The sequence below is a fragment of the Salvelinus fontinalis genome, chromosome 23 (assembly GCF_029448725.1).
Source record: "Salvelinus fontinalis isolate EN_2023a chromosome 23, ASM2944872v1, whole genome shotgun sequence".
NCBI lineage: Eukaryota > Metazoa > Chordata > Actinopteri > Salmoniformes > Salmonidae > Salvelinus > Salvelinus fontinalis.
The window spans coordinates 21477819-21621997 of NC_074687.1; the positions used below are offsets into that span (position 1 = coordinate 21477819).

At 44.6% G+C, this 144179-nt stretch overlaps 6 protein-coding genes and 1 pseudogene across 7 annotated transcripts; 5 read left to right on the forward strand and 2 right to left on the reverse strand.

Annotated features, from left to right (window-relative positions):
* Positions 1-388: 388 nt before the first annotated feature.
* On the reverse strand, positions 389-10725 carry LOC129821012 (sodium/myo-inositol cotransporter-like). Its single transcript, XM_055878210.1, has 2 exons — positions 10445-10725; positions 389-5811 (listed from the first exon to the last, which is right to left on the reverse strand). The coding sequence occupies exon 2, from the start codon at positions 5537-5539 to the stop codon at positions 3392-3394; it is 2148 nt and encodes a 715-aa protein (XP_055734185.1). The 5' UTR covers positions 5540-5811; positions 10445-10725; the 3' UTR covers positions 389-3391.
* A 1533-nt stretch (positions 10726-12258) lies between these two features.
* On the forward strand, positions 12259-17005 carry LOC129821013 (ATP synthase subunit O, mitochondrial-like). The gene is made up of 7 exons (XM_055878212.1): positions 12259-12356; positions 12814-12858; positions 13008-13118; positions 13552-13681; positions 14186-14298; positions 16505-16591; positions 16782-17005. The coding sequence occupies exons 1-7, from the start codon at positions 12330-12332 to the stop codon at positions 16890-16892; spliced, it is 624 nt and encodes a 207-aa protein (XP_055734187.1). The 5' UTR covers positions 12259-12329; the 3' UTR covers positions 16893-17005.
* A 5450-nt stretch (positions 17006-22455) lies between these two features.
* LOC129821014 (carbonyl reductase [NADPH] 1-like) lies at positions 22456-27713 on the forward strand. Its single transcript, XM_055878213.1, has 5 exons — positions 22456-22553; positions 22823-22903; positions 23449-23737; positions 23984-24091; positions 25311-27713. Exons 3-5 carry the CDS (start codon positions 23452-23454, stop codon positions 25784-25786), a joined length of 870 nt encoding a protein of 289 aa, XP_055734188.1. The 5' UTR covers positions 22456-22553; positions 22823-22903; positions 23449-23451; the 3' UTR covers positions 25787-27713.
* A 320-nt stretch (positions 27714-28033) lies between these two features.
* Positions 28034-75185, forward strand: LOC129821015 (protein dopey-2-like). 2 transcript variants are annotated; one of them, XM_055878214.1, is made up of 36 exons: positions 28034-28265; positions 41852-42024; positions 43661-43842; positions 44009-44179; positions 44767-44956; positions 45062-45160; positions 49200-49323; positions 49639-49748; positions 49952-50063; positions 50568-50688; positions 50804-50923; positions 51062-51173; positions 51307-51555; positions 52415-52752; positions 52880-53304; positions 53689-53960; positions 54259-54411; positions 57791-57891; positions 59770-59960; positions 60071-61773; positions 61902-62093; positions 62303-62425; positions 62587-62721; positions 62903-62958; positions 63108-63212; positions 69634-69700; positions 69962-70118; positions 71303-71385; positions 71475-71734; positions 71859-71920; positions 72010-72138; positions 72516-72652; positions 73100-73155; positions 73316-73456; positions 73706-73838; positions 73963-75185. In XM_055878214.1, exons 2-36 carry the CDS (start codon positions 41863-41865, stop codon positions 74203-74205), a joined length of 7014 nt encoding a protein of 2337 aa, XP_055734189.1. In that variant the 5' UTR covers positions 28034-28265; positions 41852-41862; the 3' UTR covers positions 74206-75185. The 2 variants fall into 2 exon arrangements, with proteins under 2 accessions (XP_055734189.1, XP_055734190.1); XM_055878215.1 differs by having other exon boundaries at positions 51307-51543.
* Positions 75186-87550: 12365 nt separating this feature from the next.
* On the reverse strand, positions 87551-89245 carry LOC129821590 (piggyBac transposable element-derived protein 4-like; annotated as a pseudogene).
* A 3128-nt stretch (positions 89246-92373) lies between these two features.
* On the forward strand, positions 92374-121030 carry LOC129821016 (MORC family CW-type zinc finger protein 3-like). The gene is made up of 19 exons (XM_055878216.1): positions 92374-92463; positions 93679-93751; positions 101043-101175; positions 101553-101785; positions 101975-102131; positions 102456-102597; positions 102963-103091; positions 103458-103577; positions 103712-103809; positions 104023-104130; positions 104223-104351; positions 104567-104641; positions 113964-114006; positions 114167-114280; positions 114404-114560; positions 114650-114734; positions 114901-116047; positions 116301-116539; positions 118000-121030. Exons 1-19 carry the CDS (start codon positions 92425-92427, stop codon positions 118145-118147), a joined length of 3369 nt encoding a protein of 1122 aa, XP_055734191.1. The 5' UTR covers positions 92374-92424; the 3' UTR covers positions 118148-121030.
* Positions 121031-122105: 1075 nt separating this feature from the next.
* Positions 122106-135662, forward strand: chaf1b (chromatin assembly factor 1, subunit B). Its single transcript, XM_055878217.1, has 14 exons — positions 122106-122535; positions 122968-123100; positions 123481-123613; positions 125060-125180; positions 125301-125404; positions 126574-126670; positions 126839-126923; positions 127374-127467; positions 128327-128396; positions 129025-129116; positions 132205-132364; positions 133116-133709; positions 134890-134969; positions 135215-135662. Exons 2-14 carry the CDS (start codon positions 122975-122977, stop codon positions 135334-135336), a joined length of 1878 nt encoding a protein of 625 aa, XP_055734192.1. The 5' UTR covers positions 122106-122535; positions 122968-122974; the 3' UTR covers positions 135337-135662.
* Positions 135663-144179: the final 8517 nt, after the last annotated feature.

A 144179-nucleotide genomic window follows, 5' to 3' on the forward strand; every position in this document is an offset into this window, starting at 1 on the left:
TGAAGCAATTTGTTTGACTTAAAAGCAGTTTTACTGGATATGTCAGGCAAGTCACACTACTGTGGAAAATTGCAGAGGGGGAGTGGAGACAGTGGAGGATGATAGAGAAAGATATGCAGGCGGTGGGGAGAAAGCAAGAGGTGATAGAGACATTTATGGAAAACTGATCCGGCCTTCTCCTTGGCTGCACCATCTGTAAAGAAGCCTTGAATCATCCAATCCCCTCCAATTTTTGAACAGATTATTAATAGGCCCCAGGGTTACATAGGAGGCCCTATGCCCCAGGGATTCATGTTAGACAGTGAATTTTGAACTTTCCATAAGACAACCATGTTTTTTATACCCTTTTAATGTGTGAGAACAATAAAAATAAGACATTCAACACAAGTTTATTATTTTCCACAGGAACTTTATTTGTTGATTTCTTTCTAAAAAAAAAAAATGTAAAAATAGCATTATATATATTTCTCTAAGAAAAAGATACAAATCTCTTCTTCTCAATACAGTCTTTACCTGATTCTCAGAGATATATACAATAATCCTCCATTAATCAGACTCGGAACAGGGGATGGTTAGCTAAGCCTACATTTGCAACAAACAAAAAAAACACGCCTGAAAATCATGTCAATCGCCATAGATAGGCTATTGATTTGCTTTAGCATTGCACACAAAGACACATTTGGCAAGAATAGGTTTCTATGAAATACAGTACACGCTCAAATCAGATTAAATTATAAACCATTTCAAATACAGCAACAAATTCATGAATATATGAAAAGGGTAAACAAAAAATCCCCAAAAAACAACTGGGCTCGATTTTAGTGTGGTTTATCACCAAGTTAACAACGTAGCTTACTGAACAATTTCACGACATTAACCTTGGAAGAAAAAAAACATTATTCAGTCAAACACCGTGAGAAATTCCAAACAGTAGCTAGCCTAATCATACACAACACATTATGAAAGTGCAACCATGAGCATTAATTGATATGTTCAATTCTTTGCAATGCTACAATACAGTGCAAAAACCAAAAAAATGATATTCTCATGTCAACAATTATCAAATATACTTACATTTTTATATTTAACTACACAATTATTTTGACATCTACTCTACAGCAACTCACCTAGGTATTCTTAAGAAGTGTAAATAAAAAGTAACTGTCCAAACATGAAAACAAAAATATTTTAGTAAAAACTCAAAGCATTTGCAACCACCATATCCACACCACATTTGCAAACAATGTTTAAAGCTAATAGGAATAAAATAACTTCAGAGTTTTATTCTCCATCTAACGGTGGTAGCTTTAGTGTCACTATGCGGAGGCCCCTGCATAACGCTGCATGGTCCGTGCATAACTTTCAGTTGGTCCTCCGTAGCTCAGTTGGTAGAGCATGGCGCTTGCTCCCTGGCCCACCAATACGTAAAATGTTTGCATGACCGTGGTTTGCTTTCGATAAAAGCGTCTGCTAAATGGCATATACAGTACCTTCAGAAAGGATTCAGACCCCTTAACTTTTTCCAAATTCTGTTACTTTACAGCCTTAATCTAAAATGTATTAAATGAATTGTAAAAATCCTTAGCAATCTACACACAATAACCCATAACAAAGTAAAATATAAAAAACAGAAATACCTTATTTACATAAGAATTCAGACCCTTTGCTATGAGACTTGAAATTGAGCTCAAGTGCATCCTGTTTCCATTGATCATCCTTGAGATGTTTCTACAACTTGGAGTCCACCTGTGGTAAATTCAACTGATTGGACATGATTTGGAAAGGCACACACGTCTAAAAAGGTCCCACAGTTGACAGTGCAAGTCAAAGCAAAAACCATGCCATGAGATGGAAGGAATTGCTAAGAGCTCAGAGACAGGATTGTGTCGAGGCACAGCTCTAGGTCAAGGGTATCAAAACATTTCTGCAGCATTGAAGGTCCCCAAGAACAGTGGCCTCCATCATTCTTAAATGGAAGAAGTGTGGAAGCACCAAGACTCTTCCTAGAGCTGGCCGCCTGACCAAACTGAGGAATCGGGGGAGATGGGCGTTGATCTGGGAGGTGAACAAGAACCCGATGGTCACGCTCACAGCGCTCCAGAGTTCCTCTGTGGAGATGGGAGAACCTTCCAGAAGGACAATCATCTCCGCAGCACTCCACCAATCAGGCCTTTATGGTGGAGTGGCCAGACGGAAGCCAGTCCTCAGTAAGACACATGACAGCCCGCTTGGAACCTGAAGGACTCAGACCATGAGAAAGAAGATTCTCTGGTCTGATGAAACCAAGATTGAATTCTTTGGCCTGAATGCTATGCGTCACGTCTGGAGGAAACCTGGCACTATCCCTACGGTGAAGCATGATGGTGGTAGCGTCATGCCGTGGGGATGTTTTTCAGCGGAAGGAACAGGGAGAGTAGTCAGGATCGGGTGAAAGATGAACAGAGAAAAGTACAGAGAGAGATCTTTGATGAAAGTCTGAGGTCTTCTGGAGCAGGTTGAGTCAAAGGTTAGCCTTCCACCAGGACAACGACCCTAAGCACACAGCCAAGAAAACGCAGGAGTGGCTTTGGGACAAGTCTATGAATGTCCTTGAGTGGCCCAGCCAGAGCCCGGACTTGAACCCAATCGAACATCTCTGGAGAGATCTGAAAATAGCTGTAAATCAATGCTCCCCATCCAACCTGACAGAGCTTGAGAGGACCTGCAGAGAAGAATGGGGAGAAACTTCCCAAATACAAGTGTGCCAAAGTTGTAGCATCATACCGAAGAATACTCAAGGCTGTAATCGCTGCCAAAGAGTAAAGGGTTTGAATACTTACGCAAATGTGATATTGCATTTTTTAAATTAATTTGTTTAGAATTTTTTCTCTCAAAAAAAACTGTTTTTGCTTTGTCATTAGGGGGAATTGTGTAGATTGAGGAAAAAAATTATTTCATTCATTTTAGAATAAGGCTGATACCTAACAAAATGTGGAAAAAGTCAAGGGGTCTGAATACTTTCCGTAGGTACTGTATTAACAAAAAGGCATTGAGCAGGTTTCTTAAAATTGCCCTACAAAAAAAATCACAAAAGGGCTTTGGAATAACACAGAAGCAGACTAATAATCTCTAATAAACAATGAGTTCATACTTCATCTTATTCACATATGCTGGTAAGCATCTAGTAATCATACAGTAACATAGAAGTATATGGAAAATCTGAAGAACACTATTAGGAGACCACAAAGTGCTTTGGAGTTTGATTATTTTAATGTGACAAGGGGGAGAAGCTTCAATCATTTCAAAAGAATGATTTCAAAAAGCTCAATGAATCATCAGATTCACATCAAATCTCAGAAAATTGTAACTATGCCTTTGAAACAATCCCCAACAACTGTTAATTTGGTCCATTCTATAGAGAGAAGTAGACAAACAGGAATATTCCCAACGAGCAGACCAGAAACAGTCCACAGTTGAGCAGCAGTTTGGTTCTGGGTGGCTCGTACAGCATCTCTATGACGGCTCTCTCGTCCTCTTCTGTCCTTTTGGGATGGGCATTGTATGCTGCTTCTTTAAACCCACAGAACCACTCCAACAGACGCATGCCCCTCCCACCCTCCCCACAACAACTTTCCTCTGCATGAATGAGCCCTGCGAGACCATTATCAAATTGGATGGCGGGCGTTGCTGGAGTTGTTCCCGGGGTTGTCTCTGCGCTGGGGGTCGCGGGGTCATGGTCATTAGGTGGCGTTAGCAACGTAACGTCCTCCCCATCTAGACACCTAGCTCTACAGATGTCTGGGGGCAGATCCTTATAGAGGCCTCCATTCCCATTCAACTGCACGTGGCTCTTATCCGTCAGCTTGTACATCTCCTCACGGTCTTTGGGGGGAAGCTTTCCAATGTTACGCAGGCCCCATAATGTGGTGGTGCGAATCTGCTCCTCATCCGGAGGAGGGGTGCAGAGACTGACGACCACAGCCACCAGTCCAGATACCCAGAACAGCCCAGCAGCCACATACATGTAGTGGACATGTGTGATGAAGAAAGGCCTGTCGTCTGGCTGGTCACAGGGAGGCTCGCGATAAATAAACGCCAGAATCAGCCGGGTGGTACCCAGCACGAATCCGGTCATACCGCCCCAGAATGCACCTCTTTCATTGCAACGCTTCCAGAACACGCCCAGCATGAAGAGGGCGGCGATGGGCGGGGTCAGGTATCCAGCTACTTCCTGTATGTAGAGATACATCTGGCCACCCTGCATCTCGATGATGACAGGGATCCAAGCGATACTGATGACCACCATGAACACCACGAACAGCCGGCCCACCAACAGTAGCTCTTTCTGGGATGCACTACGCCTTGCGCTCTGGTAGATGTCCAGGGTGAAGATGGTGCTAGCGCTGTTAAAGATGGAGTCCAGATCACTCATGAGAGCTGCAATCATCACAGCCATCATCAGCCCTCGCAGTCCCATGGGCATCACAGACATGACCAGCCGCGGATACGCGATATTGGAGCAACCCGCCTTAGAGCCGCAAACGGCCAGGCAGTGCTCTGGCCCAATGCAGGCTATCTCGTCTGCAAACAAGATCCGGGAGATCATCCCGGGGATAACGATAATGAACATAGGTAGGACCTTCAGGAAGCCAGCCATCAGCGTGGAGCCCTTGGCATGGGCAATGTTCTTAGCAGCCAGCACCCTCTGGACGATGACCTGGTCAGCACACCAGTACCAGATGGAGGCTGGGGTTTGGCCCAGAAGGAAGCCTGGCCAGGGGATATCCTCGTCCAGCGGGCCCCGGAGGAGCCGCAGGGAATCTGGCTTGGGCTCAATGCGGCAGGAAGCTGAGTAGGTGAAGTTCCCACTGGCCAGGATAGCTGTTACATTTGGGACAGCTAGCATGTACTTGGTCCGAACCCCTTCAAGACCGCCGACCTTGATCAGGCTGATGATGGTCAGGCTGAGAGCTCCACCGATCATCAGCACGGCCTGGAGGGTGTCCGTGTACATGACTGCGACCAGGCCACCGGTGACTGTAAGCACTGCGGTCATACTGATGAGCAGGATGATGGACAGATAGAGGTTCCAGCCCAACGACTCCTGGATGAAAAGCGCCCCGGCATATAAGTCCACAGAGATCTTGGTGAAGATATAGAGCAGCACAGAAAGGGCAGCAAAGTACACCTTTAGCCTATTGCCTCCATAGCGTTTGGACAGGTACTCCGGCATGGTGTACACCCCAGAGTGGATATACACAGGTATGAACACCCAACCCAGCAGCTGCAGCAGGAGAAGAGCGTTAAACTCCCATGCTCCCACAGCAAAGCCGCTGGCTGCTCCCGACCCTGCCAGGCCTATGAAGTGTTCACTGCCAATGTTACTGACAAACAGCGACGCTCCGATCACCACCCATGTCATGGAGCGTCCCGCCAGGAAGTATCCACTCACCGTGCTGCGGTTGGCCTTCCACATGGCGAAGAACCCGATGCCCAGCACCAGGATGAAGTACAGAGCCACCACAGCTATGTCCGCTGCCTCCATGACACCAGTACCCATAGCGAGTGCTAAACAGAACTACTCGTTCAAAACTGATGAAAAACTCCTTTCAAACCCTGCAAAAGTCAAAGTCAAGGTTTAAAGTAACAGAAGGGCAATAAAAACACTATCCTTTGGTTTGCTGTCTGCATGGACGCTGTAGTATCCACTGTCTGGTCAAATTCACTAGGCGTGTGTGCGTTCGGAGGAGAATCTACCAGCACTGAGGACGCTCCAGTTTTAAAGGAGGATGCTGCAGGCCTCCAGTCTAGTATAGCCTAGAATTTACATTCCTGCAAGACAGTAAAGACAAAACACTTGATTAGAGCCCTTGTTTGACGGGAAGTGAGGAAGGTGACACACACATTTATACAAGACCTCTGAGGCAAAATTTCTGAGAAAACACAAAAATCAGATCAGATTTGACTGGTCACATACACATGGTTAGCAGATGTTATTGTGAGTGTAGCGAAATGCTTGTGCTTCTAGTTTCCACAACATATACCTAATACACACAAATCTAAGTAAAGGAATGGAATAAGAATATTTAAATATATGGATGAGCAATGACAGAGCAGCATAGGCTAAGATGTGATAGATAGTATAGAATACAGTATATACACATATGAGATGAGTAATGCAAGATATGTAAACATTATTAAAGTGACTAGTGTTCCATCTATTGAAGTGGCCAATGATTTCAAGTCTGTATGTAGGCAGCAGCCTCTCTGTGCTAGTGATGGCTGTTTAACAGTCTGATGGACTTGAGATTGAAAAACAGCTTCTCTCTCGGTCCCAGCTTTGATGCACCTGTACTGACCTCGCCTTCTGGATGATAGCGGGGTGAACAGGCAGTGGCTCGGGTGGTTGTTGTCCTTGATGATCTTTTTGGCCTTCCTGTGACATCGTGTGCTGTTGGTGTCCTGGAGGGCAGGTAGTTTGCCCCCGGTGATGCGTTGTGCAGACCGCACCACCCTCTGGAGAACCCTGCGGTTGTGGGTGATGCAGTTGCCGTATCAGTCGGTGATACAGCATGACAAGATGCTCTCAATTGTGCAGCTGTAAAAGTTTGTGAGGGTTTTAAGTGACAAGCCAAATTTCTTCAGCCTCCTGAACTTAACATTTCCACTGCTGTCCCGTCGATGTGGATATGGGGGTGTTCCCTCTGCTGTTTCCTGAACTCCACGATCTCCTTTGTTGAAGTTATTTTTCTGACACCACACTCCGAGAGCCCTCACCTCCTCCCTGTAGACTGTCTCGTTGTTGGTAATAAAGCCTACTACTGTTGTATCTTCTGCAAACTTGATGATTAAGCTGGAGGCATGAATGGCCATGCAGTCATGGGTGAACAGGGAGTACAGGAGGGGGCTGAGCACGCACCCTTGTGGGGCCGCAGTGTTGAGGATCAGCAAAGCGGAGATGTTGTTTCCTACCTTCACCACCTGTGGGTGGCCTGTCAGGAAGTCCAGGACAAAACTGCACAGGGTGGGGTTGAGACCCAGGGCATCAAGCTTAATGATGAGCTTGGAGGGTATTATGGTGTTGAATGCTGAGATGTAGTCAATGACCAGCATTCTTTCATAAGTATTCCTCTTGTCCAGATGGGATAGGGGAGTGTGCAGGCAATTGCATTGTCTGTGGACCTATTGGGGCGGTAAGCAAATTGAAGTGGGTCTAGGTGAAGTGACAGGTAAGGTGGAGGTGATATGATCCTTGATTCGTCTCTCAAAGCACTTCATGATGACAGAAGTGAGTGCTACGGTGCGATTGTCATTTAGTTCAGTTATCTTTGCTTTATTATTTTATTCCTCGACTTTTGTAATCATTTGATACAATAGAACACAAATTCCTAAAACATTCGTTGTACACTTTTGGTTTTGGGCCTATCTTTTTCTCTGTTATCAATATGTTTTATAAAGATAATATTTCTAATATGATTAATCGTAACACATCTAAAATATTTCATATTCACCATAGTGCACTCCAGGGTTGCCCTGTTTCAGCTTTCTTATTCCTTTTAGTTGCATTTTAAACAACCCTGGATTAAAAGGTATTTCAATATTTGACAAAAAACTACAAAAATCTCAGTTAGCAGATGGTACAGCTCTGTTTCTAAAAGACAAGGATCAAGTTGCTATTAAACTTATTATCTAATCATTCTCTTCAGCTTCTGGTCTGGAACTTAATTTAAATAAATGATAAAGTGTCCATATGTAACTCAAATTACCAATCTATTGAGAATATTCCAGTGAAAGACTGAAATATTTAGGGGAGCACATGGCGAAAAACCATATTGTCCGTCAGCATCTCAATTTCATTCAAGAGATTAAAGACAACAAAAAAATCCATCTTTAATAACTGGCTCCAGCTTGACCTCTATTGGAAGGGTTTTATTGTCCAAAGAGGGTCTGTCACGTTGTCTTCCCTGCTCTATCCCTATTTGTAGCTGATCAAACCAGCCTGATAAACAAAACTTTCATAGACAATATATAGAAAAATAAACAAATTTAAGAAATCAATCATATCAAACAAAAGACCTGATGGTGGGCTTGAAGTACTAGATTGAATTGATATCAACAATACCTTTTAAGTAAACTACATTTAAAAAAGATGCATGCTTAGCTCTGAATCTATAGGGATACTTCATTCCCTGTCATATTTTTATGAAAATGTCTGGTCTTCAATTTTTGTGGAAGTGCAACTACTCTCCAGCAAAATAACCCATCAAACTGTCCAAATTTCATGAACAAGCCCTTTTAGCCTGAAAGTATGTTATATCCACAGCTTATCCCCACACAAAACACTTCTGTGGAACAACAAAGGTATTGTTGTTAAAAAACAAGTATTTGTTCTTCCCGAAGTGGTTTGAAATAAATATTATATTTGTGCTTGATTTATTTGAAAAAGAAGGAAATATACTCTCTTATAGAAAGTTCTTGGAAACATATATACATTATAAAGAATTGAATTCTATATGCAAAGAAATACCTTCAGGATTTACTCAATTAATTAAATATCATTTGTCTTTTGGAGAACATGTCACGATTGATGCACAACTTGTTAGAAGGTTTCCCCCTGCTGGACAACAAATGTAATAATACATTCTTAAGATAACTTTTTAACTCCAAGAACAAGATCTCTCCTAGAGGGAAATTCTTCTGAAATGCATAGATTACTGAAATTGAATGGAAGAAGGTTTGGTTTCTCCCTCACAAATTTTGTATATAAAATAAAGTAAAAGAAATTCACTTTAAAATCTTGCACAAAATATACCCTTGCAATATGCATGGCTTTAGAGGACATATGTCTTTTCTGTGATAAAGGGGAAACCATTAAACACATTTTTATGAGTGTGACTCTGAAGTTGTTTTGGAGCAAGTAATTACATTATTTATTTCATTAATAAGACCCATGTATTTACAATGAAATACGTAATACATTATTATTCAAATAAAAACAAAACTACTGAATTAGTCGTTAATTTCTTCATTATCGGGTAAATTTTACATCCACAAAAAAATAATAATAATATGTTCCCAAATGCAATACATTTTTACTTTGTATTCTATTTTTTTAACTTTAGTCATTTTATGTTTCTTTAGAGAAAATATACATATATATATAGTTATGTTCTTTTTTTGTTATTGTAATTCGAAATGTAATAATAAATACATTTTCAATCATGACTTAGATACATTATGATTACATAATCCCCCGACCATTGCAGCTGAACTCATTATCCCGAGCCAAGCTTTGCAAATTATTTACTTTACAATATGATATTTTAGATGGCTATTTCTCTGGACAGTTTTAGCATCATCATCATCTCAACATCACTTAGCATCAACCAACCTCAAACATGATCGGCCTCAATATCCTACACTAACAGAACTGTAAGAGAACTGTCCTGATCCAACATGCTCCAAGACAATCACTCTTCTTGTCCACCCGCACACAGCGGTCATTCTTCCCGCCTGTAGTTTACATATTTAGTGATTTCAGCCCTCATCACGTGCTGGCATAAATCCAACCGTCCACCCTATCCCTGCCCCTTGCACTAAAATAACTCTTTGTTTGTCTCTTCAGCTCCGTGTTCATTGGACTACATGTCGCCAGCAGACCCTTCTAAAACAACAACAACGGTTGTTCAATGGAACAGAAACGTTTGCATATGTCCTGGCCAAAGTTATGCTATACTACAAATCAATTGAGGGTAGAGAAGAGGGTTCCAATGCCTTCACTGTCTTAGAAACACTTGAAAGGCTTAATACTTTATTACTTTTTATGAGCATGTATGAGAATTTAGAATGTCTTATAATGTTCTTAAAAAAAGGCTTAAAACAGACAGGTAGGCTATAACGCATGTGATATAGTAATATCAATCTATTGTAAGACTTGTATTACAAGGTGGTGTGCATAGATAGGCTACCCATACAACTGTCAGCCACAAGGTGACATTTTCTAGACAAGATGCCCCCTGATGATAAAAAGGGACTCGGGAGCTGACCGTTTGAGGAGGTACTGTATCAACATGAAACGATACCGGAGATATGGGATCAGGGCATTGTTGTCAAAGCACCATCAAGACATGTGGCACGCACCACAACCAATGATACAGCGGCAAAGGAATATTCTAGAAAGAAAGTGCACGCATTGTCCACATTGCCAAGGAGGGTGTGTAGCCTCGTAGTACTGAGCAAAATGTGTGGTTGAATTCGTCAAAAAGAATAGTCTTTGACCCTGACCTAGTAGCCTACATTAATTTACATTCCATGCATTCTGGGTTCAATAAAATAGTGAATTAAGTGCTCGACCTGCTTTTTCTTTTCTCCATCGCTTGTCCATTCTCTGCTTTTTTAGCACCCATTACCGCATTCTCCAGGCTACAATTTAAAACGGGCGGTCATAACAAAAATGCACACTCACCATTCCCATTACGTTATAATGTAGCTACTGACTACATCAATCCACAAGTTGAGGATTTGACTGTGAGTCTGCTTCTCTAGCGACAGTAGATATGTGTCTCTTCCTGCGTCAGTCCTTCCGATGTAGCGACAATTCGTATTTTGTCCTCCCGTATGCTCTGTTTTCGAGCAGTTAAGTGTAATAGCACACAGGTGACTGAATAGGACAAGGTAACTAGGCTTTATAAGCATCGACTCCGCTTCTTCCTCCTATGCCACGCCCTACACGTGTAATACACGTGTGACGTTTCGGATGGCTTCGGTCGCAACACGCCCATTGGTTATTGTTCTAATTTTAAAATACCGTATTGTTTTGAGGAACAAGCTACTTTTGCATACTACTGTAAATTAACCTTTGTTTTTGTTTTTAAACAGGGGATTGGTTTGCCTCATGACGTTCAACCTGTTAGCCTACTTGGGTGGAAATTGCCAGAAAGAAACCCCACTTTGCCTAATTAACTGACTGGGCAGGAGATCCTGCTGGTTAATCAGCTTTAACAGTTGCATAATAACATAACAATCTGGAAACTCACACTATTGGATATGTGCACTTTTAAAACCCTTGTAATCTCCCTTCAAGGTGTTAAACTTTTCAGAAATGTGCATCCTCATTAAGCCTAGTCCTATTGCACATGTGTCTGATGTCACAAGTCTGGCAATGTGACCCCACTCCACCCTCCAAACAGGCTACAACTCGTGGATCTATCTAGAATGCAATGGCATAGCCTAATATGGGGAGATATTTAACATTGCTTTTATGTTTAATTATTAAAGTTATTTATAGTCTCAATAACACAATGCAGTGACCGCTGGGTCTTCCATTCAGTGCTTCCATCGTTTACATCAATTTACATTGTGAGGGGCTTCAATAGCCTACTTGGCCACAGAGGTAGTCCTATATCAGCTAGTAGGCTAGCCTAGAAGAGACCTAGATACGATACACAAGCATTTCAACATGCAATAACATCTGCTAAATATGTGTATGTGACCAATACAATTTGATTTGGAGGAATTTATAGAAGATGAAGTCAGTGAATAGCTCCTGTCATTCTCTCTGATAAATAGGCTCTGTTTGTCTGATGTAGGATGAGACACATTTAAGACTACCAAAAGTATACCTTCATCTCAATAGGTGGCCTACTGTACATGCAAGGATAAACCCTTCAGTTCTGCACACACAGAAGTGACAATAGGCATTTGTTTTAGTATGGTGGAAGGTGCACAAGATGGGTCTGGAGAAACCACCAAGGCTGTGTCACTGCTCACCTGTGAGAATGTAGGAGGAGCACAATGAAATGCAAATGCCTCAACAATGGGCATCAATTTACACAGACCCTGTAAACTACACACTGACACAGTCGCACAGTATCTTCGTACAGGTGATGCTGGGCCAACCAGGCCTGTGTCAATACATAAGTGAGGTGATATCAGCAAAAATACACTTAGAAGCTTTATATAAAGCTGAGCTCATGTTTTAATAAAATAGGCCTAATATTGAAACTTGAGAACCTGATAAGTACTATAATTGGCTTTGCTAAAAAAAATATTCAAATTAAATCAAAATCAAATCAAATGTTATTGGTCACATGCACATAGCAGATGTGATTGAAGGTGTAGAGAAATGCTGGCCCCACATGTTTATCCACGCAACTAAGTTGTTTGCTTGTCTGCTGACGAGGACAGTGAATTTCCACTTCGTCGTTTTTTAGGTCGAGGAAATACATTTCCGCTTATTGACATATGAACTACGTTTCCCGTAATGCTTCTCGTTTCTGAATTTACGTACTTTGTGTGACAGGCTGTCATGCGCAGAAGTTTTGACCTACGGTACACAGTCGCAGGAGAACATGGCAGCTTTAGGACTCGGGCTGCAGGTATGACTTTCTAAAAAACAAGAATGTTATGCGATCTACGGCTCTGTTTTTAATTTGAGAATGTATTTAGATTATTAACAAGGACAAAACAGATCAATGTGTATTGTTTTGATATCGGTAGAATGTGTTTTCAACACAGAATACGCGAGGCCTTGCATGCTGGCATGAACTTGACAAGCCCGCTGGCAAGCTAACGACAGCCGGCTAACTTCATCAACATTGTTAGGTACCTGGCTGGATAGCTATCTACGTTTGTTGGGCATTTTCCTACGAACCGATGGCATTACTGTTAAATATTGTCCAACGTCCATAAGACAGAGTTATTATTATCGCCATGCGAATGACAACTTTATTGTAGAAAATGTGGTCAAGCAAACCAACACTAACTTCCTAAGGCACTCCAGATGTCACTTATGAAGATAGTCATTGGTTGATTACGATCTCTTTCCTTCTGCAGGTGCGTAAGTTAAGCACTTCAGTTCTTCGACAAGCTTTGATCAGGGTAAGAATAAATGAAGTACTGCCCATGTCCTCTGATCAGTGTAATATTAAGTCAATGACGCACGCCACAGCTTGAGTAATGTCATTGGCTTTGTGATTCAAATAAATAGTTGTTTTATAGCTTATTTTTGTGTCCGTTTTCTATTCTAGCCCCCCATCGACGTGTATGGGGTTGGAGGCCGCTATGCCACAGCCCTGTTCTCTGCTGCCAGCAAGCAGAAGAAACTGGAACAAGTAGAGAAGGAGATGGGCACGTTGTCAGTAAGTTATCCACTGCACCTCTGTCTCCTGTCTTAGTCCTCAGTCTGGCCACAAGTGTGTAATGTTTATACACTCTATTAACTTTGGCATGGCTATTCAACTCTTACCCTACGAGGTACGGAGCCTGTTGGTTTTCTGTTCTACCTTGAGATTAATACGCAGTGGAGCTGGCTTCAAGGTCCAGAGTTGAGTTTGAGGGAACTGTGTTACCTTTATTTAACTAGGCAAGTCAGTTAAGAACAAACTCTTATCTACAATGACGGCCTACACCGACCAAACAGACGATGCTGGGTCAATTGTGCGACGCCCTATGGGACTCCCAATCACAGCCAGTTGTGGGAAACCATACATTTGTCTGTTTGGCACTGTCTGTGGCCACAATATACTTTTTGACCAGCTTTCTTTCTATTTCTGTCTTTTCCTTCTCTGTCAGTCTCTGATCAAGGACCCCAAGCTGTCCAGTATCGTGATGAACCCCCATGTCAAGCGCAGCCTCAAGCTGAAGTACTTCGGTGCTGCCATGACTAAGGCAAATCTCTCCCCAATCACAGTTAACCTCATCAGTGAGTTGCCCAGCCTTACTAAGTTATACTGCACATGCCACTCTTGTTCTGGAGACTGCTGTTGTGTAAGAAAATGAAATGGGGCAGGTTTGTGGAGGAAAACGTTGTTGTTCTGCTGTCAAGACTCTTCTACCAAACTACTGCTCGTCTTCCTTTCCGTGTTTTCTGTCCCTCTTAACCGTTTGAAACGTTAAAATGGAAAAATCATTATGGATGTCACGCCATACCTTTTGATCGTTTAGTTGTAATCATGAATGTGAAGTAAATGTCAGCTAAGAGTATTGTTTGCTGCTCACAAGTGATCTTAATTAGCTAGTGATGCAAATGAGAGAATAGGAAAGAGTCCTTTAAGAGTATTTTGGCTATTGTTATGAGAACATCCTCACCCTTACTAATGTTAGTTCATGCAAATGATGATGCAAATGCATATAGTGAAAATGTTAGTTACTTGTGTCTACTGGCTAGGCTAACATGGTTTCATTGTCCTCCTCTCTCCTCCCTTAGCTGTGTTGGCAGATAATGGCCGCCTGACCCTGACCGCAGATGTCATTGGTGCCTTTGCAAAAATGATGAGCGCTCACCGTGGCGAGGTCATCTGCACTGTCACCACAGCACATGTACGGTGACACACACACACATTTGTTGTATATGGCATTGGTTCTCAGTTGGGTCGTACTACAGGGGTTCCACGGCCAAGATCACAAAATAAATACCGTACCAGTCAAAAGTTTGGAAACACCTACTCATTCCAGGGTTTTTCTTTATTTTTAGTCATTTCTACGTTGTAGAATAATATTGAAGACATCAAAACTATGAAATGACACACATGGAATCATATAGTAAGCAAAAAAGTGTTAAATCAAATATTTTATATTTGAGATTCTTCAAAGTATCCGCCTTGATGACAGCTTTGTACACTTAGTTTTCACAATGGCCATGTAGGCTACTGTGGCTATTTGATCATAAACATTTTAACATGGAAATAGCTGTTCTATCATTCAGCCTACAGTAGCAGCCAATGTCTGGTGTTCAATGTAGGCCTACATTGCATGAGAAGAAAAAAACATGCAGGACTTGACAGTAAACTGTTTATCCACTTGTCCTTCAGACAAGGTGACTGAAAATGTTGTTTGATGCAAGAAACCACTTTGCAAAATACAATTAATTATTATTCCCATTCCATTATTAGAGAATCAGACAAATTATTCTACCCTCTGCCTATTGGCTACTTAAGCTTGAATAAGCTATTTCAAAATACAGCACTTCCCCTTTAAGATGGAAAAAAACCTCTACCTGACTCTCTTTTCTAGAACTATACACGTTTTGTGCTCTTGTAGGAAGCAATCACGACCCTATTGCTGATTTACAACTGGGCTAATAACTCACTATCAGGTGTACCTACCACCAACAGCCCGAGACTAATAAAAAAAATGTTTGGCGATCAACTAGGAATGCCTTGGTGACCACTGCTCTAGAAAGTTGAGTCAAGTTCAATCTCGTGTTTTCTCTCTGTGGGCTAATATTTCTGCACAGCAGTCCTGGGGAAGCTGCGTGGCAGTCTCGGGGCTACTGCGTGTACGCGCATCTTAGAGAGAACATTGGACTGTCTGAGAGTGCTTTGAGTGGGGAGGGGAAAATGAAATAATTTGCTGTTATTGGCAGAGAGATTTGAAACTCTGTTTCTTAACTAATTTACCGCATGGTGATGTCACCATGGAAATCCCTCCCACCAAAACAGGCTGAAATTTCAGGCTGTCTTTTCAAACAGCTCTTACACTAAAAGGGCATTTATCAATAATTTCACATTATTATTCCAACCTCCATAATGTGTAACTGTATATAAAACACAGGGAAATCATGTTTGTCTTTAACCCTGGGCAACATGGGTCTGGCAGGCTCACAGCGGTATTGGTATCCACAGTACTCCACCAATTATACATTTTGGTATATACAACTCAATACTTATTGTATTAAATATTGTGTTAAACATAAATGCACGGCCGGCCCGCTCATTAAGTGGGATTAGGCGTCCGCCTGTGGCGGCAGATTAACGAGGGTGGCATTTTCTGAGTTAAACTGACCAAGACGCACCTCCAACAACACCACATAAATAAAACCTCACATAATTCTGCCAAAAACAATGACAATTTCATTGTTTAGGTGAGCTTTTTAGGTGAGTACTGATGCCGCCCTGTGATAAGCAGTGCCCCTTGGTCAAAGGCAGGTGCGCAAAATATTTTGCTTGTCCAATCCCAGCTCGCTTCTCCAGGGTGCTGTTGGAGAGACGCATCGCTGCGGCACACCACCAACATTCCGTCCAAAAAATGATCTAACATAAATTATGTAGCAGATATATGATACATGAAAGATATATGAAAGCGTTAAAAATAACCTTTTCTGTAGTTTACAGGCTGGATATAAAATCTGACAGATTGTATACTGTTTTGTATAATGTTTTTATCTCACATGAGATATTCTGATTGAATTTTCTTTTTTTTACCTTTATTTAACTAGGCAAGTCAGTTAAGAACAAATTCTTATTCACAATGATGGCCTAGGAACAGTGGGTTAACTGCCTTGTTCAGGGGCAGAACGACAGACTTTTACCTTGTTAGGTCGGGGATTTGATCCACCAACCACCAACGCTCTAACCATTAGGCTACCTGCCGCCCCATTATGAGGGCATCCCTGAGGAGTTTGCTGTCACAAAAGGGATCCGCGGCCCAAAAAAGTTTGAGAACCCCTGGTATATGGTTGTCAATCCAAGTTCCATATCAGTTATTGTAGCATTTGATTTGATATTTTTGTTTGTGTGTATAACAGCCCCTGGATGAAGCTAACCTGGCAGATCTGAAGGTGGCTCTGAACGGCTTCCTGACAAAGGGAGAGACTCTCATACTAGAGACTAAGGTGAGGCCATACTCAATTCGTGCCCTCTATGGCACAATAAGGCTTTTTTGGTACTTAATTTAAGGTAGATGCAATGGTTTAGGACTGTAAGGCTAGCACTAAACAAGAAAATGCTGATATCCAGTCGCATACATTGCTATGGTGTCGACTGGTGCTTTAACTTCCTGTGTTATTTTGCTTTTCCCTCCAGTCTGACACCTCCATCCTGGGCGGTATGATTGTCAGCATTGGGGATAAGTATGTGGACATGTCCACCAAGACAAAGATCCACAAATTGACCAAGATCATCAGAGATAGTTAAGTCTGTCTCGTCCAGCGGGGCATGGGGATGTTTCTCTGCTTTCTGCAACCTATACAGCGCTATGTCCGCTAAGATCCTGTCTAGTTGTTCATAATAAAATATTCTGTAACATATACTTTGTATTTGAAATGTCTTTATTTCTGTGTCCATGCAGACTGGTTGTTGCTGGTGGAGGGAAAATCATATGCCTGTTTTTATCAGCTTAGATACAGTGCCTTCTGAAAGTATTCAGACTCCTTGACTTTTTCCATGTTACATTACAGCCTTATTTAAAATATTTTTTTATTTTCCCTCATCAATCTACACACAACACCCTATAATGACAAAGCAAGTAAATAAACTAAAATAACACATTTACATAAGTATTCAGACCCTTTACTCAGTACTTTCTTGAAGCACCTTTGGCAGCGATTGAGTCTTCTTGGGTGTTACGCTTCAAACTTGGCACACTTGTAGTTGGGGAGTTTCTCCAATTCTTCTCTGCAGATCCTCTCAAGCTCTGACAGGTTGGACGGGGAGTGTTGCTGCACAGCTATTTTCAAGGCCTCCATAGATGTTCAATCGGGTTCAAGTCCAGGCTCTTGCTGGGCCACTTAAGGGCATTCAGAGACTTGTCCCGAAGCCACTCCTGCGTTGTCTTGGGTGTGCTTAGGGGTGATGTCGTTTTGGAAGGAGAACCTTCTCCCCAGTCTGAGGTCCTGAGCGCTCTGGAGAAGGTTTTCATCAAGGATCTCTCTGTACTTTGCTCTGTTCATCTTTCCCTCGATCCTGACTAGTCTACCCAGTCCCCGCTGCTGAAAAACATTGCCATAGGATGACGCTGCCACCACCATTCTCTGTAGGGATGGTGCCAGGTTTCCTCCAGACCTGACGCTTAGCATTCCGGCCAAAGAGTTTTAATCTTTGTTTCATCAGGCCAGATAATCTTGTTTCTCATGGTCTGAGAGTCTTTAAATGCCTTTTGGCGAACTCCAAGCGAGCTCTCGTGCCTTTTACTGAGGAGTGGCTCCCGTCTGGCCAATCTACCATAAAGGCCTGATTGGTGGAGTGCTGCAGAGATGGTTGTCCTGGAAGGTTCTCCCATCTCCACAGAGGAACTCTAGTGCTCTGTCAGAGTGACTGTTGGGTTCTTGGTCACCTCCCTGACCAAGGCACTTCTCCCCCAATTGCTCAGTTTGGCCGGGCGGCCAGCTCTAGGAAGAGTCTTGGTGGTTCCAAACTTCTTCCATTTAAGAATGATGGAGGCCACTGTGTTCTTGGGGACCTTCAATGCTGCAGGCATTTTTTTGATACCCCTTCCCAGATCTGTTGCTCGACACATTCCTGTCTCGGAGCTCTACCGACAATTCCTTCGATCTCATGGTTTGGTTTTTGCTCTGACATGCACTGTCAACTGCGTGACCTTATATAAACAGGTGTGTGCCTTCCAAATCATGTCCAATCAATTGAATTTACCACAGGTGGACTCCCAAGTTTTAGATGCATATCAAGGATGATCAATGGAAACAGGATGCACCAGAGCTCAACTTCGAGTCTCATAGCAAAGGCTCTGAATGCTTATGTAAATAAGGTATTTCTGTTTTTTCTTTTTAATATATTTACCAAAATGTCTAAACTGTTTTCACTTTGTCAGTATGGGGTATTATGTGCATGTTGCTGAGGACATTTTATTATTTAATCAATTTTAGAATTAGCCTGTAATGTAACAATTTGGAAAAAGTAAAGGGGTCTGAATACTTTTTGAAGGCACTGTAATTTATGATACTTGAATAACCAGTCTATCAGACCAGTGCCATTGAGCAAACGTGTTGAAACACGCTGCATACAATTTTTTTGTCTGTCTAGTGGCAAAACATGAGATTCACTTTTCAGTGTTGCTGTCGGCAAGGTTGGAAGAAAGTCACTTCAAACTAATGAGCTGCGTGTCCATTTACTCCACATTCATGTCAGTTTTAAGGTTACTGCATGTAAAGTCAAAAGTGCAAAGCACACAAATGAATAAGAACGTTGTTACATGCAGTTGTCCAACTGATTGAGATTACCAGTACAGGTCTTGCTTCTGCAAAAATAATGGTTTATTTTTGTTTGTGGCCAGTCAATGGCTATGCCTGGCTGTTCTATATTCTCCCCTACCTTACGTATGTGAAATAGGTAGCCTTTTTTATTCGATGAGGTGGATGGGCCAGAATCAACTCATTATTAAATACATTTTTTGATCTGTAATTCTGTTTTTCTATTTCCTCTGAGACGCAGTTCAGTGAAACTGCTACTAAACATTAGTTGCGTTGGATAGCCAGGATTATTCCCAAATACTGTACGCATGAACTGCTGATACATCTATCTATGGTGTGAGTTGTGTGTTTGCATGCTGAGCTGCATCAGTGAGATTGAGTGGCAGGACCGTGAGTGTTCACTTTTTTTTCTTCTTTGAGGTCAGTCAACCTGACCTGCAGGTTGAAGATGGTGCTGGAAGAAATGGCAGCCGTTTTACGGGCGCCTAACCAATTGTATTATGTGGGGTTTTTCGCGTTATTTGTAACTTATTTTGTACATAATGTTTCTGCCACCGTATCGTACTGCAAAAAAGAGCCTCTGGATATCAGGACAGCGATCACTCACCTCAGATTAGACAAAGATTTTTTCTTCAAAAAGCAGGACGCACAGGATATGCATAAGACACCCGACAAGGACAATATCCCCGTCATTGGCAGGAGAAAGAATTGCAGGTATAGAGGACACAGGGCGGGGTGCCTTTTAATAAGGCTCCACCGACGGTGAGTGGGAAATCTGACTTAACCATCAATATTAATTGCCAACGATCATTTGACAATAATTTAAAAGGGGTACGATCACGAATATCCTACCAACGGGACATCAAAAACTGTAATATCTTATGTTTCCCCGAATCGTGGTTGAATGACAGACATGTATAACATTCAGCTGGCGGGATATACGCTGCACCGGCTAGATAGAACAGCACACTCCGGTAAGACGAGGGGGGACGGTCTGGGTATGTTTATAAACAGCTGGTGCACAAAATCTAAGGAAGTCTCTAGATTTTGCTCGCCTGAAGTAACCTCATGATGAGCTGTAGACCACACTATTTGCCAAGAGAGTTTTCATCTATATTTTTCGTGACTGTTTATTTACAACCACAGATGGATGCTGGCACTAAGACCGCAGTCAGCAAACAGGAAAACGCCCACCCAGAGGCGGCACTCCTAGTGGCTTTAATGCAAGGAAATTGAAAGCAGTCTTGCCTAATTTCTATCCACATGTTCAATGTGCAACCAGAGGGGAAAATAAATCTATATCACCTTTACTCCACAAACAGAGACGTGTACAAAGCTCTCCCTCGCTGCCCCTTTTGGCAAATCTGACCATAATTCCATCATCCTGATTCCTGCGTATAAGCAAAAACTAAAGTAGGAAGCACCAGTGACTTGATCAATAAAAAAAAGTGGTTGGATGACGCAGATGCTAAGCTACAGGACTGTTGTGCTAGCACAGACTGGAATATGTTCTGGGATTCCTCCGATGGCATTGAGGAGTACAACACATCAGTCACTGGCTTCATCAATAAGTGCATCGATGACGTCGTCCCCACAGTGACTGTACGTACATACCCCAACCAGAAGCCATGGATTACAGGCAACATCCACACTAAGCTGCTGCCTTCAAGGAGTGGGACTCTAACCCGGACGCTTATATGAAATCCCGCTACACCCTCAGACGAACCATCAAACAGGCAAAGCACCAATATAGGACTAAGATTGAATCGTACTACACCGGCTCCGACGCTCGTCGGATGTGGCAGGGCCTGCAAACTATTACAGACTACAAAGGGAAGCACAGCCGCGAGCTGCCCAGTGACACGAGCATACCAGATGAGCTAAATCACTTCTATGCTCGCTTTGAGGCAAGCAACACTGAGGCATGCATGAGAGCATCAGCTGTTCTGGACGACTGTGTGATCACGCTCTCTGTAGCCGACGTAAGTATGACCTTTAAACATTCACAAGGCCGATGGGCCGGACGGATTTCCAGGACGTGTACTCTGAGCATGCACTGGCAAGTGTCTCCACTGACATTTTCAACCTGTCTGAGTCTGTAATACCAACATGTTTCAAGCAGATCACCATAGTCCCTGTGCCCAAGAACACTAAGGTAACCTGCCTAAATGACTACCGACCCGTAGCACTCACGTCCGTAGCCATGAAGTGCTTTGAAAGGATGGTCATGGCTCACATGCACACTATTATTCCAGAAACCCTAGACCCACTCCAATTTGCATACTGCCCAAACAGATCCACAGATGATGCAATCTCTTTTGCACTCCAAACTGCCCTTTCACCCCTGGACAAAAGGACCACCTACGTGAGAATGCTATTCATTGACTACATCTCAGCGTTCAACACCATAGTGCCCTCAAAGCTCATCACTAAGCTAAGGATCCTGGGACTAAACACCTCTCTCTACAACTGGATCCTGGAATTTCTGACGGGCCGCCCCCAGGTGGCAAGGGTAGGTAACAACACATCTGCCACGCTGATCCTCAACACTGGAGCCCCTCAGGGATGCGTGCTCAGTCCTCTCCTGTACTCCCTGTTCACTTATGACTGGCACGACTCCAACACCATCATTACGTTTGCAGATGACACAACAGTGGTAGGCTTGATCACTGACAACGACGAGACAGCCTATAGGGAGGAGGTCAGAGAACTGGACGTGTGGTGCCAGAATAACAACCTCTCCCTCAACGTAATCAAGACAAAGGAGATGATTGTTGACTAAAGTAAAAGGAGGAGCGAGCACGCACCCATTCTCATGCATGGGTCGGTAGTGGAGCAGGTTGAGAGATTCAAGTTCCACATCACCAACAAACTAGAATGGTCCAAACACCAAGACAGTTGTGAAGAGGGCACAACAAAGCCTATTGCCCCTCAGGAAACTAAAAAGATTTGACATTGGTCCTCAGATCCTCAAAAGGTTCTACAGCTGCAACATCGAGAGCATCCTGACTGGTTGCATCACTGCCTGGTACGACAACTGCTCAGCCTCCGACCACAAGGCACCTTAGAGGGTAGTGCGTACGGCCCAGTACATCACTGGGGCGAAGGTGCCTGCGATCCAGGACCTCTATACCAGGAGATGTCAGAGGAAGGCTCTAAAAATTGTAAGACTCCAGTCACCCCAGTCATAGACTGTTCACTCTGCTACCGCACGGCAAACAGTAGCGGAGCGCAAAGCCTAGGACCAAAATACTTCTTAACAGCTTCTACTATGCATTGTGGACAATGCAATGCCAAGTGTGTGCAAAGCTGTCATCAAGGCAAAGGGTGGGTACATTGAAGAATCGCAAATATAAAATATATTTTGATTTGTTTAACACTATTTTGGTTAATACATAATTATTAAATGTGTGTTATTTCATAGTGTTGATGTCTTAATTGTTATTCTACAATGTAGAAAATAGTAAAAATAAAGAAAAAACCTTGAACGAGTAGGTGTGTCCAAACCTTTGACTTGTACTGTATGTTGCATGTTGTGTCTTGAATCTTGAGCTCAGTTGTTCCTTCCTGTCATCACCAGCACCTTGAAGAAATCGAATGCTCGGGCAGGGCTTCTACTTCTCTGACCGTTATTGTGTTGAATGATACTGTAAGTTGCTGTTCATAATGGATTATTAATGTATCTCTCTTTTGAGATATAACTCCCACTTTTGAGATAAAACTCCCACTTTGGGTTTATAAGAGAGGTTGGGGAAGGGAAGCGGGTGGGTGGGTGGGTGGGAGGAAGGAATGAGGAAGAAGATTAGGGGGAGATAAGAGGGAGAAGCAGTGCGAGCTTGTTAGCTGAAAAAGTACGGTGACATTTTGTCACATTCTAGACCTCCACTAATTAAAGAGAATATGCTCTGCCACTTCTAGGTGTCTCAATCCATACTGTGCTAGCTGCAAAGACGGTGGTGTGCTCCATACTACGTTGTAACAGTTTATACATTCACACTGGTAAGTGATACATCTGAATACAAATGATTCTTTATTCACTGGTGTAAGTTAATTATAATCTGCACTGTTTAAATTGCTCAGGGAGTTCCATTTTAATGTATGTTTAGATTGTGGATATGATGGATTTTTCAAATATATTTTACGGTGTGCCAGCTAATGTTCTAGATCAGCACTAAAACAACTGATTAAACTACCAAATCAACCTTGATTAGTTGAATTAGGCATGCTAGCCCTGTGCTGGAGCAACATACCTTTAATGTATATTGGCGACATGTTAAACACATGTTAATGTATTGTGAATTGTATGTTTACCGGTAGCTCAGACTAGCCCTCAAATTCAAATCTGGACCTTGAAGCCAGTTCCATAGATATTTTTACTTTATTCTTCCCCTCTAATCAGGGACTGGTTTAGACCTGGGAAACCAGTGTTTGTGAAATTCATTATCAGGTACAACAGAAGTTCTCCAGACCTCGTTGGGTAATATTTGAATAACCCTGCTCTATAACTTTCTGAATCTATAGCTTTTGATTTTTCTCTCTCTGAGGTGATGTCTGGTCCACAGGTGGTTCTGGTCACTGGCTCCACACGTGGCCTGGGGTTAGCCATAGTGCAGGCGTTGTGCCAGGGCTTTAAAGGGGATGTGTATCTGAGTGCCCGGGACGTCCAGAGGGGGGCCATTGTTGTCGAGGATCTGCAGAGGGAGGGACTCAAGCCCAGACTCCTCCAGCTGGACATCACAGACCCGGTCAGCATCCAGGCGGCCCGGCAGCATTTCATGAAGGAGTACGGGGGTCTGGATGTGCTGATCAACAACGCAGGCATCGCCCCAAAACGTAACTACACATTGTTACACAAACACACACCATAAGTCTATGACACACTAGCAATACACAGCTGATTCAAATAATCAAAGCTTAATGATGAGTTGGTTATTTGAATCAGCTGTGTAGTGCTCGGGCAAAAAACTAAACTAGCCCCAGGACCGAGTTTTGGAAACCCTGCAATAAGGGTATTGTGTGTTAGCTGGCCTGGGATGCAGTGACATTTTAAAGTGAACTAATAGCTCCCTCTATGTCCAGGAGGTGACCCTGCATCCTTTGGCAGCCAAGCAGAACGCATTCTCCAAACCAACTTCTTCGCCACCAGAGACATGTGCAATGAATTTCTCCCTCTCCTGAAGAAAGATGGTAAAACCCTTGTGTCATGGGGGAAAACTATCCCTTATTTGGTAGTGTACCCAATGATTATTTTTTATTGTACGATGGGTGGGTCTAATCATGAATAGTGATTGGTTAAAACTGCATTCCAGCCGGTGTCTATTCCACAAGTTACCAAAGGCTAAATCTTAAATATATTACCTTAAAATGCCTATTTATCTGTTCCATCTCACTGATCACTCCACTGTCTCTCCGACATTTGAAACATTGTTTCAATATTCAAATTCGATTTCCAGCTTCAGTTTGAAGTGATAGTGTTAGCTGTGTTGTTGGCTAGCTCCTCTGAACAACAGTGTTCTGACGAGTGAGCACATTTTCTATGCCAGCCGAAATCGCGCCTTATTAGCTCATTGTTATGGATGTATCCAAATAAATGTAACTGGAAAACAGCTTAAACAAATTCGTTATTCTGGCTGCACTTTTTTGACGTGACTGTAAATTAGCCGTAGTTAGTTAGATAGCAAGCAAGGCATAAGAATGTTGCCAGCCAGTATGGCAATAGAACATTTAGAACGAACTAATTGGGTCGCGTCCATAGATACAGAACAAAAAGACGGAACGACTTGGTTGCATCTCTGGCAACCGAACCAATAGAACGAACGACCGACCAGCCGGCTTGGGTAGCAAGCCTAGATTTGTGTCAGGACTATATCTTGTGGAAGGATGAAATAGTATGAATAAATTCATCAAAACAACGTTTTTAATTAAAATATGTCAATCATTATTTTAATATATTGCTAACCCGTTGTATAAAAGTGATAATGCCCTCGAAGCCGTTGTTTGGAGAATATATTGGCGCGGTTTGCCGGCCTGAGACGAACAACACCCGTGCCAATATATTCTCCAAATACCGGCTTCTCAGGCATTATCACTTAATTGTACAATGGGTGGGTCTAATCCTGAATGCTGATTGGTTAAAACCGCATTCCAGCCGGTGTCTATTACGCAAGTTACCGCAGGCTAAATCTATGACGTTAAAATGCTTATTTACTCTGTTCCATCTGACTGCGCAATCCACTGTCTCATCAGCCCAGCCAGGCACTTTATAAACGTGATCTCCACTATAAAAAGCATCTAGACATTATCTCGACTTCGTTTTGGGCCAAACAACACCCATGCCAAATCACTTAATTAATCTCCATATGATTTTTCCTTTAATTTAACTTAACTATCTGTCTGTCTGTAATAGGGAGGATAGTGAATGTTGCCAGCATCGTGGGCTATATCACCCTCTATATGTGTTCTCCGGACCTCCAGGCCAGGCTCTGCAGTGATGACATCACAGAGGAGGAGCTAGTGGCTCTGATGAAGCGCTTTGTTGCTGAGGCCAAAGCTGGAGACCACATCAACAAGGGTTGGCCAAATTCAGTCTATGGGGTGTCCAAAATAGGCCTGATGGCCCTTACCCGGATCCAGGCCCGCAGGCTAAGAAGAGAGATGCCTCAGAGAGGGATTCTGATAAACTCCTGCTGCCCGGGCTGGGTGAAGTCTGACATGACCTATCCCAATGGGACCAAGACGCCTGCGGAGGGGGCTGACACACCTGTGTATCTGGCGCTGTTGCCTCCAGCAACACAGGAGCCCCAGGGGGAGTTTGTGGTGGATAGACAGGTACAGGTATGGGCGGGGTCACCAACAGGTGCAACAATGGATGAGGGACCCTGACTTTGGACCCTTTCATCTGCTACTATAATATATACAAGTAACTGCCAAAATAAAGGAAACAGCAACATAAAGTGTCTTAGTAGGATGTAGGCCTACCATGAATCAGAACAGCTTCAATGTACCTTGGCATAGATTCTACAAGTGTCTGGAACTCTATCGGAGGTGTGCGACACCCATCTTCCTTGAGAAATTCCATTATTTCGTGCTTTGTTGAAGGTGGTGGAAAACACTCTCAGGCGCCGCTCCAGAATCTCCCATAAGTGTTCAATTGGGTTGAGATCTGGTGACTGAGATGGCATATGGTTTACATCGTTTTCATGCTCATCAAACCATTACGTGACCACTCCTGCCCTGTGGATGGGGGCAGTGGCGGGCAAGTCCACCCAATCAGATTGAGCAAAAAATTATTATAATATTTTCCAAATGGGACATTATTTTTCTTTTTACCAAAGCACAATACTTGACGTGGGCAGGAGCTCACCGGAACTGAGTACCGGCACCTCACATTTTCTTCTGCTTGAGTTCCTTCACCTCCTATAGAATATTAGCACAAAAGTATTGAGGAGTTCACTTAAATATAAATAGTACCGGCACCCAAAATGAGTACCGGCACTTATTTCAGTACAAGTCAAGCACTGGTCTAAACATGCATACACCATCAGATATAATTCATAGCAAGCAGTAGGGAGGGGGTGGGACATCGAAAGGGACATTTATATTAATAATAATACATTTTATTTGGCAGATGCTTTTCAGAATACTCAAGGACATCTTACATAAAATCGAGTGCTGTACTAAAATCTATTTTAATTTAGGCCTATATAATGAATTTTAATTTATTGATTATTAACTGTTAAACTAATTCAGAAAAACAAAACAATTAGCTTATCAATTTCTAAATAAAGGGTGGGTTCTGGCACGTGTCACTTCATGCTGATACCCTGTGTGGTAAACAGTAGCTATTGCTGTGTTGGCTAGGCTACACTGTGTAGGCTACTCACTGTTAGCTAGCTAAGACTCACTAGTCAATTTAGCTAGCAAAAACAAGTAAAATGGCCAAACAAAGCTCAAGCTCAGTGTAATTTTTTTTTAAAGAGACCGTGCATAGAAGAGGATGTTGGAGAATTTGCCATTTGATATCAGTGATTTTGCCATGAAGGCCGGCCAGTCCCCCTATATCAATCACTGATTGCATTGCATTGGTCTAATCAAGGGCCTTAAAGAGATTTTCAGTACATTCAGAGACAACGATCAGCACTACAACAATGCTTTCATTCAACACTTTCAGAAATCATGCTCTTAACCGCTAGACTATATCAGGGCATCATGTTCTAGTCTAATAGGTCTATGGTTTATTATGTGCCATCAACTGATTTCTGCCATCAACTGATTTCTGCCTATGCCACTGGATGGGGGCATTGTCATCCTATAGCCAAAATAATGGCCTGCACAGCATTTTATACATGACCCTAAGCATGATGGACTGTTCATTGCTTAATTAACTCAGGGGCCACACCTGAGTGGAAGTGCTTTCAATATACTTTGTATGCCTATCCCTCATTAACTCGTGTTTCCATTATTTTGGCAGTTATATACATGTGTGTGAATTAACCATATAGGTATTGCTGTATAATAACCATTTAATAACCACATCAGTAAAGAGCAATTAAAAAAACATTGTAATTTGTCTTTTATTTGTAGTTTATCTACTGCACTGTGAAGTGTTTGCAGAGCCAGAGGGTTTTGGTTGATGTCTACTTAATAGTTAAACACATCACTTAATTGTCTCAAAAATGACTGTAAAAATGTAATGAAAACGAGCCAGGGGATAGGTTGATGTGCACTGAATAGTTACACACGTTACTTAATTGTCTCTGTAAACATGTAATGAAAACGATTGCTTGATAAAAAGTAACATATTAAACATGCAGCTTGTGGGCAGTTATTTTGTCAGTCCTCTTCGCCCCAGCTTTGACCAATACCTGACAGTGACTCGAGAGGTTTGTAAACATCGCACATCCCGGAATGTACCAAAGCCGGGGGTGGCAGTGAGACAAGAGAGAATAATACTTTCAGATTTGAAAACTGAATGCAAGAAACAGGTTTACCACCACTGCTGACTCGTTTATTCATGAAGACGTTTAAGTGACCTTGTGAGGGGCTTTTATAGCTTGTGAAGATAAATACTGCTCCTAAGCGGTCGTAGCTATTCATCCCCCTTTCCCTAAGAGCAGGAAGTGCACTCTCCTAGCTCCGCTCGAGTGCATTGAATCAGCTGAGTTTGGGGATGCCACCCCTTTGCGTTTAGCAGGATCTGCCCAAGACACATTTGGGGAATGGGAAACGCACTCTAGACAGAACGGTTGGTTGGCGGTTTCTCCAAGCAGACCGGACGCTACATCCAGACCCGTTAACCGTCACCGTTTTGCCGGGTTTGAGGGAAATTTGAGAGCTCAAACCGGAGCTTGTTTTGCAGTTGGTGAGTCATTGATTAACAAGTATTATGCACCTTGTGTTTTATTGTTTACCGCACCACGTGATAGCACGTTGAAATCAAAAAATGTCCCATTTTAATGAGCTGTTTTCTCCCTAGTTCACGTTTTCCTGTTGTGAAGCAATATGATGTAAATATGGTGCATTGTAGTCTACTATACATTCATTTGACTCGTTGGTCAACAGGGACATGATGTACCGTGGTAGTTTGGGCCATGTCTTGTGGCGATTGAAACCCGCTGTCATAATCAACTGTATGGACTGAGTGGGCAACGCTATAAGACCTACCTTTTCTCTGCAAAATCAACAAACATCCAATTTCAGTTATTTTAAAATTGTTGCTTTACACTGCTTCATCAACAACATGCATGCCAGTCTTTCCTGGTTGAGGGTTGATGAGAGATTAACTGCTTCTAGTTTTTATGAGAAATAATACTGTGATGAAAGTTCCAGATTGTCTGCATGATCAAATAACATTCAATTTAGACACCCATATATATGCCACTAGGGTCTCTTCCCAGTCCCCAAGTCCAAAACGAATTCACTGCAACGCACAGTATTATACAGAGCCATCCATGGAACTCCCTTTCATCTCCAATTACTCAAGCAAACAGCAAAATGACCTTTAAAAATCGGATTAAACAACATCTCATGGAATGGCGGGGACTGTAAGGGGACACATTCTAATACTTATTTTTAGTGTTTTGTTGTATTTTACATTTCTGTGACTGTCCTTATCTTAGTGTATCAGTGCTTTGTTACTTGTCATGTTTTTTTGTGGACCCCAGGAAGAGTAGCTGCTGCTTCTGCAAAATCTAATGGGCATCGAAATAAACAAACAAAAAATAAACACCGCAGGAAAGATGAGGAAGTGGTGGAATTTGAGGAGCTATTTTAATTAGAGCAAGTGGATGATGATGTCATTAGAGTTCCGGGTCCTTTAGATCTTGTCAAAGATGCTGAGCGAGAGACAGACAGTATTTAGCTGGAGGAGCAGGAGCTTGCCTAATGCATTGCCAATAACATCTGATTGGATGAAATCCTCTTCTCGCTCACTCTCACTCACACACACAGACGGAAATCCCTGATTTGTTTTCTCACTCTCCATAGCCATGTCATCTTACATAATGCTGTCTGGTCTATAGAGTCACATTCAGAGGCTCTGCCGTGACTGAGCTCTGCCATGACTGAGTCTTTAACAGCAGTGTCTGTCCCATCCTAGCAGTTCTGGCCTGTCCAATTCATATTAGAAGTCTCACAAGGCATAGTCATATGCAATAAGGCTATATTACAGTCAGTTTCATAATCTGCTAACGAATATCTCTTTGCTCTTTGTGAGTCCACCCTCTAAACACACAGTCTCCCCCCTCCCCTTCAGGAGCAAACGTTGCAGGCTTACTGGAGTGCTCGCTGCTCCCTATCAGCATGTTCATGAGACGGAGAATGAGTGCTTGACGGGCTGCTCCAGGCTTTATTCTGTGTTGAAGTTCAACTTTAGGATAAACTACAATGTATTTGAGTATTTACACGATGTAGCTCCAGGCCTAAATATTAACATTTCCTTGTTTGAATTCAAACAGACATTTTGTGATTCGATAAAATTCCAGGAAAATAATATGTTTAAATATGTTTGAAAGATATTTGTGTATCCACACAGTGATGTTTGCATAGGGTTAGTAGATCACTTGACAGGCTTGAGGTTGTCTTATATGCAAATCCGCCTGTATTTCTGCACCTAACCTGACCTGTTCACATTGCCAACCTACTTGTTTGTCAGGAGAGAACTTACAACATTAGCAGAAGTTGGAAGAGAGACAGAAAGGTAAGAAGAGAGAATCTGACTAGATCTGTGGATGCGTCAGCAACTGTTCTGAGACTAGCCTTTTCAGTAAGTTTTGTCTTAAAGGCAAAGTACTGACCGAACCTTTTTAAAGTAGAGGTTCTGATACAGGATCTCTATTAAAGGTAGTTCTAATGGCTAGTGCTGTTTGAGAGAATGGTCCATTCACATATTTTCTGTCCAGAGCTAGACAGACTAGGCTAGTCAATCAGTTCACAGTCATACTGATATTACTGTGTTTTGTGTGTGTGTCTCTCAAATCAAAGTTTATTGGTCGGGTACACAGTTTAGAAGATGTTATAGCGGGTGCAGTGAAATGCTTATGTTACTAGTGCCTAACAATGCAGTAAAATGTCAAACAAGTACACAAATAATTAAAATGTAAAATAAATAGAAATAAATAAAAAGTACAACAAAGAAATCAAGAACGTAACAGTAATCCAAATGCAATCTATATGTACAGTACCAGTCAAAAGTTTGGACACACCTACTCATTCCAGGGTTTTTCTTTATTTTTACTATTTTCTACATTGTAGAATAATAGCGAAAGACATCTACACTATTAAATAACACATATGGAATCATGTAGTAACCAAAAAAGTGTTAAACAAATCAAAATATATTTTATATTTGAGATTATTCAAAGTAGCCACCCTTTGCCTTGATGATAGCATTGCACACTCTTGGCATTCTCTCAACCAGCTTTATGAGGTAGTCACAGTCATACTGTCACATTCATACTGTAATTACTGCTTTGTATGTGTGTACCACAGCAGTAAATTGCAATTCATCTGTGTAATGCATTGAGTTTGGCAGTGATTTGCAGGATTTAGTGGCTGAGTGTGTTAGACATGGTCGGCTAGGAGACGAAGAGGAAGTGATGTAAGTCTGTCAACCCCACTGCTTACTCATCAGCTTGGATTCCCCTCAGTGATATAATTCTGCTCCCTATAGTTATCTCAGTCTCTCTTTTTTCCTACTCTGATTCCCATCTGTCTCTTTGTCCATTCTGTCTCCAAATCAATGAGCTTGTCTGAGATTAAGGTATAGAGAGAAACAGATACAGAGACAGAAATCAATCCATGTGTGTGTGTCCAGCTTGTTTCCACGATTTCAACACACTAACGATCAATGTTGTCGAGGAGACACAGATAGAGAATTATGGGGATGGCTAACAAACAAGCAAGCAGCACCTAGCTAACTCCTGTCAATTAGAGATGTTGACCTGAGATTGCCCTAATTAATCAACTGGTTGAGCGTACTGTGATCTCACCATCCACACACAGCCTTTAACACACAGACACGAAGAGACACAGAGAGCTAGGCTATTACACATATAGATGGGGGGGACATGAGGTCAGAGTTTGGGATGTGATCAGGGGGGTTATAGGTAGGCAGGTGCCAGGTATAACCCAGACAGAGTACTTTGTCATTGACACTTATTCTGACTTGGTTAGTGGCTGCCATGTTAGTGTTGCTCAGCAGCACAATGTTCTCACCTGTTACCATGGATCAAGGGATTTAGTTTTATAGTGCTTCCTCACTGTTGTTCTGTTATTGAAGGAATTATTTCCAAAGGGAAGCTGACCTACTACTGTCCTGGAGTGACCAGAATGAGACTCCGCACATGTGGCAGTGTCTTTAACGAAACAGGTAATCGTTTTAGTCTGGGTAGCCATTTGATTAGATGTTCAGGAAGGAGTCTTATGGCTTGGGGGTAGAAGCTGTTTAGAAGCCTCTTGGACCTACACTTGGTGCTCCTGTACCGCTTGCCATGTGGTAGCAGAGAGAACCGTCTATGACTTGGGTGGCTGGACTCTTTGACAATTTTTAGGGCCTTCCTCTGACACCACCTGTTATTTTTTATTTTATTTTATTTTACCGTTATTTTACCAGGTAAGTTGACTGAGAACACGTTCTCATTTGCAGCAACGACCTGGGGAGGTCCTGGATGGCAAATTGAAGTGTGTCTAGGGTTTCTGGGATAATGGTGTGCATGTGAGCCATGACCAGCCTTTCAAAGCACTTCATGGCTACAGATGTGAGTGCTACGGGTCGGTAGTCATTTAGGCAGGTTACCTTAGTGTTCTTGGGCACAGGGACTATGGTGATCTGCTTGAAACATGTTGGTATTACAGACTCAGACCGGGAAAGGTTGAAAATGTAAGTGAAGACACTTGCCAGTTGGTCAGCACATGCTCGGAATACATGTCTTGGTAATCCGTCTGGCCCTGCGGCCTTGTGAATGTTGACCTGTTTAAAGGTCTTACTCACATCGGCTGCGGAGAGCGTGATCACACAGTCGTCCGGAACAACTGATGCTCTCATGCATGTTTCAGTGTTACTTGCTTCGAAGCAAGCATAGAAGTAATTTAGCTCATATGGTACGTAGGGTTACACATTTTGGGGAATATTCAGAGGTGGAAACTTTCTGTGGGGAATATATGGGAATTCACGGAAATATATGCAAATGTATATTAATACCATTAAAATGTTGATGTTTTTTGCATTGGATATATTTACCATATCGTATGGAAACAGAAACATAAACCTTTTATCATAAGTAGACATAATTGCTAATTATTTAAATCCTTCCAATATATATTGATAAAACTGATTACGAATTGCACTTTAATTAAATGAGTTGACTCTTCACCTGGGATTATTTCACTTAACAACAAAAGAAAGGAAATATTGAATGATCCATCTCATCTCCCAAAAACGTTTTCAACATACATAAAATGATAGTCTAGAAACTAAAGCTTTGGTTGTCTTCCTCTCAGGCTTCCATGTCTTCTCCCTGGACCTCCTCAATGTCCACCTCTTGAACATCAGACTCTGAGGCCTCATCTTAACTGTCACTTTCCAACCTTATTGAGGATGGCTCGTTGTCAGGCTCAAAAAGCCTCAAATTTGCCCGGATGGCCACCAATTTTTCAACCCTTGTATTGGTCAGCCTGTTGCGTGCTTTGGTGTGTGTGTTCCCAAACAAGGACCAGTTGCACACTGAGACGGCTGGTGTTGGTGGGATTTGGAGGATGATGGATGCAACAGGGGAAAGAGCTTCAGATCCACAAAGTCCCTTTCACCAGGTGGCTGATGAGATGGGTTGGCATGACTGCCATATTGCATCTCCTTCCCAAAACCCTTGCTTGGAAGTGTACTTCGCCAGACTGCCAAGAACCTTGCCCTCATCCAGGCCAAGGTGGCAGGACACGATAGTGATGACACCATAGGCCTTGTTGATCTCTGCACCAGACAGGATGCTCTTGCCAGCATACTTGGGGTCCAACATGTACGCTGCGGCGTGTATGGGCTTTAGGCAGAAGTCTTCACGCTTTTTGATTTATTTCAGAACTGCAGTTTTCTTTGCTTGGTGCAACAGTGAAGTGGGCAGGGCAGTATGGATTTCTTCTCTTAAACATCAGACAAGATGGCATTGTCTCCCTCATTCCGTGCAATGGCTACTGCTATAGGTTTCAGGAGTTTCAGACTGCTTACCACTCTCTCCCAAAATACATCATCCAGGAGGATCCTCTTGATGGGGCTGTCCATATCGGCAGACTGTGATATGGCCATTTCTTGGAGAGACTCCTTCCCCTCCAGAAGACTGTCAAACATGATGACAACACCACCTCAACGGGTGTTGCTGGGCAGCTTCAATGTGGTGCTCTTATTTTTCTCACTTTGCTTGGTGACGTAGATTGCTGCTGTAACTTGATGACCCTTCACATACCTTACCATTTCCTTGGCTCTCTTGTAGAGTGTACCCATTGTTTTCAGTTCCATAATGACCTTGAGGAGCAGATTCAATGCATGAGCAGCACAGCCAATGGGTGTGATGTGAGGGTAGGACTCCTCTACTTTAGACCAAGCAGCCTTCATGTTCGCAGCATTGTCTGTCACCAATGCAAATACCTTCTGTGGTCCAAGGTCACTGATGACTGCCTTTAGCTTATCTGCAATGTAGAGACCGGTGTGTCTGTTGTTCCTTGTGTCTGTGCTCTTGTAGAATACTGGTTGAGGGGTGGAGATGATGTAGTTAATTATTCCTTGCCCACGAACATTCGACCACCCATCAGAGATGATAGCAATACAGTCTGCTTTCTCTATGATTTGCTTGACCTTCACTTGAACTCTGTTGAACTCTGCATCCAGCAAATTAGTAGATAAAGTATGTCTGGTTGGAGGGGTGTAAGCTGGGAAAAGAATATTCAGAAATCCTATACACATTGCCTGTGAGCATCAGAGGTGAACCAGTTGCATACACAGCACGAGCAAGACATTCATAGCATTTCTCTGACTACGTTCCTCCATTGACTCAAAAAACTTTTGATTCCAAGAGGACCATGAGCTGTTGCTATCGATAATGTGTCTGATTCATAATTTTCACTTCGAATAAAAGTAGGGGGACTTTTATCAGAGGTTGCTTGTTGTGAGCACTGAGGGAACTTTATGCACTTGGCCAGATGATTCTGAATCTTTGTTGCATTCTTCACATATGATTTAGCACAGTATTTGCAAATGTACACAGCTTTTCCTTTTATATTAGCTGCAGTGAAATGTCTCTACAAATCAGATAGTACCCGTGGCATTTTCCTGTAAAGATTAGGAAAAAATGTGTAAAAAAAAAACCCAAATACAATTCCATGTATAGATAAATAGTTTAGCAGTTAGATTAAATAACTCATTTGTAAGATAAATGTTTAAAAATGAAACATGTATGGAAACAGGTAAATTAACACTTCTCAGTTAGCACGCTCAAGCAAGTTAAAACCCACATGGTAGCAAAAAATAACTTGTTAACAAGTTATAAATTATTTAAACACACTTTGCTATAGGCTACTATTCACTAGTTAACAAAAAATCATGTATGTCACAAATATTTTCACCCCACCCAGTATTGTAATCAAAACTTACCAGAAAGCATGTAGTCCTTGGCTCAGACAGTGTAGTAGTGTGGGCTCAATAGCATCTCATTAGTGTTCAAGGTCTTGAGAATCAGCTGTACATGTGATGGAAGAATGCACTGTGCATGCAGAGGGTTTCAATTCCACTGAATTGGGGATAGTTTAACCAAAATATGCCACAAGACCTAGAATTGCCTTATGTGTATCCCACATAAACGGTTCACTGTTATAAGGAAACGTTTTACAATTATTTTTAAGCAAAATTCCCCAAATTCCCGGGCTTAAGTTCCCATTAAAAATTGTCTACAAATCCCTAAGCTTGTCTGAGATAAATGTATAGAAACAGAAATCAATCCGAGTGTGTCTGCTCAGCTTGTTTCCAGGATTTCAACACACTGACAGACATCAATGTTGTAGAGGAGACAAACCGATAAAGAATTATAGGGATGTCTCACAAACAAGCAAGCAGCCCCTAGCTAGAACATTAGAGATGGCCCTATTTAATCAGCTGGTTGAACGTACTGTGATCTCACCATCCACACACAGCCTCAAACACACAGACACAAAGAGACACAGAGGGCTAGGCTATTACACATATAGAGGGGAGGGACATGACGCCTGAGCTTGGGATGTGAGCAGGGGGTTATGGGTAGGCAGGTGACCAGTATATCAGTATCACGCCTCGATTACACCGACAGCGTCATTGCATTGTGGTACACCAAAAGTACATTCATTTTCAATGGAACGCTGCGTTGTTGCCTTGCAGCATTGCATTGCAGAGGCAGTTGCAGTGCGTTCTGTGTGGCGCATACGTTGGATTTATCGAACAAATGCGTCAAACTGTATGCATAGACAGCTTGACAGAAACGGTAGCAGAAGGTGAATGTTGACCTTTTGATGCACACACATCCAGATGATGCTGCGTACCATTTTGCGCAATTACACTGTAGGTGTGATCAAGGCATTGTCATTGACATGTACTCTGACTTGGTTAGTGGCTGCCATGTTAGTGTTGCTCAGCAGCACCATGTTCTCTCCTGTTTCCATGGATTAAGGGATTAAGTTTTATATTACTTCCTCAGTGTTGTTCTGTTAATGGAGAAATTATTTCCAGAGAGAAACTGACCTTCTAGAGTACTGTCCTGGAGTGACCAGAATGAGACTCCTCACGTCTTTAACGAAACAGCCAGGGAAAGCCTGTGTTTCTACGCATAATATTGTTTGTGTCTGGTGTGTGTTGACAAGCGTGTGTTGTGCAGGCTTGCCTATGTTAGTTAAAGCCTCTCTCTCCCACAGTGAGTCCAGATGTCTCTGTTGCTCTAATCCTGCCCTCTCTCTCACCATATGTTAGTCTCTCTCTTTCTCTTCCTCTTTCTCTTTCTCCTTCTCTCCATGTTTTTGTTACTCTCTCTCTCCTCTCTCTCTCTGCTCCATGTCTCTCTGCTCTATTACTTTTACAGACTGTGTGTACAGACACACACACACTCACTAAACAACCTTTCCTCTGGCAGGAGAGCCATTGAACATATACAGTTAAACCTTATGTCAGTGATAATTATTTTCAGAGCTAAATAAAATAGTTTATTGCATATCTAGTATTGTCTCCATTTCAAATCTTTCAAATGACTCTTGTCATCCCATTGGTTGTCACAGCAACCTAATGTGTGCGTTACTTGGGCCAGTACTTGGACTCGATGAAACATATCTTATGTTTCACCGAGTCATTGCTGAACGACGACATGAATAACATACAGCTAGCGGGTTATACACTGTATCGGCAGGATAGAACAGTAGCCTCTGATAAGACAAGGGGTGGCGGTCTATGTATATTTGTAAACAACAGCTGGTGCACGATATCTAAGGAAGTCTCAAGGTTTTGCTCACCTGAGACAGAGTTTCTCATGATAAGCTGTGGACCACACTATTTACCAAAATAGTTTTCATCTATATTCTTCGTTGCTGTCTATTTACCACCACAAACTGATTATGGCACTAAGACCGCACTCAATGAGCTGTATATGGCCATAAGCAAACAGGAAACGCTCATCCAGAGGCGGTGCTCCTAGTGGCCGGGGACTTTAATGCAGGGTAACTTAAATCCGTTTTACCTAATTTCTACCAGCATGTTAAATGTGCAACAAGAGGGGGAAAAAACTCTAGACCACCTTTACTCCACACACAGATGCGCACAAAGCTTTCCCTCACTCTCCATTTGGCAAATCTGACCATAATTCTATCCTCCTGATTCCTGCTTACAAGCAAAAACTAAAGCAGGAAGCACCAGTGACTCAGTCAATAAAAAAGTTGTCAGATGATAAGCTACAAGACTGTTTTGCTAGCACAGACTGGCATATGTTCTGGGATTCTTCCGATGGCATTGAGGAGTACACCACATCAGTCACTGTCTTCATCAATAAGTGCATCGATGACATCGTCCCCACAGTGACTGTACTTACTAGAGGTTGACCGATTTATGATTTTTTTCAACGCCGATACCGATTTATGATTTTTTTCAACGCCGATACCGATTTATTGGAGGACCAAAAAAAAGCCGATACCGATTTATTGGAGGACCAAAAAAAAGCCGATACCGATTAATCGGCCAATTTTTATATATATTTGTAATAATGACATTTACAACAATACTGAATGAACACTTTTATTTTAACTTAATATAATACATCAATAAAATCAATTTAGTCTCAAATAAATAATGAAACATGTTCAACTTGGTTTAAATAATGCAAAAACAAAGTGTTGGAGAAGAAAGTAAAAGTGCAATATTTGCCATGTAAAAAAAGCTAACGTTTAAGTTACTTGCTCAGAACATGAGAACATATGAAAGTTGGTGGTTCCTTTTAACATGAGTCTTCAATATTCCCAGGTAAGACGTTTTAGGTTGTAGTTATTATAGGAATTATCGGACTATTTCTCTCTATACTATTTGTATTTCATATACCTCTGACTATTGGATGTTCTTATAGGCACTATAGTATTGCCAGCCTAATCTCTTGAAGTCATAAACAGCACAATGCTTGAAGCACAGCGAAGAGCTGCTGGCAAATGCAGGAAAGTGCTGTTTGAATGAATGCTTACGAGCCTGCTGCTGCCTACCATCGCTCAGACTGCTCTATCAAATATCAAATCATAGACTTAATTACAATATAATAACACACAGAAATACGAGCCTTAGGTCATTAATATGGTCAAATCCGGAAACTATCTTTTCGAAAATAAAACGTTTATTCTTTCAGTGAAATACGGAACCGTTCCGTATTTTATCTAACAGGTGGCATCCCTAAGTCTAAATATTGCTGTTACATTGCACAACCTTCAATGTTATGTCATAATTATGTACAATTCTGGCAAATTAATTACGGTCTTTGTTAGGAAGAAATGGTCTTCACACAGTTCGCAATAAGCCAGGCGGCCCAAACTGCTGCATATACCCTGACTCTGCTTGCACAGAACGCAAGAGAAGTGACACAATTTCCCTAGTTAAAAGAAATTGATGTTTTTTATTTATTTATTTTATTTCACCTTTATTTAACCAGGTAGGCTAGTTGAGAACAAGTTCTCATTTGCAACTGCGACCTGGCCAAGATAAAGCATAGCAGTGTGAACAGACAACAACACAGAGTTACACATGGAGTAAACAATAAACAAGTCAATAACATGGTAGAAAAAAAGAGAATCTATAGAATCTATGTTAGCATGCAAAATTAACTAAATATGCAGGTTTAAAAATATATACTTGTGTATTGATTTTAAGAAAGGCGTTGATGTTTATGGTTAGGTACACATTGGTGCAGCGACAGTGCTTTTTTCACAAATGCGCTTGCTAAATCATCACCCGTTTGGCGAAGTAGGCTGTGATTCGATGATAAATTAACAGGCATCACATCGATTATATGCAACGCAGGACAAGCTAGATAAACAAGTAATATCATCAACCATGTGTAGTTAATTAGTGATTTATGTTAAGATTGATTGTTTTTTATAAGATAAGTTTAATGCTAGCTAGCAACTTCCTTGGCTCCTTGCTGCACTCACGTAACAGGTAGTCAGCCTGCCACGCAGTCAGCCTGCCACGCAGTCTCCTCGTGGAGTGCAATGTAATCGGCCATAATCGGTGTCCAAAAATGACGATTACCGATTGTTATGAAAACTTGAAATCGGCCCTAATTAATCGTCCATTCCAATTAATCGGTCGACCTCTAGTACGTATATACCCCAACCAGAAGCCATGGATTACAGGTAACATCCGCACTGGGCTAAAGGGTAGAGCTTCCGCTTTCAAGGAGCTTATAAGAAATCCCGCTATGCCCTCCGACGAACCATCAAACAGGCAAAGCATCAATACAGGACTAAGATCGAATTGTACAACACCGGCTCCAACGCTCGTTGGATGTGGCAGGGCTTGCAAACTATTGCAGACTACAAAGGGAAGCACATCCGTGAGCTGCCCAGTGACACAAGCCTACCAAAGGAGCTAAATTACTTCTATACTCGCTTTGAAGCAAGTAACACTGAAACATGCATTAGAGCATCAGCTGTTCCGGACGACTGTTATCACGCTCTCTGTAGCTGGTGTGATTAATACTTTTAAACAGGTCAACATTCACAAGGCTGCAGGGCCAGACGGATTACCAGGACGTGTATTCTGAGCATGCACTGACCAACTGGCAAATATCTCCACTGACATTTTCAACCTGTCTGAGTCTGTAATACCAACATGTTTCAAGCAGACTACCATAGTCCCTCTGCCCAAGAACGCTAAGGTAACCTTCCTAAATGACTACCGACTCGTAGCACTCACATCTGTAGCCATGAAGTGCTTTGAAAGGCTGGTCATGGCCCACATCAACACCATTATCACAGAAACCCTAGACCCACTCCAATTTGCATACCACCCCAACAGATCAAAAGATGATGCAATCTCTTTTGCACTCCGCACTGCCATGGCCCACCTGGACAAAAGGAACACCTATGTGAGAATGCCATTCATTGACTACAGCTCAGTGTTCAACACCATAGTGCCCTCAAAGCTCATCACTAAGCTAAGGACCCTGGGATTAAAACCTCCCTCTGCAACTGGATCCTGGACTTCCTGACAGGCTGCCCCCAGGTGGTAAGGGTAGGTAACAACACATCCGCCACACTGATCCTCAACATGGGGGCCCCTTGGGTGCGTGCTCAGTCCCCTCTTGTACTCCCTGTTTACTCATGACTGCATGGCCAGGCATGACTCCAACACCATCATTAAGTTTGTTGATGACACAACAGTGGTAGGCCTGATCACTGACAACAACGAGACAGCCTATAGGGAGGAGGTCGGAGACCTGACCGTGTGGTGCCAGGATAACAACCTCTCCCTCAACGTGATCAAGACAAAGGAGATGATTGTGGACTACAGCAAAAGGAGAACCGAGCACGCCCCCATTCTCATGACAGGGCTGTAGTGGAGCAGGTTGAGAGCTTCAAGTTCCTTGGTGTCAACATCACCAACAAACTAGAATGGTTCAAACGCCAAGACAGTCGTGAAGAGGGCACGACAACGCCTATTGCCCCTCAGGAAACTAAAACGATTTGGCATTGGTCCTCAGATCCTCAAAAGGTTCTACAGCTGCAACATCGAGAGCATCCTGACTGGTTGCATCACTGCCTGGTACGACAACTGCTCAGCCTCCGACCGCAAGGCACTACAGAGGGTAGTGCGTGCAGCCCAGTACATCACTGGGGCCAAGCTTCTTGCCATCCAGGACCTCTATACCAGGCGGTGTCAGAGGAATGCCCTAAAAATTGACAAGGACTCCAGCCACCCAAGTCATAGACGGTTCTCTCTGCTACCGCACTCTACCTACATGTACATATTACCTCGACTAACCGGTCCCCCGCACATTGACTCTGTATCGGAACCCACTGTATATACCCTCGCTATTGTTATTTTACTGCTGCTCTTTAATTACTTGTTACTTTTTTATTTCTTATTTTTTACTTAACACAGATTTTTCTTAACTGCATTGGTTAAGGGCTTGTAAGTAAGGATTTCACTGTAAGGTCTACACCTGTTGTATTCTACGCATGTGACAAATCATCTGAGTGAGAGTGCTCCCATCTTATTGATCCATAATGGTGAAACAGCCACGTGTGATAGAAGAGAACAATATGTACTGGATATTATTTTTTTACCATTCTGCTCGATGCTCCTCAGCTCGGCAACAAAAACAATAACAACGATGGTGTGGCTGCAAGTGGCGATGTTTCCCCCTACTGCGGATTCTGTCTTTAAAAGGCAAAACTCATCCTAGATCAGCACTTCTACTCTGAGACACTTTGTGAATAGGGGCACTGATGTTTGTTCCTCTGGGAGCATGTGTAGATGTGTTCAACAGGAATCCGTCGCCCTGTGTCCTAAATTCCAGTTGTCTGTTAGACTATTTTCAGAATTCAAGCCAGGTCAGGCAGACCAGCACAGAGCAGACCCTGAATGAGCTCATTGTGATTCCTGTGTGTGTGCGTGTGTGTGACCGCATGTGTCACTGTGACCATATCAATTTGCGTTTGCAGGAGAAATTCCTCTGCAACATATCTCAATGTTACAAACAGAAATCTGTGTTGTGTTCATTAGGGGACACCGTATCAAAACAATTCAATTTCAGGTACATGTAGGTTATTACCAGGCTCCACTTTCCACTCTGTTTTCTTCCAATTTGAGCCTAGTGGACATGACCCTGATGTAGGGATTAATGTCTGACAACAAATATCTGTTCTGTCGCCCCCTCTCCTCTCTGTTTCCCGTTCTCCTCCCCCTTTCCTCAGACACGCTGAGCATGCTGGGACGTGAGTCGGGCATTATGGATCCCGAGGAGCAGGAGCTGCAGAATGACTACCGTTACCGTAGTTACGCGGCAGTCATCGAGAAGGCCCTGCGGAACTTTGAGTCATCCAGTGAATGGGCCGACCTCATCTCCTCTCTGGGTAAACTCAACAAGGTACGGTTGACATGGCTGGTACAATATATTCAGACATGAAGCCACTCTAGACCAGGGGTTCTTAAACTTTTTCAGCCTGGGACCAAAATGAGAACTTCAGTGTTTTCCTGGGACCCAAGCTCATGAATGTGATGTCACCAGGCAGACCAAAATTTGCACACAAAAAAGTCCAAAAATGATTCATAAGGAATAAGGGTTTGAAGTGTCTGTCCTATAAATATTTTAGTTTTTTTAACACATATTTAACCCCTTTTTTTGGGTAGGCACAAAACTACCTCCATACCATTATTATTATTATATTTTTTTTACCGCTGTCGCTTACCTTCAGACGAGTCCCGCAACACTTGTAGGTGTCTTAGAGCAAAACGAAGAACACCATCGTGTTCATGAGAATCTCCCCTTTCCACAAACAAAAGTTGGCACATTGTCAGTACTGACTTCTGACGACTCCCTTGGGGCTTGAGGGGGTCGTAGAGACCACCATCGTGTTCGTGAGAATCTCATATTTCCATCGAGTTTGATGGCCAAACCACAGATGTGGAAGGCCGCCATAGATATCTCCAGCTTAAACTGACTGATTTTGATGGAGACTTTTGTATTATGTTATTTAGATTGACACACCTGTACGTCACTAGACTGATATCTGATTGAGAGTGACTGACCAAATCAATGGTGGCATTTTCTGAGTGTATTCATGTCCTTACAGAGTAGAAGCTAACTGCTTATTCTTTAGCATTGACGAGTTAGCCAAGTTATTGGGCTCTTGGTCAGTGTATTGTACTTTCTGTGTTTGAGTGGCTTTCTGGCTCTGGGCCCAGTCACTACCTGCAGTCACTTGTCCGTCCTGCTGGTGTTGCCATGGTTGCGTCTGATTCTGTCTGGATCTGGCTCCAAGATCAGTGGACCGTGAGAATGGCATCCGCTATGAGATGGAAAAACATTCCCAATCTATCAATCGAGTTTCAGAAAATAAGCCTACATCAGTGTTCATTCACTTAGCCCACAATCATTCAATGGAGAGGATGATAGTCTATACCTTTTACTTGATAATGTATTTGCTTCTAACTATTAAAGCTGTTAGAAGACAACACATTATTCACTCTCATTGACCTATCATACAGAGTGCATTGATTGCTTTTGCAGGCACTCAGTTTAACATTGCTCGTTAAACTGTGCTACTGCAGTAGCCCAGAATACATGGCCTAACTCTGTCTCTTGCTCCACCCAAGGGGACTTTGGACACTAGTAGGTCACTGCTTGTGACCCATTTAGCAAGAAGGATGTTTGCTTCAGAGTGTTATGGTAGAATGCCAGTGTGTGTTGATCTGTGTGTGTCTAGGGGCTATGTGAGAATGAGTGAGGATCCCTTCAGGCCACTTTAATCTGTCATGTAAACAAAGCAACACTTTCAGTTCCTGCTCATCTATTTGGTTATGTTGACAGTGTCAATACTGCATGACCTCTTTTTTTTTTGTCAATAGCCCTGACAAATTACATATTAGATATACAATAATTGCTTATTTCTTTGGTATTCATTACAACACACACCACTAACTACCACCACAAGCACCATTTGGTACCAGGTAGTTACCCCCCTTCATCACTGCTCTCCCTCTCTCTAATCCTCCCTCCCCAGGCCCTGCAGAGTAACCTGCGCTACTCCCTGCTGCCCAAGAGGCTAATCATTGGGAAGCGTCTGGCCCAGTGTCTGCACCCGGCCCTGCCCAGCGGAGTGCACATCAAGGCCCTGGAGACCTATGAGGTCATCTTCAAGATCATCGGCACCAAATGGTTGGCCAAGGACCTCTTCATCTACAGGTGTAGGACTCATGCGAACCCATAGGATGTGTCCGTCCGTCTGTATTGTCTGTCTGTCCTGAGATGTTGTAGGCCTATTGTCCATGTGTTAATGGATTGTGTGTTATCCTGTACTGATGTGTGAGTTAATGTGTTGTATTGATCTCTATCTTTGTGTGTGTGTTAGCTCGGGGCTGTTCCCGTTGCTGGGCCATGCTGCAATGGCAGTGAAGCCAGCCCTGTTGACGCTGTATGAGCGCTACTACCTCCCTCTACAGAGGGCCCTACTGCCCAGCCTACAGGCCTTCATCACTGGACTACTGCCTGGCCTGGAGGAGGGGGCTGAGGTTTATGACAGGTATGTGCGCGCACACACACCTGCAAAATTGCAATATATATTGCAAAATACACTGAGTGTACAAAACATGACAGACTGACCAGGTGAAAGCTATGATCCCTTATTGATGTCACTTGTTAATTCCACTTTAATCAGTGTAGATGAAGGGGAAAGCCTTGACACAATTGAGACATGGATTGTGTATGTGTGCCATTAAGGATGAATGGGCAAGACAAAAGATTTAAGTGCCTTTGAACGGGGTATAATAATAGTTGCCAGGTGCACCAGTTTGAGATCTGCAACACTGCTGGGTTTTCCACGATCAACAGTTTCCCGTGTGTATCAAGAATGGACCCCCACCAAAGGACATACAGCCAACTTGACACAACTGTGGGAAGCATTGGAGTCAACATGGGCCAGCATCCCTGTGGAACGCTTTCGACACCTTGTAGAATCCATGCCTTGATGAATTGAGGCTGTTCTGAGGGAAAAAGGGGGTGCGACTTAATATTAGGTGTTCCTAATGTTTTGTACACTCATTGTATTTTCTTTTGCATATATAGTTGCATGGTATTACTAATCCTCTTCCCCCTCTCCCCTCTCTCCAGGACGGATGCGTTGCTACTGAGACTGTCTATGTTGGTGGGCCAGCAGGTGTTCTATGGGGCTCTGTGGGGCAGTGTGTTGATCAGCCCTCTAGTCCGGCTGCCCGCCTCTCTCTTCATCGTCACACACTTTGACCGCTTAACCCCCCCGCACCAGCAAACACGCATGCTGGGCTATGACAACCGCCTGGTGGTGAGTTATTGTGTGTTAGTGTGAGCGAGTGTAGGGTTGTGTTGGCCATGTTGGATATGTTGTATAACCTGTCTGTCTGTCTGTCTGTCTGTCTGTGTCTCCCAGGTGAAGGCGCTATGTCTGTCTCTGCAGGACTCTAATGTTCTGGTGCAGAGGAACATGCTGGAGATCCTGCTCTTCTTCTTCTCCTTGGCCACCTGCCTGGTAAGTAATGTTAAAATCACATTTTATGTAGCGAAATGCTTTTGTGCCTAGCTCCTACAATGAAGTAGTATCTAACAATTCACAACAATACACAAATCTAAAAGTAAAATAATGGAATTAAGAAATATATAAATATTTGGACAAGCAATGTCGGAGTGGTATTGACTAAATACAGTAGAATAGAATACAGTATATACATACAGTGTCAAGAAAAAGTTTGTGAACCCTTTGGAATTACCTAGATTTCTGCATAAATTGGTCATCAAATTTGATCTGATCTTCATCTGTCACACCAATAGACAAACATGGTGTGCTTCAACTAATAACACACAAATTATTGTATTTTTCTTGTCTATATTGAATACATAATTTAAACTTTCACAGTGTAGGTTGGAAAAAGTATGTGAACCCCTAGGCTAATGACTTCTCCAAAAGCTAATTGGAGTCAGCTAACGATGAGTCCAATCAATGAGACGAGATTGGAAACGTTGGTTAGAGCTGCCCTGCCCTATAAAAAAACACTCACACAATTTGAGTTTGCTATTCACAAGAAGCATTGCCTGATGTGAACCATGCCTTGAAGAAAAGAGATCTCAAAAGACCTAAAATTAAGAATTTTTGACTTGCAGGAAAGGGTTACTAAAGTATCTCTAAAAGCCTTGATGTTCAATCAGTCCACGGTAAGACAAATTGTCTATAAATGGGGAAAGTTCAGCACTGTTGCAACTCTCCCTAGGAGTGGCCGTCCTGCGAAGATGATTGCAGCACAATTTGGACATTTCCACTTAGGGGTGTACTCACTTTTGTTGCCAGCGGTTTAGACATTAATGGCTGTGTGTTGAGTTATTTTGAGGGGACAGCAAATTTACACTGTTATACAAGCTGTACACTCACTACTTTACATTGTAGCAAAGTGTCATTTCTTCAGTGTTGTCACATGAAAAGATATACTCAAATATTTACAAAAATGTGAGGGGTGTACTCACTTTTGTGATATACTGTACATCTCTGGAACATGCTAACATCTCTGTTGATGAGTCTACGATACGTAAAACACTAAACAAGAATGGTGTTCATGGGAGGACACCACGGAAGATGCCATTGCTGTCCAAAAAAAAATAAAGTTGAGTTGTTTAGAAGGAACACACAATACTATGTGTGGAGAAAAAAAGGCACAGCACACCAACATCAAAACCTCATCCCCACTATAAAGTATTGTGGAGGGAGCATCATGGTTTAGGGCTGCTTTGCTGCCTCGGGGCCTGGACAGCTTGCTATCATCGACGGAAAAATTAATTCCCAAGTTTATCAAGACATTTTGCCGGAGAATGTTAGGCGATCTGTCCACCAATTGAAGCTCAACAGAAGTTGGGTGATGCAACAGAACAACGACAAAAAACACATAAGTAAATCAACAACAGAATGGCTTCAACAGAAGAAAATATACCTTCTGGAGTGGCCCAATCAGATTCCTGACCTCAAACCGATTTGAGATGCTGTGGCGCATGACATCAAAAGACTGGTTCACACTAGACATCCCAAGAATATTGCTGAACTGATACAGTTTTGTAAAGAGGAATGGTCCAAAATTCCTCCTGACCATTGTGCAGGTCTGATCCGCAACTACAGAAAATGTTTGGTTGAGGTTATTGCTGCCAAAGAAGGGTCAACCAGGTATTAAATCCAAGGGTTCACATACTTTTCCCACCCTGCACTGTAAATGTTTACACAGTCTGTTCAATAAATACATGAAAACGTATAATTGTTTGTGTGTTATTAGTTTAAGCAGACTGTGTTTGTCTGTTGTTGTGACTTAGATGAAGATCAGATCACATTTTATGACATCTATGCAGAAATCTATGCATACTTTTTCTTGCCACTGTATGATATGCGTAAAGCAGTATGTAAACATTATTAAAGTGAATAGTCTTCCATTATTTAAAGTGGCCAGTGATTTAATGTATATACGGCAGCACCGTCGTAAGGTTGTAGGGATGAGTAGCTATTTAACAGTCCGATGGCCTTGAGATAGAAGCTGTTTTTTCGTCTCTCGGTCCCAGCTTTGATGCACCTGTACTGACCTCGCCTTCTGGATGATAGCGGTGTGAACAGGCAGTGGCTCGGGTGGTTGATGTCCTTGATGATCTTTTTGGCCTTCCTGTGACATCAGGTGCTGTAGGTGTCCTGGAGGGCAGGCAGTGTGCCCCCGGTGATGCGTTGGGCAGACAGTACCACCCTCTGGAGAGCTCTGCGTTTGGGTGGTGCAGTTGCCGTACCAGGCGGTGATACAGCCCAGCAGGATGCTCTCAATTGTGCATCTGTAAAAATTTGTGAGGGTTTTAGGGGCCAAGCCAAATTTCTTCAGCCTCCTGAGGTTGAAGAAGCGCTATTGCGCCTTCTTCACAACACTGTCTGCGTGACCATTTCAGATTGTGAGTGATGTGTACACCGAGGAACTTGAAGCTTTCCACCTTCTCGATTGTGGTCCCGTCGATGTGGATAGGGGCATGCTGTTTCCTGAAGTCCACGGTCAGTTTCTTTGTTTTGTAGACGTTGAGTGAGAGGTTATTTTCCTGGCCCCACTCTGCCAGGCCCCTCACCTCCTCCCTGTAGGTTGTGTTGTCATTGTTGGTAATCAGGCCTAATACTGTTGTGTCGACTGAAAACTTGATGATTGAGTTGGAGGTGTGAATGGCCATGCAGTCATGGGTGAACAGGGAGTACAGGAAGGGGCTGAGCACGCACCCATGTGGGGCCCCTGTGTTGATGATCAGCGAAGTGAAGTTGTTGTTTCCTACCTTCACCACCTGGATGCGGCCTTTCTGGATGTCCAGTACCAAGTTGCATACGGCGGGGTTCAGACCCAGGGCCCTGAGCTTAAGGATGAGCTTGGAGGGTACTATGGTGTTGAAGGCTGAGCTATAGTCAATGAACAGCATTCTGACGTAGGTATTCCTCCTGTCCAGATGGGATAGGGCAGTGTGCAGCACAATGTAAATTGCATCGTCTGTGGATCTATTGGGGCGGTATGCAAATTGAAGAGGGTCTAGGGTGTCAGGCTAGGGTGTCAGGTAAGGTAGAGGTTCATGATGACAGAAGTGAGTGCTACAGGGCGATAGTCATTTAGTTCAGTTACCTTTGCTTTGTTGGGTACATAAACAATGGTGGACATCTTGAAGCAAGTGGGGACAGCAGACTTTGATAGGGAGAGATTGAATATGTCAGTAAACACTACAGCTAGCTGGTCTGCACATGCTCTTAGGACGCGGCTAAGGATGCCGTCTGGGCCGGCAGCCTTGCGAGGGTTAACACGGTTAGATGTCTTACTCACGTCGGCCACGGAGAACGAGAGCCCACAGTCCTTGGGAGCCGGCCACGTCGGTGGCACTGTGTTCTCCTCAAAGCGGGCAAAGAAGGTGTTTAGCTTGTCTGGGAGCAAGACATCGGTGTCCGCGTTGTCTGTAGACCCTGCCACATAAGTCTTGTCTGAGCCGCTGAATTGCGACTCCACTTTGCCTCTGTACTGACATTTTGCATGTTTGTTTGCATTACGGAGGGAATAACTACACTGTTTGTATATTCCCAGTCACCTTGCCATGGTTAAATGCGGTGGTTCGTGCTTTCAGTTTTGCGCGAATGCTGCCATTTATCCACGGTTTCTGGTTTGGGTAGGTTTTAATAGTCACTGTTGGAACAACATCCCCTATACACTTCCCGATGAACTCAGTCACCGTGTCCGTGTAAGCGTCAATGTTTTTCTCAGAGGTTAGTTTACCTCCTCCTCTTCCTCCACCACCACTTCCTCCTATTCCTTTTTCTCCTCTGTCTCACCTCCTTTTCCTCACCTCCTCATTCTCCTTCTCACCTCCTCATCTCCTCTTCCTCCTCACCTCCTCCTCCTTATATACTCTGTCCTGCTCCTCCCTTAATCCTCTTTCATCTCCTCTTCCAACTCTTCTTTCTTTGCCTCTCTATCTTCATCCTCTCCCCTTTCCTTTTCCCTGTGCCCCATGTGTAACTGTCCCTGTTATTACCTCAGGACCCAACCCAAGGCAGTATTCCTATGACTAGGGAGGACACGATCACAGTGGTGTCTGCTGCTTCCCTCACGCTGCTCCGCAGAGACATGTCCCTCAACAGACGCCTCTACGCCTGGCTGCTAGGTAGTTAGTGTGGATAGACATGCACCACGGCCATGTTCACTCACACACACACACACACACACACACACACACACACACACAATGACACACACACACACACACAATGAAGTTATGGCTTTGAGTTGTAGTCTAGCAGTAGGCCTGAATATACTTCACTATGTGGCTAATAAATGTAGTTGTAGCTAATGTCGTTTAGGTCTAATAAATGTATCCATGTAGCCTCAATTGTTTGCACCTCTCCTTTCAGAGAATAAAATGTATGCCTTGGTATTATAAGTGAATAACTGTATCTCTGTGTGTGTTGCTGTTCCCCAGGCACAGACATTAAGGGGGGTATGGTTGCTGCAGACCATGACCTCTTCATCTCCATGGAGGAACACACAGCCTTCTACTTCAACACCCACTCCAGAGAACTCTTAGTGCAGGTCGGACACACTAGTTAACACTAATGTTGATCAGTTGCAGTATATAAATCATACTGTTACAGATGATTAAACCTCATGAAGGACTTAACACCTGCCCTTGCAAGTCATTCATTTTAATATGAAACCATGAAAACAAGGTGAACTTGAATTCAGTAAATACCCGGTGGTGTAACCGTGTGTGTCCTCTGTGTCTCTGTCCTTAGGCTTTGATCAACATCTTGAATCAGAAGGATGCGGAGGCGGACCCGGAGAGCGTGATTGGTTATCTACGACCATTCCGCATCATCATCAGCCTTATAGATAAGCCAGAGATAGGTAAACACACACCTCCCCTACTTCAGGCCTCTTCTCTCCCACCCCTCCCCTCCCCTTCTCACTCTCTCCATCTGTCTTAAGCCCTCTGCTGGTAAGTAGGGTGTAGTGGTGATGATGTTCATCTCTCAGGTCCTCTGATAGTGGGCAGTGTGTGATAATGACGATGATGGTGGTCTCTCTCAGGTCCTCTGGTAGTGGGCAGTTTGTGATGATGATAATGATGGTGGTCTCTCTCAGGTCCTCTGATAGTGGGCAGTGTGTGATGATAATAATGGTGGTCTCTCTCAGGTCCTCTGATAGTGGGTAGTTTGTGAAAATGATGATGATGATGATAATGATGGTGGTCTCTCTCAGGTCCTCTGATAGTGGGCAGTGTGTGATTATAATGAATCTGGTCTCTCTCAGGTCCTCTGATAGTGGGCCGTGTGTGATGATAATGATGCTGGTCTCTCTCAGGTCCTCTGATAGTGGGCAGTGTGTGATGATGATGGTGGTCTCTCTCAGGTCCTCTGATAGTGGGCAGTGTGTTATTGGAGGTGGTGAGAGCGTTCTACAGCTACTGCAGAGAGATGCTGGGAGAGGAGTCTATCACCAGCACTGGCCTGACAGGCAACCAGCTAGCCAGGTGAGAGGATGGGACGAGTGGAGAATGAACTAATATAGATGAATGATATTTATTGGGAAGTTTCCTAAAAAGAGATCGACATGATAGTGACTGCCTAGATGTGTTGTCTGTGCAGTAAAATAAAAGAGAACAAGAACGCATCAGAAATCATAAAGACGGTGAACATGCTGGTGAGCTCCATGAACAGTGAGTTCCTGTGGGACTACATCACCTGCCACTTCTGCACCTGCCTCAGGTAGGTAACGCCTCTACTAACACCTACTGTACCTCCTCTGGAATAGTCACTGTAGCTTTGCTGTTATAAAGCAACTTTCTCCAACTCGAATGTCTTATGTTGTTTAGCTGATCTCTCTCTGTGTCTCTGTCTCCATAGCGACCCAGCTGACCTGCCGCCGCCCCCTCTGCAATATCACAGTGACTCTCCTGCTCCCTCTGTCACAGAGATCTCCACGCTCATCATGTTCCTACTGGACGTCATCCCTCTGGTACACACACACACACGCTTCTATTTTTCCTCTCTCTCTTTTTTTCTCTCTCTCTCTCCCCTCTCTTTCTCTCTCTTTCTTGCTCTCTCTAACCCTATCTGAATGGTCTGTATCTGTGTGTCTGGTCCATTAGGAGCTCCATGCTGACATCCAGTCTCAGTTCCTGCCCCAGATGCTTGGCCGCATGCTGCATGCACTCCGCACCCACATGACCTGTCTGGACCTATCGGAGCTCACACAGGGCCTGCGCACCTGCTTCAAGGTGCTCAGTAAGATCCAGATGCCCGTGACTTATATGGATATGGAGGTGGAGTCACAGACACAGAAAGTGACGTCACAGACACAGGAGGAGAGCTTCAAATTTGTTCCGGTCAGTGGCTGTGTGAGTTTGTGCAGTGGTTCCGAGAAACTGGCATGCGTATGGAGAGTATCAAATAAAATGTATTTATATAGCCCTTCTTACATCAGCTGATATCTCAAAGTGCTGTACAGAAAGCCAGCCTAAAACCCCAAACAGCAAGCAATGCAGGTGTAGAAGCACGGTGGCTAGGAAAAACTCCCCAGAAAGGCCAAAACCTAGGAAGAAACCTAGAGAGGAACCAGGCTGGTGTGGCCAGTCCTCTTCTGGCTGTGCCGGGTGGAGATTATAACAGAACATGGCCAAGATGTTCAAATGTTCATAAATGACCAGCATGGTCAAATAATAATAATCACAGTAGTTGACGAGGGTGCAACAAGTCAGCACCTCAGGAGTAAATTTAGGAGTAGAAGGAAAATGGGAGTTAGGGATGCAACACTACTGAGGTACTTAAGAATGGTCATGCCCTCAGGATGAACTGTCAGGTAGGTGACCTGTCTGACTGAGGGATAACATTCCTGGCAGGGTTAGCTCCTTGTCAGGCTGTCTCTCATGTACTGTACTCCTCTTGTCTTGATGGTAGATCCAGACTACACAGGCCAGGCCAACCAATCTTCTAATTTCACTCTCCCTGCAGATATAAACAAGGTCTGGAGTCCAGCTGTAACACTGGCCTGTCTGTCACATAAACACAGCTCCCACTGATCTTTAGCTTCTTTCAGTCACTGACTGGATCATGATGGGAGTTCTCAGTAAGGACTTTTAGAAAATATTTTTTGAGTTTAAGGACAAGGAGACGGTTCTCTAACTGTCCTTTTAAGGTCATACTACCCTCTCCCTCATTGGTGGTCTTCTGGTTGGATCATACATTTTCTCCCCTTAGATACCGGATATGGAGAAGGAGAGGGTCGAGGAGGAGGAAGAGGGCAGTCGAGTCAACGTTAACCATGACAATGCAGAACCAGAGGAAGAGCTGAATGGGGTTGTGGAGCAGGAGACTGGCCCGGTAGAGGGAGACGGCGCCTTCCCTCTCCTTCGGTCTGAAGACAGCGGATTGGGCATCAGTGCCTCACCCTCGCAACTGCACCTCTTACCAGGGGCGGGACTGAGCCCCGAGGGGGTGGGGATCGTGAAAGAGTGCCAGAGTGTGTGGAGGAAGGGGGGCAATGTGGAGACCATGACCCAGTGTCTGCTGGATATACTGGCCTTCATAACCACCTGGTAGAGAACATGATCACATCTGGAAAACATGTAACACACAATCATCAAGCACAGCATGCACCAATCAAAACAACTTGATCAACTCTCTCTCTCTCTCTCCATCTCTCTCCCTCCTCTCCCCTCCCAGGTACCTGCTGGTTCAGGTGGAGGACGTCAGGGGGCAGGAGGAGGCTGTACAGCCGGACCCCGCTGCCCTCTCCCCTGGTGGGACGACCTCGTTCCAGGAGGGCCCTCAGATCACCACCACCCAGATCAAAGACAAGCTAGCCGAGCTCTTTACCCCCAACAAACAAAAACCACGCTCTACCTCGGACCCCCCTGTCCCAGACCTCCCTGTCCACTCTACAGAGAAGAAGAAAGGGCGAGGGGGGACGGGAGGAGGGGTGGACTGGGGGGCAGGGTACATGCCCCGGGGCAGGGCAGAGATTTCAGAGGAGTGCCGCCAGGCGTTCACGGCAGCATGCCACCTGCTGTTGGAGTGTACCACCTTCCCCCTGTACCTGAGTGAGGAGGAGAGCCAGGTGCTCTACAGCGACATGTTCCACCATACAGGTGACAGTATACACTTTTACACAATAATGGTTGTTTACCGATACAGGTCAGTCTGTACAGCTCGACACAAACTTACTGTAGTTAGTTAGCCACGCAGTAGTCTTGCATGTCAGACTCACACAAATGAGTCCACATAGGGGAATTTGTATAACTCTACAACTCTACTCTTAACCAATAGGTTTACTGGGGTGCTGGTTTGTCTATTCAAATGAAAAGCTTAAGCTTTAGTGTGTACTCCTACTCCTAACATGGCTTACTAACAGGGCTGAATTGACCACTTTATGACGGTTCAAGTCAGTATACTGATATGCTTTCATGATCTTGACTAATTTGAACTCATTGAATGGGAAGTAACCAAAATATTGTATTATTTTTTCTCTTCAGACAGTGACGTGGGCTGCCTGCCTTTGTGGCTGAGGTCCTTGATGACCCTGTGTTGCCTGTCGAGGGACTACCAGGTGCAGCACACGGCTGTGTCCTCTCTTCTGGAGCTCATCAACCACTCCCAGTCCCTGGCCCTGGTCATCCAGGACAAGACCAGGCGCTACCAGGCCAGCAACGCCAACCCCCTGAGCGGGCGGCTGCAGATGGTCACTGTGCCCCCCATCTACCCAGGCCTGCTCAACGCCATCGAGCAGAGTACAGATTTCTACCAGGTCAGGAAATCATGGTCTACCATGGCAGGGGGCTTGTATTACTGCCACATAAAGAGGGAACATAATATGAGTAGTCCTAGCTGGTCTGACGTGTTACTGTATAATATGATGAAATGTGTACATTTCCTTAGTGAATGTGTCATCTGTAACTCTGTCCAACAGCATCATCACCTTTTTCATTTTTGCTGCCTATTACCAAATCAGGATCATTAGTAATCGGATGCTGCTGCGTTAAGTTGATCCAAATGAACACCGATCATCATCACCTCTAACATTTTACCTTTGTGATCCCATGCAGCGGGTGGCCCAGGTGCTGTGGGGTCAGCTGGATGTGGAGCGTCGAGAGCAGCACACCTCCTGTGTGGAGCTCTTCTATCGGCTCCACTGCCTGGCCCCGTCCGCATCCATCTGTGAGGACATCGTCTGCCAGGCTTTACTGCACAGAGACAAGGTACAGAACACACACACACTAACAAGATTCTACTGTAATATCAAGACACTAGACTAGAGGTCGACCGATAATAATCGGTAATTTTGGACGTCGATTTTTTTAAATTTTTATGATTTTTTTACACCTTTATTTAACTAGGCAAGTCAGTTAAGAACACATTCTTATTTTCAATGACGGCCTAGGAACAGTGGGTTAACTGCCTTGTTCAGGGGCAGAACGACAGATTTTTACCTTGTCAGCTCAGGGATTCAATCTTGCAACCTTATGGTTAACTAGTCCAACGCTCTAACCACCTGTCTCACGAGGAGCCTGCCTGTTAGGCGAATGCTGTAAGAAGCCAAGGTAAGTTGCTAGCTAGCATTAAACTTATCTTATAAAAAACAATCAATCATAATCACTAGTTATAACTACACATGGTTGATGATATTACTAGTTTATCTAGCGTGTTCTGCGTTGCATATAATCGATGCGGTGCGCATTTGCGAAAAAGGACTGTCGTTGCTCCAACGTGTACCTAACCATAAACATCAATGCCTTTCTTAAAATCAATACACAGAAGTATATATTTTTAAACCTGCATATTTAGCTAAAGGAAATCCAGGTTAGCATGCAATATTAACGACGTGAAATTGTGTCACTTCTCTTGCGTTCATTGCACGCAGAGTCAGGGTATATGCAACAGTTTGGGCTGCCTGGCTCATTGCAAACTAATTTGCCAGAATTTTACATAATTATGACATAACATTGAAGGTTGTGCAATGTAACAGGTATATTTAGACTTATGGATGCCACCCGTTAGATAAAATACGGAATGGTTCCGTATTTCCCTGAAAGAATAAACGTTTTGTTTTCGAGATGATAGTTTCCGGATTCGACCATATTAATGACCTAAGGCTCGTATTTCTATGTGTTATTATGTTATAATTAAGTCTATGATTTGATAGAGCAGTCTGACTGAGCGATGGAAGGCACCAGCAGGCTCGTAAGCATTCATTCAAACAGCACTTTCGTGCGTTTTGCACTTTTACTTGTGATAGCACTTTTACTTCTCCAACACTAAATTGATTTTATTGATGTATTATATTAAGTTAAAATAAGTGTTCATTCAGTATTGTTGTAATTGTCATTATTACAAATACATTTAAAAAATCGTCCGATTAATCGGTATCGGCTTTTTTTGGTCCTCCAATAATTGGTATCAGTACCGGCGTTGAAAATCATAATCTGTCGACCTCTACACTAGACGCCTACAGCAAAGAGCCATCCTAACGCATTTAAACAGCACCGAGGTTTTACATATAGCCACCTAACATATGAACAAATACTCCAGCCTAAACTCATGTGATATAACAAACAGTAAGTCATCCTCTGTGTTTAACCTCTCTAGGGTATGTGGGACGGTAGCGTCCCAACTCGTCAACAGCCAGTGAAACTGCAGGGCGCCAAATTCAAAACAACAGAAATCCCATAATTAAAATTCCTCAAACATACATCTATTTTACAGCATTTTAAAGATGCACTTGTTGTAAATCCAGCCACAGTGTCCGATTTCAAAAAGGCTTTACGACGAAAGCAAACCAAATGATTGTGTTAGGTCAGAGCTAAGTCACAGAAAAACACAGCCATTTTTCCAGCCAAAGAGAGGAGTCACAAAAAGCAGAAATATAGATCAAATGAATCACTAACCTTTGATGATCTTCATCAGATGACACTCATAGGACTTTATATTACACAGTACATGTATGTTTCATTTGATAAAGTTCATATTTATATCAAAACATCTCAGTATACATTGGCGCGTTATGTTCAGTAGTTCCAAAATCATCCAATGATTTTGCAGAGAGCCACATCAATTTACAGAAATAATCATAATAAACATTGATAAAAGATACAAGTGTTTCACATGGAATTTTAGATCCAGTTCTCCTTAATGCAACCGCTGTGTCAGATTTCAAAAAAACTTTACGGAAAAAGCAAACCATGCAATAATCTGAGTACAGCGCTCAGACGACAAATCAACCCAAAGAGATATCCGCCATGTTGTGCAGTCAGCAGAAGTCAGAAATAACATCATAAACATTCACATTCACTTATTCATCTTCATCAGAATGCTCCCAGGAATCCCAGTTCCACAATAAATGTTTGTTTTGTTCGATAATGTCCATCATTTATGTCCAAATTCTCCTTGTTGGTATCGCGCGTTCAGTACACAATCTAAACTCACGGCGCGCGTGCAAGTCCAGCGGAAAGTACGGACGAAAAGTCCAAAAAGTTCCGTTACGGTCCATAGAAACATGTCAAACGATGTATAGAATCAATCTTTAGGATGTTTTTTTTTATTTTATTTTTTTATTCCATTTTCTCCCCAATTTTCGTGGTATCCAATCGCCAGTAATTACTATCTTGTCTCATCGCTACAACTCCCGTACGGGCTCGGGAGAGACGAAGGTCGAAAGCCATGCGTCCTCCGAAGCACAACCCAACCAAGCCGCACTGCTTCTTAACACAGCGCACCTCCAACCCGGAAGCCAGCCGCACCAATGTGTCGGAGGAAACACCGTGTACCTGGCCCCCTTGGTTAGCGCGCACTACGCCCGGCCTGCCACAGGAGTCGCTGGAGCGCGATGAGACAAGGATATCCCTACCGGCCAAACCCTCCCTAACCCGGACGACGCTATGCCAATTGTGCGTCGCCCCACGGACCTCCCGGTCGCGGCCGGCTGCGACAGAGCCTGGGCGCGAACCCAGAGACTCTGGTGGCGCAGCTAGCACTGCAATGCAGTGCCCTAGACCACTGTGCCACCCGGGAGGCCCCCTTAAGGATGTTTTTAACATAAATCTTCAATAATGTTCCAACCGGAGAATTCCTTTGTCTTCAGAAATGCGATGGAACGCAGTTAAACTCTCACATGAACGCGCATGGTCAGCTCGTGGCACTCTGGGATAGACCTTACTCAATCTCCTCTCATTCGCCCCCACTTTACAGTAGAAGCATCAAACAAGGTTCTAAAGACTGTTGACATCTAGTGGAAGCCTTAGGAAGTGCAACATGACCCCATTTCCACTGTATCTTGGATAAGCAAAGAGTTGAAAACCTACAAACCTCAGATTTCCCACTTCCTGGTTGGATTTTTTTTCTCGTTTTTGCCTGCCTGTTTTTGCCTCGTTTTTGCCTGGTGTCTGTTATACTCACAGACACCATTCAAACAGTTTTAGAAACTTCCATCCAAATATACTAATAATATGCATAACCTAGTATCTGTGCCTGAGTAGCAGGCAGTTTACTCTGGGCACGCTTTTCATCTGGACGTGAAAATACTGCCGCCCTACCCCAAAGAAGTTAACTAGCATGTCAGTTATGTTGTGTGTATTTCCTCAGGCTGTACGGTTGGAGGCCCTACATAGGTTCTCAGTGCTGTGGCACCTGACCAGGGAGAACCAGTCAAACCGGACCATGTCTCTGAACCGCTCGTTTGACCGGTGAGTACAGGGCTCGAAGTATGGTCAGTGGTTGGTCTTTGGGCCCAACAGCAGTTTGTGCTGTGGTCCCCAGTGTATTCGGTTTCATGATTCTACAGTCATGGACAAAAGTTTTGAGAATGACACAAATATTTATTTTCACAAAGTTTGCTGCCTCAGTTTGTATGATGGCAATTTGCATATACTCCAGAATGTTATGAAGAGTGATCAGATGATTGCAATTAATTGCAAAGGCCCTCTTTGCTTTGCAAATGAACGGAATCCCCCAAAAACATGTTCACTGCATTTCAGCCCTGCCACAAAAGAACCAGCTGACATCATGTCAGTGATTCTCTTGTTAACACAGGTGTGAGTGTTGACGAGGACAAGCCTGGAGATCACTCTGTCATGCTGATTGAGGTCGAATAATAGGCTGGAAGCTTCAAAAAGAGGGTGGTGCTTGGAATCATTGTTCTTCCTCTGTCAACCATGGTTACCTGTAAGGAAACATGTGCCGTCATCCTTGCTTTGGACAAAAAGGGCTTCACAGGCAAGGATATTGCTGCCAGTAAGATTGCACCTAAATCAACCATTTATCGGATCATCAAGAACTTCAAGGAGAGCGGTTCAATTGTTGTGAAGAAGGCTTCAGGGCGCCCAAGAAAGTCCAGCAAGCGCCAGGACCGTCTCCTAATGTTGATTCAGCTGCGGGATCGGGGCACCACCAGTACAGAGCTTGCTCAGGAATGGCAGCAGGCAGGTAGGTGTGAGTGCATCTGCACGCACAGTGAGGCGAAGACTTTTTGAGGATGGCCTGGTGTCAAGATGGGCAGCAAAGAAGCCACTTCTCTCCAGGAAAAACATCAGGGACAGACTGATATTCTGCAAAAGGTGCAGGAATTGGACTGCTGAGGACTGGGGTAAAGTCATTTTCTCTAATGAATCCCCTTTCCGATTGTTTGGGGGAAAAAAGTGGGAAAAAGCTTGTCCGGAGAAGACAAGGTGAGCGCTACCATCAGTCTTGTGTCATGCCAACAGAAAAGCATCCTGAGACCATTCATGTGTGGGGTTGCTTCTCAGCCAAGGGAGTGGGCTCACTCCCAATTTTGCCTAAGAACACAGCCATGAATAAAGAATGGTACCAACACATCCTCCGAGAGCAACTTCTCCCAACCATCCAGGAACAGTTTGGTGACGAACAATGCCTTTTCCAGCATGATGGAGCACCTTCCATAAGGCAAAAGTGATAACTAAGTGGCTCGGGGAACAAAACATCGATATTTTGGGTCCATGGCCAGGAAACTCCCCAGACCTTAATCCCATTGAGAACTTGTGGTCAATCCTCAAGAGGCGGGTGGACAAACAAAAACCCACAAATTCTGAGAAACGCTAAGCATTGATTATGCAAGAATGGGCTGCCATCAGTCAGGATGAGGCCCTGAAGTTAATTGACAGCATGCCAGGACGGATTGCAGAGGTCTTGAAAAAGAAGGGTCAACACTGCAAATATTGACTCTTTGCATCAACTTCATGTAATTGTCAATAAAAGCCTTTGACACTTATGAAATGCTTGTAATTATACTTCAGTATTCCATAGTAACATCTGACAAAAATATCTAAAGACAGTGAAGCAGCAAACTTTGTGGAAATGTATATTTGTGTCATTCTCAAAACTTTTGGCCACGACTGTACTACCATAGTGAACCTGTTCTGCTTTCCTCAGATCAGTGAGATGGACTATTTTTCTCTCTCTCTCTGTCTCTCTCTGTCTCTCTCTCTCTGTCTCTCTCTCTCTCTGTGTTCTCTTCTCTTCTGTCTCTCTCTCTCTCTGAGCACTATTTAAGATTGTGCGTCTGTCCGTCATCTCCCTATGACTGACTCTGTGTATCTCTGTCCCAGGTCTCTGTGCGTGGTGATGGACTGTTTGAACAGCCCAGATGGTTCTGTGAGTGCTGCAGCCCAGTGCTGGCTGGTCAGGGCTCTCTCCCTGCAGGACGTGGTCCGCATCCTGGAGCCTGTTCTGCTGCTGCTGCTCCACCCATCCACCCAGCGCTGCACCATCCAGAGTGTCAAACAGAACCTCACCGCAGGTGCGTGTGTTTGTGTGTGTTCTGGAGTGTTAAGTGGTGATTGTTGGAGTGTTTAGGGATGTTTCTCTCCTAGTGTGTATTTGTTTTGGTAGACCTCTTTCTCTCTGTAGGTAATCTGAAAGATTTAAACAGCAGAAGTCGAAGCACCACCAAGGGTTCCACGGGCGCCATGGCAACCAGCACCCAACCAGATGAGGGTACACTGGGTCACATGATCCTGGTGGACCGGGAGGCCCTGTGGGGGGAGCTGGAGCGTGACCCAGAGACGACCAATCCAGCGGCTGACTCCACGGGGGTATCTTGCAGTGAGAGCGAGGCCACAGAGGGGGAAGACGAGCTGGAGGAAGAGGAGGAGGTGGAGGAGGAAGAGAGCGAACACACCGAGTCAGCTGACACCAGTGGTGCCCAGGTCTCCACAGAGAACTCCAGCTCCGCCACTTACGGTTGTAGCGTAGAGGAAGGAGGTGTGGTCAGCTGCCTGAGGAGGGTGGAATCAGAACACACGCAGGCCTCCGATTCGCTGTCGAGCGAGGAGGATGACCTGGAGCGTGAAGCCATGGCTCAGTCACGTCTCCTCAAACAGGAGCGTGAGAAGCGTGAAGTCATTGACTCTCTGTTCCGCCATGTTCTGCTGTACTCTGTGCCCGGCGGCTGGCCCCGCCTGCTCCACGGCCTGGCCCTGTTGGACAGTCTGTTGAAGAGCAGCGCCCAGCGCCCTCTAGTGGACGCCCTCTCCTCCACCTCCCTGGACACCAGCTCAGCCGCCCACCTCAACTTGGTCTCTAACCTTCTCCAGCGCCACCAGCAGGCCCAGGACGGAAGAGGCTTCCATGGACGCCTGCTCTCGCCCACCTCCTCGCCCTCCATTCCCCCCTCCCTGCTCATCGAGCTGCTGGTATCGCTGTGCCTGAGGTTCCTACATTCCCACTACCCGTCCTACCTCACCCTGGGTCCCAGGGAGCTGCAGGGGAACAGGGAGGTCCAGGTGAAGAGCGTGGGGGTGCTGACCCGCCTGGTGACCCAGCTGGGGTGTGTGGTGCGGGGTCAGAGGGACAGCTCCACCCAGGGGGAGGCTGGGGTCGGCCCAGAGGCCATCCGCAAGCTGCTGGCTGGGTGTAAGGTGCAGCAGTACGCCCTTCTCACCCTCTCAGCCTCCATGTACATCAGCCAGAAAGGGGTGGAGAAGGACTCTGCCATGGGGTGTCTGAATCTGTTCGATGAACAGGTGGGCCTGTCTGAGGAGAGCCTGGTGAATCTTGGAGGGGGAGGGGGGCAGGAGCAATACCCCTTACAGATGGAGCTGCTCAAGCTCCTACAGGCCCTCATCGTCCTGGAGTACTACGTGTGGCCAGGGGGGTCTGGTTCAACCCCGCACCCCGATGAGCCCTGTGACACACCTGTAGCTACCCCTGCCTCCTCAACCATGAAGCAGGAATGGCAGACAGGGGTTCTGTTACAACAGTCCATCAAGGCAGCTCAGTACGTCCAGACCCAGCTCATCACAGCCCAGGGAATGTTTGTGTCTGCTGCAGCCCGGGCTCTGCAGCCGCAGTACGGCTATGCCATGCACCCCCACTGGGTGGCGCTGCTGTGCTCGTCTCTGCCCTACCTCGGGCGCTCGCTGGGCATCATTGTGGCTCCGCTCATCACCCAGATCTGCAGGAACCTGGATGAGCTGGTCAAACAGTACGATCACGACGGGGGGAAGGCTTCGCAGAGTAGCAGGAAGGAGAACATTGCTCCTGATTACCCTCTCACCCTACTGGAGGGACTGACTACACTCACTCACCACTGTCTACTGGACAACAAGAAGGTGAGTCACACACACACACACACTACTGATTTGGCAACATGTAGGTGGATCACTCTGCTGCCCACTCAGACACACAGAGTTGAATGCAGAAAACAATTATGTTTATTGTCTCCATCTGTCCTTCTCAGTCCCTGGTGGCCTGTGACCCTGCAGACATCCGAAATGCACGCAATGCTGTGATCAAGGATCTGCCACGCATGCTCAGTAGTATGGCTCTGCTGTGGGGTGTGGTCAAGAGGGAGGAGTCCCAGAGGAGGGGCTCAGACTCCACCCAGACCACCAGACACGCCTCCACATCCGTCTACTTCAGGAGCTCCAAGGTATGCCTGTGTTTATGTTTGCGTGGGAGTGTTCTTATGGGAAGTAAGTAGTGCTATGATATGTATTGCATGTGAATTTGTGTGTCACTCTGATGGTACTGGTGTGTGTGTGTGTGTGTGTGTGTGTGTGTGTGTGTGTGTGTGTGTGTGTGTGTGTGTGTGTGTGTGTGTGTGTGTGTGTGTGTGTGTGTGTGTGTGTGTGTGTGTAGATCCTGAGGCAGCGTGTGTTGGAGTTTCTGACTCCTCTGACGGGGCAGTACGGGGTGCAGCTCATGGCCTCAGTGGGAGCAGTGTGGAGCAGCCGGAGGAGCAAGAGACACACCACAAACAAAGTGAGTGTTTTTAAAATTCGTATTATTTATTTTTGCAACAAGCGGATGACACATACATACACACACACCTTCCATCATAACAAGAGGGTGACACACAAAGTATGCCCCCCCTCTCTCTATGCTATCTCCTCTTCTTTCTCTCTCTCTCCATATCTCTGTAGATATTGCCTGTGTCCAGTGAGTCTCATCTGACCATTGTGGATCTGGTGAAGTCCCTGGGAACGCTCCATACAGACAACATCCTGCAGATGGTCAAAGAGGTGGTAAAGAAACCCCACCAGATCAAAGGAGACCAGGTATATACACACACACACATACACACACATACACATACATACACACACACACACACACACACACACACACACACACACACACACACACACACAAAGAATTGACTGTTAAACCCAGAGAGAAATGACATAGTGGTCATAGTTGATGCAACTCCCTTCTGTCTCTCCTTCGTCTGTGTGGCAGAAGTCCACCCTGGTAGACATCCCCATGCTACAGTTCAGCTATGCCTACACCCAGAGGTACCAAACAACGACATCAACACAAGAGATTCACACTGCCATGTAGTTAGTAATACACTTCAGTTCTTGCCTACATGTGATATTATTTAACAATGTTTCACCACCCTATTGTCTGTGTGTTTGTGTCTGTCTGTCTGTCTCTGTGGTAGTATTCCAGCTCAGGCGCTCCAGGAGAACGTGGCGCCCCTCCTCAGTCTCCTCAGAGAGTCTGTGCAGCTCAACCTGGCCCCGCCCGGATACTTCCTGCTGCTGGGGTTAGTCGTCAACTTCTTATCCGTCTGACACGTACTAAAATGTTCACTTGATGTCCAATGTCCAGAAACCGGTCTCAGTTATTGATCACATAACATATGCCATTTAGCAGACTTTTTTTTATCCGAAGCGACTAATCAATCAATGAAAGGATTTTATAAAGCCCTTTTTACATCAGCCGATGTCACAAAGTACTATACAGAAACCCAGCCTAAAACCCCAAACAGCAAGCAATGCAGATGTAGAAGCACGGTGGCTAGGAAAAACTCCCTAGAAAGGCAGGAACCTAGGAAGACACCTAGAGAGGAACCAGGCTCTGAGGGGTGGCCAGTCCTCTTCTTACTGTGCCTGGTGGAGATTATAACAGTACATGGCCAAGATGTTCAAAAGTTCATAGATGACCAGCAGGGTCAAATAATAATAATCACAGTGGTTGTAGAGGGTGCAACAGGTCAGTACCTCAAGAGTACATGTCAGTTAGCTTTTAATAGCTGATCATTCAGAGTTAGAGACAGAGTTAGAGTCCAGGACAAGGTAGCACGTCCGGTGAACAGGTCAGGGTTTCATAGCCGCAGCCAGAACAGTTGAAACTGGAGCAGCAGCACGGCCAGGTGGACTGGGGATAGCAAGGAGTCATCAGGCCAGATAGTCCTGAGGCATGTTCCTAGGGCTCAGGTCCTCCGAGAGAGAGAATTAGAGAAGACAGGAGAAATACTCCAGATATAACAGACTGACCCTAGCCCCCCGACACAAACTATTGCAGCATAAATACTGGAGGCTGAGACAAGAGAGGTCGGGAGACATTGTGGCCCCGTCCAACTATACCCCTGGACAGGGCCATCCAAGCAGGATGTAACCCCACCCACTTTCCCAAAGCACAGCCCCCACACCACTAGAGGGATATCTTCAATCCACCAACTTAATACCCTGAGACAAGGCTGAGTTTAGCCCACAAAGATCTCCCCCACGGCAAGAACCCGACAGGAAGGACAGGAAGATCACGTCAGTGACTCAACCCACTCAAGTGACGCACCCCTCCTAGGGACGACATGGAAGAGCACCAGTAAGCCAGTGACTCAACCCCCGTAATAGAATTAGAGGCAGAGAATCCCAGTGAAGAGAGGGGAACTGTCCTTTCCGTTCACCTTCACACACCTGGGCCAGACTACACTCAGTCATAGGACCTACTGAAGAGATGAGTCTTCAATAAAGACTTAAAGGTCAAGACTGAGTCTGCGTTTCTCACATGGATAGGCAGACCATTCCATAAAAATTGAGCTCTATAGGAGAAAGCTTGGCCTCCAGCTGTTTGCTTAGAAAATCTAGGGACAATTAGGAGGCCTGCGTCTTGTGATTGTAGCGTACGTGTAGGTATGTACGGCAGGACCAACTCAGAAAGATAGATAGGAGCAAGCCCATGTAATGCTTTGTAGGTTAGCAGTAAAACCTTGAAATCAGCCCTAGCCTTAACAGTGATCAAATGTTTTGGTTCTAGTCAAGATTCTAGCAGCCGTATTTAGCACTAACTGAAGTTTATTTAGTGCTTTATCCGGGTAGCCGGAAAGTAGAGCATTGCAGTAGTCTAATCTAAAAGTGGCAAAAGCATGGATACATTTTTCTGCATAATTTTTGAACAAAGTTTCTGATTTTTACAATGTTACGTAGATGGAAATAGTCTTGATATGTTTGTCAAAAGAGAGATCAGGATCTTTGTTTCTTGGGACCTAGAACTAGCATCTCTGTTTTGTACGAGTTTAAAAGTCAAACATTTGCCGCCATCCACTTCCTGATGTCTGAAACACAGGCTTCCAGGGAGGGCAATTTTGGGGCTTCACCATGTTTCATCGAAATGTACAGCTGTGTATTGTCCGCATAGCAGTGAAAGTTAACATTGTTTCCGAATGACATCACCAAGAGGTAAAATATATAGTGAAAACAATAGTGGTTCTAAAAACGGAACCTTGAGAAAAACTGAAACTTACAGTTGATTTGTCAGAGGAAAAACCATCCACAGAGACAAACTGATATCTTTCCGACAGATGAGATCTAAACCAGGCCAGAACTTGTCCGTGTAGACCAATTTGGGTTTACAATCTCTCCAAAAGAATGTGGTGATCGATGGTATCAAAAGCAGCACTAAGGTCTAGGAGCACGAGGACAGATGGTCTGGTCTGACGTCATTAGAAGGTAATTTACCACCTTCACGAGTGTGGTCTCAGTGCTATGATGGGGTCTAAAACAAGACTGAAGTGTTCGTATACATTATTTGTCTTCAGGAAGGCAGTGAGTTGCTGGGCAACAGCTTTTTCTAAAATGTTTGAGAGGAATGGGAGATTTGATTTAGTCCGATTTTTTTAGGTTTTTTTTGTATTTTCTTGGTCAAGGTTTGGCTTTTTCAAGAGAGGCTTTATTACTGCCACTTTTAGTGAGTTTGGTACACATCTGGTGGATAGGGAGGCGTTTAATATGTTCAACATTGGAGGGCCAAGCACAGGAAGCAGCTCTTTCAGTAGTTTAGTTGAAATAGGGTCCAGTATGAAGCTTGAAGGTTTAGAGGCCATGATTATTTTCATCATTGTGTCAAGAGATATAGTATTAAAAACCTTGAGTGTCTCCCTTGATCCTAGGTCCTGGCAGTGTTGTGTAGACTTAGGACATCTGAGCTTTGGAGGAATACGCAGATTTAAAGAGGAGTCTGTAATTTGCTTTCTTATGATCATGATCCTTTTTGTCAAAGAAGTTCATAAATGTATCACTGCTGAAGTGAAAGACATCCTCTCTTGGGGAATGCTGCTTTTTAGTTAGCTTTGCGACAGTATCAAAAATAAATGTAGGATTGTTCTTTTTCTCCTCAATTAAGATGGAAAAATAGGATGATAGTACCCTCACTGCGCTTCTGTCTTTCCAAGCAAAATCGGAAGACTTCCAGTTTGGTGTAGCGCCATTTCCGTTCCAATTTTCTGGAAGCTTGCTTCAGGGCTCGGGTATTTTCTGTATACCAGGGAGCTAGTTTCTTATGACAAATGTTTTTAGTTTTTAGGGGTGCGACTGCATCTAGGGTATTACGCAAGGTTAAGTGAAGTTCCTCAGTTAGGTGGTTAACCGATTGTTGTACGCCGACGTCCTTGGGTAGGTGGAGGGAGTATGGAAGGGCATCAAGGAATCTTTGGGTTGTCCGAGATTTTATAGCAAGGTTTTTGATGATCCTTGGCTGGTGTCTGAGCAGATTATTTGTTGCGATTGCAAACGTAATAAAATGGTGGGCCGATAGTCCAGGATTATGAGGAAAGGCTCCGAAAGCCTTTTGGAGTGGGTCTGTGGACTTATCCATGTCAATATTAAAGTCACCAAAAATTGCAATATTATCTTCCATGACTGCAAGGTCCGATAGGAATTCAGGGAACTCGGAAAGGAACGCTGTATACGGCCCAGGAGGCCTGTAAAACAGTAGCTATAAACGTGATTGAGTAGGCTGCATAGATTTCATGACTAAAAGTTCAAAAGACGAAAGCGTAGTCATTTTTATTTTGTAAATTGAAATTTGGTATCATAAATGTTAGCAACACCTCCGCCTTTGCGGGATGCACGGGGGATATGGTCACTAGTGTAACCAGGAGGAGAGGCCTCATTTAACACAGTAAATTCATCAGACTTAAGCCATGTTTGTCAGGCCAACCACATTAAGATTATGATCAGTGATTAGTTAATTGACTATAACTGCCTTGGAAGTGAGGGATCTAATATTAAGTAGCCCTATTTTGAGATGTGAGATATCACAATCTCTTTCAATAATGACAGGAATGGAGGAGGTCTTTATTCCAGTGAGATTGCTAAGGCGAACACCGCCATGTTTAGTTTTGCCCAACCTAGATTGAGGCACAGACACGGTCTCAATGGGGATAGTTGAGCTGACTACACTGACTGTGCTAGTTCATAGATAAGATGAGAGCACCCCTCCAGCTAGGATGGATTCTGTCACTCCTCAGCAGGCCAGGCTTGGTCCTGTTTGTAGGTGAGTCCCAGAAAGAGGGCCAATTTATCTACAAATTCTATCTTTTGGGAGGGGCAGAAAACAGTTTTTAACCAGCGATTGAGTTGTGAGACTCTGCTGTAGAGCTCATCACTTCCCCTAACTGGGAGGGGGCCAGAGACAATTACTTGATGCCGACACATCTTTCTAGCTGATTTACAAGTTGAAGCTATGTTGCGCTTGGTGACCTCTGACTGTTTCATCCTAACATCGTTGGTGCCGACGTGGATAACAATATCCCTATACTCTCTACACTCGCCAGTTTTAGCTTTAGCTAGCACCATCTTCAGATTAGCCTTAACGTCGGTAGCCCTGCCCCCTGGTAAACAGTGTATGATCTTCAGATTAGCCTTAACGTCGGTAGCCCTGCCCCCTGGTAAACAGTGTATGATCTTCAGATTAGCCTTAACGTCGGTAGCCCTGCCCCCTGGTAAACAGTGTATGATCTTCAGATTAGCCTTAACGTCGGTAGCCCTGCCCCCTGGTAAACAGTGTATGATCTTCAGATTAGCCTTAACGTCGGTAGCCCTGCCCCCTGGTAAACAGTGTATGATCTTCAGATTAGCCTTAACGTCGGTAGCCCTGCCCCCTGGTAAACAGTGTATGATCTTCAGATTAGCCTTAACGTCGGTAGCCCTGCCCCCTGGTAAACAGTGTATGATCTTCAGATTAGCCTTAACGTCGGTAGCCCTGCCCCCTGGTAAACAGTGTAGGATCTTCAGATTAGCCTTAACGACGGTAGTCCTGCCCCCTGGTAAACAGTGTAGGATCTTCAGATTAGCCTTAACGACGGTAGTCCTGCCCCCTGGTAAACAGTGTAGGATCTTCAGATTAGCCTTAACGACGGTAGTCCTGCCCCCTGGTAAACAGTGTATGATCTTCAGATTAGCCTTAACGTCGGTAGCCCTGCCCCCTGGTAAACAGTGTATGATCTTCAGATTAGCCTTAACGTCGGTAGCCCTGCCCCCTGGTAAACAGTGTATGATCTTCAGATTAGCCTTAACGTCGGTAGCCCTGCCCCCTGGTAAACAGTGTAGGATCTTCAGATTAGCCTTAACGTTGGTAGTCCTGCCCCCTGGTAAACAGTGTATGATCTTCAGATTAGCCTTAACGTTGGTAGCCCTGCCCCCTGGTAAACAGTGTAGGATCTTCAGATTAGCCTTAACGTTGGTAGTCCTGCCCCCTGGTAAACAGTGTAGGATCTTCAGATTAGCCTTAACGTCGGTAGCCCTGCCCCCTGGTAAACAGTGTATGATCTTCAGATTAGCCTTAACGTTGGTAGCCCTGCCCCCTGGTAAACAGTGTAGGATCTTCAGATTAGCCTTAACGTCGGTAGCCCTGCCCCCTGGTAAACAGTGTATGATCTTCAGATTAGCCTTAACGTTGGTAGTCCTGCCCCCTGGTAAACAGTGTATGATCGCTGGATGATTCTTTTTAAGTCTAATACTGCGGGTAATGGAGTCGCCAATAACTAGGGTTTCAATTTGTCAGAGCTAATGGTGGGAGGATTCGGCGTCTCAGATCCCGTAATGGGTGGAGGAGAGACCAGAGAAGGCTCGGCCTCTGACTCCGACTCGTTGTTAATGGGAGAACCGGTTGAAAGTTTCTGTCGGCAGAATGAGCGACATCGGTTGAGCATTCCTACAGCATTTCCTTCCAGAAGCCATGAGAAAATTGTCCAGCAGCGGGGACTGTGCGAGGGGATTTATACTACTATCTGTACTTACTGGTAGCACAGCCTGCTGCCTGGCCTGCACCCTATCTCCTTGTGGAGCTAGAAGAGTTAGAGCCCTGCCTATGGGGCAAATGACCCTTGCCTAACTATTGCGTCTGAAGCTGGGCTTGCAGCACAGCTATCCTCACCATAAGGCGATCGTTCTCCTGTATATTATGAGAACATTAACTGCAATTAGAAGGCATAATGTTAATGTTACTACTTAGCTTCGGCTGGTGGAGGTCCTGTAGAACCATGTCCAGATAAAGTGTCCAGGGTGAAAAAGTTGAGCGAGGGGAAAAAATATAAAACGGTAATTTAAAAAATATGTAAAGTTGGCAGGTAGCAAAGTAACACTAGCAACAAAACGCACAGCAGCACGTGAACAAGTCCACAAGTTGTGACAGGAAATTACGTCAGCACTCGATTCACAAATAACTCATCTTCCAGTCACGCGTGCATACATCTGTGGTCATACTGATTTGTTACTGTAGACATTTTTCCCAGCGTAACACACTCTGTTTGAAACAATGTAAATGTTATTTCCAAACATAAGTAGTACATCCCACATCAATAGACATGCTTTGGTTTGCTGCTGTATCAGAATCAACAAGATATTATTGCACTCTAGTCTACCAATCCATAGCTGTACAGACATCTTTCTCCTCTCCTACTACAGGATCCTCAATGACTTTGTAAACCGACTCTCCAACCTGGACAATAAGAAGGACACTAGAGACATGCAGGTAAGACATGGAGCACAGCAGCACAGCCCTAGCTGTAGCCTAATGTACACCTTCCTCTTCCACGCCATCCGCTAGGTCCGCTTGAATGAAACGATGCAATATCGAACATCCGCTCCTGTGCGCCCAGGTGCACACCGAAATGTGTGGACAGGACCGGATGTTTCATTAAAACGAAAGGCCTAAATGAAGCTTTAGTGTGAGATTGAGAGGGTACAGTGTGAGATGCATGATAGTGATGGTTACCATGGTGATGTCCTGTAGGAAGTGACCCAGAAGATCCTGGAGGCGGTGGGTGGGGTGGCGGGGTCATCTCTGGAGCAGACCAGCTGGCTCAGCCGCAATCTGGAGGTCAAGAACCAGCCACAGGTGTGTCCTGAGACCGAGGAGCCATCCAACGAACTGAACCTGGACCTCTATGGTAACCAAACACACACACACCTGGAGACATCCCTGGCTTCTATCAGGAACAGACTGAAGCCTAATTTACACCTTGTGCTTCCGCACCATATGCTAGGTCCACTCTAAAAATGCAATATCGAATGTCCACTCCTGTCCGTACATGTCTGGACTTTTCCAGGACACTTCCAAGGAGCTGCGGATGTTCAATTGATGTTATTTTGAAGTGGAAGATGTACATTAGGCTTTAAAATGGGTCAGAGCTGCTAACCTCCTTAACCACGTGTCAAACTCATTCCATGGAGGGCCTAGTGTCTGCGGCAGGGTTTCCCAAACTCGGTCCTCGGGACCCCAAGGGGTGCACATTTTGGTTTAAGTCCTAGCACTACACAGCTGATTCAAATAATCAACTAATCATCAAGCTTTGATGGTTTGAATCAGTAGTCTAGTGTTAGGGCAAAATACAAAGCATGCACCCCTTGGGGTCCCGAGGACTGAGTTTGGGAAGCGCTGGTCTGCGGGTTTTCACTCCTCCTTTGGATTTGATTGATGAATTAAGGTCAGTAATTAGTAAATAACTCTACACACCTGGTTATCTAGGTCTTAATTGAAAGGAAATACCAAAAACCCGCAAACACTAAACCCTCCATGGAATGAGTTTGACACCCCTTTCCTTAACCCTCAGGACATGCTCCTCAGTAACCATGGCAACCAAACCCCGGCACCTAATGCACGTTCCACATCATTAGTTGAGAAAAGCAAAAGGGCCCACCTCGACCAACAGTCTCCTCCATCCTCTCCTCCGCTCTCTTCAGGTCTACATTAGAGTGGACTGAGAGAGACCACAGACTTATACTGTAACCATGGAAACACAGCACTTCCTCACGACAGTATGTCCCCCAGTGTAGTGGTCCAGTGAGGAAGGAGGACACTATTCTCACAAAAGTGCCTCTCCTCTGGTGTTACCCATGTCAACCGGTCCCCAGTAGTGGAACTAAGTGCCCTGCTGCGTCACTGTGAGCAGTGCACCCAGGATGTGGCCTGAAGGATGAGATGGAGATCCTTCCCGCTACCCTGAGGAGGTTAAGCCTTAGGTCGGCCCTCAGGGCAGGCACTGGAGAAGAAAGTCATACATATTCATGAGTAACGACTCCCTTATGTTCCCATCTCCTTCTTTCCTTTCCTCTCTTTTCTCTGTTTCTCCAGATTCTGAAGCTCAGGCCAGCACTATGGTGTCTTCCTCAGCGCCCTCTGTGTACAGTGTACAAGCCCTAGCGCTATTGGCAGAGGTAGGTGTGTCCGTGTGTGGATCTGTGCACCTATTGCTCTCATGCCTATGTATGTGTTTCTATTTCTGACAGACCCTCCTCCTCTGCAGGTTCTAGCTCCTCTTCTGGACATGGTGTATCGCAGTGATGAAAAGGAGAAAGCCGTCCCTCTCATCTCTCGCCTCATGTACTACGTCTTCCCCTACCTGAAGAACCACAGTGCCTACAACATGCCCAGTTTCGGTGCAGGTGCCCAGCTCCTGAGCAATCTGAGTGGGTACGCCTACACCAAGAGGGCCTGGAAAAAAGAGGCCTTCGAACTCTACATGGATCCCCTGTTCTTCACCATGGATGTCTCCTGTGCCCCCCAGTAAGATTGTGTTTGTGCGTGTGCTTGTGTTTGAGTGTGTGCATGCCATGTAAATATTGACAAATCAATATTATCAAATAAATTGTTAAAAGAAAATGACTGTGTTTGACCTCTGTTTCTTTAGCTGGAGGTCCATCATCGACCACCTGCTGACCCATGAGAAGACCATGTTCAAAGATCTCATGAGTAAGTAGAGTAGGTGTGTGTGTGCATCCGTGTGCGTGCATTTGTACGTGTGTTAACTGTGTGTGTGTGTGTGTGTGTGTGTGTTGCAGGCATGCAGAGCAGTTCTCTGAAGCTGTTCCCCAGTGCAGAGCAGAAGCCCATGTTACTGAAGCGTCAGGCCTTTGCCATGTTCAGTGGAGAGTTAGACCAGTACCACCTCTACCTGCCCCTCATCCAAGGTGGGTGTGCTTTCTGTGGTTCTGTGTATTCTGGGCATTTCTTTGTGTGTATTGACAAAGTGTGTAGACCAGTTTCTCATTCCTGGGGTCCCAAATGGGTGCACTTTTTTATTTATTTTTGCCTTAGCACTCACACACCTGATTGATGAGGACCTGATTAGTTGAATGAAGTGTGTGAGCGCTAGGGCAAAAACTAAATGTGCACCCATTTGGGTCCCCAGAACCAGGATTGAGAAATACTGGTGTAGACCATCACATTTGATAGATAATGAGAGTGTGTGAGACATTAACGTTTTATAAGGCCAATATTAATTATTAATATACAGTATAATGTAATGCGGGTATCCTATTCTTTCTCCTCCTCCCCTCTCCCTCAGAGCGGCTGACAGAGGCTCTGCGTATTGGTCAAACGCCCTCCGTTTCTGCCCAGATGTTTCTGACGTTCCGTGTTCTTATGCTGCGGATCTCCCCCCAGCACCTCACCTCCCTCTGGCCAATTATGGTCACAGAACTGGTGAGGAACAACCCCCACCCTGATGACATCACTTCCTGTCACTGTTGATTTCCTGTAGGGCCGGAAGGAACCAGTATCAAGATACTCATTAGTATATCATGGCAAGGAATCAAATCACGAAGCGCATTTAACTCCTATAGGAAAACAGCCCTAGTGTTTGAATCAAATATCATTATGTCGTCATTCATTCATTAGCTTATCTTCAAAGCTATATCACACAATATTTTACATACAGCAGGTTTTTAAACGACCAAAAAGTTTTGTCTGCTTCGTGTTTTATTTTTTTGCCATGAAAAATATCGTCACAGCCCTAATTTTCTAATTTCAATGCATGTATACACTGTAGCTATGTACATTGTTTTCAGCCGGGAGGTGGCATGTCAAAAGTCTTTGGTAGTGTTTGTCCAGTCCTGTCTTCTAATGGTGTCTTTGATCTTTGTTTGTCAGATTCACACATTTGTCCGTCTGGAAAAAGCCTTGTCGGAAGATAAAGAGGTGGCAAAGTGAGTCCATGATCACTCAGTCTACTGTAGACGCATCAATGTATCTGTCCATCTATCTAATGTAGGAGACAGTCTCTCATGTAACTATCACCACCATGTTTCAATATGTTGTCTAATGCCCTTTTCTTTGTTCTCCCTCATCTTTTCCTCTCTCTGTCAGGCTGACTAAAGTGGTACGTGGGTCCATGGGGAATGGGCCATTGACATTCCCCCAGCCAGAGTTGGACATGTACATGTCTGCCTGCAAGTTCCTGGACACTGCCCTGGCCTTCCCCCCAGAGAAGATGCCCCTCTTTCAGATGTGAGAGCCTCACCCTGCTTAATATCAGCTTAGCATCTATATAGGCTGTGCTTAGCATGATTGTGTGGCTCAGTTGGTAGAGCATGGCGCTTGCAACGCCAGGGTTGTGGGTTCATTCCCCACGGGGGGACCAGGATCAATATGTATGAACTTTCCAATTTGTAAGTCGCTCTGGATAAGAGCGTCTGCTAAATGACTTAAATGTAAATTACAATTAAATGTTCTCTGCTCGTGTGCGTGTGTGTCAAGGTATCGCTGGGCCTTTGTTCCAGAGGTGGATATAAGCCGCTACAGTGGCCCAGAGAATGGTCTCCTGGAGGGAGAGCAGGAGTGCAAACCCCATGTTGTCAAAGTACTAGAGGCTCTACACCAACGCTATGGGGTAAGAGAACGCAAACACCACTATAGAGCAAGATAACTCATGTCCTTATAGTCACCATGATAACATGACTCAATCGTGCGATCTGCTCATCCCATTCTGTTGATGTCATGTCCTATAATTCCAGGCGCTGAGTGAAGAGTCGTCTACGGAGCGTCTGGAGTTCCCCCTCCTCACCCGTCGCTCTCTCTCCTCCATCACCCAGCTGGTTCCCTTCCTCCATACTCTCTGCTGTTCCTTCCAGGGCACATCACCCAGCAGTCCTGCAGACTACCCTGTGGCAGACTACCCCACAGCCAGCGCCCACCAAGTCCTGAAGCGACTGGAGCACATCACTGAGGGAGAGTTCCTGGACTCCATGGAGAGTTAGATCTCCACGAAGGTTCTAGAGCTTAGAACGCTGAGGAAATGAGAACTGGAACTATAGCAATTGAATGTTGTAGAATGGCCACAACTGCTGAAAGCGATGTTTTATTATAGGTGTATATGCCAGCTAAATGGCAATCTTTTGGGATGTTCTTTTGAATGTTAAATTGTTTACTTTACTTGGTTGAGTCTGACCACTCCATGTCTATATAGGATATTCTACATTTGAGATACCGGTACTCTAAAATAATCTAGAATTAACTGACACAAACTGGAACAGTGGTAGTTATTGGGCTCTCTGAGTACAAGTCTGAATGTGCTGATTTAAAGTTAAAGTAATACTGATACTAGCTACAGTAGTTTTTCGAGGTGATACTGGTTGTAAAAGAAGTACCACTGTAACGAAGGGAGTGACAGCAGTACTGAATACTGATTCCATTCCATCGCTCTACAAAGCTTTCCATAAACCTGCTCCCTCCTATTAGCAAGTTGTGTCTGTCTGACGGTCAGACTGTAATGTTATAGTTGTATTCCAATGAGACAGGAGTAGGTTAGTATACCTGCTGGTCAGTGACTATGGGAACTCTAAGGCTCTTAGTACAGGATATTTGGTTTTAAATGTTTAAAAAGCTCTACTTGTCATCAATCATGATGTTGCAGTTTTATTTGTGGGTAAATTATTGAATGTGATTTGTGTATATGGCAAAACCTCTAGATATCTAATATAATAAAATAACATGCGTGTCAATTTGGTATTTTATTCAAGGGAACTCTTCGACTTCTGTCTGTTTTTAAGTGTTCTGGGGAATGTTTTGACTTACCGCTCATCATCGTTTTGTTCTTCACATGTGAATGCTTAACTAAATTATGTGAATGTCTTGCCTCCTGAAAATGATAACTTTTTAATATCAGAATTAATATATCATGGTCTGTAAATAAAAACCAATATTAAAAAATGATTCAATAAATGGAGCTCAAAATGTATATTGTGTACGTTTGCTTGATGATCTCAGAGACCTAACCCTAAGAGTCAATAACATAAGTATGCAGGTGTTAACTTTATCTGGGGAGGCAGGCATTTGTGTTCTGGGTAGATGCAAGTAGCCTGGCTGACGAGGCCCACATGACTTACAGCGCAGGAACAGCTTTAACCATGCTGGTCTGGAAAGGAGGACGTTAATGCAATATTCGCTCAGAAATTGTGCAATGGGTTTGGTTCTCTCAAATGTTTGTTTTTTTGTCCATCTTGGTTTGAGTAAGTTTACATGCACACTAATAATTATATATTAAAGTGATTATGGAAGTAGGCAGAGTATGGCAATACTCTTATCAGGGCCGGTTCAAGGCATAAGCGACATAAGCGTTCGCTTAGGGCTTCCAACCCACCAAAAATATGTTTGTTTTGTAACTCAGTCAGGGTCTCAAATTACTATTGAGAGTAAGAATAGTAGAATACACCTGGTGCAATTTCCACATTTGGTTGAACATCAGCAGTTTATTTCTTATGTCAATCACTATGTCAGTCAATTTTTCGATTGGTATTTAGTTTAGCCAGCTATCTAAACTTGCATGTCGACAGCTGTTAGATAGCAATATGAGGTTGCTATTATTACTATCTGACATAACTAGAGGCTAGAGCAGACCTGGCTCCGGTAGCTACTACTAGATTTAAACTCGATCATCATATTCGATGATGACATTTCTCTAAAACTCCCGAGTGGCCCAGCGGTCTAAGGCACTCCACCTCAGTGCTAGAGGCATCACTACAGACACCCTGGTTCGAATCCAGGCTGTTCCACGACTGGCCGTGATTGGGGGTCCCATAGGGTGGCGCACGGGGTGTGACTAGGGTGGGTCATCTAGGTAATTATATTTCTATGTTGGCCTGGTATGGTTCCCAATCAGAGGCAGCTGTTTATTGTTGTCTCTGATTGGGGATCATATTTAGGCAGCCATTTCCCCTTTGTGCTTTGTGGGATCTTGTCTATGTATAGTTGCCTGTATGCACTATTGTTAGCTTCACGTTTCGTTTTGAGATTTATTGTTTTTTTGTTTTGCTGTGAGTTTCACCTAGTAATAAAAAGATGTGGAACCCAGATCACGCTGCGCTTTGGTCCACTCATTCTAACGAATGTGACAGAAGATCCCACCAACAACGGACCAAGCAGCGTGCCCGGGAGGTAATGGCATCCTGGTCTTTGGAGGAGATTAGGGAGAGAACATCCTGGACTTGGGACGACATAATGGCAGGAGAGAAGAGCCTGCCATGGAGGCAGGCGGAAGCTCTGGACTGGGAACTGTCGCCGGAAGCTCTGGACTATTAGTGAATGATACAAAGTTCCATCTGGAATTGATGGGTAGACCTACAGTAGCTACAGGACAGCAGATTAAGCTTAAAGCTTCAGTCTGGGTTCTGGGATTAATGGTCAGTTCAATTATTGAACCATTGATTCTATTGTTGTATAATATAATGTATAAATCTACAGCAAGATCATTCTTAGTCATGTTTCATTTTAGTAGGATCTGATCCTGACAGGGGTCTCAGCAGGGTCAGGCAGCCAGGGAAGTCTGTGATGGAGGTGAGGTGAATTTTTGATACAACACTTTATTCTCTCTGGGCAGCAAACACTGGACAAGCCAGATGCTATGTTAAGGCAGTCTGACAAACCTCAAGTTGATTTCCAAACTATATCAAGGGTTGATAGAAACTTTTCCTGGTGACACAGAACATGTAAAAAAATATGAGGAAGACCTGGTAGAAGCTATTGATGATGATGAATAGGTACAGATATGTTTGAATGCCCAGTCATGTTCATATAATCTCAGACATACATTGCTGTAGTTTAAGTGTCACGCCCTGACCGTAGAGAGCCCTTGGATTCTCTATAGTGGTTTAGGTCAGGGTGTGACTGGGGGGTGTTCTAGAATGTGTATTTCTATGTTGGTGGTTTTGTATGGTTCCCAATTAGAGGCAGCTGGTAATCGTTGCCTCTAATTGGGGATCATATTTAGGAAGCCCTATCTCACACCTGCTTTGTGGGACATTGTTTGTGTTAGTGTGTTTGGGCACTACATCGTCTTTGTAAGTTTTGTTGTTTTGGTTCTAGTTTAACTTTGCATTAAAAATATGTGGAACTCATTGCACGCTACGCCTTGGTCCGCTCATTTTGAAGTTCGTGACAGAATATCCCACCAAACCAGGACCAAGCAGCGTGCCCAAAAGGGAAAGGAGTTTTGGACATGGGAAGAAGTGATGGTTGGATGTGAAACCCTTCCTTGGCGGCAGACGGAAGGTAATAATGGAGGACAGCGACGACGCCAGGGTTCGCGACCACAGAAAGCCCAAAGACAACCCCAAGAGTTTCTTTGGGGGGGGTGCACAAGGGGTGGCCGGTCGAGCCGAGGCAAGAGCCAGACCGTCAGGGAGGATATGGAGAAGTTGGGAGAGAGAGAGAGATGTGAGAGTGATGTTGTGCAAGTGTGTTCTGCTCAACATTTGACCAGAGGATCCGGTTAGCAGTCTGGTGAAACTTGTGCCGGCTCCACACATCTGGACTCCAGTGCGTCTCCCCAGTCCGGTACGTCCTGTGCCTCCTCGCCCTGAAGTGCGTGTCACCAGTCCGGTGCCACCTCTACCGGCTCCACGAAACTAGGCCTCCAGTGCCCATTCACAGTCCAGAGCTTCCGGCGACGGTTCCCAGTCCAGAGCTTCCGGCGACGGTTCCCAGTCCAGAGCTTCCGGCGACGGTTCCCAGTCCAGAGCTTCCGGCGACGGTTCCCAGTCCAGAGCTTCCGGCGACGGTTCCCAGTCCAGAGCTTCCGGCGACGGTTCCCAGTCCAGGCATGGCGTCCAGTCCCACTCAAAGGTAGGAGCCTTCCTCTGCGCCGGAGACCAGTCCGGGCGCGGCGTCCAACCCAGCTCCATGGCCGGAGCCTTCCTCTGCACCGGTGCCCAGTCCGGGCGCGGCGTCCAACCCAGCTCCATGGCCGGAGCCTTCCTCTGCACCGGTGCCCAGTCCGGGCGCGGCGTCCAACCCAGCTCCATGGCCGGAGCCTTCCGCTGCACCGGTGCCCAGTCCGGGCGCGGCGTCCAACCCAGCTCCATTGCCGGATCCGTGGTCGGGGTGGGGGCTACGACCCACACCGGAGCTGCCACTGACACTAGTCACCCCCACCCCCCCCCCCACCCTCCCCATTTGGTTTCAGGTTTTGCGGCCGGAGTCCGCACCTTTTGGGGGGGGGGGGGTGTACTGTCACGCCTTGACTATAGAGAGCCCTTGGATTCTCTATAGTGGTTAACTTTTACTTGGTACTCATCCCGGATCCGGGAGCACCCTCATCAGTAAAAAAGCTTACTAGCATAGCCTAGCATAGCGCCACAAGTAAATACTAGCATCTAAATATCATGAAATCACAAGTCCAAGACACCAGATGAAAGATACACATCTTGTGAATCCAGCCATCATTTCTGATTTTTAAAATGTTTTACAGGGAAGACACAATATGTATTTCTATTAGCTAACCACGATAGCAAAAGACACAACTTTTTTTTCTCCACCATTTTTTTACTGCATAGGTAGCTATCACAAATTCGACCAAATAAAGATATAAATAGTCACTAACCAATAAACAACTTCATCAGATGACAGTCTGATAACATATTTATTGTATAGCATATGTTTTGTTCGAAAAATGTGCATATTTCAGGTATAAATCATAGTTTTACATTGCAGCCACCATCATAAAATCTCACCAAAGCAACTAGAATAACTACAGAGACCAACGTAAATTACCTAAATACTCATCATAAAACATTTCTGAAAAATACACAGCGCACAGCAAATGAAAGACAAACATCTTGTGAATCCAGCCAATATTTCAGATTTTTTAAGTGTTTTACAGCGAAAACACAATATAGCTGTCATGACTTCCGCCGAAGTTGACTCCCCTGCCTGTTCGGGCGGTGCTCGGCGGTCGTCGTCACCGTCCTACTAGCCGCCACCGATCCCTTTTTCGTTTGTCTGTTTGTTTTGTCTTATTAGTTGCACCTGTTTTTTGTTTCGTAATGAGTATCCCTATAATTAGGAGTTTGACCCGCCCTTGTTTTGTGCGGGATTGTTTTTTGTTACGTGTGTGTATGTTTGGGTTTTGGCAAGTGTTCTCTCTGCGCCCTTGATGTTCGGGCTTATTCAGTTTTGAATTAAGAAAAAATATAAGGAATATTTTTTTCCAAAGCGGCTCTCTCTCTCTCTCTGCGTCTGGTTCTTTCGCCAACCTAGTTCCGCGTGACAGAATCCCGCACCTACACAAAATGGAACCAGCAGGAGCAGCCGCGTCTCCTCTCCCATCGATGGAGGAAAGGGTCCTCCATCACACCAGTGTTCTCCACCGTATTGGGTCGGCTATGGACCAAATGATGGAGAGGATGGATCGATGGGAGAGGAGTGGCCTTCCCACCTCATCTCCAGCACCCCCTCCTCCAACACCTCCTGTTCCTGTTTCAGCATCCGGCTCCGGGGCTCTTCGGCTGGCGCTCCCACGGGAGTATGATGGAACGGCGGCCGGGTGTCAGGGGTTTCTTCTTCAGCTGGAGCTTTACCTGGCGACCGTTCGTCCTACTCCCTCCGGAGAGGAGAGCGTGTGCGCCCTCGTCTCCTGTTTGACTGGACGAGCTCTTGAATGGGCCAACGCAGTGTGGAATGGCCCAGACTCGGCGAGGGATCATTACCCTGAGTTCACCCGCCGATTCCGAGCTGTGTTTGACCACCCACCAGAGGGTCGTGCGGCGGGTGAACGGCTGTTCCACCTGCGTCAGGAGACGAGGAGCGTACAGGACTTTGCCCTGGAGTTCAGGACCTTGGCTGCAGGAGCAGGGTGGAACGACAGGGCCTTAATAGACCATTTCCGATGTAGCCTTAGGGAGGACGTCCGCAGGGAGCTAGCGTGTCGGGACACCACACTCACGCTGGACGAACTTATTGACATGGCCATCCGTCTCGACAACCTGCTGGCTGCCCGCGGACGTTCGGAACAGGTCCTGTCGTTTCCACCTCCCAGCCCTCCTACTCCTATCCCTATGGAGTTAGGGGGGGCAGCGTCAAGGGGGACCGGAGGAGGAGTGTCCTCCTGTACCAGTTGTGGTCGGCGAGGGCACACGGCCGACCGGTGCTGGAGGAACTCTTCTGGGAGTCGGGAGGGCAGGCGGAACACTACTCGATCACCCCAGGTGAGTCAGCACCAGACTTACCCAGAGCTTCCTGTTAGTCATATGTTTGTGTTAACCTATTTCCCCGGGTTTTCTCCCTCTCTACAGCATAAGGCGCTAGTCGATTCAGGCGCAGCTGGGAATTTCATTGATCGGGGGCTCGCATTAAGGCTAGGGATTCCCCTTGTGTCGTTAGAGTTACCTTTCCCCGTGCACTCCTTAGATAGCCGACCATTAGGGTCAGGAATGGTCAGGGAGGCCACGGTACCACTGGACATGGTAACGCAGGGTAGTCATAAGGAGCAGATTAGTCTGTTCCTTATCGACTCACCTGCGTTTCCAGTGGTGTTGGGAATTCCCTGGCTAGCTCAGCACAACCCGGTGATTTCCTGGCAACAGAGGGCTCTGAAGGGGTGGTCAGAGGAGTGTTCAGGCAGGTGTCTAGGAGTTGCCGTTGGTGCGACTACGGTGGAGAGTCCAGACCAGGTTTCCACCGTGCGCATTCCCTCTGAATATGCCGATTTGGCTATCGCCTTCAGTAAAAGGAAGGCGACCCAATTACCACCCCATCGACGAGGGGACTGCGCGATAAACCTCCTGGAGAACGCTGCACTTCCTAGGAGTCACGTGTATCCTTTGTCTCAGGAGGAGACAGCGGCTATGGAGACATATGTTACTGAATCACTGGGACAGGGATACATTCGGCCCTCTGCATCACCTGTCTCCTCGAGCTTCTTTTTTGTGAAAAAGAAGGATGGCGGTTTACGCCCGTGCATTGATTATCGAGGTCTAAATTCCATCACAGTGGGGTTTAGTTACCCCCTACCTCTCATCGCTACGGCGGTGGAATCATTTCACGGGGCACGCTTCTTCACAAAATTGGACCTGAGGAGTGCGTATAATCTGGTGCGTATCCGGGGAGGAGATGAGTGGAAAACTGCATTTAGTACTACATCTGGCCATTATGAGTACCGCGTCATGCCATATGGGTTAAAAAATGCTCCAGCTGTCTTTCAATCCTTCGTAGATGAGATTCTCCGAGACCTGCTCGGGCAGGGAGTGGTAGTGTACATTGATGACATCTTGATCTACTCTGCCACCCGCGCGGCGCATGTGTCTCTGGTGCGTAAGGTACTTGGGCGACTGTTGGAGCATAACCTGTATTGCAAGGCGGAGAAATGTGAGTTCTTCAAACAGGCCGTTTCCTTCCTGGGTTATCGTATTTCCACCTACGGGGTGGTGATGGAGGAGAACCGCGTTACAGCCGTGCGTAATTGGCCGACTCCGACCACGGTGAAAGAGGTGCAGCGGTTTTTAGGGTTTGCCAATTACTACCGGAGGTTTATCCGGGGTTTTGGTCAGGTGGCTGCTCCCATTACCTCACTGCTGAAGGGAGGACCGGTGCGCTTGCGTTGGTCAGCAGAGGCGGACAGAGCTTTCAGTTGTCTGAAGGAGCTGTTTACCAATGCGCCCGTGTTGGCGCATCCGGACCCCTCTTTAGCGTTCATAGTGGAGGTGGACGCGTCCGAGGCGGGGGTCGGGGCCGTGCTGTCCCAGCGCTCGGGCGAACCACCCAAGCTCCGCCCTTGTGCCTTCTTTTCGAGGAAGCTCGGTCCGGCGGAGCGAAACTATGATGTGGGGGACCGGGAGTTGTTAGCTGTAGTCAAGGCTTTGAAGGTGTGGAGACATTGGCTTGAGGGGGCGAAACACCCTTTTCTCATCTGGACTGACCATCGTAATCTCGAGTACATACGGGAAGCGAGGAGACTAAATCCGCGTCAGGCTAGATGGGCCATGTTTTTCACCCGGTTTCAGTTCACCATCTCGTACCGACCAGGCTCCCAAAACACCAAGGCCGATGCGCTGTCCCGTCTCTATGATACCGAGGAGCGGTCCGTTGAGCCAACTCCCATCATTCCACCTTCATGTCTCGTGGCACCGGTGGTATGGGAGGTGGACGCGGAGATAGAGAGAGCCTCACGGTTAGAGCAGACCCCTCCTAACTGTCCAGCAGGGGTTCAGTACGTGCCGGGAGGGGTCCGGGATAAACTAATCCGTTGGGCTCATACTCTCCCCTCCTCGGGTCATCCTGGCATCGAGAGGACAGTGCGGAGTCTTAGAGGGAGATACTGGTGGCCCACGTTGGCTAAGGACGTGAGATTTTATGTCTCCTCCTGCTCGGTGTGTGCTCAGAGCAAGGCTCCTCGGCACTTGCCTAGAGGGAAGTTACAGCCCCTCCCCGTTCCACAACGGCCGTGGACACACTTATCGGTGGACTTTCTTACCGATCTTCCCCCGTCCCAGGGAAGTACTACGATTTTGGTCGTTGTGGATCGGTTTTCTAAGTCCTGCCGTCTCATCCCGTTGCCCGGTCTCCCTACGGCCCTGCAGACTGCGGAGGCCTTGTTTACCCATGTCTTCCGGCACTATGGGGTGCCTGAGGATATCGTTTCTGATCGGGGCCCCCAATTCACGTCCAGAGTCTGGAGGGCGTTTATGGAAAGACTGGGGGTCTCGGTCAGCTTGACCTCGGGTTTTCACCCCGAGAGTAATGGGCAGGTGGAGCGCGTAAACCAGGATGTGGGCAGGTTTCTGCGGTCATATTGCCGGGACCGGCCTGGTGAGTGGGCGAGGTATGTTCCTTGGGCTGAGCTCGCTCAGAACTCCCTCCGCCACTCCTCAACGAACATGTCCCCGTTTGAGTGTGTGTTAGGTTACCAGCCGGTCCTGGCCCCATGGCACCAGAGTCAGACCGAGGCTCCTGCGGTAGAGGAATGGGTACAGCGCTCCAAGGACACCTGGAAAGCCGTCCAGGAATCGCTAAAGTTAGCAGGACAACGGCAGAAGAGGAGCGCTGACCAGTACCGCAGTGAGGCCCCCGTGTTCACACCGGGGGACAGGGTCTGGCTCTCGACCCGAAACCTGCCTCTCCGCCTGCCCTGTCGGAAGCTGGGGCCGCAGTGTGTGGGGCCGTTTAAAGTCCTGAGGAGAATAAACGAGGTGTGTTATAGGTTACAACTCCCTAGGTATTACCGTATTAACCCCTCGTTTCATGTGTCTCTCCTCAGGCCGGTGGTGGCTGGTCCCCTGCAAGAAGGTGAGGTGCCTGAGGTCCCTCCACCCCCTCTGGAGATCGAGGGGTCCCCGGCGTACACAGTACGTGCCATTCTGGACTCGAGACGCCGGGTGAGGGGCCTACAGTACCTCGTGGACTGGGAGGGGTACGGTCCGGAGGAGAGATGCTGGGTTCCGGTGGGGGACATTTTAGATCCTACTTTACTGAGAGACTTCCACCGCCTCCACCCGGATCGCCCGGCACCTCGCCCTCCGGGTCGTCCCCGAGGCCGGTGGCGGCGCGCTGCGGGAGCCGCGCAACAGGAGGGGGGTACTGTCATGACTTCCGCCGAAGTTGACTCCCCTGCCTGTTCGGGCGGTGCTCGGCGGTCGTCGTCACCGTCCTACTAGCCGCCACCGATCCCTTTTTCGTTTGTCTGTTTGTTTTGTCTTATTAGTTGCACCTGTTTTTTGTTTCGTAATGAGTATCCCTATAATTAGGAGTTTGACCCGCCCTTGTTTTGTGCGGGATTGTTTTTTGTTACGTGTGTGTATGTTTGGGTTTTGGCAAGTGTTCTCTCTGCGCCCTTGATGTTCGGGCTTATTCAGTTTTGAATTAAGAAAAAATATAAGGAATATTTTTTTCCAAAGCGGCTCTCTCTCTCTCTCTGCGTCTGGTTCTTTCGCCAACCTAGTTCCGCGTGACAATAGCATTATATTAGCTTACTACAATAGCCAACCACACAACAGCATTGATTCATGCACGTTAGCGATAGCGAATAAACCAGCAAAAGATATTACATTTTTCACTAACCTTCTTAAAACTTCATCAGATGACAGTCCTATAACATCATATTACACCATACATATATGGTTTGTTCGAACCACAAATCGTGGTTATACAATGAGAATAGTAGCCAAACTGCAAACAAAATGTCGGGAGAAATCTTGGGAGAGGCACCTAATCTAATCAATAACTAATCATAAACTTGACAAAAAAATACAGGTTGGACAGCAAATGAAAGATACATTAGTTCTTAATGCAACCGCTGTGTTAGATTTTAAAAATTAACGTTACTATGACATACAGCGTGCGTTAAAGCGAGACCACACCGAAATTAATGGCGGAATAATAGTTTAACATTTTTCAACAGAAATACAAATTAACATCATAAATAGTTCTTACTATTTGATGAGCTTCCATCAGAATCTTGTGCAAGTTGTCCTTTGTCCAGAATAATCGTTGCTCGGTTGTAGATTGTCATCTTCAACTTTGGAATTAGCAGCAAACATTAGCCATGTGGCGAAGACGTGTCCAACTCACCATAACGCAGCACAAATAAAATACCAAAAATCGCAATATACTGATATAAACTGATATAACCCCTTGTTTTTAACACCTATATCGAATAAAATCAGAGCCGGATATATCTAACGCCTATAACGAGAGCTTTTCAGAATGCAATCCTGAGGTCTGTCTTGCGCCATGACGAACGTTGAAAAGACTGCACACCCGGTTCCAAGAGCTTTTGTACGGCCTCAGATCTACCTAGACACCCCATTCCAATTCTCACTGCTTACTGACATCTAGGGGAAGGCGTATGCAGTGTATGTCGACCCATAGATTACATGCAAATTAATAAACTGACCCTGGAACAGAGTGCCCGATTTCAGATTTCTCACTTCCTGACAGGAAGTTTGCTGCAAAATGAGTTCTGTTTTACTCACAGATATAATTCAAACGGTTTTAGAAACTAGAGAGTGTTTTCTATCCAATAGTAATAATAATATGCATATTGTACAAGCAAGAATTGAGTACGAGGCAGTTTAATTTGGGAACAAATTTTTACAAAGTCGAAATGGCGCCCCCCTATTGAGAAAATGTTTTAAGGTCAGGGTGTGACTAGGGTGGGGTGTTCTTGAATGTGTATTTCTATGTTGGTGGTTTTGTATGGTTCCCAATTAGAGGCAGCTGGTAATTGTTGCCTCTAATTGGGGATCATATTTAGGAAGCCCTATCTCACACCTGCTTTGTGGGTATTGTTTGTGTTAGTGTGTTTGGGCACTACGTCTTCACGTTCTTTGTAAGTTTTGTTTCTAGTTTCACCTTGTATTAAAAAGATGTAGAACTCAATGCATGCTGTGCCTTGGTACGCTAATTTTGAAGTTCGTGACATTAAGACCATCCATATAACCTACTATATCCCAGTGAAACTGAATAAAATGCACTCAAATATCATTCCTCTGCTGGAGGTTTAAAACACAAAAGGGGACATACAGTTGAAGTCTGAAGTTTGCAAACACCTTAGTCAAATACATGTAAACTCAGTTTTTCACAATTCCTGACATTTAAACCGAGTAAAAATTCCCTGTCTTAGGTCAGTTAGGATCACCACTTTATTTTAAGAATGTGAAATGTCAGAATAATAGTAGAGAGAATGATTTATTTCTGCTTTTGTTTCTTTCATCACATTCCCAGTGGGTCAGAAGTTTACATACACTCAATTAGTATTTGGTAGCATTGCCTTTAAATTGTTTAACTTGGGTCATACGTTTCGGCTAGCCTTCCACAAGCTTCCCACAATAAGTTGGGTGAATTTTGGCCAATTCCTCCTGACAGAGCTGGTGTAACTGAGTCAGGTTTGTAGGCCTCCTTGCTCACACACGCTTTTTAAGTTCTGCCCACACATTTTCTATAGGATTGAGGTCAGGACTTTGATGGCCACTCCAATACCCTAACTTTGTTGTCCTTATGCCATTTTGCCACAACTTTGAAGTATGCTTGGGGTCATAGTCCATTTGGAATACCCATTTGCGACCAAGCTTTAACTTCCTGACTGATGTCTTGAGATGTTGCTTCAATATATCCACATAATATCCCTTCTTCATGATGCTATCTATTTTGTGAAGTGCACCAGTCCCTCCTGCAGTAAAGCTCTCCCACAACATGATGCTGCCACCCCGTGCTTCACAGTTGGGATGGTGTTCTTCGCCTTGCAAGCATCCCCCTTTCTCCTCCAAACATAATGATGGTAATTATGGCCAAACAGTTATATTGTTGTTTCATCAGACCAGAGGACATTTCTCCAAAAAGTACGATCTTTGTCCCCATGTGCAGTTGCAATCCGTATTCTGGCTTTTTTCATGGTTGTTTTGGACTGTTGGCTTCTTCCTTGCTGAGCGGCCTTTCAGGTTATGTTGATATAGGACTCGTTTTACTGTGGATATGGATACTTTTGTATCTGTTTCCTCCAGCATCTTCACAAGGTCCTTTGCTGTTGTTCTGGGATTGATTTACACTTTTCGCACCAAAGTACGTTCATCTCTAGGCGACAGAACGCATCTCCTTCCTGAGCGTATGACGGCTGCGTGGTCCCATGGTTTTTATACTTGCGTACTATTGTTTGTACAGATGAACGTGGTACCGTCAGGCGTTTGGAAATTGCTCCCAAGGATGAAGCAGACTTGTGGAGGTCTACAATTGTTTTTTCTGATGTCTTGGCTGATTTCTTTTGATTTTCCCATGATGTCAAGCAAAGAGGCACTGAGTGTGATGGTAGGCCTTGAAATACATCCACAGGTACACTTCCAATTGACTCAAATGATGTCAATTAGCCTATCAGAAGCTTCTAATGCCATAACATCATTTTCTGGAATTTTCCAAGCTGTTTAAAGGCACAGTCAACTTAGTGTATGTAAACTTCTGACCCACTGAAATTATGATACAGTGAAATAATCTGTAAACAATTGTTGGAAAAATTACTTGTGTCATGCACAAAGTAGATGTCCTAACCGACTTGCCAAAACTATAGTTTGTTAAAAAGAAATTTGTGGAGTGGTTGAAAAACGAGTTTTAACCCTCCCGTCGTCCTCGTATCGTGTCTAGACCCCGCGTCCTCCGGGTCACCCTGTTCCGTCCTGGCTAAAGGCCCAGTGGGTGCAAGTGTGACAGTATGCGTGTGAACAGCCTTTGCAGATGTATTTCTAACACCTGCAGCACACCGTGTGTTTCTTGGAGTCCTTCTTCGGTGGGCAGAGCTGACACCTCTTCCTCTTACTTGCCCCGGTGGCCGGCGCAGCGGCGGGCTCCTCATGCTGTTGACGAGCAGCCGTAGTACTCTGTAGGACTTTGACAAGTGCTGACGCCGCTTCGGTGTGGGGGAGATGCTGCCTTCTTTGGATCAACGGCTTCACAAGTGCCTTTCCCAGCTGCTCTAGGAACAACCCTCCTCTTGTTGCGCTTCCGAGGCATCCAGTCAGGCTTGATCTCTCGCCATATGACAAAGGCGTTGTAGGAGGATACATCGAGGATGTTGTGGAAGACGACCAGGGGCCAGCGGGCAGTCATCCGTCTGCAGCTGTACATGCCGACCACCTTGTCTAGGTTATCCACGCCGCCCTTGTTGCAGTTGTAGTCTAGGCTGACGGCCAGCTTCCTGTCGCGGCGATCGCTGACTTGGACTTCTGTGTGCAGCGTGCTCAGAAGTAGCACGTTCTTATTTTTCTTTGCCAGGTAGGACACTAGAGTAGCGGTGGGCGTGAAGGCAAACCTGGAGGACGGGACCTGTCTGCCCTTGAGCAGCGCCGGCGGGAGCTCGGCCTTGTTCTTTCTCACCGTGCCCACCATGGTGAGGTTCCTCTCGAGGAGCCGCTGTTCCAGTTCGTAGGAGGTGAAGAAATTGTCACACGTGACATTGCGACCGCTCAGTCCCGTTGTCAGATCGAGGACGACGCGCATCCCCTGGTTCTTCTCGGGGCCTCCGCTGGCTGCCTTGCATCTTCCAAGCGTAGCTGGACTTGGCGTCACAGGCCACCCACGACTTGATGCCGTATTTCGCCGGCTTGCTGGGAATGTACTGACGGAAAGGACAGCGGCCTTTGGCAAGGAGAGAAGAGATTGGCGTCATTACCGGCTCATGGGGGGCAATGAGTGCTACGTTATACATATACTAGCTCTCTCTATACACACGCACACACAGTACCTCTGAACGGGACCAGTTGCACGTCCACTGTCACGTCAGATCCCGGATTGTAGAGGCCCGGCAGCCGCGCCTCCCAGACCTCTCGTATGGCTGCAAGTTTGTCCGTGGCAAGATTCACGGGTCTCGACTGGCGATCGTCGAATCGCAGCAGCCTCGAGTACTTGTTAAAGACCTTGAGCGGCATGGTGGCTCAGGAACACGGTCCTGCCGCTCTCCGCGTCCCACAGGCTGGCCGCGGCCTCGCCTCGGGCCCTGTGGACGCCCGCTAGGATCAGCAGCACTACGTAGGCGCGCAGGTCGGTGGCGTTCATGTCTTGCCAGCCGTCGCCGTATTTTCTCGCCCCATGCAAATTTGTCATTTCCAGAATTATCCTTTCTATCGCCGGTGTGACGAACAGGTGGAAGGTGGACGCGATGTCGCGGGTGTGAGTCACGGCATAGGCCGTGGGGCCCGGAGTCTTGTCCGGCCAGGCGTGACAGATCGCACAGGCCCTGTGGCGGCCATAGGCCACGGGGGACCATTTGATTTTGCCGTTTTTTGACAGCAACGTCTCCCTTTGGGCTCGAGCAGAGGCCATCTGTTCCTCGTGTGGGTCCTCGTGTTGGTCCTCGGGGGCTTCCTCCGGGTCTTCCTCCGAAGAGCGCGAAGACGCCTGGTCGGCCTCGTTGTCGGGATTGCATTCCTCCACGTCTTCGTCTTCCGAAACCTCTTCCTCCTCCTCCTCGGAATCGGAGTAGTCTTCTTGGTCGACGCTGGAGAAGATTGTTCTAGGACCTGCGCTGCCGGTGAAACGCACGGCCATGGTGGCTTGGGTCCACTGATCAGCGGCGAGGGAGAGCACGCGGCACGGGGGTAACGATGACTTTGTGTGCCGCTGACAATATTAGTATGGCCAGCTTACACGGGAGACGACGTGAATCGACGAGGCGCGTGTTCGCCCCTGTTGCACCCCTGTTGCGCCGCTGGGCGTGTGTAGCCGTGTTTTCAGTTCACCTGTGCACCACTGGGCTGTCCTCTTGCACACACAGCGGGGCATGTCTGGACGTGTGTAGCCCTGGCTGGGTCAGTCTGACCCAGAGCACAGCGGGGGAGCGCCCACCTCACACAGTACACACAATAACATACACCTGGCTAGTGGCTGGCTGGGTCACTCTGACCCCGAGCACAGCGGGGGAGCCCCCACCTCACACAGTACACACAATATATACACCTCCCTAGTGGCTGGCTGGGTCACTCTGACCCCGAGCACAGAGGGGGAGCCGCACACTACCTCGCCACTCACAGACTCTCTACACACACAGTATACACAGTACACACAATAACATACACCTCGCTAGTGGTTGGCTGGGTCACGCTGACCCCCAGCACAGAGCACAGAGGGGGAGCTCTCCAAACACAGGGCCTGGGTCACTCTAACCCCGAGGACCACGGGAGGGTTAATGACTCCAACCTAAGTGTATATAAACTTCCGACTTCAACTGTATTTGGATTTGGTATGGTCTTGCGAAGGCTGGCTGAATTCTGGCAAAGAGTGTGTTCTTTTTTCTCTGGGTGTCTACAGATTCTCCCTTCCCCTTGTTTTTATTTGTTTGGAAATGTTGATACTGCAAACTGTTATCTGAAGAAACAGTGTAACTAAGCATTTAGAGCGGCTAAGAAATGCATACAACCATACTCATAGTTTGGATTTGAAAATCCAAATGGGCATCTTCATTTGATGTGAATTGGTAGACTAATTCACATAAATATTTGATAACTAATAAAGTAAGATACGTCTCTAACAAGATCCTTCACAGATGTTATCCTTGTAATAGTCGGATTTCTAAATATGTAATTAATGTAGAAAATGAATGTAGCTTTTATAAACAGGAAAATTGGACTATAGAGTATTTATTTTGTGATTACTTGCATAGTGAAATATTTTGGACAGATATGAAAATATATTTATTTATTTATTTTACCGTTATTTTACCAGGTAAGTTGACTGAGAACACGTTCTCATTTGCAGCAACGACCTGGGGAATAGTTACAGGGGAGAGGAGGGGGATGAATGAGCCAATTGGAAGCTGGGGATTATTAGGTGACCATGATGATTTGAGGGCCAGATTGGGAATTTAGCCAGGACACCGGGGTTAACACCCCTACTCTTACGATAAGTGCCATGGGATCTTTAATGACCTCAGAGAGTCAGGACACCCGCTTAACGTCCCATCCGAAAGACGGCACCCTACACAGGGCAGTGTCCCCAATCACTGCTCTGGGGCATTGGGATATTTTTTAGACCAGAGGAAAGAGTGCCTCCTACTGGCCCTCCAACACCACTTCCAGCAGCATCTGGTCTCCCATCCAGGGACTGACCAGGATAAGATGGGTAAACCTGTAAGCATTATCAAATGTCATGTTATTTTTTATTTTACATACTTGCCAATACATTGTGAATTTGTTCATTTTATTGGGAGAATTTTTCATCCATAACATGATTTTCATGGGTGCAGCATCACTACAGACCCTGGTTCGATCCCGGGCTGTATCACAACCGGCTGTGATCAGGAGTCCCATAGAGCGGCGCACAATTGGCTCAGCGTCGTCTGTGTTAGGGGAGGGTTTGGCCGGGGGCTCATTGCGCTCTAGTGACTCTTTGTGGCGGGTCGTGCGCCTGCAGGCTAACCTCGGTGCGGCTAGCTTCCAGGTTAAGCGGGCGGGTGTTTTCTTCAGGATCGGTGTGTACCCCACGGGACGGTTGAGCTAACGTAGGCTAATGCGATTAGCATGAGGTTGTAAGTAAGAAGAACATTTCCCAGGACATAGACATATCTGATTTTGTCAGAAAGCTTAAATTCTTCTTAATCTAACTGCACTGTCCAATGTACAGTAGCTACAGTGAAGGAATACCATGCTATTCTTTGAGGAGAGTGCACAGGGCTTTTCTCTTGCATTTCAAAGATGACGGTACAAAAAACAATACACATTTTTTTTCTTTTTTTCTTTGTATTTTCTTTTACCAGATCTAATGTGTTATATTTTCCTACATTCATTTCACATTTCCACAAACTTCAAAGTGTTTCCTTTCAAATTGTATCAAGAATATGCATATCCTTGCTTCAATGCCTGAGCTACAGGCAGTTAGATTTGGGTATGTCATTTTAGGCGAAAATTGAAAAAAAGGGTCCGATCCTTAGTGTGGGCTGGCGGGTCATGTTTCGGAGGACGCATGACTCAACCTTCGCCTCCGGAGCCGGTTGAGTTGCAGCGATGAGACAAGATCGAAATAGGGGAGAAAAAGAGGGTAAAAAATGATTATGGTAAGAAAATAAGTTTAAATATTTTTCTGATTGATTTACAATGTTATATAACAAGCATTTCACCACACCCGCAGCAACATCTGCTAAACATGTGTATGTGACCAATACAATTTAATTTAAAATATATAAATACCAAATGATCAAATAAGTGTCTACAGTATTTGTCCAAATGTAACTTGTCTTTAATATACTTTTATTGTGTCTCTCTGGTTTTGTTTATTTACTTTTCTGTTATGTGTGATATTTGTATATTGTTTTGGACCATGTTCCTGTAATGCAATAAAACATAATAATACAAACAAATATTTGAAATCCATCAGTTGTAATGCAAGGGTGGGGCTTGGGGCTGTCTCGTGTGGGTCTTTGACTGAGAAAGACACAGTGGAGAGCCAACCAGTAATAGCACAGACTCCTTCATTATCGACGCATTGTGCCGACAACGTCAGTGAACCATTCCAGACTCTGAAGTCAGGATGACTTCGAGAGTTAGGTGTTAGCCGTACTAAGATGCCAGTGTCTTTCTTTTACATTTATATGAATTGGTTCGTGATTAAACAGATACATTAAGTTATTCTTAACACACCAACAGCATGTTATGGGCGGGGTTATGTCCAGTTGGGCGGTGCCCTCGCGCTGGACTTGTGCATGCTGACCACGCCCCTTCTGCATTTCGGAGAAGATGGCGTCGCAAGTACAGAGAGGAGTGCCTCTAAGTGCGGTAAGCATATTATGATATTTTACAGTATCTGTAATCTGTTGGAATTTGTATTTAGAAGTAAATTGGTGTGCAGTAAACTTAGACGTATGGTGATAGTCTTGTTGGTTCGATCGCATAATGTAATGTGTGTTTTGGAGCTAGCTAACGTTAGCTAGCTAGCCAATATCCTTTGGGAATGTTGATTGCCGTTAGCGCGTGCGATATTGATAAGCCCCAGTCCCCATGCAAAATGGAACATCTTTTGACCAGCCGAGCTGGATATTTCTATGTTGTCGTTTGCTTGATAAATACAGAACTATTTCTGAACTTGGGGAAAATAGATACTTTGTAGAGGCGTTTCTCCTCATCTAATGTCATGCGGTGTTGTTGTGGTGACGTGCAATATTTTTCAGTGTCACACACCGAGTAGCCCAATGGCGCTCATCCACTATTGTCAAAAACGAGTTGCGTCCTGAGATTCGGAAATCCGGGAGATTGAATTGTGTTCAAATCAAAGCGCCAGATTGCCTAACGGGCGTGTTTTCACGGCGTTGTAAAGCAGATGGCAACCACCACGAAACAGCGTATGCGAACGTGAGTAGATTACGTTGAAAACAACGGTCGGCCATCTTGGACGCTGTCTCCAGTTCATAGCTATAATATATACCCCAGTGATTCCCTCCTCGGTCACAGTATGGTTGCTGTTGCTGCATCCAAGCTATCCTATGCCATTAAAATGGGGAAATAGTGTCCATTTTAATCCTTGCACAGGTCAGAAGTGCGAGATGTATAGCTTAACTTCATCACCATATAGCCAAGAATGACTACATTGGCCCAGACATGCATCTCATCTAATTTAAGACTATCCTCTCCATGTGCCCTGGGCTGTGCTTGGGGAAGGTTCTGAATCTACAGGAGTGTGTGTGTTTGACAGGAGGGGGAGGTTGAAGATGGGGGGATAGGAGGGGGAGGTATTAAGATGGAGAGAGGTTTGTGTGTGAAGAAGATGGAGAGAGGTTTGTGTGAGATGAGTAAAGGCAGTGAGTTTTGGGTGTGCTTTTCACACTTGATGTGGGGATGGACACATGTAGGTTAGTCAGTCAGGACATCAAGGGTTGTCAGTCATTTGAGAATGGAGTAGCCCTAACATAATGCTTCCTGAAGGAGGTGGTAATATACAACATTTTATACATTTAATGTCATCTACGTAGGCTAACTCTGCTCCTCCCTTAACAGCTCTGTCCCAAGTTCCTCCACACAAACTCCACCAGCCACACCTGGCCCTTCAGCGCGATCGCTGAATTAATAGGTGAGTCATCATCAGTCCTACTGTCCAGTCGCCAAGTTACCCGGTGTGTCACCTGTCATATTTGTTCAATCGCTGTGTCCAACTGTGAATCATTAAATCATTACTATCCATCACTGTGCATCATGGTGTTAAAATGGCTACTCCGAGGCAATGTTCTGCACTCATTTTGTGACCTATTTTATCCTGCTGAGCGTCTCATTTTTGGATGGGATTCTTTTCCCATACCCACAGTGTTAATGGATGGGTCTTCTTTTTCCCCTTGGGGTAGACCTATAAATCAAATTGTATTGGTCACATATACATTTAGCAGATGTTATTGCGGGTGTAGCGAATTGCTTGTGTTTCTAGCTCCAACGGTGCAGTGACTAACAAGTAATTGCTAATAATTTCACAACAATATACACAAATCTAAAGTAGAGGAATGAAGAATATACATATATTTGGATGAGCATTGTCGGAGCAGCATAGACTAAGAGACAGTGGAATAGAATACAGTATATACGTATGAGATGAGTAATGCAAAATATGTAAACATTATTAAAGTGGCCAGTGAATTCAAGTCTACGTATGTAGGGCAGCAGCCTCTAAGGTGCTTGTGATGGCTATTTAACAGTCCGATGGCCTTGAGATAGAAGCTGTTTTTCCAGTCTGTCCCAGCTTTGATGCACCTGTACTGACCTCGCCTTCTGGATAATAGTGGGGTGAACAGGCAGTGGCTCGGGTGGTCGTTGTCCTTGATTATATTTTTGGCCTTCCTGTGACATCGGGTGCTGTAGGTGTTCTGAGGGGCAGGAAGTTTGCCCCCGGTGATGCGTTGGGCAGACTTCACCACCCTCTGGAGAGCCCTGCGGTTGTGGGCGGAGCAGTTGCCGTACCAGGCGGTGATACAGCTCGATAGGATGCTCTCAATTGTGCATCTGTAGAAGTTGGTGATTGTTTTCGGTGCCAAGCCACATTTCTTCAGCTTCCTGAGCATGAGAAGGTGCTGTTGCACCTTCTTTACCACACTGTCTGTGTGGGTGGATCATTTAATTTTGTCCGTGATGTGTACGCCGAAGAACTTTACACTAGAGGTCGACCAATTGTGATTTTTCAATGCCGATACCGATTATTGGTCGTTCAAAAAAAGCCGATAGCGATTAGTCGTCTGATTTAATAAAAATAAAATAAAAAAATTGTATTTGTAATAATGACAATTACAACAATACTGAATGAACATTTATTTTAACTTAATATAAAATCAATTTAGCCTCAAATAAATAATGAAACATGTTCAATTTAGTTTAAATAATGCAAAAACAAAGTGTTGGGGAAGAAAGTAAAAGTGCAATATGTGCCATGTAAGAAAGCTAACGTTTATTAAGTTCCTTGCTCAGAACATGAGAACATATGAAAGCTGGTGGTTCCTTTTAACATGAGTCTTCAATATTCCCAGGTAAGAAGTTTTAGGTTGTACTTATTATAGGATTATTTCTCTCTATACCATTTGTATTTCATTAACCTTTGACTATTGGATGTTCTTATAGGCACTTTAGTATTGCCAGTGTAACAGTATAGCTTCCGTCCCTCTCCTCGCTCCTACCTGGGCTCGAACCAGGAACACATCGACAACAGCCACCCTCGAAGCAGCGTTACCCATGCAGAGCAAGGGGAACAACCACTCCAAGTCTCAGAGCGAGTGAAGTTTGAAACGCTATTAGCACGCACCCCGCTAACTAGCTAGCCATTTCACATCGGTTACACCAGCCTAATCTCGGGAGTTGATAGGCTTGAAGCACAACGAAGAGCTGCTGGCAAAACGCACGACAGTGCTGTTTGAATGAATGCTTACGAGCCTGCTGCTGCCTACCACCGCTCAGTCAGACTGCTCTATCAAATCATACTTAGTTATAACATAATAACACACAGAAATACGAGCCTTAGGTCATTAATATGGTCGAATCCGGAAACTATAATCTCGAAAACAAAACGTTTATTCTTTCAGTGAAATACGGAACCGTTCTGTATTTTATCTAACAGGTTGCATCCATAAGTCTAAATATTCCTGTTACATTGCACAACCTTCAATGTTTTGTCATAATTACGTACAATTCTGGCAAATTCGGCGGCCCAAACTGTTGCATATGCTCTGACTCTGCGTGCAATGAACGCAAGAGAAGTGACACAATTTCACCTGGTTAATATTGCCTGCTAACCTGGATTTCTTTTAGCTGAATATGCAGGTTTAAAAATATATACTTCTGTGAATTGATTTTAAGAACGTCATTGATGTTTTTTGTTAGGTACCTATTGGAGCAACGATATGCACCGCATCGATTATATGCAACGCAGCACACGCTAGAATAGCTAGTAATATCATCAACCATGTGTAGTTAACTAGTGATTATGATTGATTGATTGTTTTTTATAAGATAAGTTTAATGCTAGCTACCAACTTACCTTGGCTTCTACTGCATTCGCGTAACCGGCAGGCCTCTCGTGGAGTGCAATGTAATCAGGTGGTTAGAGCGTTGGACTAGTTAACTGTAAGGTTGCAAGATTGAATCCCCCGAGCTGACAAGGTAAAAATCTGTTGTTCTGCCCCTGAACGAGGCAGTTAACCCACCGTTCCTAGGCCGTCATTAAAAATAAGAATGTGTTCGTTAACTGACTTGCCTAGTTAAATAAAGATTAAATAAAGGTGTAAAAAAAAACAACGGCCAAATCGGTGTCCAAAAATACCGATTTCCGATTGTTATGAAAACTTGAAATCGGCCCTAATTAATCGGCCATTCCGTTTAATCGGTCGACCTCTACTTTCCACCTTCTCCATTGCGGTCCTGTTGATGTGGATAGGGTGGTGCTCCCTCTTGTTGTTTCCTGAAGTCCATGATCAGCTTCTTTTGTTGACGTTGAGTAAGGGTGTATTTTCCTGGCACCACACTCCCAGGGCCCTCACCCTCCTCCCTGTAGGCTGTCTCATCATTGTTGGTAATTAGGCCTACTACTGTTGTCGACTGCAAACTTGATGATTGAGTTGGAGGTGTGCGTGGCCACGCAGTCACGGGTGAACAGGGGAGTACATGAGGGGGCTGAGCACGCACCCTTGTGAAGCCCCTGCACAGGGCAGGGTTCAGACCTAGGGCCCCGAGCTTAATGATGAGCTTGGCGGGTACTATGGTGTTGAATGCTGAGCTATAGCATTCTTACATCCTCTTGTCCAGATGGGATAGGGCAGTGTGCAGTGCGATGGGGATTGCATCATCTGTGGATCTATTGGGGCGGTAAGCAAATTGAAGTGGGTCTAGGTTGTAAGGTAAAGGTGATATGATCCTTGACTTCATTATGACAGAAGTGAGTGCTCCAGGGCGATAGTCATTTAGTTCAGTTACCAGTGTTCCTGTACCCAAAAAAAGCAATGGTGGATATCTTAAAGCATGTGGGGACAGCAGACTGGGATAGGGAGAGATTGAATATGTCTGATAACACTCTGGCCAGCTTGTCTGCGCATGCACTGAGAACGCGGCTAGAGATGCTGTCTGGTGCCGGCAGCCTTCCTAGGTTTAACACACTTAAATGTCTTACATCGGCCACGGAGAAGAGAGCCCACAGTCCTTGGTAGCTGGTCGCGTCGGTGGCACTGTGTTATCCTCAAAGCGGGCGAAAAAGGTGTTTGTCTGGGTGCAAGACGTCGGTGTCCACGACATGGCTAGTTTTCCCTTTGTAGTCCGATGATTGTCTGTAGACCCTGCCATATACGTCTCGTGTCTGAGCCGTTGAATTGCGACTCCACTTTGTCTTTACTTACATTTTACATGTTTGTTTGCATTACGGAGGGAATAACTACACTGTTTGTATTCGGCCATATTCCCAGTCGCCTTGCAATTTTTAAATTCGGTGGTTTGCGCTTTCATTTTTGCACAAATGCTGCCATCTATCCACGGTTTTGGGTTTGGGCAGGTTTTAATAGTCACTATGGGTACAACATCTCCTATTCATTTCCTGTTAAACTCAGTCACCGTATCCATGTATTCGTCCATATTATTCTCACAGGTTACCCAGAACATATCCCAGTCCGTGTGATCAAAACAATCTTGAAACAAATTTAAAGTGATAGTCCTATAGACGGACCCACAGCGGTCCTGTCCCTGGGGATGTCTGTTTTCCAGAGTAGGGTTGCAAAGGGAGGGAATATTCTCAGTAACTTTCAAAATGTACCAGTAATTACCTGCGACTTTGGAAACATTATGGAATTTTCATAACATGGAATATAACTTTTTGATGTATGCTACATTTACATTTAAGTCATTTAGCAGACGCTCTTATCCAGAGCGACTTACAAATTGGACATGAAACCTATGCTGTATGACTACACACTGAAGACCTTAAGATCTCTGAAACCTACAATGCTTGGGAATATAACCTAATTGATGTTCAGTGAGTATCACTCTCAATTCAAATCACACTAAGGAATATGCACTTTTCTTTCCCCTGCCATTTCCTCCCCTCCTATACTCACTTTGCCTCTACCTTTCTACTACCGTTCTCCAGACTACTATAAAAAGTTATTGCTCTTGGCTGCTATCGCACATAAACTACTCAAGATGGACAGAGAATGCTAAAGCTCTCTGAACCCTACAATGAGTGGGAATATAACCTAATGGAAACTCAGACTATCACTCTAAATCCGTGTAATCCCCTGTCTTGCCCCTCCTCTCTACCTTTCTCCCTTCTCCACTCTTCAAGTTGGCAGCCATAGATTTTGCATAAAATAACATTTTACCCTTCCTGAGAAATAATCCCTCTGCTAGGCTGCTCTGTCACATTAACTACCTGAGAGCGTCAGAAAAAGAGGGAATGCAAACACTCCGTAATGCCTCTGATACCCTAGAATGATTGGGAATATAACCTAATCCTCTTCCCTCCTCGGCTCGGCTTCCTCACTTCTCTTCGCATCTCCTTGATTTGCTTTCGAATGACGTCATTGTGATTAGACTTTATAAAAATTTCTGAACCATATTACCATAGTTTCTGACAATTAGCCGACAGTAGTGTGTCTGGATAACGGCCTTTATCCTGCGGGCTAGGGCTATAGCCTATAGCCTATCCCACAGCAGTCCTGCCTCTAGGGTGCTCTTTTTCCACACGCACGCACAGCCTCCATGATGATTCATCCCGTTCCCTTATCACTGGGCTCCAGGGTAACGTTTTAACCTGGTGGTACTGGTGCCACTAACTTTTGTACAGTTGATAGTACCAGCCCATGATTTGGTCACACCATCCAATGAAATTTGTCACGCAATATAAATAATAGGAGTGATCATCTTGTGAAGGGATTGTAAGGTCATTCACATTGCTTTATTAAGAAGTGTGTAGTAGACTACTGGGATCGTTTTCAATAAAGACGTTGTTACATCTAACATGTCTAAGCAGGAATGCATGATTCAAGATATTTTGACATGCAACCTAATCCGGTGATTGTCATGCATTTTTTTACTGTCAAAATAGGGCTACAGAATTTTCTGTTTTTTTTGTTCAATATAATTATTTTTCCGTTATCTTTATACACTAATATTACATATAGATATAGGCCTAATTCAATTGGTGCTCGTTCACCACCTGAGGAAGTGGAAACTGTAAACACATTAGCTAGATTGCTAACTTTAAATATAACACCTACTGCTAGTAGCCATGTTAATAAAACAGTACATTTAATGTGCTAAAAACGTACTTACTTTTGTAATAGTCCTACGACCTACTCATCTCCAGTGAGGCCTAGTGCACTTGCCATGGTATATGCGCATTTCACATGCCCCATATTCAGAATATCTTGATTGTATAACTGTGTGCTTTGAGCTCAACATTGAGAGTTGAGAAATACAAATAATACCTACAGAAAGATGAGAAAACAAATTATACCTATACCCGTGTCCCTCTCTTTAACATGGACAACAGTAGTTGCTTCCAAGGTTGTTTTTTCTCTGCCTGCACATTTTGACATGTTATACAATCAGAATGCATTTCTCGGGGCACACGGGGCGAGGCTTGCTCATTACAGCAGGTGGCCCCAGTGAAACAGGCACAGCAGGAGGGCAGACCATTTCATTAAAGGAGTCATGGGTATAATGCAGTTTAGAGAGGCCTTTGTTTAACCAAGCAAGGTTTTATCTGGCCCAAAAATAGGACATGTTGATTGAGGTGACCAGGTAGAATGTGTAACCAATTAAAAATGTAACTCGTACAGATAGTTATAGGGTCAACTAAATGGTTGCCTTCTGGAGCCCTGCTTATCAGGCAGTGAGCAGTTTCTCAGGCAGGTCTCTCTTGCTGCAGTGCAGTCTGCCAGTCTGCAATTTGTCTGCCAACCCAGTTTAGTATTCAGCCTGTCACCAGATACCGTCTCAGATGTCCATCACAGTTCTGTGTATGTCTCTGATACAGTTTCCTCCCATCACCATCAATCTCTCCATCTTTCTCTGTTGCAGTATCTCACACTCTTGATTTCCTTCAATACCCCTCAATTTTGCTAACCAATCCCACTCTTTCTCTCTCTTTGTACCTGGAGCAATAAAGGCTTAGGATATAGCAATATCTCTCATCAGCCTAGTGTTTCCCATCTACCCAGTACACACACTGCCAACCCCACCCCGCCAGTATGGCTTTGGAGAGGCCTTTGGATTCAAGCTTACTCCAGACAAAATAATGGAGAGCGGAGGAGCTAGACAATAGAAGATAGTAGTACAAAGATGGTGGTAGGGATGAACATTTTGAAAAGGAGATGGCTGGAGGGATAGAGGGAGGGAGTGATTCTGAAGGTAGTTGATGGAAGAGGGAGACCAGATCACATGTTTGTGTTAGTCTAATGTTCCAGTAGTGTTTTGAGGATGTTGCATCTACAGCAGAGGCTGGGGTTGCATCCTCTGTGACAGCTGTCAATGCCAGCCTGTTCTAATGGTCCGTGTTGCACAAGCAACAAAGGAGGACATATTATATCTATCACACTTTACATTACACAGCTTTAATGTTATATTGGGTGTCTAAAACCCTGATGATGTGGTATTTTTCCACCGCATTAGCAACACAGATGGCAATGTGATTTGGCTTGTACTCCTATGCTGGTTTGGCGTGAATGTGTTGGCATTGGGCAAATGGTTTGGGTGGTCTACTATAGTGGCATACACTATGCAAGAGATTTGTTATTTGTAAAGCAACAGTGTAAAAATCAATATTTGTGGGAAAATGTCATTTCTGATTTATTCTGTTCATATTCCTCTATGCTTACAAATCCTTTATTTCCATGTCTTTTCCCCAGATAATGCCTATGATCCAGATGTCAATGCCAAGCAGTTCTGGATTGATAAGACCCAGTTTAAAGGCCAAGACTGCCTCATCTTCATGGACAATGGAAATGGGCTGGACTATGAAAAGATGCACAAGATGCTCAGGTATGGACAGTTCTCTGAACCATTACCACTACTTTAGCAGGGTGAATCAGGATAGATAAAAGCCTGGACAAAAGTCCTGCAGAGAACACCCCCTTCGGGACCATCACGTGACATCCTGATGACACTGGTGAATGTCCTGAGAACGTCATGACCAGAGTCCTCCCAGAGAACTTTCCCTTGGGACCATCATGTAACGTCTTGGCGACTGGAAAAACAAATGTTCAGAGAACGTCTGTGAAAACGTCCGAAGGGACGTCCCCGGAACAAACCAGGGACAAGTAAACAACAAATGAGTGTCTGCTGTGCTATAAGAATGCAAGTTTCTGATTGATGTACATAGAAAACCACCATGTTTCTCTGTCTTTCTCTCTCCTCAGCTTCGGTTACAGTGACAAGACAGTCATAAACGGCCAGCACCCGATTGGTCTCTACGGTAACGGTTTCAAGTCGGGGTCCATGCGCCTGGGACGAGACGCCATCGTGTTCTCCAAGTCTCTAGATGGAGACACCATGCATGTAGGCATGCTCTCACAGAGCTACCTGGCACAGATCAAAGCAGAGCAGATCATCGTACCCATTGTCTCCTTCCAACGCGTTGCACACAACCAGTATATCCTTTTATAGAGAGACTACACATACGCACTGCACATACACACACACGTCATAGTGCTTAAACTGTCATCAACTTCAAACAGTTTGGACAGGTGGGACGGTGATCTATAGATGTACTTGTACACAGTGTCATTTTATAGTCTGTCGGTTGTATTGTCCCTGTGTGTGTTGTCCTTGACTTCTGCACTCCGTGTGAATGAGAAGCACAAGGCCAGTCTGCAGGACATCCTGTATTACTCTCTCTTTAAGACAGAGAACGAGCTGCTCACAGAGCTCAAAGCCATCAACTCCACCTGCTCCATGGGCTCTTCAGGAACACGCATCATCATCTGGAGCCTGCGCAGGTCAGACACACACTCACACCTGGGTATTCCTCTCTTACACCGTCCGTATAAGGACATTTTCCTCTCTTTCCTTCTCCCTCAACTATTGAGTTTCGCTACGTGGAATTTACTTTCAAATATTACTTCTCTTTTGAAATTGCCACTTTCGGCCGTCAGATTTCTCCCTCGGTGGAATTGTAGGTTTCACTTTAGTTTTCTCCTTGAACATAATCAAAACCTAAAATTCCACCATTAGGGGTCGGCACAGAGGCCCTTCTTGAGGTATGGAGCATGTAAAACGGTTGAGTAGGAGTCTATACAGTAAGTGTTTATTTTTGTCCACAGGACATTAACAGGACAGACAGAATTTGATTTCACAACATCCAGTTACGACATCAGAATCCCGTTGGATGTGTTGGAGAGCACCAGTGAGCAATACAGGCGGTCGGAGCTGCTCACAAAACCAGAGAGTTACTACTCGCTACGTGTGAGTATTAGTATTGTGATGTTATATTGAAATTCCATACAGCATTTCTCACAACAGAGTAGCTTTAGCTAGATTCAAATACTTTATCCTTTGACTAGTGCAGTGTTTTCCAAACTCGGTTTTGCCTAGCACTACACAGCTGATTTAAAATAATCAAAGCTTGACGATGAGTTGATTATTTCAATCAACTATGTAACGCTTGGGCAAAAACCAACATTTGCAACCCTTGGGGTCCCCAGGACAGAGTTTGTAAACACTGGACTTGTGTGTTATCATTTGTATGTGTGAAATTGTATTTCCCATTTTTCTGGTGTTGTATTTTGATTGTTTATTGTATTCTCTCAATGTGCTGTTTGTGTGCTCAGGCATACTGCAGTATTCTGTACCTGAAGCCGCGTATGCAGATCGTCATTCGAGGGCAGAAAGTGAAGACTGAGCTCATCTCCAAGAGCCTGGCATACATCGCTAAGGACTATTACAAGCCCAACTTTGTGGTATCCTACCCCACGCAGGAGCCTCTGTGGATGGCTTCACTGTGTGTGCCCGTGTTTGCGTTTTCCTGTGTGTGCGTTCGTGTTGTCACATCCTCGAGACACTCATTTTGTTTTCTTTTGGAGGGAAAATAGAAATAGGCAAATATGGGTACTCTACATACAAGAAATACCATCAGCCACTGCCATAGACACTACTTTTATAAGCTTGCAATAATAATCACTTACCTATGTTTAACTAATATTAGTTAGTACATTTCATAGCTAGATGTTCATGTTCAACACAGTGATACAATATGGTATTTTTCACAAAGGGAAGAGAATGTCATCTTCTCTCCTTCCTGTTTGAGGCCTTAAGTCCTGTACCAGAACAGACGTATTCCCATCACCTTTGGGTACAACACCAAGAGCAAAGACCAATATGGCATCATGATGTACCACAAGAACCGCCTCATAAAACCTTATGAGCGAGTGGGCGTTCAACTCAAGGTAAAAGAGTGTATTTGTATGTTTGTGCGTGAGGTGTGTGGATTGTGCATAAGAAAAATTATTGCCATCCATTGTGGTAATCGGATGTCTCATGTCCTCCATCACTGACTCATAACCACCTCTAACCCCTTAAGGCCAACATCCAAGGTCTCGGGGTCATTGGGGTTATCGAGTGTAACTTTCTGGAGCCCACCCACAACAAGCAAGATTTTGACAATACCGACAAATACAGGTAAGGACTCTTACCGCATATAGGTGAAGAGGAGAGTGCTCCCTTCAAGAACACTTCCCGAAGAACCGTTTTCCATTCAATGAAACAAAACAATCGGACTGTATTGAGGCCATCTGCCCACATACTTTAAAGATAGTGTACTTTTAATAATTTGGCTGAATAAAGCGGCACTACGTGAACTGTCATTGTTTATTTCTTATTTTCTTTTTGCAGGAAAACCATCAACAACTTAGGGGTTAAGCTGGAGGACTACTGGAAAGAGATCCGCTTTAAAAGAGACAAAGAAGATCCTAACAGCACCGTACCAGTGGAAGACACCATGTAAGTAAAACACTCCTCCATCTTCCTTTCTCCTTTCCTCTGTGTCGCCATCCCTCCTCTAACTGGTTCCTCTGCGTACCTCTACCCCATAGGAAGCGCCCGGACCAGAACTGGGTGCAATGTGACACCTGCCTGCGCTGGAGGAAGCTGCCAGATGGGATTGATTGCAGACTGCTCCCAGAGAAGTGGTTCTGCCACATGAACCCCGACCCCCAATTCAGGTGTGTCCCGGACCCACCTAGATGAAATGAACATGTTTATAAAGTGTTATAACATGTTGTGTGACCCCCCCCCCCCCACTCCCCCTGCCTTTGGGTCCCCTCGGTCTTTGTTTGTGTGCATGTCTACTTGCCTACCGGAGTGTATGTATTTGTGTGTGTACCTGTGTGTGTTGACGTTGCCATGGCAGTATATTCATTATCACCTGCCTTTCCAGGAGCTGCATGGTAGAGGAAGAGCCTGAAGACTCCGATGATGACCAACCTTCATACCAGAAGACCTACAAGCAACAGTGAGAACCCAAACATCTACCATATACTTAAGCAATAAGGCACGAGGGGGAGTGGTATATGGCCAATATACCACGGCTAAGGGCTGTTCTTGCGTATGATGCAATGCGGAGTGCTTGGATGCAGCCCTTAGCTGCTAAGGGTGCCTTATTGCTATTATAAACTGGTTACCGTGGTAATTAGAGCAGTAAAAAAATTATGTTTTGTCATACCCGTGGTATACGTTCTGATATACCACGGCTGTCAGCCAATCAGCATTCAGGGCTCGAACCAACCAGTTTATAATGAACAATTAATGCGGCATCTAAAGATATTTTCAATGCATAACTGAATATCTAGGCTATTTGCAGATAATTGACCTTAAGGCTGAAACATGCATCATTATTTTGTCTATGCATGGAGTGAAAAACCAACATTAGGCCTTTCGCAAAATGCGGTTAGATTGACAACAGTGCTTTGTGTGATTTGTTGATGGAAGCAAAAAATAATGGCACCATATTTCCCATGCTGGTTTGTGGCACAAGTTGCTTGTGTTTTCATTATGCTGCGAGTTTTCCCACCACAGTAACGTTTGGTAGTAGCCAGGCCATTTATTCTAGTTCAAAACATTTTAATTCTACCAAATGTTTTGCTGGACGCAGGTGATATCAAGTCTGTAGGTAGGCAGCCGCCTCTCTGTGCTAGTGGTGGCTGTTTAACAATCTGAAGGCCTTGAGATTGAAAAACAGCTTCTATCACTTTGTCCCAGCTTTGATGCACCTGTACTGACCTCGCCTTTAGGATGGTAGTGGGGTGAACAGGCAGTGGCTCCGGTGGTTATTGTCCTTGATGATCTTTTTTGCCTTCCTGTTACATTGGGTGGTGTAGGTGTCTTGGGTGGCAGGTAGTTTGCCCCCGGTGATGCGTTGTGCAGACCGCACCACCCTCTGTAGAGCCTTGTGGTTGTGGGCGGTGCAGTTGCCGTACCAGGCAGTGATACAGCCCGACAGGATGCTCTCGATTGTGCACCTGTAAAAGTTAGTGCGGTTCTTTGGTGACAAGCCACATTCTTTCAGCCTCATGAGGTTGAAGAGGCTCTGTTGCGCCTTCTTCACCACACTGTCTGTGCGTGTGGACCATTTCAGTTTGTCTGTGAAATGTACGCAGAGGAACTTAAAACTTTCCACCTTCTCCACTACTGTCCCGTCTGTGGATACGGGGGTGCTCCCTCTGCTGTTTACTGAAGTCCACGATATTCTCTTTTGTTTTGCTGACATTGAGTGACAAGTTATTTTCCTAAAACCACACTCCGACCACCCTTACCTCCTCCCTGTAGGCCGTCTCGTCGTTATTGGTAATCAAGCCTACCGCTGTAGTGTCGTCTACAAACTTGATGATTGAGTTGGACCCTTGCCTGGCCACGCAGTCATGGTTGAACAGGGAGTACAGGTGGGAGCTGAGAACGCACCCTTGTGAGGCTCCAGTGTTGAGGATCAGCGGAGTGGAGTTGTTGTTTCCTAACTTCACCACCTGGGGGCGGCCCGTCAGGAAGTCAAGGACCCAATTGCACAGGGCGGGGTACATAGGTATTCCTCTTGTCCAGATGGGATAGGTTAGTGTGATGGTGATTGCATCGTCTGTGGACCTATTGGGGCAGTAAGCAAATTGGAGTGGATCTCGGGTGACGGTTAGGGTGGAGGTGATATGATCCTTGACTAGTCTCTCAAAGTACTTCATGATGACAGAAGTGAGTGCTACAGGGTGATAGTCATTTAGTTCAGTTACCTTAGCTTTCTTGGGAACAGGAACAGGGATTGAATATGTCCATAAACACGCCAGTCAGCTGGTCTGAGCATGCTCTGAGGACGCGGCTAGGGATGCCGTCTGGGCCGGCAGCCTTGCGAGGGTTAACACTTTTAAATGTTTTACTCACGTCTGCCACGGAGAAGGAGAGCTATTCTTTGGTAGTGTGCTGCGTCGGTGTCACTGTATTGTTCTCAAAGCGCACAAAATAAGTTGTTTAATTTGTCTGGAAGCAAGACGTCGATGTCCGGGGCAGGGCTGGTTTTCTTTTTGTAGTCCGTGATTGTCTGTAGACCCCGCCACATACCTCTCGTGTTTGAGCCGTTGAATTGCGACTCCACTTTGTCTCTATACTGACACTTTGCTTGTTTGATTGCCTTGCGGAGGGAATAACTACGCTGTTTTTATTTGGCCATGTTTCTAGTCACCTTGCCATGATTAAATGCGGTGGTATGTGCTTTCAGTTTTGCGCGAATGCCGCCATCCATCCACGGTTTCTGGTTTGGATAGGTTTTAATAGTCACAGTGGGTAGAACATCTCCTATACACTTCCTTATAAACTCACTCACCGAGTCAGCGTATACGTCAATGTTATTGTCTGAGGCTACCCGGAACATATCCCAGTCCACGAGATCGAAGCAATCTTGAAGCGTGGAATCCGATTGGTCAGACCAGCGTTGGATAGACCTAAGCACGGGCGCTTCCTGTTTTAGTTTCTGCCTATAGGAGGGGAGCATCAAGATGGAGTCATGGTCGGATTTGCCAAAAGGGGGGCGGGGCCTTGTATGCATCGCGGAAGTTAGAGTAGCAATGGTCGAGCGTGTTATTCACTCGTGTACTGCGATCGATACGTTGATTTGAATTTAGGTAGCGTTGTTCTCAAATTAGCTTTGTTAAAATCCCCAGCTAAAATAAATACAGCCTCAGGATATATTGTTTCCAGTTTGCATAAAGTCCAGTTAAGTTCCTTGACGATTGTCTTAGTATCCGCTTGAGGGGGGATATACACGGCTGTGACGATATCCTAGGAGAGTTCTCTTGGGAGATAATACGGTTGGCATTTGCTTGTGAGGAATTTTAGGTCAGGTGAACAAAAGGACTTGCGTTCCTGTGTGTTACAATTACACCATGAGACATTAATCATGAAACTTACACCTCCGCCCTTCTTACCGGAGAGATGTTTATTCCTGTCGGTGCGATGCACTGAAAATCCAGTTGGCTGTACAGACTCCGACAGCATGTCCCCAGCTAGCCATGTTTCTGTGAAACAGTATGTTACAATCACGGATATCTTTTTGGAAAGCAACTCTTGCCTTGATTTTGTCTACTTTGTTAACTTCTTTGGGACAGGGGGGCAGTATTGAGTAGCTTGGATAAAAAGGTGCCCAGAGTAAACTGCCTGCTACTCTGTCCTAAAAGCTAGAATATGCATATTATTAGTAGATTTGGATGGAAAACACTCTGAAGTTTCTAAAACTGTTTGAATGATGTCTGTGCGTAAAACAGAACTCATATGGCAGGCAAAAACCTGAGAAAAAAAATCCAACCAGGAAGTGGGAAATCTGAGGTTGGTCGTTTTTCAACTCATGCCCTATTGAAGATACAGTGGGATACTGGTCATGTTGCACTCCCTAAGGCTTCCACTAGATGTCAACCGTCTTTAGAACTTTGTTTGATGCTCCTACTGTGAAGTGGGGCCGAATGAGAGGGGATTGAGTAAGGTTTGCCATGAGCTGAACATGCGCTGACCATGCGCGTTCACGTGAGAGCGAGCTCTGTTCCATCGCATTTCTGAAGACAAGGGAATTCTTGAAGATTTATGTTAAAAACATCCTAAAGATTGATTGTATACTTCGCTTGACATGTTTCTACGGACTGTAATATGACTTTTCGTCTGAACTTTTGACTGGACCTGCGCGCGCGTCGTGAGTTTAGATTGTGATCATCAAAGGTAAGTGAATGTTTATGATGTTATTTCTGACTCCTGTTGACTGCACAATATGGAGGATATCTTTTTGTCTTGTTTGGGCTCTGAGCGCCGTACTCAGATTATTGCATGATTTGCTTTTTCCGGAAAGCTTTTTGAAATCTGACACAGCGGTTGCATTAAGGAGAAGTGTATGTAAAGTTCCATGCATAACACTTGTATTTTCATCAACATTTATAATGAGTATTTCTGTAAATTGATGTGGCTCTCTGTAAAATCACCGGATGTTTTTGGAACTACTGAACATAACGCGCCAATGTATATGAGATGTTTTGATATAAATATGAACTTTATCGAACGAAACATACATATATTGTGTAACATAAAGTCCTATGAGTGTCATCTGATGAAGATCATCAAAGGTTAGTGATTCATTTTAACTCTATTTATGCTTTTTGTGACTCCTCTCTTTGGCTGGAAAAATGGCTGTGTTTTTCTGTGGCTATGTACTGACCTAACACAATCGTTTGGTTTGCTTTCGTCGTAAAGCCTTTTTGAAATCTGACACGTTGGCTGGATTCACAACAAGTGTAGCTTTAATTTGGTATATTGCATGTGTGATTTTATGAAAGTAACATTTTTATAGTAATTTATTTGAATTTGGCGCTCTGCATTTTCACTGGATGTTGGCCAGGCGGGATGCTAGCGTCCCAAATATCCCAGAGAGGTTAACTAGGGACTGGACGTAAGCGAGTAATATACTCTGGGTGGTGTGCGCACATCCGAAGCCTCACTAGAAACCTGCTCTGGCACCCTCTCCTCCAGCGGCGTTGTTTTGGGTCGGCCTCTGGAATCGGTTCAAATGCCGTGAGAAGTGCAGACAAAGGATCTATGTATACCGGTGACATTATTTGATAACTGATTAGATGCCGTTATGTATTTCAAAACTTAGCTGTAAGCTTGGGGTTGATAGCAACTGGCTGACGCATACAGTGCTAATGTAACGTTAGCAGGCAGGTAGGGCTAACAACCATACAAGCTGATTTGTAACAAAAAATTACATTTAAACCAGTAGTCATGAGTGCAAACGATTTGGTTTAATTTATGACATGAATTTGACATTCTAAGGAATTCTGACTTGGTTTTATGTAATAACTTGAAAAATGGAAAGTGAGGTAACTTTGCGTTGGGACTTTTGATGTGTATACTAATGCAAATCCATATGTTACATGTGGTTACGTTTATACTACCTACCCTTTAAACGATGAATGAGCAGTGGCAAATTCAAATACTTCCCATTCAAGCCTATGGAGCTTTTTTATTAACAATTAAAATGCTTATAGTTCAAAAAGTATAAATGGTATCAAAATTCTGAATGCAAGAAATCTAAGTTAGGTAATTCTGCACGTGTGAACATTGGTTTGGAGTTGATAGCTTAAACGGTGAAAGGAGATAACTAGAATAAAATAAATTAGCATTCAAGCCTATGGGTCTTTTTGCCATTAAAATGCATTGGGAGCTCATTTAAATATTGTTGTAGTACAAAAAGTATAAATGCTATCAAAATATTTTCTCAAGCAATATAAGTTGGGGCAGTCTGTAGGTTTTAGAAGTTTGTTTTTCGTATTCATAACTTCAATTGTTTAAGCTCTAGAGTGGATGGAAGAAATATAATTATAACTACAGTGGGTAGAACAAGTATTTGATACACTGACGATTTTGCAGGTTTTCCTACTTACAAAGCATGTAGAGGTCTTTAATTTTGATCATAGGTACACTTCAACTGTGAGAGACGGAATCTAAAACAAAAATCCAGAAAATCACATTGTATGATTTTTTTTAAGTAATGTATTTGCATTTTATTGCATAACATAAGTATTTGATCGCCTACCAACCAGTAAGAATTCCGGCTCTCACAGACCTGTTAGTTTTTCTTTAAGAAGCCCTCCTGTTCTCCGTTCATTACCTGTATTAACTGCACCTGTTTGAACTCGTTACCTGTATAAAAGACACCTTTCCACACACTCAATCAAACAGACTCCAACCTCTCCACAATGGCCAAGACCAGAGAGCTGTGTAAGGACATCAGGGGTAAAATTGTAGACCTGCACAAGGCTGGGATGGGCTACAGGACAATAGGCAAGCAGCTTGGTGAGAAGGCAACAACTGTTGGTGCAATTATTAGAAAATGGAAGAAGTTCAAGATGACGGTCAATCACCTTCGGTCTGGGGCTCCATGCAAGATCTCACCTCGTGGGGCATCAATGATCATCAAAAATCCAGAAAATCACATTGTATGATTTTTAAGTAATTCATTTGCATTTTATTGCATGACATAAGTATTTGATACATCAGAAAAGCAGACCTTAATATTTGGTACAGAAACCTTTGTTTGCAATTACAGAGATCATACGTTTCCTGTAGTTCTTGACCAGATTTGCACACACTGCAGCAGTGATTTTGGCCCACTCCTCCATACAGACAGGGGGTACCTGTCCACACACTCAATCAAACAGACTCCAACCTCTCCACAATGGCCAAGACCAGAGAGCTGTGTAAGGACATCAGGGATGTACCCCCTCCGACGCGTGGCTCCAGCTGCAGGACGCTGTCAAAGGGGATGAACCTGGGGATCAGGAGCAGACCGGCACCCCTGCTGATGTGCAAGAACCTGTCACGCCAGCTGAGGCACGGGAACCTGACAGATCGCTTGAGCCATGAAAGCCCAACGATCCGGCTGAGGCAGGGGAGCCTGTAGCAGTTCCCGGGCCCAACGTCATTACTCTGTCCATATACTTTTGGTCATGTAGTGTGTCAACCTTAATACATTGGATTGTGGGGCAATCGCATCACACATTTTATCAGAAATACCTACACTCTCACTACTACACTTTTTTAATACACTCTCCTAGAATACCACAGTATATGGAAAATGTGATAATAGAGTACAGACGACAAGGAGGGATTGAAGTTTTAAATTAAACTTGGACAACGGTTTGGACAACAGCAGAAATTTCTTGAAGTTCTCTCTGGGCTGAATCGGGATCAGTGGGAAGAGGGACCCACTGACAGGATAAGGTCACCCATTCCCTCATAGCACCTCTGCCCCCAGGGGGATACACAAGTCGAGTCACTAGTTCAATTTCAATCTACTTTAAGTTATAAACAAAGCAAATTGATAGAATTTGCAGGAAATGTTCATAACGTGATTTTGTCTGATTTACGTAATTGGACAGGGACACAGAAGATTGTGTGACTTATCCTTCAGAGCTGTTAGGAAAGAAAAGTCTGTGTCAAATACTGTATGTTCAAATACTATACTTTGAGAGTTTTCTCTAGCCTGCCTGGAGTGTCAGATGGCCAGGGTTTGCAATTTTGTGACTATTCAATTGGTCCATTAAGCCAGGCAAGCTCAATCAAGCAAAAATAAAGTGTGTGTGTGGGTACATGTAGTGATTCACACCTGTATCCCGAAGCCCTGGGCTAATGCACCCAGTGCTACGTTCTATCTAGAGTCCTGCATGGGCATGACTTTTTAGCGCAAGCCCTACCCAGGCCTGATTGCTCAACCCGAAATTAGAAATACAGTAACTTCCTTCGTTAGTATTTATAGCTGATCGTCTCTGTCTGTCCCTAGCTCCCAGTGTTGCCCCATGCACTGTGAGTATCCGTAGACATGGCTCCGTTTGGGCTGCTCAATGATGACACGAGAGAGCTGTAAGCTGACAATAGCTAGCTACTTTTCGTCACTTTAAACAGCTGTAACTTTTAATGAAAATGTCAGTTTTGTAAAAGTTCAGACAAAGTAGTTGATGCGGTTACTCAAACACTTGTCCTTTTTGATTGGTAACAGATCAATCTGTTCTGTTTCCAGATTTGAATAGCAGATAAGTAGACCAAGAAGTCATGCCCTCTAACTTGTTGGGAAAATGTTTAAAATGTCAGTTATTTATATATCGTTGGCACGGTAAGTAAAACCGCTATATTGATTGATTGGTAGAATATATTATTGTTCCGATTTCAGATTTGAAAAGCAGAGAAGTAGCTAATTTGTGTCAATTTGCTTTGTTGCATTTACAGTGAATGGAATGTTAAAAGTGGTGTCACAATGGGACCTTTTAGAATGTTGATGAAATCCCATGAAAGTGGATGGAGGACAAAAATAAGGACAAAAATCTTAACAATTTAAAAAAGTATAAAAGATGTCAAAAAGTTGTATGTAAGCAACTCAATCCAAACGGTGTAAGTGCAAAAGAATAAGAAGTATGTTGAAAATTTAAAGTGGGGGACAATTTTTTTGCCAACTGCTTCAGCAAGGACACCTAACTGTTGACTTGACAGATTAATGTGCAAGTTCTCACTTCATTTTGCAACACAGTAGGCAAGGAGTTGACGTTGTACCGTCAGGTCCATTATTGGCACCCTTGATAAAGATGAACAAAAAATGATGTATACAGTAAATCTAAATTCTGTGCTATATTGTTTTATTATTTTATATACATTGCTTAGAGAAAGATTTTGTTTAACAAGTAATATTTTGTTCTAAAAAAGATAATGTCAAAAGTATTTGTACTCATAAAAATTCTTAATTCAGTCTACTTTTGTAAATTAATCTCAGTTTAAGGAACTGTATTGTGGCCTTTCGTGGCTTCCTGTTTCACTGGGGTATAAACATTAGGTAACATGCATGTAAATTCCCTGTCATCCATCACCATGGGAAAAGAACTCACAAATGAAAAGATACATGGTTGTTGACCTTCATAAATCTGGCAATGGCAAAAAAAAAGATACTACCTATTAGGGCAACAATTTAGAAGTTTAAAACCGTTGGAAGAGTGGTAAACTTGCCTAGTATTGGATGCATGTGTATCTTGTCCCCACGCACAATGAGGAAGATGGTTCAGGAGGCAAAAAAAGTAGGAGTATTACAAAACTTTGTCACATCACCGGGTCACCACGTCTCCAAATCTAGAATTAGACCATGCCAATAGGTTCCTTAGAATGGTTGCAAGAAAAAGCCTTTATTGAGAGCAACAAACAAATGTACATGCCTAGAGTTTGATAAACAGCATTGCCACTTGGATTGGAACCGGTGCTATGGTCAGATGACAGAGCTCTGTGGGCACGCACACCAGTCAGTGGTGGGTTTGGCGACAAAATAAGGATGCATATGCAGAAAATAACCTCATAACTACTGTAAAATATGGTGGTGGATCGTGACTAAAAGGTCAATGTTATGGTGCTATTTTGCTTCCAATGGTCCTGGGGCACTTGTTAAGGTCAACAGCATCATTAACTTTACCAAATACCAGGACATTTTAGCCAAAAACCTGGTTGCCTCCCCTTGGAGGCTGAAACTTGGAGGCTGCAAGTGAAACTTCCAGCAAGACAATATCCCCAAGCACACATCAAAATCGAGAAATTGTTAATTGACGACAAAATCAGTCTCCCGACTTGAACCCCATTGAAAACCTTTTGCTCATCTTTATCAAGGGTGCCAATCATTTCGGACCTGATAGGCGATTCCATAGAATGTGTATGATGTCAGCAGGTGAGATTTAATGCAATTATGGATTTTAATTTTCAAATAAATTAAACTGTGCTTTATTTCACAGTGAAAGGAACACCAAAATGCAGCAGGAGTGGAAACGACAACAGGTTAGCTATTTCTGTGTGTGTCTGTCTGCCTGTCTATGTATGTGTCACACCCTGGTTCATGCCTACACATGATTTGTTCTACCTTATATTTTGTGTACCCTGCCCAAACTACCCTGTTGTGTATGTCCTAATGCCCGGCTCTGGGGTGTGTGTGTGTCAGTATGAAGATGAGCAGAAGAAGGCAGAGCGGATGCGGATCGCAGCGCTGGCTCGGCAGAACGAGGCTCTGAGGCGCCAACAGGAGGACCTGAAACTGCAGCTTATAAAGACATCAGTGGGTCTAGATATGTCATATAGCAGCACCTAGTACAGAGGCGAGGAGGACTAGCTAGTTGAATAAAAACAGCCAATACAAAGTCTTCCTACTCATGTCCTTCCCTTCCTCTGTCGTTTGTAGAGTTTCAGGACAGCTGTACAGATGTCTCCAGCTTCTGCTCCCCCCACAGTCAGAGTTAATGTGAAGGCACCACTGAGCACTAGGGCTACCACAGCATCACCACTCAGTGCTAGGCCCAGATCATCTCCTCTCAGGATCTCTCCCCTCACACAATCAGGTACGTCTACTGTGAACTGCGTATGTTATGTTGATGGGGATGGTTTTGATAATGTAGGTGTTGATATAAATGTATATCTCTCTTCATAGGGACCAGCCCTTCCTCCAACCACATGCCCATCATCTCTAGCGTTTGCTCTCTTTCAACCCCTCCAGCCCCTTCAACACCTTCAAGGTAGGGCCACTGTCTGAGTGGTAGTCTCTCTTCTCTTGTATTCTCGCTCTCTGTCTCTCTCGTAGTGTTTGTACTACGTATCATTGCCACAAGGGACAGAGAAATTCTGTCAATAATCATTGTTATTTGTTTAATGGTGCATAATAAGCCCCCATATCCTCTGTAGAATGAAGAGAACATTGGCCATGACCTCTGAAAGGGACACCAAAAGACCCAGGGTGAACGGTTTCCACCAAAACACCTCTATGGGATCCGCATCAACGGCAGCAGAGACGAATGTGTCATCCCCATCAGTCATCATCCCTATTGACGATGACGATGATGAGATCACAGATGACGATGACATTGTTATCTTGGAGACCAACAGCACCCCTATTCCAAAGAAGGCAACCTTTGACATGGCCAAGGTAAAGTCAGAGAGTAGGGCTGTGGAAACACCTTCTGGCACTGGCAACATTAGGACCAATGGCATAGGAACAAGCTCCGTGGAGACGGGAACCGCAGCGACCAACCTCTCCCCTCTACCACCTTCCTCAGAGCAGATGAGCATCACCACCCAGACAGACATACGGGGCGAAGTGAAGGATGAAGAGGAGGAGCGAAAGAAAAAGGAGGAAGTAGAAAAGGAGAAGGAGAGAATAGAGAACCGGACAAAAGTGAAGAACAAAGAAGAGGATGACAAGAAGAGGGAGAAGGAGGAAAGAGATAGGAAGAGAACAGAACCAGGCCCATCCTCTGCAGGCCTATCCTCTGCAGGCCCATCCTCTGCAGGCCCCTCCACACCAGGCCCCTCCACACCAGGCCCCTCCACACCAGGCCCCTCCACACCAGGCCCCTCCACACCAGGCCCATCCTCTGCAGGCCCATCCTCTGCAGGCCCATCCTCTGCAGCCCCATCCACACCAGGCCCATCCACACCAGGTCCATCCTCTGCAGGCCCATTTTCTGCTGGCCCATCTGTCCCAGATCCATCAGACCTTCCTCGGATTGACTTCCGTAACCTGTCAGAGGCCCAGGATCAGCAAGATCAGCTGCTGGAGCTAATGCAGGCTGCAGCCCATGAGAGGGACCAGTTCAAGGAGCAGGTCCACAAACTGACCTGCCAGCTCCATGACCTAGAGGGCAGCATGCAGGAACATTCCCGGGCCGCTGTGAAGAGAGAGCAATGCCACCTGGCCTGTCAGACTGGAGCAGGGGATGGAGAACGAGAGCAGGCAGAGGGGAGTAAGGTCAGTGATCTGGCTGAACAGGTAGACACTCTGCTCCAGGACCTCAGCAACGCCAACTGTGAACGTGACATGCTACGCTCCCAGGTGAGTGGCCATTTTATCCCCCCTACCTTTGTATGCTGTTGATATTTTACCATACCATGAAAAAGGCTAGCTTGATGGAAACCTGATGTACCAGGTGTGTGGAGGATGATGAGGTGGTGATGGGGCAATGCATCATACTGTGTGTAAGTGAACATGAATCAGTTTGTCTATCTGATGTGATTTCTTATCTTCCTCCGCATAATCATCTGCCGTCCATTCCCTTTTGTGTCCCTGTCTACTCTCCCACCCCCAGGTGGAGGCTATGAAAGAGGAGAGGGGCAACCTCTGGTCCCAGTGTGAGACGCTGCAGCTGGACGTGGTGGAGCTGAGGAGGGAGAAACAAGAGTGGGAGAGAGAGAAAGAGGAGAAAGAGAAAGAGGAGAGAGAGAAACAGGAGAGAGAAGCAGCTCAGGCTGCAGCTGCCCAGACAGAGAGGGGAGACGTAGCAGCCACTAGTGCTGCTAATGGCTCGACCTCGGAGGCACCCCAGACGTGAGAATAAGATTTTCACTTCTGTTTCCTTCAGTATTCCTGTATGGTCATCAACTCACCAGTGGGTTCAGAAAGTATTCATACCCCTTGACTTAATCCACCTTTTGTTGTGTTACAGCCTGAATTCAAAATGGATGAAATTGAAAAATGTTCTCACCCACAGAATATCTTATAATGACAGTGAAAACATGTTTTTAGACATTTTTGCAAGTGAAATACAGAAATATCTAATTTACTTATTATTCACACCCAAGTCAATACATGTTAGAAACATCTTTGGCAGTGATTACAGTTGTGAGTCTTTCTGGGTACGTTTCTAAGAGCTTTGCACACCTGGATTGTACAATATTTGTAAATTATTGTTTTAAAAAAAATCTTCAAGCTCTTAAGTTGGTTGCTGATCATTGCTAGACAGCCTTTTTAAGTCTTGCCATAGATTTTCAAGCAACTTTAAGTTTATTGTCCTGCTTAAAGGTTAATTTGTCTCCCATTGTCTGTTAGAATGCAGACTGAACCAGATTTTCCTCTAGGATTTTGCCTGTGCTTAGCTCTATTCTGTTTTGTCCTAAAATACTCTTTAGTTCTTGCCAAGGACAAGCATAACCATAACATGATGCAGCCACCACCATGCCTGGAAATATGAAGTGTGGTACTCAGTGATGTTTGTGTTGGATTTGCCCTAATCATAGCATTTTATATTCAGGACAGAAACTGCCTTATTTGCAAACAGGATTCATGTTTTGGAATATTTTTTATTCTGTACAGGCTTTCTTCTCTTCACTCTGTAATGTAGTGGAGTAACAATGTTGTTGATCCATCCTCAGTTTTCTCCTATCACAGCCATTAAACTCTGTTTTAATGTCACCATTGGCCTCATGGTGAAATCCCTGAGCATTTTCCTTCCTCTCCGGCAACTGAGTGTATTGATACACCATCCAAAGTGTAACACCATGCTTAATTAAAGGGATATTCAATGTCTTCTTTAAAAAAATATATATATTTATACCCATCTACCAATAGGTTCCCTTCTTTGCGAGGCATTGGAAAAACTAGTCTTTGTGGTTGAATCTGTTTGAAATTCACTGCTCAACTGAGGGACCTTACATATGATTATCTGTGGTGTACAGAGATGAGGTAGTCATTTAAAAAAAAAAAAAAAACGTATTACCTGACTTGTTAAGCACATTTTTACTCCAGAACTTATATAGGCCTACCATAACAAAGGGGATGAATACTTATTGACTTAAGACATTTAAACTTTTCATTTTTTATTAATTTGTAAAAACATAATTCCACTTTGACATAATGGGGTATTGTGTTTAGGCCCGTGACAGTCAATTTAATCCATTTTAAATTTAGGCTGTAACACAACAAATTGTGGAAAAAGTCAAGGGGTGTGAATACATTCTGAAGGCACTGTACATGAACACCCTTTTTCCCTTTGTCTGTCTCTCTCTCAGATTGAGGGAGCTTCGGAGGAGCATTGGTCGTCTCCTTGTCACGTTTGTCCCGGCGTTGGACCTCGAACAAGTCAACTACGACTGTCCAGTCATCGACGAGATCCTCGATCAGGTTCTTACTGATGTGGAGACGTTGGGGCCTGCGTAAGGGCCTGGGGCGGGAAATGGATGGAGGGGTTGTCCTCCATCTAACTCTGTGAGGAGAGGCAGACCTGGAGATGGTCACAGAGACTTCCTGCCTCTCCTTTTACCTCTGCGTTTTTACACTTTTTAAATGTATTTTCTATGGATTTTTTACAAGTGAAAGAGGGAATGAACTGAAAAGTATTTATTTGTATTGCTGTACAAACACTTTTATATTGTTCCATGACCATGGTGGTACTTAATGATGCAACAAACAGTAAGCTATTTTGCACTGAAACTTTGGGGTTACTGAGTTCAACCTCTCCTTCTCACAAACACTTACTACTCCAATGTGGATGGAGGCTCTAGAATCTTGTCAGTGTTCCGGGAAGATGTTTTTCTCTTCGATAACAGGTGACCACAGTGAACTTTCCTGGAATGATGTCAGGAACAGAGGAGTTTTCACTTGATGAGTTAAGGGACGTAGTCTCCGCCATGATCTGCTCTGTGGCTTGGTAGAAGGACCCCCTTCTCTCCCAAAACAGATCTAGCCATCAGTTCTACATCGTTCCCAGATCAAGACAGATTAAGTTCAGTATTCAATGTTGCATTCACTCTTATGTGCTCATGTTCATTTATATGCTAAGAAATAATGAAGACTTTTTCACCCAAATCTTGAGTTAACATATTTTTATTTTGTGTTGTATGTTTTATAACTAGGAGTACGATATCCATAACCTCTCCCCTCACTCTTGTCACACGTTTGTCTTATCAGAGTACTATCAATCCCTCTCTGTTCTTTTGAGCTGAGACTGATGTTTCTCTTGAAATAACAGGGTTTTTGCACTCCAGAGGATTTCAAACTTATTCCTACCTCTGGGACGCTAACAAAATTATTAAGTAAAAGTTAAGTTCCGTATGCGGGCGGAGATTGTAATGCAAGAGATGGGGGATGAGTCCAGAGAGGTGCAGTGCATTCAGACCCCTTGACTTTTTCCACATTTTGTTACGTTACAGCCTTATTCTAAAATTGATCAAATAGTCCCCCCCCCCTCATCGATCTACACACAATACCCCATAATGACAAAGCAAAAACAGTTTGACAATTTTGATAATTTATAAAAAATAAAACCTGAAATATTACATTTACATAAGTATTCAGACCCTTTGCTCAGTACTTTGTTGAAGCACCTTAGGCTGCGATTACAGCCTTGAGTCTTCTTAGGTTTTTTACGTTACAAGCTTGGCACCTGTATTTGGGGAGTTTCTCCCATTCTTCTCTGCAGATCCTCTCAAGCTCTGTCAGGCTGGATGGAGAGTGTCACTGCACAGCTATTTTCAGGTCTCTCCAGAGATGTTCGATCGGGTTTAGGTCTGGGCTCTGGCTGGGCCACTCAAGGACATTGAGACTTGTCCCAAAGCCACTCCTAATGTTGTCTTGGCTGTGTGCTTAGGATTGTTGTCCTGTTAGAAGGTGAACCGTCGCCCCAGTCTGAGGTACTGAGTGCTCTGGAGCAGGTTTTCATCAAGGATCTCTGTACTTTGCTCTGTTCATCTTTCCCTTGATCCTGTCTAGTCTCCCAGTCCCTGCCGCTGAAAAACATCCCCACATCATGATGCTGCCACCAACATGCTTCACCGTAGGGATGGTGCCATGTTTCCTCCAGATGTGACGCTTACCATTCAGGCCCAGGAGTTCAATCTTGGTTTCATGAGATCAGAGAATCTTGTTTCTCATGGACTTTAGGTGCCTTTTGGCAAACTCCAAGCGGGCTGTCATGTGTCTTTTACTGAGGAGTGGCTTCCATCTGGCCACTCTACCATAAAGGCCTGATTGGTGAAGTGCTGCAGAGATGGTTGTCCTTCTGGAAGGTTCTCCCATCTCAACAGAGTAACTCTAGAGCTCTGTCAGTGATCATCGTGTTCTTGGTCACCTCCCTGACCAAGGCCCTTCCCCCCCCAATTGCTCAGTTTGGCCGGGCGGCCAGCTTGAGGAAGAGTCGTGGTGGATTCTAACTTCTTCCAATTAAGAATGGAGGAGGCCACTGTGTTCTTGGGGCCCTTAAATGCTGCAGAAATGTTTTGGTACCCTTCCCCAGATTTGTGCCTCGACACAATCAATTCTCGTAGCTCTACGGATAAGTCCCTTGACCTCATGGCTTTGGTTTTTTTCTCTGACAGGCACTGTCAACTGTGGGACCTTATAGACAGGTGTGTGCCTTTCCAAATCATGTTCAATCAAATTAATTTACCCCAGGTGGACTCCCAAGTTGTTGAAACATCAAGGATGATCAATGGAAACCGGATGCCCCTGAGCTCAATTTCAAGTCTCATTGCGAAAGAGTCTGAATACTTACGTAAATAAGATGTTTTTTTATTTTTAATAAATGAGCAAAAATGTCTGAACCTGTTTTTGCTTTGTCGATATTGGGTATTGTGTGTAGATTGCTGAGGAAAAATATTTATTTAATCCATTTTAGAATAAGGCTGTAATGTAATTTTTTGGGGGGGAAAGTCAAGTGGTCTGAATACTTTCTGAAAGCACTGTATTTCAAAGCAGGATCAAATTGTTAGCCAGCACAAACTACTCCAAACTTTCTAGTTCATGAAGAAAGATTGACTCATTGACTCATGCAACTGACTCAATATCTTCAATGATCCATATTTAACTGAACCTTTTAATAAACTGGAAAATCAGCAGCTATATCTGGAATGTTTATCAAAGTTAACTGGTTAATTTATTCATCCTGGTTAATTTATTGATTTGTGATTCATCCCTCAATTGGGATTAGAGAGTGGGAATGTGCTTTGTTTTCTCGACACGAGGGAATTTTGGTTGTCCTTTTAGCAATGCAACTGTCCCGGATGTATTATTTCTTTAAAAAATATATTTATTTTTTTCACTGTTCTAACGAAGCGTTGACTTTTTTTTCAATGTATAGCCTCTACAAAAGATACATTAATGCTGTAATACATTACCAACATTGCTTCTAAAACTATGCAATGAAAAAACAGACCTAGAAATCCCAATAACATTTACTGACTAACGAATCCTCTGTCACTTTCACAATCCCATACATGATCAGCAATAATTTACTGGGTTGGGAAGGCATCAAAACTGAAACATTAAAGTCATTAGAAGAGCACCTAGCTTCAAAACGAAAGTATATTTGCTGAATGGTTGGGCAATATAACAAACTTACAATTTACCTGAAATTACATTACATCAAACACTTACAAGGGCTTGCATGTCATCTGTTATTCTGCTATACTGAAATGTCTGGAATGCAGATGTACAGATTTTAAATTACCCAGACTCAATTGGGTGCCACAGTATGAGTCATACCCGGAAATGGTTCTAATTGTTTTTTCACCATACATTTTTCCATCTGCAATTTTAGACCTACTGTATAAGGTCTATGTTTTGTGTAGGCTTACCTTGGCGTGACGTTTTGATAACTTCGTAAATCTCTCTGGGACAAGTTAACTGGAATCAATAATTAGCATTGTGAATTTAAGAGTAAACTGAGGCAAATATGATAAATGATAAAACTCACCTTGTCCTAGAGAATTACACAGCTATCAAAACGTCATGCCAATATAAGCCTACAACATATACACAATTAACTTGAATTTTTTATAAAATTCACAATGTGAAAAATGAACGGCGGAAAAAACCGCGTCCGCTTTGGCGGACTATACCAATGGCTTCTTTTTGTAGGCACTAACCACGGTGGTTCTTTGAACGAACCCTATGGAAAAATGTTTGAGTTTTTGGATAAACGCTGAAATTAAGGTCTGGTAAGCACAGGCGTAGGAGATCTTATACGTTTTGTCCTATGATATAATCATAAGCTAATATCACTTAAGTAATTTGTGTAATTTACATTGCATAAAGGCTTCATATTTCATAAAGGTCATGTTATCTCATAGAACAAAACATAAGATCTCATGAGCCTGTGTTAACCTCTGACCTTATTTTCGGCGTGTATTCCAAAATCCTTATTCGACATTCATTTTGCCTATAGGACTGGCTGAAAGAACCAGAGCTAAATCATTTCCTGTTTTTAGGACTACACGCTGGCAAGCTCCTGACACCAAGTCACAAACCTCGCCCATTTCCTTTTAAACCTAACCCTGAATTTAAATTAAGAGCAAAAAGCATTTTTTGTGTGTGCCAATTTTGACTTTTTGGCTGTGTCTGTAGTTGTGGCTATATAGAAGCTTGTGGAAACCCCTGGACTACTTTGGTATTACCCGCCCCTCCCTTCTCAGCCAATCACTGCTGACTTCTCTACCGGAAGTTTTTTCCGAACTCTACGCGGGAAACCAATGTTTTGTCTCTGCTGTCCGCTTGTAGACTACTCCGCGCGGGACGACGCTGCAGAAAAGTTAAACAGCGGAAAAAAACTGGTAGGCAGAGATGCATGCATATTTATGGATTTGTTCTGGATGCATATTTGATTAATCCAATATTTAATATAACATAATTGTTAATTTGTCTTCGTAAGTTGTTTTACTTCAACACACAGAGCAATCGAATTAAACTAGCTTAGCCATGGCTGAACTAACGAACAAGTTGGCTTTACTAAGCAAACCAGTAGCTACCAAACTAACTCTTTTAAAAAATGAATGTAACTTTAAGAGCACTTGGAAGTGGTTAATGATCCAACTTTCTCCACTGCCTTCTCAGTATGTATTGCAAGTGACTATCGGTGTCAACAACAGCTGCTGTTTGCTTAGTTGCTGTAGTGAGCTAACTAGCTAGTAACGTTATCTCTAGTCTAGCTGACATCTCCCTTTCAGTTAGCTAACGTTAACGTTACTCTCTCTGCCTGTATTTAGTAGGAAGATGAAGGTGATAACATGTGAGATTGCGTGGCACAACAAAGAACCTGTCTACAGTCTGGACTTCCAGCACAACTCAGAGGGCCGCATACACAGGCTGGCCACAGCAGGAGTGGACACCACTGTCAGGGTGAGCAACAGTTAGCTACTAACGTTACCTGTTTAAAACAACCCCTCCATTGTTGTTTAGTCATTCATTCTCTGTGGTGTCCCACCTGGAATTGAGACCAGTCTCTATCGTTCTCTCGCTCTCATATGCACACACCGTGAGAACACTTTGTATGTATTAGCAGATTGTCTCACACACATACACACACACACACACAGAGCTTGGTAAGGAAACTGTAATAATGTATTGTATGGTGATATACTATTAAGAGAGACAATGACCTAATGAGTGCAGTGGGTCTGTGTGATGCTATAACGTGTGATGCTATAACGTGTGATGCTATAACGTGTGATGCTATAACGAGTGATGCTATAACGTGTGATGTCACTTCCTGTGGTTAGTTGTGGCGTGTGGAGATGGGGCCTGATGGGAAAGCAGTGGTGGACTTCCTGTCCAACCTAGCACGGCACACCAAGGCTGTCAACGTGGTGCGCTTCTGCCCCAACAGTGAGCTACTCGCTTCTGGAGGAGATGGTGGGTCACGATGTAGCAAACGTGTATATATCAACTATAGCATAGTTGACAAATAAAATGGTTTGCTATAATATATAAAGATGTGGTTAGATACAGTATATTGGCACCTTTGCATGATTCACTATTCTCAAATAAGTTGAAAAAACATTTGTTTATATGTGTATTTGTTTTATTTCCACAGCACAGGACCAAGATCAAAAATATCTCAATTGAGATTGTTCACATTTATTCAAAATTTTTATTAATTTGGTTAGAGGCAATTATTCTCATTTACTGTGTAATTAATCTAATCTGTGATACTTTGCAGGTGCTTACAGGGTAAACATTGCCATTCAACCAGTTAGAAAAAAATAATAATAAATTAACAATCTTCTCCATTGTAAAGTGCAAGGGTGCCAATAAATGATTTATATACAGTATACACTAGATAACTGATCGAGGGTGCTGTGTTGAAGCCACCATGCCTCCATCTTGGTACTCCCCCACCATTGTAAAACAAAATATATATATATTTTGGAAGCTATAGAAATGCATTTATTAATGTCTGCATTTGTCTTTGCCACATTCATTCTATTACAGACACCTTAATGCATTCTTTTAAATTATATTATGTGAGCTAAACATAAAGAATATAAACAATTTCCTTTAAGTATAATTTTTAGACATTACTAATGTTACTGTCCCCACTACACCTAAATAATATTAAAATCCATGTAATTTTGTCCTTGCAACATTTAATTGAAATACTGCAGAATTCTATTCATTCCTGTGGAGGACTGCTCCTACTGAGGAGTCCCAATATGGCTAACCGGTGACTTCAAAGCCTCTCAATGGCCAATACATAGCATCAGCAACCCAGGGTTAATATTCATCATTGGTGCCAGTATATTTCACTGCATTTCTATGACAGAAATGTTTTGCCATAAACATATAACATATATAGCAAATAAAATAGAACAAGGATGATCAGCGTCTCCAATTGTGATCCATTGATGCCAACACTGAAGAAAAATACGCTATTTACATTTCAGGCATTTAGTGGACACTTATCCAGAGCATACATATTTTTGTACTTTACTATGTTCAAGTCATAGCTAGGCAGAATCTCTAACCGAACGCTTGGCCCTTAAGCCCTTTATAGATTGGCCACTTACTGATGTGTTCGATAGTGATTACTCGAGTCTGCAAGTGTTTTGGTCAAAATGAGCATTGAGACGATGCCCACTCGACGTCCAAATGTCACTTATCAATATTCTGAATCCATTCGCGAGCTGTCATGGACAGACGCATACACCGATAGACATTGAGAAAACGACATGTCTCTACTCCTGCCCAAGATATGTGCGAGTAAATCCATCGCCGGTGACTTAATCGGCTAATTTAGCTGGTTGTAGACTGCTTCGATAACAAATATTCAGTGTGTGTGTTAATGACTCTGTGTAACAGATTCAGCCATCCTGCTGTGGAAGCTGAATGACAATAAGGAGCCTGAGCAGGCCCCGTCATTCCAGGAGGAGGAGGATAGTCAGCTCAACAAGGAGAGCTGGAGCGTGGTCAAGACCCTGCGGTGAAACCCTTTAATCACTCCCCTTATCTACAATACATTGTCCCTTCCCTGTGTATTACTTCATAATCACATTCGTGACTGTTTGTGTGTGCACTGTTTAAATTATGTTGTGTTTTGTAGGGGACATATTGAGGATGTGTATGATATCAGCTGGACCCGGGATGGGAACTTCATGGTCTCTGGTTCTGTGGACAACACTGCCATTATGTGGGATGTAACAAAGGGTAAGACATGTGTGAGAGTACATATAGCTTGTGTGTGTCTAAATATGTCTGTTCAGTTACATTTGCTGCCAAATACTGTATATTGGCACCCTTGGACTTTAATTCTCTGTCTTCTAGAATAATTAAAATTGAAGAAAAATATTTGGTCACCTCACCTTATTGGCTTTTCAACATTGCGGAATTAATAGTATTTTGTACACTTTTTAAAACTATTTTATTTAGAAAATAGAGACATGGCATGGACAAAATTATTGCCACCTTGGAGCTAAATACATTTGTTTCTGTAATGTTGATAATCCAATAACAAGGTATTGGTGGCCAAAAGTTGTTATTTTTTATTTCAACTTACTTCACATTTTTTTTCTAAAATATTTAATAAATCTGCAAGGGTGCCACTATATTTGGCCACAACTGTATACCTCTGTGTTGTCTATATTCTGTGTGTGTGTGTGTATGGATGTTATTCAGTAAGGGATAATACCCCTACACGATCATTAATATGGGACAGTTGGAGTTCGAATTTGAGTATTGAAACAATGTTGCAAATGTCAGAGAGAGAGAGGCAGCAAGGTTTATACAAATCTCTGCTGTTGAAACTAAATGTTAGTCTTAATGAAATGTGAGATAATGTCTAGATGCTTTTTATAGTGGAGATCAAGTTTATAACTTCCCTGCCTGTGCTGATGAGACAGCGGGTTGCCCAGTCAGATAGAACAGAGTAAATACGCATTTTAACATCATAGATTTAGTCGGTGGTAACTTGTGTAATAGACACTGTCTGGAATGCGATTTTAACCAATCAACATTCAGGATTAGATAGAAGCTGTTTTTCGGTCTCGGTCCCAGCTTTCATGCACCTGTACTGACCTTCTGGATGGTAACAGGGTGAACAGGCCGAGGCTCGGGTGGTTGATGTCCTTGATCTTTTTATACCTGTACCTTGATCTTTTTATACCTTGGTATATTTGCCATATATGACAAACTCCCGAGGTGCTTTATTGCTATTATAAACTGGTTACCAATGTAATTAGAGCAGTAAAATAAATGTTTTGTCATACTATTGGTATACGGTCTGATATACCATGGCTGCCAGCCAATCAACATTCAGGGCTCAAACCACCCAGTTTATAATTAGTTATAACACCGGTAACAAGTGTTGTATTTCTCAGGTCAGAAGCTGTGCATCTTTAACGACCATAAGAGCTATGTGCAGGGAGTTACCTGGGACCCGCTGGGCCAGTATGTGGCCACACTCAGCTGTGACAGGTAGGAACACACCCAGCCTCTGGTCCCCTGTAAGAAACCATTTAGTCTCCTTTTATCAGTGATCAGTGGGACTAACATGATACATAAACAAAGAACCAACATGGACTTGTAGATCTGAACCTTCTTAAACAGTGTTATATGATCTGACTGTCTTCCCCCCTCCCTCAGGGTGATGCGTGTGTACAGTACTCAGAGCAGGAGGAAGGTCTACAGTGTCAGTAAGATGAGCTCTGGATCAACTGCGGAGGGAGAGGTCAGTATGAGCTGAGTTGACAAATGTTCTCCCATAGATGGGTTAGCTGACAACGTAAAGAAAACAATGCGCACACTTCTATGGGGCAGAAGTCTGTGTTTTGATTCTGCATAGCCAGAAAGCTGCCAACAATGACAAGAAGCTACCATTGGGGAATTGTAAGTAACTTGTTTCAGCTAGTTTTGTCTTTTTCTTGATACCATGTCTTGTTTTGACTGGAGACGAACTATAGCTTAGATGTTGTCAACACTCTAAGCCAACTCTGTCTGTTTTGCCCCATATGTGTCAGTTTTGTTGCTAAACAGCTATCTATATACACACACACACACACACACACACACACACACACACACACACACACACACATACTTTACACTCACACTAAACACAATCATACACACACCAAACACTCTTTAATGTGAGGGTGTTTGTCTGTTTATTTGTGTGCAGGTGAAACAGTACCGAATGTTCCATGACGACAGCATGAGGTCTTTCTTCAGACGCCTCACCTTCACACCGGACGGCTCCTTCCTGCTCGTCCCAGGTAAATGCACACACACTCACACGGAAACAGCTAAGCCTTGTTCACATTGGTAGTTTGAAGTGATTCAAATACAATTTTTTTTGCGTATCTGATACGAATCTGTTTTTATTTCCTGCAGTCTGAACAGCCAAAAAAGCAAATGGATTCAGATGTCTCAAGCCACATTTTAAACCACCTTCGTAGGTGGTTTGAAGTCAGATACAAAACTGATTCTTTCCCATGCAACCTGTCTGAATGTTCAAATCTGATTTATTTAGACAGTTATTTGTATCTTGTTGCTTGCTAGCTACTCTGTTGACAGTTTGACAAGAACATGTGCTAGCTAACCAGTTTGTTAATTGTTTACAAACAAATGAGTGAATGTGCTAGCAAGCTAAACAGTTACCTAACTAGTTGACCGCTGTAGCTAGACATAAAGGACTAGTTTTGAAAGTTGGATCATCTTATCCTTTAAAGGTGTTCTTACACAATGATTTTGAGTATACTGAGAAACATCCATGGCAGGCATTGTCACCTTAGCTTGTTACATAACTTCTGAGTGATAGGAAGCACGAGCACCCCCACCTGGTGCTGTTATTATAACAACTAGCATAGCCATGTCAGCAAATGACTGCTGTCTGAACATACACACACAAAAAATAAAACCGATTTGAGCGTGGAGGCCTGCATTGTGAACAAGGCTTTATTCTGTACATCCATCTGGTGATTTGAAACAGGAAGTAATTGTGTCCTGTACTGCTGTCATATCCTGTGATGGTGTAGAGGTCATGGGTGACATCCTGCTTAACCCATCTCTTTTCTCCCTCTGTGTCCCTCTCTCTCCCCTCTCATCTCTGTCTGTTTTTTTCTGTCTCTGTAGCGGGGTGTGTGGAGGCGGGGGAGAACATCACCAACACCACCTACGTCTTCTCCAGGAAGAGCCTCAAGAGGTAACTGCTACCAACGAAAGCCCTTTGTGTACAATAAAGATTAATTGAACTGATACTGTCCAGGTCTGGAGTTAGCTGCTGTCTCTGGGTCTGTTGCTCTAGGTCAGTATTTCCCAACTCCAATCCTCCAGTACCCCCAGCAACACACATTTTGTTGGGTAGCTTGATGATTAGTTGACAAGTACAATCAGGCATGCTTGTCCAGGGACTGGAGTTGGGAACCGCTGCTCTACTGTACGTCTTAGAGCTGGATTTGGACAATATCCATATTGCGATAAATTGCCTGAATTGATGAGAGAACAAAAGGTTTATAACACTAATGTGCACCATTAAAGAAAAAGAAGAAAAAAAAGATTCTTAAAACTACTACTAGTTTGACTGTTGTACCCATCAATTGTCCCATTAACAATCACCCATATTAGCAAACTTTTTTTAATTTAGAACTTTTCTCTAGTATAGGCTATTTATCGTAATGAACGATATCAGCCAAATGCCTGCAATAAGTGATCAGTGTGGATAATTTTCAGTTTATCATCCCAGCTCTAATAAGTCTTGCTCTCTTAGTGTGTATCTGTAGCTATATCAGAGTAAGGGTGAAACTGGATGCATCTGCCTTTCTGTATTCTAGGCCCATAGCTCACCTGCCCTGCCCTGCTAAAGCCACCCTGGCTGTACGCTGTTGCCCTGTCTACTTTGAGCTGAGGACCAAGAAGGGAGAGGGTAAAGACACACAGCTCTTCTACTGATTATTACTAATTTATATATTTAATTTATTCAGCAACCATTAATTTTAGACCGGCTCCTTACGCACATACTTTCACACACAAACAGAAGATATCATACGCACATACATAATTATTTGACTCTATGTAAACTGGATACCACATATCCTGAGGCTGCATTCATTGTAGCTGGGGATTTTAACAATGCTAATCTGAAAACAAGACTCCCTAAATTCTATCAGCATATCGATTGCGCAACCAGGGCTGGTCAAACCCTGGATCATTGTTATTCTAACTTCCGCGACGCATATAAGGCCCTCCCCCGCCCTCCTTTCGGAAAAGCTGACCACAACTCCATTTTGTTGCTTCCAGCCTACAGACAGAAACTAAAACAAGAAGCTCCCGCGCTCAGGTCTGTTCAACGCTGGTCCGACCAATCTGATTCCACGCTTCAAGACTTCTTCGAACATGTGGGATATGTTCCGCATTGCGTCCAACAACAACATTGACGAATACGCTGATTCGGTGAGCGAGTTCATTAGGAAATGCATCTGCGATGTCGTACCCACAGCAACTATTAAAACATTCCCAAACCAAAAACCGTGGATTGATGGCAGCATTCGCGCGAAACTGAAAGCGTGAACCACTGCTTTTAACCAGGGCAAGGTGACCGGAAACATGACCGAATACAAACAGTGTAGCTATTCCCTCCGCAAGGCAATCAAACAAGATAAGCGTCAGTATAGAGACAAAGTAGAGTTGCAATTCAAAGGCTCAGACACAAGAGGGATGTGGCAGGGTCTACAGTCAATCACGGACTACAAAAAGAAAACCAGCCCTGTCGCGGACCAGGATGTCTTGCTCCCAGATAGACTAAATAACTTCTTTGCTCGCTTTGAGGACAATACAGTGGCACTGACACAACCCGCACCAAAACCTGCGGATTCTCCTTCACTGCAGCCGACGTGAGTAAAACATTTAAACGTGTTAACCCTCGCAATGCTGCAGGCCCAGACGGCATCCCCAGCCGCGTCCTGCGCGGACCAGCTGGCTGGTGTGTTTACGGACATATTCAATCAATCCTTATCCCAGTCTGCTGTTCCCACATGCTTAAAGAGGGTCACCATTGTTCCTGTTCCCAAGAAAGCTAAGGTAACTGAGCTAAACGACTACCGCCCCGTAGCACTCACTTCCGTCATCATGAAGTGCTTTGAGAGACTAGTCAAGGACCATATCACCTCCACCCTACCTGACACCCTAGACCCACTCCAATTTGCTTACCGCCCCAATAGGTCCACAGACGACGCAATCGCAACCACACTGCACACTGCCCTAACCCATCTGGACAAGAGGAATACCTATGTGAGAATGCTGTTAATCGACTACAGCTCAGCATTTAACACCATAGTACCCTCAACTCGTCATCAAGCTCCCCGCCCTGTGCAACTGGGTACTGGACTTCCTGACGGGCCGCCCCCAGGTGATGAAGGTAGGTAACAACATCGCCACCCCGCTGATCCTCAACACTGGGGACCCACAAGGGTGCGTTCTGAGCCCTCTCCTGTACTACCTGTTCACCAATGACTGTGTGGCCATGCACGCCTCCAACTCAATCATCAAGTTTGCGGACGACACTACTGTGGTAGGCTTGATTACCAACAACGACGAGACGGCCTACAGGGAGGAGGTGAGGGCCCTCGGAGTGTGGTGTCAGAAATAACCTCACACTCAACATCAACAAAACAAAGGAGATGATTGTGGACTTCAGGAAACAGCAGAGGGAGCACCCCCCTATCCACATTGACGGGACAGTAGTGGAGAGGGTAGTAAGTTTTAAGTTCCTCGGCGTACACATCACGGACAAACTGAATTGGTCCACCCACACAGACAGCGTTGTGAAGAAGGCGCAGCAGCGCCCCTTCAACCTCAGGAGGCTGAAGAAATTTCGCCTTGTAACCAAAAGCACTCACAAACTTCTACAGATGCACAATCGAGAGCATCCTGTTGGGCTGTATCACCGCCTGGTACGGCAACTGCTCCGCCCACAACCGTAAGGCTCTCCAGAGGGTAGTGAGGTTTGCACAACGCATCACCGGGGGCAAACTACCTGCCCTCCAGGACACCTACACCACCCGATGTCACAGGAAGGCCATAACGATCATCAAGGACAACAACCACCCGAGCCACTGCCTTTTCACCCCACTATCATCCAGAAGGCGAGGTCAGTACAGGTGCATCAAAGCAAGGACCGAGAGACTGAAAAACAGCTTCTATCTCAAGGCCATCAGACTGTTAAACAGCCACCACTAACATTGAGTGGCTGCTGCCAACATACTGACTCAACTCCAGCCCACTTTAATGATGGAAATTGATCAAAAATGTATCACTAGCCACTTTAAACTATGCCACTTTTATGTTTACATACCCTACATTACTCATCTCATATGTATATACTGTACTCGATACCATCTACTGCATCTTGCCTATGCTGTTCTGTACCATCACTCATTCATTTATCTTTATGTACATATTCTTTATCCTTTTACACTAGTGTGTGTATAAGGTAGTAGTTGTGGAATTGATAGCTTAGATTACTCGTTGGTTATCACTGCATTGTCGGAACTAGAAGCACAAGCATTTCGCTACACTCGCATTAACATCTGCTAACCATGTGTATGTGACAAATAAAATTTGATTTGACACACACGAACAGTAGGTATCCTACGCACATACTGTATCAATACCCAGCCGACAAAGATTAGGGACCGTGAGAAGCACTCCCTGTCTTCCCCCAATTTCTCTGAGGCCCCTAGCAAGGTCGGCACCGAATTTTGCTCAGTGTTTAAGATACTATAAAGATTCATTGTACAGATATATTGTTTTACCTTAATTCTGACTAAAACTACACACATCATTATTATACTTTTACTGACTAAGACTACACACATCATTAATAATAATTTTATGATTCTAATCAATTTCATACAATTATATGGTTTCAGGATGGAATATTCTAATCATTCATTTAAACATATAAATTCCATTCACAATAGCTAACTCCCTCTCTCTCCCTCCCTGCTGCCCAGATGGCAGTGCCCAGCCCCTGCCCAACACGTTTGGCTTGCCCTACAGACTGGTGTTTGCTGTGGCCTCCGAGGATTCCATCTTCCTCTATGACACTCAGCAGACCCTACCTTTCGGCTACGTCTCCAACATCCACTACCACACACTCAGCGACCTAACCTGGTAGTCCACACAAAACATACAACATAATACAGAATGACATAATACAAAACATCATCATTGGACAAGAACAGCTCAAGGACAGAACTACATACATTATTTTTTTAAAGGCACACGTAGCCTACATATCATTGCACACACACAAACTATCTAGGTCCAATACACACAAACTATCTAGGTCCAATAGGGGAGAGGTATTGTGCCGCGAGGTGTTGCTTTATCTGTTTTTTGAAACCAGGTTTTCTGTTTATTCGAGCAATATGAGATGGAAGGAAGTTCCATGCAATAAGGGCTCTATATAATACTGTACACTTTCTTGAATTTGTTCTGGATTTGGGGACTGTGAAAAGACCTCTGGTGGCATGTCTGGTGGGGTAAGTGTGTGTCAGCTGTGTGTAAGTTGACTGCAAACAATTTGGGATTTTCAACACATTGATGTTTCTTATAAAAATAAGTGATGCAGTCAGTCTCTCTTCAACTAAGCCAAGAGAGACTGGCATGCATAGTATTTATATTAGCCCTCTGATTACAATTAAGAGCAAAACGTGCCGCTCTGTTTTTGATGAGCTTGAGGTAGAGATCCTAGGATCCGATGACCCCACTACTCCCAATCCTAAACTGCACTGAAAAAGATCTGTTCCTGTGTCAGTGTTTAGGGGTAACCTCTAAGTACTGTTTAATTAGTTGTTGGGTAGCATTGTTCCTGTCTGGTGTTTTCACCCAGTCTCTTTAGTAATGTCATATCCTTTTGTAGGTCTCGGGATGGTTCCTTCCTGGCGGTGTCGTCTACAGACGGCTACTGCTCCTTCCTGTCCTTCTCCCCTGGCGAGCTGGGCACGCCCCTCAAGGAGCCCCCTGTCCTGGAGGTCGTCACCCCTGGCAATGGGCCCGAAAAGAAGGGAAAGAAGGTTGCAACGGCCCGCACGGTGTCCCCCGTCCCCAAAACAACAGAGAGCACCGCCCCTGTTCACCCCACCCCTAAAGAGGCCCCCAGCACCCCCCTCTCCTCCCTCACCTCCCCTGGCACCCCCCTGACCCCTGGGGGAGAGGAGAAGAAGAACCCTGGTAGGGCCAAGACCCAGCCCCGTAGGATCACCCTCAACACCCTGGAGGGGTGGGGCAAGCCCAGCACCCCCAAAGCGCCTGCTGCTAGTGCCCCTAAAACCCCCACCACCAGCACACCTTCCACCCCTCAGCAGCCTTGCCTCACCCTCTCTACCCCCAACACCCCCCTCGCCCCCTCTATAGCCCAACCCTGCCTCACGCCAAAAGCCCAATGCAGCAGCGGTAAAACCCTGGGCCCCAGCACCCCAAAAGCTAGCAACACCCCTAAAGGGCCTGCCCCCAGGTAAGAGCACAAATACAAGATTGTGTGTCTGTGTTTTTGCCTGTCTCTGTTTATTTGCTTGCCTGTGAGTGTGTGTGTGCATGTGTGAGTAGCTTTATCACGCTGAGGTATCTTGATCCTGTTTGAATCACTCATCATGTGGAGCCACCACTACAATCAAGGGATAGATGAAACCCTTCTCGCTGTAATGTCTGCCCCTGGTCCATACGCTCAGAACTATCCTGCTCTCACTTTTCCTACTGGAACTGACTTTTCTGATAACTACTTTAGTGAGGAAAAATGTACTTATTTTGATGTGGTTGTCCCACCTAGCTGTCTTAAGATGAATGCACTAACTGTAAGTTGTCCTGGATAAGAGCATCTGCTAAATGACTAAAATGTAAATGTAATGCTGCTTGATGCTATAGCCTAGATGCTAAAACGAGTTTGCCTGACTGCTTCGCTCTCTCTCGCAAGACTACGGTATGTAAATGTATGCAAACTCTCATTCAAATGGCCTGTGGTGAGTGGAGCCAGACAGCCTGACTGGTGCCTACATACTGGTGCCTACATACAGCTACTACATAACTGCCACAGCACTGGATGGAAAGGAGCAGTTAGACGGGGAGAGGCTGGTGGGAGATGGGAGCACCAGCCAGGCAGCATGCCTAGTGTAGGGAAGGACATTGGACCATTTCCCCACTAATGTTTCCATTTATTGCAAATGGTTGTGAATTATTTTGTAAACTTAGATTTTCAGATGTTGCAGATGATGTGTCATTTGTTGTGTGACAAAATAATGAGCGTGCTTGTGGAATGTTTGGTCATTAGCTAATGTCTGTCAGAACAAAACCCTGTCTGGTATTCAGGGTTTGTTGGACCACCCTACTGTTAATCAAGTACTGATTATTCTGAGAAGCTGCCGGAAGATAATAGATGGGCTGTGTGTGTGTGACATTATCAGTCTATATAAACACAGATTGAATGGGCAGAAGTGAAGTTATATTTGTTATTATTTGCAGGTCTACTTTTTCTCTGAATCCTAAATTAGGTGGGAGTGTTTCTTATGTAGGCCTACACTGATAGAATAGTAGCTGTATGTTGAGTTCTGCTGTTGTCTTAGGACTAATTCCTCGGCCACCTACTCGGGTCGGGTAGAATCCCCTTCTAAGTGACTTCTCTCTCTCTCCACTGTTTTCAGACGGATATCTCTGACTCCTGTCGTCTCCAGATCTCCAGCTACCTTCAGCACACCCTCCTCCACAGAGAAAGCCAAACATGGTCAGTATATCCTGCAACACCTTATGGCGGGATTGGCCAAGCACTTTACAACAAGACCAGTCATTGGCTATGGACAGTATTATCATTACTGGTCTTTGTAATGTGGTCTGCCTCTGAGCCAAACTAATGAAACATCAACATTTGAGTATACTAAATTATGTGATTCCTAAGAACTGTTTGTTTTATCCAGTCCAGTGTTCTGCCTATGATTGATGCATCTCTTTTGGTTCAACTTATTCCCCCAGAACGGCCCTCTCCCCCCACTGACCCTGTGTGCCAGCCCCCAGAGTCCAAGCGGCCCAAAACCAGCACCCTGGCAGACAAGACAGGGGTGGCTCCAGCCTCAGGGTCAACACCCAAACCCTAAGGACCCCACGCTACTAAGAACACTGAAGCACGAGTACAGAGCAGCACAGAGAGTCGTTTCAACATGCAACTCACATATTATCCTCCTACACACCTACACTCACACACACACACACTTTTGGAGTTTAGCTTACAGAACTGCATAGATTGATGTTGTCAGCTAAAACACACAAGTTCACAGAGCGAAGACTGGCATTTTCCTCCTAACATTATTCTGTATGTTTTTGTAACTTGACGTTCTCAATCTGTAGCTCTTTTTGGTGGATAACCAGGTTATTGTGAAATTGAAATAAAGGATATGAAACAAAACGTTTAAAATAAGATGCACCACCTTAGTCCAAAAGAAGCCTAGCTCATGTATAAAACTCAATGGTCATTTACTTTTAGGCAGAATTATTTTCTGTATAAGTATTATATTAGTACACTATATATACAGTGCCTTTTGGAAAGTATTCAGACCACTTGACTTGTTACACATTTTCTTACGTGACAGCCTTATTCTAAAATGTATTAAATAAACCATTTTCCTCAGCAATCTACACACAATACCCCATAATGACAAAGCAAAAAATGTTTTCAGACATTTTTGCAAAGTTATTAAAAACAAACCTTTTTTACATAAGTATTCGGACCCTTTGCTATGAGACTCAAAAATAAGCTCATGGGCATCCTATGTTCATTGATCATCCTTGAGCTGTTTCTACAACTCAATTGGAGTCCATCTGCGGTAAATTCAATTGATTGGACATGATTTGGAAAGGAACATGCCTGTCTATAAGGTCCCACAGTTGACAGTGTATGTCAGAGAAAAAACCAAGGCATGAGGTCCAAGGAATTGTCTGTAGAGCTACGAGAATGGATTGTGTCGAGGCACAAATCTGGGGAAGGGTACCAAAACATTTCTGCAGCATTGAAGGTCCCTCATTCTTAAATGGAATAAGTTTGGCACCACCAAGACTCTTCCTAGAGCTGGCCGCACGGACAAACTGAGCAATTGAGGGAGAAGGGCCTTGGTTAGGGAGGTGACCAAGAACCCGATGGTCACTCTGACTGAGCTCCAGAGTTCCTCTGTGGAGATGGGAGAACCTTTCAGGACAACCATCTCTGCAGCACCACCAATTAGTCCTTTATGGTAGTGGCCAGACGGAAGCCACTCAGTAAAAGGAACATGACAGCCCACTTGGAGTTTGCCAAAAGGCATCTAAAGAACTCTCAGACCATGAGAAACAAGATTCTCTGGTCTGATGAAACCAAGAACTCTTTGGCCTGAATGCTAAGAGTCATGTCTGGAGGAAACCTGGCACCATCCCTACGGTGAAGCATGGTGGTGGTAGCATCATGCTGTGGGGATGTTTTTCAGCAGCAGGGACTGGGAGACTTGTCAGGATTGAGGCAAAGATGAATGGAGGAAAGTACAGAGAGATCCTTGATGAAAACCTGCTCCACAGACCTCAGACTGTGGTGAAGGTTCACCTTCCAACAACCCTAAGCACACAGCCAAGACAATGTAGGAGAGGCTTCGGGATAAGTCTCAATGTCCTTGAGTGGCCCAGCCAGAGCCCGGACTTGAACCCGATCGAACATCTCTGGAGAGCCCTGAAAATAGCCGTGCAGCAACGCTCCACATCCAACCTGACAGAGCTTGAGAGGTTCTGCAGAGAAGAATGGGTGAAAATACAGGTGTGCCAACTTGTAGCGTCACACACACGACGACTCGAGGCTGTAATCACTGCCAAAGGTGCTTTAACAAAGTACTGAGTAAAGGGTCTGAATACTTATGTAAATGTAATATTTCTGTTTTTTATTTTATAAATTAGTAAACATTTCTGAAACAGTTTTTGCTTTGTTATTATGGGCTATTGTGTGTAGATTGAGGGGGGGGGGGGACAATGGTTTGTTGAGATTGGTGTGGAATAACGTCTTGTATTCTGGGGGGAGGGGGGGTACTTTTTACCACCTTTTTCTCCACAATTTTGTGATATCAAATTGGTAGTTAAGGTCTTGTCCCATTGCTGCAACTCCCGTACGGACTCGGGAGAGGTGAAGGTCGAGAGCCATGTGTCCTCCGGAACACGACCCTGCCAAGCCACACTGCTTCTTGACACACTGCTCGCTCAACCCGGAAGCCAGCAGCACCAATGTGTCAGAAGGAAACACCGTCCAACTGGCTACCAAGTCAGCGTGCATGCGCCCGGCCCGCCACAGAAGTCGCTAGAGCACGATGGGACAAGGACATCCCAGCCAGCCAAACCCTCCCCTAACCCGGACAACACTTGGCCAATTGTGTGCCGTCTCATTGTGCCTGCACAGAGCCCTGACCTCAACCCCATCAAACACTTTTGGATGAATTGGAACGCCAGGCGTAATTGCCCAACATCAGTGCTCTTGTGGCTGAATGGAAGCAAGTCCCTGCAGCAATATTCCAACATCTTAGTGGAAAGCCTTCCCAGAAGAGAGAAGGCTGTTATAGCAGCAAAGTGGGGACCAACTCCATGTTAATGCCCATGATTTTGGAATGAGGTATTTGACGAGCAGGTGTCCAAATACTTTTGGTCATGTAGTTTATGCTTTTATATATGAATGTCTGTATAATGCTGTGGATTTTGGTAACATTTCAATACAATGTTTGTCTAAAAAAGTCTTTCTAAAAACATTCAAATGAAAAGCAGCCTACTACCACTACCACCACCACCTGCGGTTAGGGATCCATCATACTACTACTGCTACCACAGTAAGGGACTCGTACTACTACTACCAGTGTTAGGGACCCATATTACTACTGCTACAACCAGGGTTAGGGACCCATATTACTTCTGCTACTAATACTACTACCCAGGGTTAGGGACCCATATTAGTACTTCTACTACTACCACCACCAGGATAAGGGACCCATACTACTACTACCAGGGTAAGGGACCCATATTAGTACTTCTACTACTACCACCACCAGGATAAGGGACCCATACTACTACCAGGGTTGGGGACCAATAATTCTACTACTGCTACCAGGACAAGAGATCCATAATACTACTACCAGGGTTAGGGACCCATAATACTGCTGCTACTACTACTATTACTGCCTCCAGGTTTAGGGACCCATAATACTGCTGCTACTACTACTATTACTGCCTCCAGGTTTAGGGACCCATAATACTGCTGCTACTACTACTATTACTGCCTCCAGGTTTAGGGACCCATAATACTGCTGCTACTACTACTATTATTGCCTCCAGGTTTAGGGACCCATAATACTGCTGCTACTACTACTATTACTGCCTCCAGGGTTAGGGACCCATAATACTGCTGCTACTACTACTATTACTGCCTCCAGGGTTAAGGACCCATAATTTTTTTATATTACCTTTATTTAACTAGGCAAGTTAGATAAGAACAAATTCTTATTTACAATGACGACCTACCAAAAGGCAAAAGATCTTTGGGGACAGGGGCTGGGATTAAAAATAAAAATATATAAATATAGGACAAAACGCACATCACAAGAGACACCACAACACTACATTAAGAAAGACTTAATATAACAACTTAGCATGGCAGCAATACATGACAACACAGCATGGCAGCAACACCACATGACAACAACATGGTGGCAACACAACATGGCAGCAGCACAACATCAAATTCACATTTTATTTGTCACATGCACCGAATACAACAGGTGTAGATCTTACAGTGAAATGCTTACTTACAAGCTCTTAACCAACAATGCAGATTTAAGAAAAATAAGTGTTAAGTAAAAAATAACAAATAATTAAAGAGCAGCAGTAAAAGAACAGTAGCAAGGCTATATACAGGGGTTCTGGTACAGAGTCAATGTGCGGGGTCACAGATTAGTCAAGGTAATTGAGTTAATATGTACATGTAGGTAGAGTTAAAGTGACTATGCATAGATAATAAATGGAGAGTAGCATCAGCGTAACGGGGGGACAATGCAAATATTCTGGGTAGCCAAGCGGTACCGCTTGCCGTGTGGTAGCAGAGAGAACAGTCTATGACTAGGGTGGCTGGAGTCTTTTGACCATTTTTAGGGCCATCCTTGGGATAGAGGTCCTGGATGGCAGGAAGCTTGACCCCAGTGATGTACTGGGCCATACGCACTACCCTCTGGTGTGCCTTGCGGTCGGAGGCCGAGCAGTTGCCATACCAGGCAGTGATACAACCATCAGGATGCTCTCGATGGTGCAGCTGTAGAACTTTTTGAGGATTTGAGGACCCATGCCAAATCTTTTCAGTCTCCTGAGGGGGAATGGGCTTTGTTGTGCCCTCTTCATGACGGTCTTGGTGTGTTTGGACCATGATAGTTTGTTTGTGATGTCGACACCAAGGAACTTGAAGCTCTCAACCTGCTCCACTACAGCCCCGTCGATGAGAATGGGGGCGGGCTCGGTCCACCTTTTCCTGTAGTCCACAATCATCTCCTTTTGTCTTGATCACATTGAGAGAGAGGTTATTATCCTGGCACCACACAGCCAGGTCTCTTACCTCCTCCCTATAGGCTTTCTAATCGTTGTCGGTGATCAGGCCTACATGGTAGCAGAACAAAACATGGTACAAACATTATTGGACACAGACAAAGGCACGAAGGTAGAGACAACAATACATCACGCGAAGCAGCCACAACGCTCAGTACTGGTGTCCATGATTGAGTCTTTGAATGAAGAGATGGAGATAAAACTGTCCCGTTAGAGTGTTTTTTTCTTGCAGCTCGTTCCTGTCGCCAGCTGCAGCAAACTGAAAAGAGGAGTGACTCAGGGATGTGTGTGCTTTGGGGACCTTTAACAGAATGTGACTGGCAGAATGGGTGTTGTATGTGGAAGATGAGGGCTGCAGTAGATATCTCAGATATGGGGGAGGGAGACCTAAGAGGGTTTTGTAAATAAGGATCAACCAGTGGGTCTTGCGATGGGTATACAGAGATGACCAGTTTACAGAGAAGTATAGAGTGCAGTGATGTGTCCTATTAGGAGCATTGGTGGCAAATCTGATGGCTGAATGGTAAAGAACATCTAGCCGCTCGAGAGCACCCTTACTTGCTGTTCTATAAATTACGTCTCCGTAATCTAGCATGGGTAGGATCATCTGAATCAGGGTTAGTTTGGCAGCTGGGGTGAAAGAGGCGCGATTACGATAGAGGAAACCAAGTCTAGATTTAACCTTTGCCTGCAGCGTTGATTTGTGCTGAGAGAAGAACAGTGTACCGTCTAGCCATACTCCCTAGTATTTGGTTGAGGTGAATACCTCAAGCTCTTCACCCTCAGAGGTAGTAATCACCAGTGGGGAGAGGGTAATTCTTTTTACCAATCCACATGACCTTTGTTTTGGAGGTGTTCAGAACAAGGTTAAGGGCAGAGAAAGCTTGCTGGACACTAAGAAAGCTTTGTTGTAGAGCATTTAACACAAATTCCGTGGAGGGGCCAGCTGAGTAAAAGACTATCATCTGCATATACATGTATGAGGCAGCTTCCTACTGCCTGAGCTATGTTGTTGATGTAAATTGAGAAGAGCGTGGGGCCTAGGGTACTCCCTTGGTGACAGGCGGTGGCTGAGACAGCACATGTTCTGACTTTATACACTGCACTCTGAGAGAGGTAGTTAGCAAACCAGGCCAAAGACCCCTGAGAAACACCAATTGTCGTTTGCCGGCCCACAAGAATGGAAAGGTCTACGGTGTCAATAGCTTTGGACAATTCAATGAAAATAGCAGCACAACATTGCTTAGAATCAAGGGCAATGGTGACATCATTTAGGACCTTTAAGGTTGCAGTGACATAACCTGAGCAGAAACCAGATTGCATCCCAGAGAGAATACAATACTACTCCCAGGGGTTAGGGACCCATCATACTACTCCTCCCAGGGGTTAGGGACCCATCATACTACTACTCCCAGGGGTTAGGGACCCATCATACTACTACTCCCAGGGGTTAGGGACCCATCATACTACTCCTCCCAGGGGTTAGGGACCCATCATACTACTACTCCCAGGGGTTAGGGACCCATCATACTACTACTCCCAGGGGTTAGGGACCCATCATACTACTACTCCCAGGGGTTAGGCACCCATCATACTACTACTCCCAGGGGTTAGGGACCCATCATACTACAACTCCCAGGGGTTAGGGACCCATCATACAACAACTGCCAGGGGTTAGGGACCCATCATACTACAACTCCCAGGGGTTTGGGACCCATCATACTACAACTCCCAGGGGTTAGGGACCCATCATACTACAACTCCCAGGGGTTAGGGACCCATCATACTACAACTCCCAGGGGTTAGGGACCCATCATACTACAACTCCCAGGGGTTAGGGACCCATCATACTACAACTCCCAGGGGTTAGGGACCCCTCAAACTACAACTCCCAGGGGTTAGGGACCCATCATACTACTCCTCCCAGGGGTTAGGGACCCATCATACTACTACTCCCAGGGGTTAGGGACCCATCATACTACTACTCCCAGGGGTTAGGGACCCATCATACTACTACTCCCAGGGGTTAGGCACCCATCATACTACTACTCCCAGGGGTTAGGGACCCATCATACTACAACTCCCAGGGGTTAGGGACCCATCATACAACAACTGCCAGGGGTTAGGGACCCATCATACTACAACTCCCAGGGGTTTGGGACCCATCATACTACAACTCCCAGGGGTTAGGGACCCATCATACTACAACTCCCAGGGGTTAGGGACCCATCATACTACAACTCCCAGGGGTTAGGGACCCATCATACTACAACTCCCAGGGGTTAGGGACCCATCATACTACAACTCCCAGGGGTTAGGGACCCATCAAACTACAACTCCCAGGGGTTAGGGACCCATCATACTACTACTCCCAGGGGTTAGGGACCCATCAAACTACAACTCCCAGGGGTTAGGAACCCATCATACTACTACTCCCAGGGGTTAGGGACCCATATCATACTACTACTCTTAGGGGTTAGGGACCCATATCATACTACTACTCTTAGGGGTTAGGGACCCATATCATACTACTACTCTTAGGGGTTAGGGACCCATATCATACTACTACTTTTAGGGGTTAGGGACCCATATCATACTACTACTCTTAGGGGTTAGGACCCATCATACTCCAACTCCCAGGGGTTAGGGACCCATCATACTACAACTCCCAGGGGTTAGGGACCCATCATACTACAACTCCCAGGGGTTAGGTACCCATCATACTACTACTCCCAGGGGTTAGGGACCCATCATACTACTACTCCCAGGGGTTAGGGACCCATCAAACTACAACTCCCAGGGGTTAGGGACCCATCATACTACTACTCTTAGGGGTTAAGGACCCATCATATTACTACTCCCAGGGGTTAGGGACCCATCATACTACTACTCCCAGGGGTTAGGGACCCATCATACTACTACTCCCAGGGGTTAGGGACCCATTATCATACTACTACTCTTAGGTGTTAAGGACCCATCATACTACTACTCCCAGGGGTTAGGGACCCATCATACTACTACTCTTAGGTGTTAAGGACCCATCATACTACTACTCTTAGGGGTTAGGGACCCATATCATACTACAACTCCCAGGGGTTAGGAACCCATGATACTACAACTCCCAGGGGTTAGGGACCCATCATACTACTACTCTTAGGTGTTAAGGACCCATCATACTACTACTCCCAGGGGTTAGGGACCCATCATACTACAACTCCCAGGGGTTAGGAACCCATGATACTACTACTCCCAGGGGTTAGGGACCCATCATACTACTACTCCCAGGGGTTAGGGACCCATCATACTACAACTCCCAGGGGTTAGGAACCCATCATACTACAACTCCCAGGGGTTAGGGACCCATCATACTACTACTCCCAGGGGTTAGGGACCCATCATACTACAACTCCCAGGGGTTAGGTACCCATCATACTACAACTCCCAGGGGTTAGGTACCCATCATACTACTACTCCCAGGGGTTAGGGACCCATCATACTACTACTCCCAGGGGTTAGGTACCCATCATACTACAACTCCCAGGGGTTAGGGACCCATCATACTACAACTCCCAGGGGTTAGGGACCCATCATACTACAACTCCCAGGGGTTAGGGACCCATCATACTACAACTCCCAGGGGTTAGGAACCCATCATACTACAACTTCCAGGGGTTAGGTACCCATCATACTACAACTCCCAGGGGTTAGGTACCCATCATACTACAACTCCCAGGGGTTAGGGACCCATAATACTACTACTCCCAGGGGTTAGGGACCCATCATACTACTACTCCCAGGGGTTAGGGACCCATCAAACTACAACTCCCAGGGGTTAGGGACCCATCATACTACTACTCTTAGGGGTTAAGGACTCATCATATTACTACTCCCAGGGGTTAGGGACCCATCATACTACTACTCCCAGGGTTTAGGGACCCATCAAACTACAACTCCCAGGGGTTAGGGACCCATCATACTACTACTCTTAGGGGTTAAGGACTCATCATATTACTACTCCCAGGGGTTAGGGACCCATCATACTACTACTCCCAGGGGTTAGGGACCCATCATACTACTACTCCCAGGGGTTAGGGACCCATTATCATACTACTACTCTTAAGTGTTAAGGACCCATCATACTACTACTCCCAGGGGTTAGGGACCCATCATACTACTACTCTTAGGTGTTAAGGACCCATCATACTACTACTCTTAGGGGTTAGGGACCCATATCATACTACAACTCCCAGGGGTTAGGGACCCATCATACTACTACTCCCAGGGGTTAGGGACCCATCATACTACAACTCCCAGGGGTTAGGGACCCATCATATTACTACTCCCAGGGGTTAGG

Excerpts from the sequence above, each read along its gene's own strand:
- LOC129821015 (XM_055878214.1), top strand. The coding sequence starts at position 41,863 with ATGCTGGGACGTGAGTCGGGCATTATGGATCCCGAGGAGCAGGAGCTG. Across the intron at positions 45,161-49,199 it reads TCTCCTTGGCCACCTGCCTG|GACCCAACCCAAGGCAGTAT; the intron begins GTAAGTAATGTT and ends TTATTACCTCAG. Across the intron at positions 50,924-51,061 it reads CACTTCTGCACCTGCCTCAG|CGACCCAGCTGACCTGCCGC; the intron begins GTAGGTAACGCC and ends CTGTCTCCATAG.
- LOC129821013 (XM_055878212.1), top strand. The coding sequence starts at position 12,330 with ATGGCAGCTTTAGGACTCGGGCTGCAG. Across the intron at positions 12,357-12,813 it reads CTTTAGGACTCGGGCTGCAG|GTGCGTAAGTTAAGCACTTC; the intron begins GTATGACTTTCT and ends TTCCTTCTGCAG. Across the intron at positions 16,592-16,781 it reads CTCTCATACTAGAGACTAAG|TCTGACACCTCCATCCTGGG; the intron begins GTGAGGCCATAC and ends TTTTCCCTCCAG.
- LOC129821014 (XM_055878213.1), top strand. The coding sequence starts at position 23,452 with ATGTCTGGTCCACAGGTGGTTCTGGTCACTGGCTCCACACGTGGCCTG. Across the intron at positions 23,738-23,983 it reads CGCAGGCATCGCCCCAAAAC|GAGGTGACCCTGCATCCTTT; the intron begins GTAACTACACAT and ends CTCTATGTCCAG. Across the intron at positions 24,092-25,310 it reads CCCTCTCCTGAAGAAAGATG|GGAGGATAGTGAATGTTGCC; the intron begins GTAAAACCCTTG and ends TGTCTGTAATAG.
- chaf1b (XM_055878217.1), top strand. The coding sequence starts at position 122,975 with ATGAAGGTGATAACATGTGAGATTGCGTGGCACAACAAAGAACCTGTC. Across the intron at positions 127,468-128,326 it reads CTCCTTCCTGCTCGTCCCAG|CGGGGTGTGTGGAGGCGGGG; the intron begins GTAAATGCACAC and ends CTGTCTCTGTAG. Across the intron at positions 129,117-132,204 it reads GAGGACCAAGAAGGGAGAGG|ATGGCAGTGCCCAGCCCCTG; the intron begins GTAAAGACACAC and ends CCTGCTGCCCAG.
- LOC129821012 (XM_055878210.1), bottom strand. The coding sequence starts at position 5,539 with ATGGGTACTGGTGTCATGGAGGCAGCGGACATAGCTGTGGTGGCTCTG.
- LOC129821016 (XM_055878216.1), top strand. The coding sequence starts at position 92,425 with ATGGCGTCGCAAGTACAGAGAGGAGTGCCTCTAAGTGCG. Across the intron at positions 114,561-114,649 it reads CTCTCCCCTCACACAATCAG|GGACCAGCCCTTCCTCCAAC; the intron begins GTACGTCTACTG and ends CTCTCTTCATAG. Across the intron at positions 116,540-117,999 it reads ACCTCGGAGGCACCCCAGAC|ATTGAGGGAGCTTCGGAGGA; the intron begins GTGAGAATAAGA and ends TCTCTCTCTCAG.